At 40.1% G+C, this 144,179-nt stretch overlaps 2 protein-coding genes across 3 annotated transcripts in view; both read left to right on the top strand.

Annotated features, from left to right (window-relative positions):
• The first annotated feature begins 27,713 nt into the window (after positions 1 to 27,713).
• Positions 27,714 to 125,359, top strand: LOC136866735 (trypsin-1). The gene is made up of 7 exons (XM_067143844.2): positions 27,714 to 27,788; positions 93,120 to 93,219; positions 95,367 to 95,526; positions 102,007 to 102,212; positions 116,399 to 116,601; positions 121,185 to 121,242; positions 124,111 to 125,359. Exons 1-7 carry the CDS (start codon positions 27,714 to 27,716, stop codon positions 124,230 to 124,232), a joined length of 924 nt encoding a protein of 307 aa, XP_066999945.1. The 3' UTR covers positions 124,233 to 125,359.
• Positions 125,360 to 139,425: 14,066 nt separating this feature from the next.
• Positions 139,426 to 144,179, top strand: part of LOC136867157 (proclotting enzyme) — a 110,611-nt gene continuing 105,857 nt past the window's right edge. The window contains exon 1 of one of the 2 annotated variants that reach the window (XM_068227039.1): positions 139,426 to 139,525. The gene's annotated coding sequence lies outside the window, so the exon portion shown is untranslated. The remainder of the gene's footprint in view (positions 139,526 to 144,179) is intronic. The other variant, XM_067144271.2, reaches the window with a different exon arrangement.

Genomic DNA, 144,179 nt, shown 5'->3' with positions numbered 1-144,179 from the left:
ACGTCACAGTGGCCAGTCAGGAGAAGTTATTAATGAAAAGAAGAACATCTCTGAACTAACTGTTATAAGGCTATGTACAATTTAAAGAGACAGATGTGATTAGCTCGTTGCTGGAATCTTATAGCTCTATGGCCCGACATTCTTACGAAACATTGAAACAATTTCATCTCCCCACTAAACATGTCATAGGGTCACTAATCACAGCAATCAGATTTTCCCTGTGTAATATTCGCCATTATATTTGAATCGTGTTTTTTGAAACAGCACATGTCAAAAAATCTTAGTTTGGAGTTATCCACTTAAAACGTACAGTGTCGGTAACAAGTGCTGTTTCTCCAACAAACTATTATTACCAGGCAGAGCTACCGGATAAAGCAATGCAGTGACGTGTGTAGTTTCTGCAGAAAACGATAGATCTATACTTAAAGACTGTATTACTTGCCTTAACTCAATTGTGGCATAATCTTGACATGTGTCGTTTCAAAAAAAAAACCGATTCATTTACATATAGACAGTGTTTACATAACTGTATTTATTTTATTGTTCTATATTATATTGAAATTACTACTACTTCTCATCAAGTAATAAACTGAATGTTTCGACGTTTCGTTACTAGAAACATGCAAATGCATTTGTATTTGTATTTGTATTTGTAACAAACAAAAAGTATATTTTTCATGCATTGAAATTATCACCTGTTGTTATTTATTGATGTGTCCAGTATTTCTGCATCTGTATCTCGCACAGCAAATAGCAGAAAGTAGCAGAAAGTCTCATGTGAGGCTATTACGGTATAGAAGCTGCTGAGGTATTGGTAGTACTGTATAATGACATTGCGAGCACGACTGAGTCGTCTCGATGGTGTTAAAGATGCTAGATTTTACCCATAGGGTCATTCGTCCTACAATGGCAGTAGGAAAGCAATAGAACACTTCCCCATCTTGCCTTGTAAATTTCAGTATGGTGCTGCCGTAGGTCTTTCTGCGATTTGCTTATACCTGAATAGCCTCCGACCTTATGGTCTGAAAGACAAACATTGAAAATAGTCGGGCAGTTACTGTGAGAACTGCGTAAACTTGAACATTCACAAGGATGTAAATCGGCGAAAACGAATCAGTATCGAATTGGAAAAAGGTTCATTCTTTGTATCCTATTAATAGTACATTGCAAGGTAAGTTGGCAGTTTCGATATCAGTGAAACATGTTTGTTTTTGTATAACCAAGTAAACAAATTGCAAGCACCTTTCCTAAATCAGTCCCCCGTCACACATGGAGCATTATACATTCGTATTTTGTTTTTTGCTAGTAGTTGAACATCGTAATACCTCAGGGAAAGGGATGAGACTAAGAATCAAACGCCCGTGTTCTTAAATAAGGTACAGCTCCAGCATTTGCCTTGCATAAACATTGGAAACTACTGAAAAACATCTTCAGGGCTACCGATGGTATGGTTCGAACCCACCATCTTCCGAAAGCAAGCTTGCATCTATACATTCCACACTCACAGCAGAAAGAGTGTGATATGCAATCCGGACGACGGAAGAAGTATTAGACTATTAAAGACAGAAAGTTATTTCGGATAATTAAGAATATTGTTTGTGGGATATTATGCAACTGAATGAACGATGTACATTTCTCCGCATACTTACAACACTAAAAACGGTTATGATAATCAAAGAGTTCATTAGAATGTTGCAGTACTTGTTTTCAAGTAACTATATGGGACATTCACCCGAGACAATCTGAATGTGGGCCTTGTTCTAAGTCTTCATAGCTTCATCAATAGCTCCACATGATGTTCGACTGTACTGTGTAATTCCAAGAACCGCTATTGCTCCCAGCGCCGGTAATTCCCAAGAGACAGACTTGTTTGACAGATCATCTCCTTCGTCATTAGCACTACTTTTCGCCTTTTAAATTACCATTTCAAGTCGTTACCAGGACAAATATCCTGGAGGGCAAGCCACCCATGAACATACTGAAATCCGTATCGTACACGAGTAGGAAATAAAGATGACCCTTGTCATGAATTTCTGCGATCTAGCTGTTATTCTGAGTAAGAAACTTTGGAATAAGCCATAATTGTCCCTTCGTAACTGTTTTTCCCGAAGAAGAATTATAATGCCGATTTTGTGAATGCCCATTATACTCTATTATGTTTCCAAAGAATCTTAAATAACAATTGATTTAATCCTAAATGTTATCTGTTCTAGACTACTGTGATGCTGTACTTACAGACATATGTTAAAATGCTTGATTGGTGGCATATTGTTGGCATACACTTTTTCCAGTAATACCGCAGTTTGGAGTTGAAGAACAACTGTTCTCTCCCATTTGAGACCTATACGAGGGTCAGAAGGCAATGTTATCTCTAAAGTTGGAATTCTCAGACCCAGTATACATAAAGAAATTGGGTAAGGCAGGAATGTCCTCTTCTTCAGATTTTTTTTAATGCCTTCTCCGAAATGATGTTGGAAAAAGCAATATTGGGCGCTAATACGGGGGTAAAAATGAATTAAATATTGGTGAGGATAATAAAATTTGGTGACCATCAAACAAATATGGCTGGGAGTCCATCACCCGTATGATGTATATGATGATGATGATGCTTGTTGTTTAAAGGGGCCTAACATCTAAGGTCATCGGCCCTGTGTATAATGTATAGATCACCGAGAAGGTACGCATGAAAAGCAATGCCTCGAAAACTAAATGTATGTTTGCAGCACAATCGTCCAGTAATCTTCACCTGAAAGCCAATGCAGCAAATATTCAGTTGGTACAATCATTTACTTACCTAGACCAAAAATGTCACGAAAAATGGTAGATGCTCAACTGAAATCAGATGCCAGATAGCTAAAGCCAAAAGGGCCTTCGTGGTAAACTGGAGCATACCGCATACTTCCACCATGAGAGGTTCTTGTGAACGTTAATCAGGACTATATTAATATTTGTATAAGAAACTTCGACACCACCAGATTTGAATCATTTGAAATGTGATGCTTCAGAAGAATTCTTAAAATTTCAGGTGCAGCAAAAGTAACAAATTCCCAAGTCTTACACATGATGAAACAGAGGAAATCACAGTTCAAAGCCACTAAAAACCGACGCTTGTCATAGTCCTCTTTCTCCGATTCCTTTTATGTATATACACTCGGTGCTGATAGAAATTATATCAGAGGGCTACATTACGGGAATGAAAATAAGAGGAAAGCAAAGGAAAATGTTTATGAAAACAGGTAATGAAGGACACGGGCACAAATAATTAGGGTAATTCCGGGAGAGTTGCCGCACTTTTTATGTCTTTTGTTATATCTCGGTATATTTACTTTAAAAATTGTTGCAAATTCATCGAGCATTATTTGAAAACATGTACATTTGATCAGGGATGAACAAAATATTGGCAATTGAAAGTAAATGGGAGAAAGGAGTGAACAAAGGAATTGTTGCATCTGCGGCGTCTCTCCCTGGATCCCGGTATAGATGCCGACTTTGCTCGGGAGCGATGCCGCTAGTAAAATAATTAATGACAAAATCAAATTTAAGCCAATTTCTTCAACTTTAATATAACCGAACACTAGAACGTACTACAAGACAATTATATCCACATAATATAATCTTTCAATGGAAAAAATCTATCTGATAATTTACAACATTAAAATCATATTTTAATTTCGATTTACTATAAATGTGCATGTGCAATGGATTCTTCACTGTGTTATATAAAACCCCACGGCACTTAAGACCCTTGAAATGGCTCTGGCCTGCACAGCGACCGCTGCTCAGCCCGAAGGCCAACTATCAGGGAGAGACGCCGCACCCTCCTGTTTTCATACCTCAAGGCAAATCATGGCCCAAAATTAGCTTACTCTCAACTACAGTTATGTTTCTGACGTCTACTGTACTAAAAACGTCTGATTTAAGCATTTGAAGCCAACTTAATATACAATAAATTAACACACGCAAAAACTTTGTCAGGAGGAAACATGTACTCGCCTCATGATATCAGCTATAATTGGCGTAATATACGAGCAAATTTCGTCACACTCGCAGACAGTAGTTCTTCCTTAGAAACTGAAAAACCACACATATTGCCATCTTGCTGTAACGATGGGGACCTTTAGCTACAGTGTATGCGGCATCTCTACCGGGGCGACATCTGTCCCGGATTTACCTTACTCAACAATGTAGAGAGCTGCCAACGGTCGTGCTATTTTGCTTTACGTCGCACCGACGCAGATATGTCTTATGGCGACGATGGGATAGGAAAGGCCTAGGAAGTGGAAGGAAGCGGCCGTGGCCTTAATTAAGGTACAGCTCCGGCATTTGCCTGGTGTGAAAATGGGAAACCACGGGAAACCATCTTCAGGGCTGCCGACAGTGGGGATCGAACCCACTATCTCCCGATTACTGGATACTGGCCGCACTTAAGGGACTGCAGCTATCGAGCTCGGTCAACGGTCGTGCCATCGTGAGAAATTTCATTGTAACGTACCAGTCTTAGGACTAAATAAAAGAAAGAAGAAGTAGGCCAATATTTAAGCTGCGCGACGATTCTTACATTTCACCGTAATATAGGTAGCTGACATGGTGTTTATGAGCGCCGCAGTCTTCACATGCTGTCCCTTCTGCATGGAATTCTAAATTCAGGTGTACCGAATTCTTCAAAATGAAATTACCTCTTCTCCTGTCATATCGTCAACACACGATCTGGCTCCTCTCTAACTATATATCTCTAGCCGGGCTGAGTGGCTCAGACGGTTGAGGCGCTGGCCTTCTGACCCCAACTTGGCAGGTTCGATCCTGGCTCAGTTCAGTGGTATTTGAAGGTGCTCAAATATGTCAGCCTTGTGTCGGTAGATTTACTGGCACGTAACAGAACTCCTGCAAGACTAAATTCCGGCACCTCAGCGTCGACGAAAGCCATAAGAGTAGTTAGTGGGACGTAAAGCAAATAACATTATTATTATCAACTATATATCTAAGTCCTTTCACTGCTCACAAACACTTCTTCATAGTCACTGCCACTAGGCTGTCAAAAATCCTCTCTGTCAACATCAGAGATTTTCATCCTTCTGGAAATTAAAAAAAAATAATGCTGCGTGCATCCTACTGACTTGTACGATGATAGAGTGGATGAACATATTTCTTTAAAATTGTATTTGATATTTATATGTTTATACTAAAATTTCTTATGTTTCATTAAAATATTTTTATAATCATTGTTTTTTACTTCGTCCTGTTGTCCATTCTCTATATAATGGTTTAATAATAATTCTATCTTTTCTTTAATTTTCTGTTGGTTAGTTGTTATCTTTGTTATTACTATTACAGATATATTAATTGAGCGTTTAATAGTAGATGGGATACAGCCTTAAATTAACCACAAATAGTTTTATATATCTACATTTAACATCTGCTTCATTTTCTCAACAGACCTAATATTTTTTATGCAGTGGGAAGGAAAATTTCCTCTAGTCACACTTGATATTAGTTCAAATATAATTGGCAGTCTTAAAAATTCCTAACTAACGAATCCTGTTTCTTTTGGCATACATTTGTTCCCACATAAGAACACCAAGAAATAATCTAGACTCAAATGAAAATATAAGTTGGTTCAAGAGGAACTACATCTTCTCAATACACTTTATTCTGAAACAAGAAGACCATGGTGTGGTAATAAGTTGTCTGTTCCTATTGCTTTCTTTGTTGCCCTCATTTTATGAGCTAACAGGACGAATTTTATTGGCTAGTTGAGGAGTAATGTGTTTATAATGATGGGCAATTCAAAGAACTGCTTAGTTAATGGCAGGATTGCCAAGCTGGAGTGATAGACAGTGGGAATGGATTTCAGGGAAATGCTAGTTTTCCTCAATCAATCACCTTGAATTTGAGTAAAAAAGACAAAGAGCCTACCACTTATAACAGTGTTATTATTATTATTATTATTATTATTATTATTATTATTATTATTATTATTATTATTATTATTATTATTATTATTATTATTATTATTCAGAGGCATTTCATACCTTATTTCACTGGTAATACAGTGGAGATGAGCACTATGCTAGGCTGATGGTCACAGATACTAGTTATTCGACTTCTCGCCGAGGTTTAAGTTCAGTTCAATTTTACAGTACATGGCCTTCCAGTAATAATAAGTAGCAGTAAAATTTATGGTATCTCATCCATTATTGAAACAATTGAAAGTATTGCTCCACCATGTGGTTCACTCAAGTAACACGGGAAAGATCAACGTAAGTAAGGTATTCAGACTGTGGATAAAGTGAAACATTAGGATTGTAAATCTTTCTGTAGGATTTAGGCTTCACTTTTCGCATTTTCTGTCCTAATTATTATTCTAAAGCATTACACGATATTTCATCTCTATGATTTTCAGATAGAACGGTACAGATCCTATTCGTAGGCCACGGACGATACAAAATTTTATTCAGCATCGTTCACTTCATCTTCTTTAGCTTCTCAACTGAGTTTAGCGTCAAGAAGCGCGTCCGGCTGTAAAAAGATGAGAAAATTTCATTTCAACTCACGTACGACCCCGTAGCAGGACACGAAACTAAGGGGTAGAGATAGATAGATAGATAGATATAGATAGATAGATAGATAGATAGATAGATAGATAGATAGATAGATAGATATAGATAGGTAGGTAGATAGATAGATAGACAGATAGATAGATAGATAGATAGATAGATAGATAGATAGATAGATAGATAGATAGATAGATAGATAGATATTACGTAGTACGTGAATAATGATGCGACAAGTCACACTGCCAACGATAAAAAATTTATGAATATTATACAGCCACCTTCAACGGAACATTCAGTAACCGCAGCCAACGGTGACACGATTAAAGTAATCTGTAAAGGTGCAGTGGACTCTGAAACGACGGTTGGGAGAAAAGGGGACAAAATTACTCTGACAGATGTACTGTTTAATGTAGATACCTAAAATTCATAAGAATGTATTCTCTGTTCTTGCAGCACAAGACAAACACTGACAAGGTAGTGAATTTATATAGATTGCAGAAATCCTTAACTTCAAAATTGATCAAAACGTCATAGTGTTAGAGTTCGTATTTATTTTGAAGGACATTTTGAGTTTTGGCTATGAAACATATGAAACCTAGTTCTTTCAAGGAAAGTAATAATTAACAATTTGCTTTACGTCGCACCGACACAGATAGGTCTTATGGCGACGATGGGACAGGAAAGGGCTAAGCGTGGAAAGGAAGCAGACGTGGCCTTAATTAAGATACAGCCCCAGCATTTGTCTGGTATGAAGATGGGAAACCACGGAAAACCACCTTCAGGGCTCCCGACAGTGGCGTTCCAACCCAATATCTTCCGAATACTGGATACTGGCCGCACTTAAGCGACTGCAGCTATCAAGCTCGGTAAGGAAATTAGTGTTATCGATAAATATAACCTCTTGCAGCTATGTAATGAAAGATTCGAACAATAAAACAAGCGCCACGCGAAATCAGTACTCAACAATGAGTTAAGTATCTAATTAAAAGTGGACAGCGAACTGTGTGAAGACTGGATTTGTGACAAGGTTTTGTCTGCCTAAGGACAACTACACAAAATTGAGGACAATCTATGTTATCAAAGAGAAATATGTGGTTGCGGAGAAATTAAGTCAGTTGAAGCGAAGACTGCTGGATATGTTATCAAAGAACTTCCAGTGACAATGAAAAATAATTCGATTATGGGTAAATCAAGATTTTTTTCGAAAGGAGGTTATCATTACAGCTCTCACGATACCGCACACTCCTGAAAAGAATGTAGGCAGTGAAGGAGAAAATAACACACTCATGAAAACTTCTAGAGCAATAATACAGGCTCACATAATTATTCCACAAAGACTTTGGGCCGGTATTATATGTACCGCGACCTATAATCTAACCCGAACAGATATTCCAGCGTTCTGGGAACATCTCCATATGAATTGTGCTATGGCACAATAGGATTCACCTGCTATGTTCATATTCCGAAGCGAAAGAAATTCCTATTGGATATGATCATGAGGAAGGGTGCAGGGTTTATTGTGAGGAAGACTGAAAACTAATTAGATCATGAGATCTCATCTTTGCTGAGGCAAGAAGACGTCAGAGCAGAAGAAAGGTGTGACTATAAGAGTTGCCGTGAATATTGCACTCCCTAATCAAGATTATGATTCAATGTCTCAAACCAAGGACCTCTCTGATATTGATGTTCAGAGTGATGGACATGAATTATGGGATCTTAATGAAAATTCTGGAAAGAAAATTCAGGAGGCACAGGAAGACATCGAATTCATGACGCTGATTTCGAGGAGAATGTTGACTGGACTCTACGACTCTCAAAATTCTACAAAATTTTCAAGACTACGTGTTGCACATATCAACATTTTTCAAGGGACCAGAGACCGACAACGAAGCCATGAAGTCAAATCGAAAAGTTCACTAGAAGGAAGCCATGGTTCGAACAAAGAACGCTCTTGAAGGAAATAAACTTGGGACCTGATGGAATTACCTCCGGGAAAAAGGACCAATCCCAACAAATGGGTTTGTAAAGTTACAACGGACACCGATAGATCAACGGATAAATTCAAGGTTAGATTGGTGATTAAGGGTTGTTCGCAGTGATGAGAAGATGACTACGACCTAGCCAGACCTACCATTCGAAGGCAATTCACTTTTCTATTGCTATTTAATAACTATAATTTAGTTGGTACTTACTAAATCCAGTGTTATGTGCTCCACATGTGCGTTCTCTATGTTATTATGTGCAGCCGTGAATTTGCATGCGGGAAAAAGAGGGTTCAAATCCCACCGTCGGCAGCCCTAAAGATGGTTTTCTGTGGTTTGCCATTTTCATGTCAGGCAAATTTTGAAACTTTACCTTTTAAGGTCAAATACCTAGCTGACAAAATCTGAATATGACCATGAAGAGGGAAGTATTCACTATTGCGTGTTTCTTTGTGGTTGATCGTGTAGTGTGGTGTGTTATGTAAATATGAAGGAAGATGTACTGGGACAAACCCAAACACTCAGCTAGAACAATTAACCAGAGGTGCCTAAAATCTCTCGAGTCTATCGGAAATCGAACTCGGACACCATAACGCTAGTCCTTAAGCCAAGAAACCCGGATAATTTCCAAAATGAGTAAGTGCGCTACATATTAACACGTTAATACGTAAGTTTTGATTTTCAATGATAGACATAAATCGCCCGCTTCCTAATGCAAAATATTATTCTAAGGACCTCGTATGAGTACTGGTTTATTCTCCTACTTAACGTGAAATGATAAATCTAAGCTAGAGATGAGCAGTCTTGAAGCAAGCAACTCCTACGAGGAAGATAACAGTTTAATAAATATCATAATTACGGAGATAAAATCCTACTAGGTTTAACCTTACTAAATGGAATTACTGGCTTGTAACAATGTGAAGTATATTATCTCGGAATGTAATCTGAATAAGGAGTGCAGGAGAGGAAAGCATAGCTAGAGATTCCCGATAACTGAGGCTATTGAGTGGAGTAGGTCACGAATGTAATCAATCATCTTCATTATGCAGGCAGAGTGCAGCGCCCACGACTTATCAGTCTTATAGGACTACATTCCTTATGCTACATCGGATAAAATGTTATAAGAGTACTACTGCTACTACTACTGATGTCCGACTCGTTGCCTGAATGGTCAGAGTACCGGTCTTTGGTTCAGAGGGTCCCGGTTTCGATTCCCGGCCTGCTCGGGGATTTTAACCTTCATTGATTTATTCCAATGGCTCGGGGGCTGGGTATTTGTGCTGTCTCCAACATCCCTGCAACGCACACACCACACATAATACTATCTTCCACCACAATAATACGCAGTTACCTACACATGGCAGATGCCGCCCACCTTCATCGGAGGGTCTGTCTTACAAGGGCTGCACCCAGCTAGAAATAGCCACACGAAAATAACTACTACTGGCAATCAAGAGTACAGAGCGTGTTCGTCACACGGCTCGAGGCGTATGGCTGTTAATTTGCATTCGGGAGATGCTGGATCTATGCCCCATCATCAGCAGCCCTGAAGACGATTTTCCATGGTTTCTCATTCTCAAAAATGCAAATGCTAAGTCCGCATCTTAATTAATAGCGTGGTCACTTCCATTCACATGCATTTTCATTATGTCAGTAAGATGGCCATGTTCGGTGCATAATCTCTCTCCTGTAGGTGCCGAACACGGTGCAGATGGTCCGGATGTTGCCGATCTTCCCGAAACGTTCATAGGACAGTCCAATGGGACACTCCTACCACTGCTATCATTTGGCGAGTATTCTCGCCGGGGTCCTCTGCACTAAGTTCTAATATACGGTCCTCTGCGCGAAGTTCGCGTCTAGGCCCACCAGGGGCCTGTTCCACGAACGAACTTTGCAACTTTTCACTTTGCACTTTGCACTTTTCAGTTCAGATTTTGTTCCATCATCATTTTTCAGATTTAGCTTGCAAAGTGCAAAGTGCAAAGTGAAAAGTTAGGAATCTTTTCACTCTTCATGCCTGTTATGTTCCTCCATTGGTACAGAAATGCAAAGTGCAAAGAAATGAAGTGAAAAGTTTTTATAAATCTTGCAAAGAGATGATTCCCTTTTCATATGTTAATTAACAAGTATGTACACTAGTTTCTCGGCGTAGAATTTGGTTTAGTGATATAAACACGTTACGACGTGAGCTTTTGTTAGCATCAAGTGAGGACAGTGATGAAGAATCCAATAAGAGAACGTACAAAGACAGGATTAGTTTTCATAACCTCACTTCGACGTAATTTCGCGAGTGATTTCGCATTACCCCAACACAGGCTGACTATATTCTTGAAATGATCGGTCATTATTTAAACATGCAACAAAAAGAAGTCAATTCCTTTCCGAAAAAAAGAACAAATTCTTATATGCTTATATAAATTGTTAGTAAATGGTGCCTAGCTGCACGGTGTAGTAGCAATGCATGGGACATCAAAATCAATTATTTGCAGAACTGTTATCAAAGTCGTAAATGTTAAGGTAAATGTAATATTTCCTAACAGTACGTTGGCCTGATAATCCACTTAATATAGCGACGGGATTTCTAATGAAGGGTGAATTTCCTTCTGTGTGTGGATATGTTGACGGTAGCCTAGTATCGTTAACATTGACGTGTCATCATTTGAGAGGTTATCTTTGAAGTTGTCGAAAAAGGATGTCACGTTTCTCCTTGACAACTTCCAGCACAGCCAGCTTCTTGTAATAACCTTTCTTTCCCCATGATAAAAACTTTAACGGTACGATAATTATACCGCCGAGTTCGCCGCGAAAAGTAAAGCATTAAAATCATACCGTCTTACTAATAAAAAGTCCTAATACAGTTGTTTAACACTTGTTTAGATATACAGTGAATAAACCCTGTATAAGCGTTTTATATTTTTCTTGCTAATAAACGTGGTATACGCATTGTATTACTATACAACACGTATACACTCGTTCCAAGGCATAGGAATCTCTTCCTGCAGTTCACTGGCGTTTTTCGCACGTTCACCGCCTTTATGATCGCTTCTGCTGGTTATCTACGAGCAAAACTTTCCGAAAAGTCGCTCAGTAGCACGGCATATCGAAAAGGCAGTGGCAACACATTCTGAGACAGCTGGTAATTGACTATCAACATTTCTTCAGCTTGCTTGTGTAATGAACGCAAAAAAAAAAAAAAAAAAAAAAAAAAAAAAAAAAAAAAAAAAAAAAAAAGGCAAGGCTTAAGAAAAGATCAATAGCTCCTAACTGGGATAGTACGTAAAACGTAAGCAATTGTAATTGAATCGGCGAGTTGAAAAGTGTACACATTCCAAAATCCTTACTTTTCAGGAGAAAGGAAAACCTGTTTTGTAACTAAAATAAAGATTTGATCAAAAAAGTTTCTATTAGGCATTTATACATCATATTTCTGCGTATTCAACTACAAAGTATGGAAATCATAATTACGTACGGTTTTTAAGTTATACCATTTTTTATGTCGAGGAATATGTCCCTTTTTATTACTCAAATTTGAGAAAGATCTTCGTAGAGGCAGCTAATGTATAATACAGTAAACTCGCAATTTCAAAAGTCTATTAGGCAGTAACACATTATTACATTTAAAAAAAACGCCCAACCATCATTTCTTTTATAGTCATTCATTGGCATTCCGTCTCTTTAAAGTATTTTACTTTACGAAGATGTCTAGTCTCCATAACCTCTGGACGGTGTATGTCTTCTATGTTTAAAATACCGTGAAGATCATCAACGTTATCGTCCAATCTTTCATTATGTGTTCAATGTTATATGGATAAGTCGAATATTTCACCACGATTATATTACTGTAGACAATAAATACCACGAAAATAAACTGCTCACTCGTTTCTTTTTCGGCTACTCGCTGCTATACAGCGCTTATACAAGGGTCCTGTTCTGTATAAGCAATTCAATGAATAACTATAACAGATGTATACACAGGAGGCTTATACGCGGTTTATTAGTAACGAATTTCACATAAACGGTGTATAAACCTTGTATAAATGTTATACACCGTTTATTAGTAAGACGGATAGAATATTAGGCCTATACAGTTTGCTTATGGAATAAACTCGATCGGGCCGGGCTGAGTGGCTCAGACGGCTGAGGCGCTGGCCTTCTGACCCCAACTTGCCAGGTTCGATCCTGGCTCAGTCCGGTGGTATTTGAAGGTGTTCAAATACGTCAGCCTCGTGTCGGTAGATTTACTGGCACGTAAAAGAACTCCTACGGGGACAAAATTCCGGCACCTCGGCGTCTCCGAAAACCGTGAAAGTAGTTAGTGAGACGTAAAGCAAATAGCATTATTAAACTCGATAGGATCACTCGTTCGCAAAGACTTCTCACTTTGCGAAGAAATTGAAAAGTACAACCTAGTTCATGGCGGAACAGAAAGACTTTGCACTTTGCAAGAATTGAGATGTGAAAAGTGCAAAGTTGAAAAGTTGTGAAGTTCGGTCGTGGAACAGGCCCCAGATTCACGCCTGGGCGTGACATTTCCAGTGTCAGCTATTCTTTGTATAGCTGCTGCAAGACACACTCTCAGTAGAAGTGACGATAATGAAGTGAAGCTATTAATCTAGAAAGGTCGAACTATGCACTAGGATAGACAATCTCTCAATGGAAGGGTGATGATGATGATGCTTGTTGTTTAAAGGGCCTGGCACTCAATGGAAGGAACGAAATGAGGTGGTGATAAAATGTGGGCAGGTGGGGTTCCCCACACCAGTTTATTTCCTCTGTCGTATTCCTCAGAACTAAACTACAGTGCATGTGAGAGGTGAGAACATTCAGACGAGCGATCGTAGGGTAACATGGATGCCATTCAAAGCTAGTCGACTCTCTTTTCTGTCTTACCTTCACTTCCTATACGCTCTTGGAAGGATTTTAATAGTGGTTGGAGGGCCGGTATGTACATGTAGCTCACCTCCAATGGGGAAGTGACTAAAAAGTGCTGCTCCACCTCGAGACAAGGATAGGAATTTACTTTTACGAAAATGTTGCAAACTATGGGCTGGGAAGACTTGGGAGTGAGAAGACGAGCCGCTCGACTAAACGGTACGTTCCGATCTGTTCGTAGATAGATGGCGTGAAATGAAATTAGTAGACAAATATGCCTGAATGTAGTTTTTTGAAGTTAACAATATCATAATAAAAAGGCAAAATTGTAATTCAAGAGGGCAGATTGGGGAAAATATTATTTTGTACGAAGAGGAATTATCAAATTTCTAACTTCATTGAAATAATTTAATAAAAGACAAGGTGATATGGAACTGCTACCTGGACAGCAGCCCTAAATGCTGATCAATGATGATTGATTGACCGTTCGCCATATGGAGCCCTTCTTGGTGAAAATTATTCAACGTACATCTCCGCAGCTGTACGAGCATTCTCTATCCTACTTCGCCGTAAATTAATATCATATCATATCCAAATATTCCCTCGATACGAACTGTGCCATGGCTAAGCAATATGTGTTCTTTAGCTTTACATTAGTCATGTCCGGATTATGAACATTACGTCACAGGTCACTGCTTCCCTCCCAGCGTGGCTGCCAACCTTTTGCCAAGTGCTCTTTGCTATCAATCAAGTCATAACATTTTCTTACCGCTAATCTCCACCGAGGTACAGGACAAATAACCAATAAGCTTTTCTTACAGTTATCCCTAAGTGTCTGTACACTCCATCGTCTTGCGTTTCGGCCCAGTAACGCTTCACTCACTGATTTCATTATGATATTACAGTATAACGGTGCAAGTACAGATCTGAAACTTGGGATTTTGTATCTTCACCCCAAAATCTGTGCATCAGTTACCTTCCACCATGTATATTCGTATTAATAAATGAATAGGGTAACCGGTAATGTATTGAAAATAAAATTCAAACTGAGATATTAAACATCACATTTCTGCGGGAAATTTTGAACGATTTTAAGCAATTAAATCGTAAACATTACAACCTTCAATCAATCAATACTGATCTGCATTTAGGGCAGTCGCTTAGGTGGCAGATTCCCTATCTGTTGTTTTCCTAGCCTTTTCCTAAATGATTTCAAAGAAATTGGAAATTTATTGAACGTCTCCCTTGGTAAGTTATTTCAATCCCTAACTCCTCTTCCTATAAATTAATATTTGCCCCAGTTTGTCCTCTTGAATTCCAACTTTATCTTCATATTGTGATCTTTCCTACTTTTATAAACGCCATTCAAACTTATTCGTCTACTAATGTCATTCCACGCCATCTCTCCGCTGACAGCTCGGAACATACCACTTAGTCGAGCAGCTCTTCTTATTTCTCTCAATTCTTCCTAACCCAAACTTTGCAACAATTTTGTAACGCTACTCTTTTGTCGGAAATCACCCAGAACAAATCGAGCTGCTTTTCTTTGGATTTTTTCCAGCAGGTAATTATGGTGAGGGTCCCATACACTGGAACCATACTCTAGTTGGGGTCTTACCAGAGTCTTATAAAACCTTTGTTATTATTTCGAGAAGTTTTCAACATTCTGTATTGTCTTAAAAATGTGTAGATATATAAAATGTATACGCATGATACTATTCTTTCTTTTATTTGGCTCAAAACACTTGAAAAATAAATTCAGATTTTTCTTTATTTCTACGATCTTTAATTTTATTGTTGAAACAAGGTTTTAGTATTGTTCTACTGTACGATAACATAGGCTAATATACTGAAATATTATACTTATAATTTTCTGTTTTTCTAGTCTTTAACGAGAACATTGTACTGAATATGCGCCGCATTACTTTCTTTGCTGAACATAATTATAATATTATTTACAAAATCGATTTCTGGACCTATCCTTCTGAACGCAGTTTTCAGAAGCAGCAACTGGTTGCGAAGAAATGCCATAAATGGACAATGTAATTACGAGTTAACTCGTTTTTAATATTGGCTCTACAGCGGGACTATCGAAAACATTGGTTCTTGGCACTTGTTAGGTTAAGACAAGTATGGTACACAAACTGTTACAGAACACGTTTCCGCCTGAGTAATGTTCATTCATGTTCTTCATCTATACCACAGTGAGACTTTTTTCCATACTTTTAAGTAAAATTCTTCACGCTCTGACAACAAACTGTGATGTTACTCATGCATATAGACGAGCGCATTATCACTCCGTTCACGGCACAAGACGTGCGCCGCTCAAGGAAATTTTGTTAACGGGAAAATTAGAATAAGAGATACCTCTTAAATTGATAAAAATCCAATATATTAAGAAACCACTTCAAAGTTACAAATATTGCAGATATTATTGAGCAGACTAAAAATCAAAGGATTGTTGACGATTTATATCGAAGAAGTCAATATGATCAACTATAATGACTTTGCTGGATCTGTATGTCATTACTGTGGAAATCATGTCGTTGTTCTATATTTCCTCACTACAGACTTGTACAGCGCGCTGAACATGTAACAATAAAACTGGTAAAGCATGCCCGCTTTCCGCTGACACATTTTATAGGTGTTAATGGAGTTCAACGCTCATTGTGTCTGGCATAAGACGCTGTAAAACATAACGAGGCTGCAAACGTCGTAACGGTCTCGCAAAGCTGTTACATGTAGATCATTAACACACAGTGAGTTTCAAAAGTGAACGGATACACAAGAAACACTGGAAGTTTGTACATAGGAAAATATTATTATTAAGAGCCTAATTTTAATCGCTTCTGAAAATGTAATGAATGCCTATCATTCATTCATTCACTGTCCAGCTCCATAGCTACATGGTTAGCATGTTGGCCTTTGATTCAAAGGGTACTGTGTTCAATTCCCGGTAGTTCAGGGATTTTAACCTTCATTGCTTAATTCCGATGTCTCGGGGGCTGGGTGTGTCTGCCGTATTCAGCATTACAATTCATCGTTCACAATGACCCATCCTCGCCGACGCGTAGGTCGCCTATACGGCGTCAAATCGAAAGACTTAGCACCAGGCTTCTCCGGAAAACACGCGGCATTATTATTAGTAGTAGTAGTAGTAGCATTATTATTCATCCATCCATTCATTCATTCATTCATTCATTCATTCATTCATTCATTCATTCATTCATTCATTCATTCATTCATTCACTTACAACTGAACTGCATTTAGGGCTGCCACCCAAGTGACAGATTCCCTATCGATCGTTTACCTAGTCTTCTTTAAATAATAGCAAAGTATCGGTAAATTATTCCAATTCCTCGTTCCCCTTCCTATTAGTAGTAGACCACGCGTCTCAATGGATGTGTGGGCGGAGTCCAGATCCTTTGAGCGAGTTTAGCCCATCGACCTTTCAGTCTTGAGTGCTGTTTTCGATAATTAGGATATGGACAGAATGGTTGTAGAGGGTGGTGGTACCTTGTGAGAAAATCGAATCGGTCAGAATGTAACCTGCACCCCTCGGGGGGGGGGGGGGTTGTGTGGAAAAAGTGGCCTTGGGTCTCTGGTGGTTGAGCCCAAGAGGATCATGATTTCCCAGTGTTGGGGATGGGTTTGGTTTTTCATAACTGCACAAGGCTTGTGTGATGGAAATGAAGAAGTTGGTCACACATCCAATTGGTGACCACGACCAATGTTGCTTAACTAGCGGTGGAGATTTGGAGCTGTGAAGCTTTCAGAAGAGAAGGAAGGTGAAGAGAGTTGGCGAGGCAATGTATCAGAGCGGGATTTCTTGGCGGGTTTATGCTGAATGGTAGTGTATGTGGGGAGAAATTAAGTTCAGTAGTAAGCTTGTGATGATGCTTGTTGTTTAAAGGGGCCTAACATCGAAGGTCATCGGCCCTCAGTAGTAAGCGGACGAGAGTGGAAGTGTCTTGACTGTACAGGTAAGAGGGAGAGGAGGTGGGAGGGAGGGGCGTCGGGGGAGGGATATTTTGGTTTAGAAGTGGCGGAGTTTTGGGAGAAAGATTTAGATGCGTTGCCTGCTTGTAATGGGCTCTAATTTCCCGTTTAATGAAGGGGCAGCCAGGGAACGAAGCAGCATGGCTGCCAGGGCAGTTAGTGCACTTCGCCTGGTCCCGAGGCACCTTGTAGTCAGAGTGGCGGTGAGGACCACCACACCTGTTGCAGCGGGTATGTTCCATGCATGTAGCAGCGGTATGATGTAACTTCAGGCAATTAAAGCACTGAATGGTTAGAGAAGAGGACGGGCGTGAGAGAGGTCGTGTTTGGGTAGATCTGAAGGTAGGAGGAGTGTGGTTGGAGGCTGATTTTCTGCTTCTGATCCTGGTCAGTGAGGCACTATTAGCTGGGTTGGGAGTAGGGTCTACAAACCCAGGTTCTGCGTCTTTTTGTGTGGCTGGGGAATTGGATGAGTTTTGGGGGGTATGGGTAGGTGGCGAGGGCTGGGGTGGCGTTGGAGGTGTGGGATGAGGTTTAGTTTGAGCTAGTTGATAGCGGGTTTTGCCTGAGAGCGTTTGAACTTGCTTGGTTTTAACTTTGGTAGTAGAGGTTTGAGCGCTTGAGTCAGAAGCAGAGAGGGCAGGTTGAGTAGAAGAGCGATTGGTGAGGTTGACTAGGATTGGAGTGGGGATATCTGAATATTGAAGCTTCCGTAGGATGGTGAAAGTCGATTTATTATTGACAGGGGTGACTATGAGGTGATTGTTGTGAGTTTCTTCAATAACGGCTATGTGTTGACTTATGATAGGTTCTATCGCATGAATTGCTGCTTGGCGAGTGAGGGGGACGAATCCTGGATTTGAGAGTGGGATAATTAGGAAATTGTTGCAATTTGAGGAGGTAGGGAAAGAGGTGTTATTGAGGGTGTAATGGTAGGGGTGCTCGAAGGGATGTCCTCTTTAACGTGTTTCGGAGAGTATATGTTTGATTGGCAAGCATATTTGGAAATTTGTATCCAAACGCATTAAGATGGGTGATTATATTTTGTTGGATTTAATGTTATTCGTAATGCGATCTACTGAACTCTTGGTAGTACAGTACGTATGATTGACTTTGGGCGCTAAACATCACTGGGTTTTGCCTGGGCTGCACTGTGGCGCTATCTGGCCGCTTGCGCGCTACTCCTTGTGTCGTCATTTGTCGAGTTCGTTGTGTAACGACAATGTTTTGAGAGTCGTTTGTTCTGGTTTGATGGTCGGACAAGAAACACCAGACCTTGTCGCTGGAGGATAGTTAAGGAAATTTAAGTAAAAGGAAAGGAGAAGAGATGTGAGAATGTATGAACCTGGTTGACCTAATCGCCATCCGGCGATACGCCGAGTTTTCTACGTCTTTATTCCTACTTTAAGGATATAAATTGTAAGTAACTAATTTAATTTTGTTGGTCCCCGGAATTGTACTCTAGTGATGACTCAAGACTGTTGCTCTGGACTCTTTTGGTTCTTCTCGAACTGTCTACCTCAAAATCTCGTTTGTCATAGCACGGCAACATGGCTGATATTCACCTGTTGTTCAATTACCCTTCACTCTCGTGTGGGATATTGTGTCCAAACGAGCCTCCTCATTCTCACCAGACGTTACGGTCTTCTCTCCAACAGGTGATATCGTCTGAAGTAATCCTGTTGTTCTTAAAGGTCTTTCAACATTGCGGAAAGTCTTTGTATTCGGCTGTCGCCAGTCCGGATACTTTTCCTGATACAGACGTATCGCCTGCGACGAATTATGTCTTGCTTCCCCGTAGATAAGTCATGTCGTTGTCCGACTCCATGGCTAAATGGTTAGCGTGATGGCCTTTGGTCACAGGGGTCCCGGATTCTATTCCTGGCAGGGTCGTGAGTTTTAACCATAATTGGTTAATTTCGCTGGCACGGGGACTAGGTATATGTGTCGTCATCATCATTTTATCCTCATCACGACGCACAGGTCGCCTACGGGAGTCAAATCCAAAGACCTGCACCTGGCGAGCCGAACTCCTCCGACACAACCAGGCACTAAAAGCCATACGCTATTTCATTTCAGTCACATCGTTCACTTGGTCTGCTTCTCTTTTTTCTTACAGATCATGACTGAGTTCATTATTCTCCTGGGTAAACTATCCTCCTCCATTCGAATCACATGGCCGGGCTGAGTGGCTCAGACGGTTAAGGCGCTGGCCTTCTAACCCCAACTTGGCAGGTTCGATCCTGGCTCAGCCCGGTGGTATTTGAAGGTGCTCAAATACGACAGCCTCGTGTTGGTAGATTTACTGGCACGTTAATGAACTCCTGCGGGACTAAATTCCTGCCGTCTCCGAAGACCGTAAAAGTAGTTAGTGGGACGTAATGTAAATAACATTATTATTATTTTTTATCGATTCACATGACCCACTTGGTTCATAAGTACAGCTTCATTCATTGAGTTCATTCCTAACTTAGCTTCCTCTCTGCGAGAGACCACTTCCATTATGCCCACCTGTCTGTGCCAGCAATATCTCTCGCTGCTTTAATGACTTTTTCTTAAGGATATTTGTTCGTGGCGTCGACCTCTGTAGATCTTTTGCCACTACTTGCAACATATGATATGAACTTGCGTGTAATTTTAATTGCGGAAGTGTAGAGTGTTGAATGTGAGGAGATATTAATCATTTACAATTAAAAAACCCTGACCCGGCCGAGAATCTAACCCGGGGCAGTCGGGTGACAGACAGACGCGTTGCCCCTTACACCGCGGGGCCGGACTTCATGATCTTACTTCCAAGTTATGAATGAGATATGTTGAGTCCACAAAGTTTTCACTTGCATACACCAAAATTGGTCTGGAATCAGAGGGATGGAATGATATCGCCTGAAAGCTTACTTCAACATTACATAATGCTATTGATCTCAACTGTGAGTTCGGTGTATTCATTTGCCTACACCTTCATTCGGTTTCCCCTATATACTACTACTAGCTGATGTACCCGTGCTTCGCTACGGGATTCTCAGAAAGACTGACTTGGTGGTTTTCCTAACTGAATTCAACATAGGTCATCACAAAAACGTCAGTAGGAATGTAGCGATTGAAAGCAATGTTATCATATAAAATACTCGATCAAATGAAAAACCGCACACTTTCTCACTTTCAACGAACAGTACTACGGTGCCGATCTAAGAGTCCAAAGTTCCAGAGCTGGAATAACCAGGTCGCAGACTGCCGTTAAATATGCACACTACTCATTCCAATCAGTGGCTCAGAGTAGGGATTGTATAGCTCGAATACTATGATGAACTAGTGTGTTACCGTACCATATATATCAGAAAATGTATGAACCAGAGGAATGGCATGCTAAAGAAGAAAGTTATCTTACTCCCAAGCTACTTCCCACCAATATACAGGCAGGCTGTTACAGTCGGTACGACCAGGCGAGTTGGCCGTGTGGTTAGGGGCGCGCAGCTGTGAGCTTGCATTCGGGAGATAGTGGATTCGAACCCCACTGCCGGCAACCCTGAAGATGGTATTCGGGAGATAGTGGGTTCGAGCCCCACTGTCGGCAGCCCTGACGATGGTTTTCCGTGGTTTCCCATTTTCACACCAGGCAAATGCCGGGACTGTACCTTAATTAAAGCTACGGCCGCTTCCTTCCACTTCCTAGACCTTTCCTATCCCATCGTCGCCATAAGACATCTATGTCGGTGCGACGTTAAGCAAAAAAGAAGATGGTATTCCGTGGTTTCCTATTTTCACACCAGTCACACCAGGCTGTACCTTGAAGCCAAGGCCGCTTCATTCACACCACTATTCATTTCCTATCCCATCACCGCCATAAATTCTACCTATGTCGGTGCGACGTCAAGCAAATTTTTAAAAAACCTCGGTACGTTGCAGTAATCCTATCTATCGGGGATGAGAGGAAACAGAAGACAAAAAGCAGATCACAACAAACAATGGTCAATGTAATGTTATTGTTGATAAAGTTTATGAGCTTTCTATATTGCAGGCCTTCACATTAGTTTTCTTTCGACTCTGTGATATTAGGGTGTCTTACAAAATTATTTATATCGTACCCTGTAGTTCCTTATTCTCAGACTTTACATACCGATTTTCACTAAATTCTGTTTACCCATTTTCTCGTGACTCGGCCCTGATATGGACTTAGTAACAAAAATCCAAATTCATGAATATCTCCGATTATATGCGGTACGGTAACAATGTATAAGACATAAGTGATCGGAAATTTAATAACTTCTTACATAACTACTACTAACTTACGACATAACTAAAGTTATGTTAGTTATGTAGTATTTATCGATACGACCACTAATAACATAAATAACTTATTTGAGAATTACATTTCAGACCTTCCCCTAAACTACCATTTCACTCAGCGTGAATAAAATAATTTTAGCCTAGATTGCAGTGGTTCATCACCCGACATTACATACCTATTTTCCTTAAATTCTCTTCAGCCGTTTTATCGCGATGCGTGTACATACATACATACCGACAGACATACGGAGAGTACGGAAAAGTAAAAAATGCATTTCGTTGTTCCTGTGGACATGACCGATACAGAAATACCATTCTTTTCAAATTCTGAGTAATGTACAGACAAAACTCTTATTTTATATATATATAGATTTATCGATACGACCACTAATAAAATAAATAACTTATTTGAGAATTACATTTCAGGCCTTCCCCTAAACTACCATTTCACTCAGCGTGAAAAAAATAATTTATAGCCGAGCTTGTAGTGGTTCATCACCCGACATTACATACAGATTTTCATTGAATTCTCTTCAGCCGTTTTCTATTGATGCGTGTACAATCATACAGACAGACAGACAGACAGACAGACAGACAGACAGACAGACAGACAGACAGACAGACAGACAGACAGACAGACAGACAGACAGACAGACAGACAGACAGACATTACGGAAAAGTAAAATATGCATTTTCTTCTTACTGTGAACATGACCGATACAGAAATACCATTCTTTTCAAATTCTGAGCAATGTACAGACAAAACTCTTATTTTATATATATAGATCTTGAGAGAATACACATCCTAAGTAATCGAAATGATCCACCTGTTGCAGTTTTGTATTACCTAACTGATATTTTATCCTCTTCAATTGTTTCCGACCTGAAAAGACTTGCAAGAGCTGATTTTCCTGTCATGTCCGTTGTAATAATAATAATAATAATAATAATAATAATAATAATAATAATAATAATAATAATAATAATAATAACATACATACATTATCATTATAGACTGTTATGCCTTTCAGCGTTCAGTCTGCAAGCCTCTGTGAATTTACTAAACGTCGCCACAATCCTCGATTTGCAACTAGTGTTGTGGCCTCATTTAGTTCTATACCTCTTATCTTTAAATCGTTAGAAACCGAGTCTAACCATCGTCGTCTTGGTCTCCCTCTACTTCTCTTACCCTCCATAACAGAGTCTATTATTCTCCTAGGTAACCTATCCTCCTCCATTTGCCTCACATGACCCCACCACCGAAGCCGGTTTATGCGTACAGCTTCATCCATCGAGTTCATTCCTAAATTAGCCTTCATCTCCTCATTCCGAGTTCCCTCCTGCCATTGTTCCCACCTGTTTTTACCAGCAATCATTCTTGATACTTTCATGTCTGTTACTTCTAACTTATGAATAAGATATCCTATATAATAATAATAATAATAATAATAATAATAATAATAATAATAATAATAATAATAATAATAATAATAAGAGAAATAATACCGAGCGAGTTGGCCGTGCTGTTAGAGGCACGTAGCTGTGAGCTACCATTCTGGAAATCGTAGGTTCGAATACCACCGTCAGCAGCCGTAAAGATGGTTTTCCATGATTTCCCATTTGCACACCAGGCAAATGCTGGGGCTGTAATGGGGGCCACGGCCACACTTTCCAATTCCTAGCCCTTTACCATCCTTTCGTCGCCGAAAACGTTCGACTTGTCGGTGCGACGTTAAGGAAATAGCAATTAATAATAATAATAATAATAATAATAATAATAATAATAATAATAATGTCCGACTCGTTGGCTGAACAGTCAGCGTACTGGTCTTCGGTTCAGAGGGTACCGGGTTCGATTCCCGGCCGGGTCGGGGATTTTAACCTTAATTGGTTAATTACAATATCACGGGGGCTGGGTGTATGTGTTGTCTTCATCAACATTTCATCCTCATCACGACGCGCAGGTCGCCTACGGGTGTCAAATAGAAAGACCTGCACTTGGCGAGCCGAACCCGTCCTGGGATATCCCGGCACTAAAAGCCATACGACATTTCATTTTATAGTACAAACAGGTGGGAACAATGGCAGGAGGGAACTCGGAATGAGGAGATAAAGGCTAATTTAGGAATGAACTCGATGGATGAAGCTGTACGCATAAACCGGCTTCGGTGGTGGGGTCATGTGAAGCGAATGGAGGAGGATAGGTTACCTAGGAGAATAATGGACTCTGCTATGGAGGGTAAGAGAAGTAGAGGGAGACCAAGACGACGATGGTTAGACTCGGTTTCTAACGATTTAAAGATAAGAGGTATAGAACTAAATGAGGCCACAACACTAGTTGCAAATCGAGGATTGTGGCGACGTTTAGTAAATTCACAGAGGCTTGCAGACTGAACGCTGAAAGGCATAACAGTCTATAATGATAATGTATGTAATGTATGTATAATAATAATGACGAGCAAGTGGCTAGGCGGTTCGTGTCACGTAGTTTGCATGTGAGATTTGGTTAGAATCCCACTTTCGGCAGCCGATGATATAAACCTAACAGTACAGAGATCCACTTTCAAGGAGGCAGAGGACATACTGTCTGAAGTTCTACAGGTGATGAAAGAATACTTTAGGAAATGGAGACTTCAACCAAGTCCTTCGAAGACAGAGGTAGCCGCATAACATCTTAACAACTTAGAGGCTAATTATAAACCTAGGGTATGGTTTAGGAATCACCTTTTGAAATACAATAATACTCCAGAATACCTACGTGTAACATTAGACAGATCACTGACATGTCGTAGTCACATAGAAAAAGCAGGCGCCAAATTTAAGACCCGGAATAACCTGCTGAGCATGTTGGCTGGAACTTCATGCGGAGCTGACGCTAATTCTTCGCGAACTACCGGCTTGGCCGTGCTTGTACTCTGCAGCTGTATTGTGCTGGAATATGGTTAAATAGCTCTCACTGCAACCTAATTTACATCCAACTTCACCAGACAACGCGTATTGTATCTGACACACTATACTCAATTCCAGTGCAATGGTTGCCTGTCCTTTGTAATATCTCTCCCCCTCATATAAGGAGACAACCAGCGCTTACCAGCTTATGGTGCAGAATAGTGAAGAATGAAGCCCTTCCTATACATCAAGATATAAAGCAGCACACTACAACTAGGCTAAAATCAAGAACACCAGCTTGGAAGACAGCTTTGGACCTGTCTTGTCCTCGGTTCAATCCCGGGAATGTCTGGAGAGAAGAGTGAAGGATATCGTCTTCCGTGGCTTATGCGACATCTCCGATCCAAGCATAAAACTGGCTGGCTTCAGTTTGCCCCGTGCTGTCTGGTCAACACTGAACAGGATCCGATGTTGTGTTGGTAGGACTGGCGCAGCCTTGCATCTATGGGGATTGGTAGATTCTCCCTGATGTGACTGTGGTGCTCAAGTGCAGTCTATCAAGCAGACAGTTCTATAGTGTCTTCTACCGGGATTTCCTGATTCCGTGGAGGAATTCTTTGAAGTAACATCGGGAGTGATTACGTGGATAAAAATTTTGGACGTTAAAATATAAAAGTGAAGTCCTGATGCTGTCACCAACTTGTATATTTGTATATTTTGCACTATTTTTGTATATTTTGATTGTCACGTACATATCATACGCTATTAATAATAATTATTATCAGACGATACTTCACCCATTTTCCGATGTCAGTTGAGCACTGCCTACTTTTAAAATTAAAATTAATTAAGCTTTCTATAGGTGAAGAAATTTTTAAAATCGGTTCAGTAGTTTCATTACAAACAAACATACAAATATTTCCTCTTTATAATATTAGTATAGATGATCTCATAACATCAAATCCAAATAACATGTTTTCCTCATGTGACTGCTAGCTCCTGATAAGAAATACAGAATAGCTTGGAGACAGACTGGAGTACAAATAAAAAAAGTACGTAAAATGGATAAAACACTAAATTCCACTATAGTAAATCTGTAATTCCACCCAAAATTCCGCTGTCCGCTAAATGATATATTTCTCCGCCGGCAGTCTGCTAATTCCACCAAATTTAGCGGAAAATACGCTGAGTTGGCAACACTGCTCCTTCGTCCTCATCTGCTAAGTTAGATTGTAAACATACTGAGATAATTCTCGTCCTAATTCCTCCGGCTGAATATACCCACATCACTCGCTCATTTACGTATCTAACAGAAATGGTATTCTCGATGAACCGTCCTACCTCACACTCTCCCTTTTTTAACACCTACTAAGAACATTTTATAATCTCCTACCTCTTCCTCGTTAACTCCCCTTATCCGAATATCAATAACTCCTAATACATCCATACTCATACTCCTTGCTGACTCAGCCAGGTCTACTTTCTTCCTTCCATAAGCCCCATTAATATTGCTAGCTTTCAATCGAATTCCATTTCGCGCGCCAAGTTGTTTCCAAGAAGTCCCTCTCCTGTCAAATGGAAGTGGGTCTTCGTTGCTTAAAATATTCTGAGCTCGGCAAATTCAGTCAAGCAGTATACAACACTACATACACATAATCTCAGTTAGAATATCTCCTTTAAAAGATTAGGGACCACTGGCTGATTGTATAGTTCTAGCCGCCTCAGCGCAAGGAAAATTCTGTCTAGGATGAAATCTAAGGCGCATACTCTCCGAACCAGATGAATTAACCAATGAAGGTTAAAATTCAAACCAGGAATCGAACCGGGGACTAAAACCGAGCATGGTAACCTTTTAGGATTATATGCAGGATTATACATAATTTAACTGCCGTGTTTGAAGTAACATCATGTTTAAAGTCTCTTTTCTACCGGTATTCCAAATTATATTCATACACGTGATGTGACTAGTGGGATACTATGGTGTTTTCAAGACATCGCTTACTAAAAAAAAAAAAATCCAATATACCAAGTGCAGAAGAATCGTCCTCTTGATGTGAAAATCCCATATAATGAAACTATCAATGAAAATACACGTTTTATTTTCATTTGGTGTTATCATATTGAAATCAGTCATTTTTTATTAATGTATATTATATGTGATCAACTATATCGGGCACAGTCTGGTCAATATAAGAGCATATTTTCCCTTCAGATTCAGGATAAATATGTCACTGATAAGGATAATGAATAACATTCGGGTTAATATCGGTCGTTGAGGAACTTAAGATTGATATGCTTACTTGTATTATCTTGCCATTAATACCGACTTGCTGTGTGCATTTATTTAAATAACATTCAACCCAACTGAAATAAGTTGAGTAGTAAACCATTATTTATATCACTTTGGGAGTGGCGACCCCATCGTAATAATAGCCTATATATGATTCATTCATTACATCCCTGACCCGGTCAGTGACTGGAAACCAGGTTGTAGGTTTTCATTTTCATTTTCAGTAAACCATTATTCATTGAGTCAAATGCATTCATCACGTTCGTCAAACCCCTGAAGTTATATAATTATCATCAAGACATTTCTCAAGAAAATTCATAGTGGGTGATATGAAGGAAAAATCTGGTTTGTTATCTTTAAAGAAATAGGGATGTAAAGCAAGTTAAGTACTGTAACTTCGCTTTTTCACTGTGACGTTAAATGAACAGTGGTCAAAGGAACTAGAGCAACTTTCAACACCAGCCTGGCCTGTAACAGGGACACCCACGGCTGGAGTTCTTTCAAGGTCATCAATACTGGCAATATGTAATTGACATGGTTTCGTTCTCCATGGTGTATTCTGCGACTCTGCTCGCTGAACAACATAATCATCAGTTCAAATATTGCCGAATTGAAACATCTTTGATCGCAGCAGGAAATTGGTGTTGAAATGAGTGAATGTCACTTTCATGATGAAGAGGAGTATTTGCAATAACATCCAATGTCCCACTTTTTATGAAGTCCGCACCCTCAGTGGAAAGTAGTTATCGCCCCCCCCCCACCCCCTGCACCATACGTCACCCACGGAGTGAGTCGCGCTGCTAAGGTAAGCAAGCACCTGAAGAGCCACAGCCAGTCTTGAGATGGAGCGGTGGATAGCCAGCCTTCTGCTGTGTTGTCTCGTGCTGCAAGGAGCTGCCGGGGAGATCGCGAACCAGGTGAGGTAGTAATTAAAACTGTGACAGGAACCCCCACTCATGCCGGAGAGAGTATAGGAGGGGGTCCAGCAGAAACTTGAAAAAAGTGCACCTGACATTGCTCTCCTCAGATTGCATAGTATGTTCTACTCTTTTCATGACAAATATTCAAAAACAGTGTCAAAAATCCTTCTCATCAAAACTTGATTTACGTTTATTTGATGTACGATAACCATTATTTGTCAAATAAACAAAACTACTGAGCAAATACGTATGAGGAGTGTTTGTTCAAAGGATGCTATTTCCACTTCAAAATAATTTTTAATATTTCGTCCACATGCATTGTAGTAGTTGAATACTGTCGACTGCCACGAGCAATCAAGACCAAAAAGATGTAATTCCTTTAAAGTAGTACCATACTCGTTCATGGTTACGTTCCATGGAAATAACGCCTTTTGAACAGGCACTCCTCATATACGAACACACTATAGGATTTTCGAGCTCTAAATTGGTTAATTTCTTTACTGTCTTCATGAACCATTGGTACTTTTCTGAGTTTAAGCAAGATTATGTTCACAATGTCACCTTGAAGTCCAAGCCTATGTGTATTACTCTTATTAGTTAACATTTGTTTATGAAATAACTGGTGATTCAAGAAAGTTTCCTTTTTTTTTCCAAGAAAATGTCAACCGTGTGCGAGACACAATTCGTTCATTCAATAATACTTATATCAGTGAGAGGTATACAGCCGTATTGTTATTAGAGTCCGCAAATGGACTTCATGGCAAGACAAACAATTGTAACAGTACTTAGTAATTCTATGTGACCTCTCTATCTCTCTCGTAACTTATCACAATAATTGTGAATATTTTAAACAATCCGTGAGGTTTTTCTTGAGTCAGTACACATACACATACGTATTTTATTGGAATAACTGTTATAACATTTCTTACAAAAGTAGAAAATTATCCTCGATAACAAGATTGAAACATGCATTGTTAAGCTATTTATCCACGAAAGAAGCATCCATCCACAATTATAATAACTGATAGACCTAGGACTACTGCTGATGTTTTTCATAAACATCCGACACAGTATGTGATCGAGCCAGTTCATATGCATTACTATATATTTTATTTTACTCTCTACCATAACATTTACCACAGTTCTAGTGTGTGCAATTGGTAAGATTGTCTTCTTTCTTTATTTAGGGTCTGGACAAATTTGGATCATTAGCCACAATGTGTGTTAAATCTGCTCCCATAACCTGTATTATTATGAGGTTCATGGAGTTAACTAATGAATCAATTGGAAAGGGAATGTCTGAGACTTCGAAGACACACCCAATCTTGCATTTATGTGGGAAACATATATATAATATGATAAAGAGGATTGGTCGTGTTCCAACTGTTCCTCCATTCTATGGATATTCCTATTACTGACCACCGTTTCGAACACCATACTGCTTATGCGTTAATAGAAAGGTAAAATAGAATTGGTATGCTTAAGAATGTCTCTCTTTTCTATAATGATTTCGTATGGCTATCTCTAGCCGGGTGCAGCCCTTGTAAGGCAGACCCTCCGATGAGGGTGGGCGGCATCTGCCATGTGTAGGTAAGTGCGTGTTATTGTGGTGGAGGATAGAGTTATGTGTGGTGTGTGAGTTGCAGGGATGTTGGGGACAACACAAACACCCAGCCCACGAGCCAGTGAAATTAACCAATGAAGGTTAAAATCCTCGACCCGGCCGGGAATCGAATCCGGGACTCTCTGAACCGAAGGCCAGTACGCTGACCATTCAGCCAACGAGTCGGACCTCTCTTCTCTATGAAGTGGAGACGCTGCAACATTGCACTTCAGAAGAGAGACTCGTCTTCAGAACACTGCACACTATGCTGGTGTTCAAGTAACACCTTTATTCAAATTGAGGTAGTATCTGTATTGGCATGCTGAGAAGTGATACAGGGAAGTAGAAGACGTTGATTCTGAAAACACAAGTGGCTTGTTTCTTCACCTGCTCTGTTACTCTTTCCCACCAAATAATTTTTCAATTGATGTGCAAAATAGAACCAGCAAAATTAACAGCCAAATCTCATTCCATTTTGCATTATTTACTAAAAATATATTAAGAGAGCCGCGTATTCATCTCACGAAATAATATCTACTCTGTCGGTTGGACACTAAACTAATGTAATGCTAACGTCTTGTTTAAATTACAATCGGTTTATGGAAATAATTTTCCTACTTAGAGCGAAGGCGAAAGTGATGATCAAGATCTTATATAGTAACGTTCATTCCAGCATCCTCATCGTCAGATCACGTCAGGACCGAATGATTTGGCTACACGGTTTCTGTCACGTAGCTGTTAGCTTGCATTTCGGAGTTAATGGGTTAGAGCCTCACTATCTTCTGACCTGAACCAGCAAATTCGGGAACTGTACCTTAATAAAGGCTACGATCGCTCTCTTCCCAGTCCTAGCCATAAGGCCAGTCTGTGTCTGTGCGACGTAAAACAAATAAAAAAGTTAAGATCTTGTGCCTTTGCTGGCAGGACCTAGTGTTTACAGTGCACTATGTCTTCTGGTATGGGCTAGAGCAATTTTGTTACTTTCATTGATCTGTCTCAGCTTTATCCTTGACTTTGACAAAATGAAAGTGACTGAGGTATGAGTGATGCTAGTAATGCCATTCCTTTTGCAACCAGTCCCTGCTATGAATGGTGTGAAAATATTGCTCATAGGGTCAGTTAGTGCATGCATTTCAGTGGGTTTGGCAGACTGATATGTAATAGCAACTTCTGGCTCGGTGAGAAATGCAACGGGAAATTACCTCACTCCTCATTTCCCTAGTACGCCTCTTCAGTGATGCCTGTGACATCTATGACAGCTGATGGCGGAACTGTTGAGGATCCAACCAGCGTTCGGGCTGAGGACTAAACATACACATACAAGATCACGTTAGCAATATATCTCATTCATCACAAAGAAGTACCCTCCTCGCCCAGTACAATGCTAAACTGGACGAAGTGCAGTCAGCTGCTTCTTCTTATCAGCCGCATGCATACTAATATGGTGTAGGCTGTGTTACGTGCTCATCGATGGCTTGCGAGTGAGTCTCTCCAAAAGAGCAATATTTGTATCAAATTTCTAGCTGTTGTAAGTATATTACACACCCGTAAGAATAGTGGCACAACTCAAAAATGTCATTTTTTAGCTATGACATGCACCTAATGATAAAATAATCACTATTTCGACCTAGAAAACTATCATAAGTGCAAATCCTTTCTTTCTCGCGAAACATCATAAATACCGTTCTATCACTTCAGCATACTGAACACCGTCAGTCAAGAATATTTACACTTCGTAGCTGTGATTTATTTCATTGAAAATATGTGATAAATAAATATATCTGAAATTAGCATGTAGATATAATCTGATAAAACAGTATCCTTGATCTGATACGGTGTTCTAATCTTTTAAACTTATTTTATCGGGAACATTAATTTTTGAGTCGTTTCACTATTCCTGCAGAAGTACGATATGCCTACTTGCCAGTAAACTGAATATCCTCTCCTCAGTTTCTGGCGGCCCGGAATTGGAGGGGGAGAGTATTCCATCTACGAGTATATACTGTATAAAAATAAGAGTTTTGTCTGTACATTGCTCAGAATGTTAAAAGAATGGTATTTCTTTATTGGTCGTGTCCACGGTAACAAGAAAATGCACTTTTTAATTTTCCGTAATGTCTGTCTGTCTGTCTGTCTGTACGCGCATCATGAAGAAAGGCTGAAGAGAATTGAATGAAAATCGGTATGTAAAATCGGAGAATAAGTCACTACAGTCTAGGCCATACAGAAATATATTCACGCTGAGTGAAATGGTGATTATGGGGAAGGCCTAAAATTTAATTCTCAAATATTTATATTATTAGTGGTCCTGTCGAAAAATACCATTTAACTGAAGTTATATAAAAAATTCCGATCATTTAATGTCTTATACATTTTTACCGTACCGGCTATGATAACAGAGATATTCACTAATTTCGATATTCGTTGCTAAATTCATATCAATGGCCAGCCACAAGAAAATGGGCAAACAGAATTTAAGACAAATCGGTACATAAAGGAACTACTGTCTACGCTATTCATAATTTTTCACCCTGACTGAAATGGTAGTTTAGGGAAAGGCGCTAAAGTGTAATTTTTAATTACCTATGTTATTGGTCCTATCGAAAAGTACTACATAAATTAAGTTAGAGAGAATACAATTTCCGATCATTTATGTCCTATTCAGTTTTACCGTACCGACTATGATAAGATTAGTGGTGGAGGTGATTACCGTTTTAAGAGGAAGTAAGACCAGGCAAACAACTTTTATATAACACTAATCAGAGAGAAAAATGGAAGGGATCCGACTCTTCGAAGAATGAAGGTATCGGCCTAAGGAAAACAAGGGCCACGAAGGGCGTGAAAATGGAAGACTCCCTAGGCCTCCATACGTAATAATGTAGGGGTCAGAATAGGACAAGTGTTGACCAAGGGATGTCGGATAGGATAGGAACAGGTAACTGGAAGCAATGCCAGGACTCAGCTAAGGGCCCCGTGGTCGCCAAACCACCCATCCACTCAAGTTCAGAGCCCTGGGGCCAAATTCATTTGCCTCCTACGACAGGCAGGGGAAACCGTGGGTGTTATTCTACCACCATCCACAAGGGGACGACTATAATAAGAGAATTCTTGAATTTAGATGAAATTAGACCTTTGTTGCTCAGTCCATATCAACGCCGAGCATTGCTGACATGAAAATATTGTTCAATCGTGTTAAGCGGCGATGGATTTTGTCATGCTTGTCTTAAGGTCATCGGTCCATATCGACAAGGAAAATTGTGAAGATGATTATAGAAATTAGAATAAAACAGTAAAGAACGATCGCCCGAATAATACTCATAAAACAATAGAGAGTCACAAAAGGAACACTCAGTTTACATTAAATGGCCTAATATCACAGAGTCGGAAGAAAACTAAATGTACTGTACTGTAGCGGCCTACAATATAGAAAACTCGTACAATTGATCAACAGTAACATTACACTGACCATTGTTTGTGGTGACGTGCTTTGTGTCTTCTGCTGCCACTTATCTCCGATAGATGGGATTACAGCTGATTACCGAGTATAATACCCTGTCTGAATATTGGCGGGAAGTAATTGGGAAGTTAGATAACTTTCTTCTTTAGCATGCTATTCCTCTGGTTCATACATTTTCTAATACTACTGGTACGTAACACACTGGCTCATCATAGTATTCCAGTTATTCGATCCCTACCCTGAGACACTGATTGGAATGTGCCGTGTGGACACTTAGTGTAATAATGGCAGTTCACGGCAGTCTGTGGGTTGGTTATTCCAGTTCTGGAGCTTTGGACTGTTAGATCGACAGCGTACTATTAGTTAAAAGCGAGAAAGTGTGCGGTTTTTCATTCCATCGAGTATTTCATATGATAGCATTGCTTTTAATCGCGACACTCCTACTGACATCATTGTAATGACCTATGTTGACTTCATTTGGGAATACCACAAAAACAGTCCTTCTGAGGATGTAAAAAGGCAGGTGGAGAGTGAGGGTCTGCCATTAGGGATAGTGAAAACTGCTCAGCTCGATTCTGACTGACAGTAGGTAAGTGGGCCTACCATTATAATGAAAACTCCCAATATTGATTGTGACTAATAGTAGGCAAGGGGGGCTGCCATTACACTGATACAATCTTACTCACAACGTGTACACTTGTTAACTTAGAATTCCGTAGCGAAGCACGGGTATATTATCTTGTTCCATAAAAAAATAATCCTTGAATACTAAGCACAGCTCAGTATTTCGCGTGATAATATGACGCATTTATCCTTTCTCTTTTAATTTACGCCACTTTTCAAGTCAAATGTACAGTAAGTGTTATTTTTAAGAAAGTGTTATCGGTGTGTTTGGATTATTGTGCAGTGTTAAACATCTGATCAATCCCATTTCTGCTGTAGATCGCAGTCGGTAAATGCATCTATTACATATTCCAGGGTCACTTGTTTCCTACAACATTATGTGAGGAACAGACGCATCACCCTCTCCTGCGGCGTGACAACCAAGTGGCGTTGTTGCTGGCTTCTCAACAAGGGGGCCATGAATTGAATACCGGCGAATGCACTTGGGATATTTGACATCAAATATCACGTCCTTGTGGTTCGCATTCTACGAGATCTTGTTGGTTGTATGACTATAACTTCGATATCGAGACCCTCGGCGCTCTAGGATCTGAGCTACTCATCCCAGCGGTATTATTATTATTATTATTATTATTATTATTATTATTATTATTATTATTATTATTGGCTAGTTGGCTAGTTGTTTTACGTCGCACCGACACAGATAGGTCTTATGGCGACGATGGGACAGGAAAGGGCTAGGAGTGGGAAGGAAGCGGCCGTGGCCTTAATTAAGGTACAGACCCAGCATTTGCCTGGTGTGAAAATGGGAAATCACGGAAAACCATTTTCAGGGCTGCCGACAGTGGGGTTCGAACCTACTATCTCCCGAATACTGGATACTGGCCGCACTTAAGCGACTGCAGCTATCGAGCTCGGTATATTATTATTATTATTATTATTATTATTATTATTATTTCAATACGACATAGTAAGTAGATTATGGTAAGATTATTTCTCCTATCTCTTTAGCGTCGCGCAAACACATTTACAGGTTTTCAGTAATACTAGCATAGGGAAGGGCTAACTAAAATCGAGAAGTTATCGGCCGTAGTCTAAATAAGAATCCTCCCAGGATTTTTTTTTTTGGTGTGAAAATAGGTAACCATAGAAAGCTATCTTCATGGTTGCCAACGATGGGGTTTGAATCTTCCGTCTCTCAGAAACAAGCACACAGCTACACGATTCGTAACTCAGACAAGACTTTTGTACCTGGTCTGAATGCAATACTTATTGCCTGTATTCTGTCAGTTTGAATATATTGCCCGAACGATATCGAAGAGTTTGTTGTAAAAACTAATAAAAATTTATTGCTGTTCATTCACGTTAAAAGATTACGACATATTCTGTTTCTATCTCTGTGTACTTGTATGCATGCGTCATGTCCAGTAAGAATGTATTATTGTGGTCATGGTAGTTTTTTTCTTTACAATTTGTTTTACGTTCCACCGGCACAAATAGGTCGTACTGCGACGATGGGAAAGGTAAGGGCTAGGAGTCGGAAGGAAGCGACTGTGGCCTTATTTAAGGTACAGCCCCAGCATCTGACTGGTATGAAAATGGGAAACCACAGGAAACCATCTTCAGGGCTACGGACAGTGGGGTTCAAACCTACTATCTTCCGAATGCAAGCTGACGGGTACGAGACCGAAACCACGCCGCCATTTGATCGGTAGTCATGGTAGTAGTGCCACCATTGCAGGTACATGGGAGTAGGTATCCAGGACATAATGCAAGACGTTGTGCCAGCAATTATTATTATTATTATTATTATTATTATTATTATTATTATTATTATTATTATTATTATTATTACTATTATTATTACAATACAATATAGTAGGTAGTTCATGATAAGATTCTTTCTCCTATCTCTTTAACGCCGCTCTAACACACACAACTTTTATATAATACTAGGATAGGAAAGGACTAATACTGGGAAGGTATCGTCCGTGGAGAATCCTGGGAAAATATCACCTGCAGGACACCCACTAAACGCCCGGGTTCAGACGAAGTAAAGCTGACTGTTGACTCCGTTATCACAGCCACGGGAACTGGAATTACACTTCGATTCATAACGATGCGGCTTTTCGGTTTTTAAATCTCACTGTTTAGGTTGGGTTTCGAACTGCAGTCTCCTTAGTGAGAAGGAAGCGGCGATGTAATTCGGCTATTACTGCCCACGCAAAGCAACACAAATGAAGGTTCGACTGTGGTACCTGTATTAGAGTGTCCTACTATAATTGCCCTGATAATATTACACTGACTGACAGAGCAAATGCAACACCAAGAAGGAGTGGTTCGAAAGGGATGAAAGTTGGGGAAAAAACAGAGACGGCACGGACGAATAATTGATGTTTATTTCAAACCGATATGCAGGTTACACAATGCGCACGGCATCGACTCAGTAGGATGTAGGACCACCGCGAGCGGCGATGCACGCAGAAACACGTCGAGGTACAGAGTCAATAAGAGTGCGGATGGTGTCCTGAGGGATGGTTCTCCATTCTCTGTCAACCATTTGCCACAGTTGGTCGTCCGTACGAGGCTGGGGCAGAGTTTGCAAACGGCGTCCAATAAGATCCCACATGTGTTCGATTGGTGAGAGATCCGGAGAGTACGCTGGCCACGGAAGCATCTGTACACCTCGTAGAGCCTGTTGGGAGATGCGAGCAGTGTGTGGGCGGGCATTATCCTGCTGAAACAGAGCATTGGGCGGCCCCTGAAGGTACGGGAGTGCCACCGGCCGCAGCACATGATGCACGTAGCGGTGGGCATTTAACGTGCCTTGAATACGCACTAGAGGTGACGTGGAATCATACGCAATAGCGCCCCAAACCATGATGCCGCGTTGTCTAGCGGTAGGGCGCTCCACAGTTACTGCCGGATTTGACCTTTCTCCACGCCGACGCCACACTCGTCTGCGGTGACTATCACTGACAGAACAGAAGCGTGACTCATCGGAGAACACGACGTTCCGCCATTCCCTCATCCAAGTCGCTCTAGCCCGGCACCATGCCAGGCGTGCACGTCTATGCTGTGGAGTCAATGGTAGTCTTCTGAGCGGACGCCGGGAGTGCAGGCCTCCTTCAACCAATCGACGGGAAATTGTTCTGGTCGATATTGGAACAGCCAGGTTGTCTTGCACATGCTGAAGAATGGCGGTTGACGTGGCGTGCGGGGCTGCCACCGCTTGGCGGCGGATGCGCCGATCCTCGCGTGCTGACGTCACTCGGGCTGCGCCTGGACCCCTCGCACGTGCCACATGTCCCTGCGCCAACCATCTTCGCCACAGGTGCTGCACCGTGGACACATCCCTATGGGTATCGGCTGCGATTTGACGAAGCGACCAACCTGCCCTTCACAGCCCGATCACCATACCCCTCGTAAAGTCGTCTGTCTGCTGGAAATGCCTCCGTTGACGGCGGCCTGGCATTCTTAGCTATACACGTGTCCTGTGGCACACGACAACACGTTCTACAATGACTGTCGGCTGAGAAATCACGGTACGAAGTGGGCTATTCGCCAACGCCGTGTCCCATTTATCGTTCGCATTTCACATCATGAGCATACTTCAGTGACGTCAGTCTACCCTGCAATTGGCATAAAGTTATGACCACTCCTTCTTGGTGTTGCATTTGCTCTGTCAGTCAGTGTATTTATTTTGGTTCAAATCTCAGCAAAATTCTCTCTCCATATATGTCTGTCTGTTAAGTCACCGGATGGTTGAATCCTCACATAGCACCATCGAAGTACTTATGACGTGATTGCCATTGCTTTTTCTTGATCTAGGTAGAGTTGCTTTAAGCCTATGAAACGCGTAATAGTCCCTAACTCTGAAAGTATATGCCAGTTTAATTTCGATGTAGTATTGCTCTATTTCGCGTATAATAACAGAGTTGTGAAGTTAAGGTAATTCGTCCCAACATAAAGAACGTTGCTATGTGGAATATGTGATGTACGGTAACTGTCAGAGTCACCATTACCTTTATATGTAAAGTGGGATAACAAGGTCGAATCACGCACCTCAAATCGATGATGCGTGTTGACAATTTCAAACATCTCTAAAGAGCAGAGTAAAATGTGAGGGAATGTCATTGTAGACTTCCTGGCACAGAAACTGAGCGCACACGGCTCGGCGTCAAACTGGTACGTCTCGTCCGTCTTTCGTAATACACTCTTATATATACAACAATCAGGAATTGAATTATAGATACCTGGCTAGTAGTATGTAGCGCCCCGTTTCACACTAACGATGTCAGTGACATGGCGTAACATAGACACCTCGAAATACCGAAGACGTCATGGAGCCATACTGATCCAACCTTCCATAATGCAAGGAAACTGGTTGAAGTAGGGTCTAGGGTGCGCAAATTCCTCTCGATAGTATCTCAGAGGTGCTCGCTCAATCAGATTGACGTCGGGTGACCTTCGGGACTAGGCAAGCATCCTCATGTCTGCGGAATGCTCCGTGAACCAATCGGCTACAATTCGGGAGCCATGGGCCTGCTTCCTCCAGCTCGCTGGAGGCGAACACATGAGTGGACATGATCAGATAGCAGGTTTCTATAATGTTCGCCGGTAAGGGACATCGGCAGATATACCATGGGTCACATTTCATCCCACGTGAACAGTCCTTACACGAGGATACCGCCACCACCGGCTGAACTGTAACCTACTGGTAAGAGGGACCGATTGTCTCATGTGCTGGGTGACGTACTCGTACCCTATCATCGTCGTGTACCAACTGGTGATCTTTTCCCATACTTCGAAAGTCCAAAGGCGATGATCCTTTGCCCATGTTAGTCATTGTGCCTTCTGGCGTGCGGTGAGCAGAGGTATCTCTGTGGGATGGTGACTCTTGCATCCTATTGTGAGGAGATGGTTCTGGATGGCAAAGCTGCTCACACTTCGTTGTTGTCCAACATTGAATTCGCCAGTGATCTGCTGTACTCTAGGGCCGTTTATCACATCTTACCACTCGAGCTAGCCGACGGTGACCTTCCTATTTAACACTTGTACTCTACGGCAGTTGACTCTGAATTCTCGTACGACTTCGAAGGTGGAATAACCGATACGTCTGGCACCGATAATCTGGCCGGAATGACATGCCTAGATATCACGTCTCTTACCCATCCTGTGATCAACTGTTACTCTCACGGCCTGTACGAGGTCTGGCGACATGGCAATCACGTGCTGCTTCGTACTGTTAAATATACTGGGCAGACCACAGCGTCAGTTTTGCCAAAACGGCAGCTATTTCGAATTTTATTGTTCATCAGTGTACATTTGTCCAGTATACCGGTAAACTCGCATAATGTTATTACTGTATATTAGAAAAGCTACAAACAGCAGTAAAAAATGAAATGAAGTGGCGTATGGGTTTTTGTTGCGTGGATGTGTCCGAGGACATGTTCGGCTCACCAGGTGCAGGTCTTTTGATTTGAGGCCCGTAGGCGACCTGCACGTCGTGATGAGGGTGACATGATGATCAAGACGACACATACGCCCAGTCCCCGTACCAGGGAAGTTAACCAATTATGCTTAAAATTCCCGACCCTGCCGGGAATCGAACCCGGGACCCCCGTGACCAAAGGCCAGCACGCTAACCATTTGGCCAAGGAGCCGGACGTAACTGAAGTTATCATTAGCCAATCTATAAAAATAGAAGTGCACCCTTTAATTGTCAAGCGTAGGTAGGCCTATACCTCTGTGAATTAACCAGAGAAGATCTCCATGACATTGTGTACCTTTCTTCTGTCCGTACTTGCATTCGGCGACTCAGATTTCTTCGACTTACTCGTACCAGTTTTCTCACTTTATCCTTCTTCATCTGCCACCCTCCCATCAGCTCGTGTTCTCTTTCGAACCATACGCTATTCGGTTCGCCCTTCACTCTCATTTGCCCATACCTTCATTCTTAGAAGGATCACAGCTCTTCCTTTCACCACTTTTTTTTTATTAAAGTTAAAAGGAGATGGTTGGCTTGTTCTACTTCCCCTTCAAAACAATAATCACCACACCCCCTTGCTTAACACATTCCACACAAACTGTTCTCTACGATCACAATCACACAACAAACAGCCACATAGAATGTGGCGAATCTCCACAAACAAGCAAGAATCATTTTCTGGAAATCAACTATTCAGCAATCAAAAGCAACAGTAACGGTTACAGTAACTGAAATTCAACAGCCTTCCTTCTCATAGTGAAGAACATAAACTTCGTGGACAATAGTCTCCGAGGAGTTCGCATTTGTCTAGTCCATGTGCAGAAATTTCGTCTTGAGACATTTTGTTGCTTCGACTAGCATGGTTCTTGTGCAACAAAGTTGTAATTAAACACCTCGGAGATCATTAGCATATAAAACCTAGAAGTGTTAAAAACGTATCAATTTCAAATTAGAGGCGAAAATAAGGTAAACAACCTTCAAATGTCCTCTCAGCAAAGTCGTTAGAAATAATTCAGTAATGTGATTATGATTAAACATTTCGATGCTTGTCATTCAATACTCAGAAGCACGTGAATACACTGCATTATACCTGTGTGTTACAGGACCGAGCAAGTGGCTGCGTGGTTCGAGTCACGTCGCTATTAACTTGAATTCGGGAAATGCTGCGTTCGAAATCCTCTGTCGGCAGCCCAGTAGATGGTGTGTCCGTGGTTTACCATTTTCACACCATCCCCTCTTAACACAAATCAGAGGAAAAACGGAAGATCCTTCAAACATTGAAACTTTCGATACAAATGAGACGGAGAGGGCTAGTGAAAAGCTCCTTAAGCCTCGCAAACCTAATACTGTCGTGGTCGGAAGAGAACAAGAGTTGACCAAGGAAGGTTTGATAGGATATTTGAAAGTGACGGGTATGGTGTAAATAAGAGGAAGCGATAACAGACTCAGCTAGGGTTGTTGGCCAGTTAAGATAACACTTGCTGCCATCATCATCATCGTCATCATCATCATCATCATCACCACCATCATAATCATCATCATCATAATGATAATAATCATCATCAGCATCATTATCATCATCATCACCATCACCGTCACCATCATCATTATCGTCCTTTAACCACGTAGGGGATCGCTAATGGTGACAAGTAAAAAAATAAATAATAATAATAATAATAATAATAATAATAATAATAATAATAATAATAATAATAATATATTATATTATAATAAATAATTACATATTATTATTATTATTATTATTATTATTATTATTATTATTATTATTATTATTATTATTATTATTATTATTATTATTATTATTATTATTGCACCTCTTACGCCACACCATGTTGGGACCGTGGGTCCGAACTATGTCACAAATGTGGATTTGGCCCTGATTTACGGCCAGATGTCAACCCTACGCGAAGTGATGTATCCACTATTACGTGTTTATGTGGTGGTTGGTAGTGTAATATGTCGGTATAAACAAAAATACCCAGTCCCCGAGTCATAGGATTAACCAGGCATGATTAAACTCCTGGATCCGGAAGGAAATCAAGGCGGAACACACTGATCCGATGGGCCAGATGCTGATCATTCAGGCAAAAAAAGTCTGACAATGGTGAAAAGAAAACAAGAAACGTTAATCCGAAGTTCGAAAGAGGACTGATAATAATCTGAAATCGAACTCCCAAGATAGTTTCAGTGGAACTTTAAGTCGTCCCGTGTGGTGAGGAGCGCACAGCTGTGAGCTCGCATCCGGGAGATAGTGGGTTAGAACCCCACTGTCGGTAGCCCTGAAGATGGTTTTCCGTGGTTTCCCATTTCCACACCAGGCAAATGCTGGGGCTATACCTTAATTACGGCCACGGCAACTTTCTTCCCATTCCTAGGCCTTTCCTGTCCCATCGTCGCCATAAGACCTATCTGTGTTGGTGCAACGTAAAGCAACTAGCAAAATAAGTCGTTGTCCTATTTGCAAAATAGCGAGTTCAATAATTTTATTTTTGCTATTGTTTTACGTCTTATGGCGACGATGGAATAGGAAACAGCTAAACGTGGGAAAGAAGCGACCATAGCCTTAATGAAGGTAGAGCCACACCATTTGCTTGGTGGGAAAATGGGAAACCTACGAAAACAATCTTCATGACTGCTGATCCACCATCTCCCGAATGCAAGCTCACAGTTACATTACATGACTCAAATAGCTTGGCTAACTTGCACGGTGAGAGACTGGGATGGGGTTTTCAATCCTGACTAATATCAGTAGCATTTTCAGGGTGTTTAAACAAGAACACCCGCAAATCTCAATATAAGGAAATATCGAGAGGAAGAAAGCTGGGAAACCTGTGGCAGAGATACGGGCAAACTACCATCCTGCTATTCCGCGAAGGCACGAATAACCTAATAAGCCTACGACAGCCAGAATGATCGCCAACAACCGGTGACTGATATAACACTAGGAGAGGAGGAAGAAGAAGGAGATGAAGACAATAGTAAACAATGTCATTGACTTCCGCCGAAATAACCGGGGGACAAATTTCCGACTTCTGGGATCTTTAAAATCTCTTACAATTGAAGAAACGTTACAAATAACGTTGTTGTTATTGTTGTTGTTGTTTCAGTGATAATTTCATATATTGTATCTCCAAATTGTGAAGCCTTCAACTCGTGTCACTGTCACTTATCACTTCTATCATCAGCTGTAAGCCAAGAGAGATAACTGAGACGTGAAATATATTTTAAATAATTTGCTTCTTCAGTCTACGCCATCGCGACTCCAACTTATGGAGTGGAGAGACACCAAATAAGTCTGACGCTGCTTCGACTTACAGATAATAGAATCTTCTCTTTCATTTTTCTTACTTAAGCTTACTTGATCAATTCTTATTCTGTTACGATGTCAGTAGTATTAGGTTTGTAAATTTTCAAGCACCCTTTCCAGTTCTTCCTTTATTTATGCAATAGCCTCATATATCCAAGTAATGTTCCCTTTCTTCCTATCATAATTCTTAAGAGAAATCGAGATTCCCGTGGTCTTCTATACTAATATTATAAAGAGGAAAAATTTGTTTGTTTGTAACGAATAGACTCAAAAACTACTGAACCGATTTTGAAAATTACTTCACCTATAGAAAGCTACATTGCCAGTGAGTAACATGGGCTGTATTTTATTTTGAAAACAATTCGAGGTGGGGGGGAACGGGGGGGGGGTGATATAAAAATAATAGGCTAATATAGGCAAAATATCGAATTTGTCACATACGAACGAGACAAAGCTCAATTTAATCCTCCTGACACAAAGAACAAAACTCGGTGAGCCCTACGAGCCCGAAAACCATGTTTTAAGGCCGTAAAACCAACCGTTACGGAGATATTGGCACCACACTACCCCTGCTCTAGGAATCGGATAAAGTAATGAACTGCCGTAACTATGGCAACGTCAGCTCCAGGATTCTACAGCAGCTAGATTTTGCATGAACGTTTGGGCATAGCTGCCAACCAAAATTGATACACATATGACTTACTATCTGGAAAAAATAAACTGTTGTATAAGACGCTCATAGCACTCCTTTAGGCGGGGATGGAAGGGGAGTGAACTATAAAAATAATTGCCACGGATATCTCCGTAGTACAGCGACCAGCGGTTGCCGACGGGCCTCCGTTTTTACGTACTGCCTTAAGTTTCAGCATTTTACGGAGTCTGTTACCTATAGTTTAAACTATTTTCTATCAAATTATGGAGTAGTAGGATCACTGATGTTATTAGTGCCGATATTTTGGTCCACTTTTACGATCATTGTAACCATGAAAACAACCTATATACTGTACACAATTGTCAAGATGGTGCGCCCATGACTTGAAAAATTTTCTCAACATTTATACTCAGATTCATTATATCATGTGCGACATGAGTGACAAGTCCTGAGAATTATAATTATCGATAATTATAGTCGATTTTTTTTTATTCATCGCGTATTTCCTTGATCATTTGTAATAGTTACGAAATGTCGGATCAAACAAATACATTCAATAATATTTATATTTGTGGTAGTATCTAGCGGAAGTATACTTACCCTAAACCTGCAGCTTTGTGAAGGGAGCAGGTATATCTAGGTGGGAATGAAGGAAAAACATGGTAGCAAAAGATCTTAAAGGTCGACGCTAATTAGGAACTAATATATAGAGGCCCCCATGAATAAAAGAAGAAGAAAATACACTGTAATTCCAAATATGACAAATAATTTCTACGTACTTAAATAAATACACCAGTGATATAAATATCTAATGACGTCAGTTACACCGATAGTATGAGTAACTAAAGCCAGTTTCTGATAACCCGTACGAAGAACGGGTACTTCTGCTAGTCCCTCTTAAAATAATAATCTCATCACTTCTTCAGATTCTAGATTCTCACCAAGGCTGCGTAGCTCGAATCCCAGTTGTCAATTTTTGCGGGATTTTTGCGATGAAAAGACATGGCCCTGTGGTTCAAATTCCAAGAAAAATGACTGAAGGTCCTTTGTCTATGACCACAATAATAAGTCCATTTCTGTCCGAAAATTCGACATTCGAAAACGTAAAGAATATTACTTTGATTATCTAGGTCCAGGCTGAGTGGCTCAGATGATAAAATGCTAGCAGCTGAAAATGACGACTTCGGTTGCACTCAGGACAGTGATGGCTGAAAGTACTCAAATACGCCAGCCTCGTATCGGTAAACTGCGGGACAAAAACTCTAATACCTCATCATCTCCGAAAAGTGTAAAAATTGTTAATGGGATGTAAAACTATTACTATTATTATTGTCGTTTTCGTTAGTTTCAGTATTCCTTTCAACCAGCTAGGGGCCAGGATTACACAAGTCCCATCACCTTTTAAGAGATTTTTTCTCTTTCCCCAAAACTTTTTTTTACAAGCTGCTTTACGTCGCATCGACGCAGATAGGTCTAATGACGACGATAGGATAGGAAAGTGCTAGGAGTGGAAAGGAATCGACAGTGGCTTCAATTAAGCCCCAGCATTTTCCTGGTGTGAAAATGGGAAACCACGGACCACCATCTTCAGGGCTATTGACAGTGGGGTTCGAACCCACTATCTCCCGGATGCAAGTTCGCAGTTGCCCCCCCCCCTTAACCTCACGGCCGACTCGCCCGGTCAGAACTTCTTCATTTTCTTGCTCGCCCAAGCTCGTAGTTCTTCCGAGAATATTTTTTCTCTCTGTTGATTTTTCCTCGAACTGATCCTTCGTTTCCTCTGTTTTCTTTCTTTCTAAATATTTTCCGGTTTTCAACAACTTCTCTCATGACCCTATATATTTGGAAATCTTGATGGACATCTTTGGCTCATGGTACTTAGAATTTTCTAATAACTTGAAATGGGAATGTTCTTGTTGCAATTCTTTCTGGGTATTCTTTCAATGTGCCCTTAAAAAGTCAGTCTCCTTTCTTCATTGCAATTGAGATTTTCTCAAACTCTTCGTTCTGATATTCTTCTTTCTTCTATTTTGTCCATCTAAGGAACACGTAAAGTAACTCTGTGCATTCATATTAATCCTTCTTTTCTTGACTTCCAATAGTTCTTCATGCTTTCATTTTGCTGTTTCCTCCTCTCTTGTCTCCAGTTGTTATTATTACCTTTCCTCTTTTCCTTCTCCTGGAAACCCTTGAAATTATGTATCAATCTTCTGAAGGTTGTTCTGTCTTTATTACATCGTCTGTTATTCAAAACTCTGTCATACTTTTTTTACTCCTTGGATCCACTTGTAGCCATTCTTGCTCCTGTAAACATGGTTTAACATATGTGACCAAAAAAATTTAATTCTTATCTTTCTGATTGTGTCTAAGAGCCTCTCATTTTCTTCATCCTTGTATAGAGCTTTATTCCTACTATGTCTAAACTCTCCTTCCTTCGTTTTCAATGGTCCCCAAATTTTCCTTAATGTGTTCCTTTCTTTTGTCTCTCTCTCTTCTTTTTCACCAGTTTTCATAGAGAACATGCGTTCTGTGACATACAGACTCTGGTTTGATTACTGTGTTGTAGTGTTTAATTTTAGTTTTCCTTGAGAGATTTTTCTTATTATACGTATCTGTAGTGAGGTGGTATGCTAGTTCCAGTTTCTTGATCTGTTTACTTCCTTATCGAGTCCATTAACCTGAATTATTTCACCTAGGTATTTCAATTTATTAACCTTGTTGATTTTACCGCACTCTATTTTTAGCGCTGTGGGTGAATCCCTAATATATGACATGAATTTAGTCTTCTCAAAAGATATCTGAAGTCCAACTTTTCCTGGTATTTCTTTCAGAAGATTGATTTGCTCTAAGACAGTCTCTATACATCCAGAAAGGATTGAACCTAATCTTATCTCATGATAGCCATTCTTGCTCTTGTAAACATGGTTTAGCACTTGTTTTGTCAATCTACTGTTATGCATCCCCAGTATGTGACCAAAAAATATAATTCTTCTCTTTCTGATTGTCTCTAACAGCCTCTCATTTTCTTCATCTTTGTCCTCCTATGTCTAAACTCTCCTTCCTCCTTTCTTTAAGTCTTTCTTCCCATACACTTACTACCTTTTCCAGGACGATATTGAAAAGAATTCGGGAAAGCCCATCTCCTTGCCTGGCACCGGTTTTAATTTCAAATTCATCTGAGAGATCTCCCATACATTTCACTCTGGACTTTGTTTCATTCAGAGTTTGGCTAATTATATTGATTGATTTTGTGTCAACTCCAAATTCCTCTAAAATATTCAGTAGCGAATTTCTGTCTACTGAATCGTACGCTGTTTTGAAATCCACAAAACTATGACATAGTTTTGGTTCTTTGTAACTTTGTTTCGTATTATAGTTTTCAGGTTTAGAATCTGTTCTGCACATATTCTGCCTTTTCTGAACCCACCTTTGTATTCTCCAAATTCTTTGTCTATTATTGGTTCAATTCTTTTATGAAGAGATTTTTACAGTATTTTATATGTAACTGCTACTAGGGAAATTCCTCTGTAATTGTTCACATCTGTTTTGTCACCGTTCTTATATAAATAGTGTAGGCCCTATCAATGCGTTCTTCTAATCATCAGGGATTTCCTCCGTTCGCCAGATTTCTTGTATTATGTTTGTCAGTTCCTGTCTTGCTTGACTGCCTGCTTCTTTACACAGTTCTACAACAAACAAATCCCCTGAAGTCTTATTGTTTTCCAGATTTCGGATTATGTCAAATATTTCTCTCTCATTTGGTGGGTCCGAAGGTTTAGCTTTTGTTTGTGGTTGACTGAATTCTAATCTATCTTCAGGTTCTTCGCAGTTCAGTAGTTTTCAAAATAACGTGCTAAAATTTCACAATTGTCCTTGTTGCTTAGTCCGATTTTTCCATTTTCGTCTTTAAAACCGAGACTGGGTTGTTTCCTCTTTGAATGTTTTGTAAAAATTTCTTGTATTATGTTTAGTGAAATCTTCGTCATTTTGCATGAGTCGACTTCTTTCAGACTTTCTCTTCAAGTTTCTTATAATTTTAGAAGTTCTGATATAATAATAATAAATTATTATTATTATTATTATTATTATTATTATTATTATTATTATTATTATTATTATTATTATTATTATTATTATTATTATTATTATTATTATTATTATTATTATTATTATTATTATTATTATTATTATTATTATTATTATTATTATTATTATTATTTACAATTTGCTTTATGTCGCACCGACAAAATAGGTCATATAGCGATGATTGGATAGGAAAGGGCTAGGAGTGGGAAGGAAGCGGCCGTGTTCTTAATTGAGGTACAGCGCCTGACGTGAAAATGGGAAAGTACGGAAAACCGACATTGGGGGTCGAATCCACTATCTTCCTAAAGCAAACTGAAATCTATATGACTCAAACCACGCAGCCACTGGCTAGATTATTATTATTATTATTATTATTATTATTATTATTATTATTATTATTATTATTATTATTATTATTATTACCATAATAGAGAACCTATGAAAAATGCTGCCTTACTACATGTCTTCACAACGAATATGGTAGTAATTGATATTATATACAAATTCAGATGGAAATTCTTGTTTCAGTATGTATCTTAGGCCTATATGCAAGTTAGTATTCATGTTTTCGTTTGACAATGGAGTCGTAGTATTTGATTCGTTTCGGAATGGGTTTCAAAGTACGAATAATATGACTTTAGTGGTAACCTTTGTATCATAGGAGACAATCCCAGGAGCCAGCTTTGAGATTGATACTCTGAAGAGACCTGTGTATATAACAGAAGTGCTTAAAATAATGTTCCGAAGAAATAAAGAAAAAAATAATAATGCAGAACAAACATTATTTTTCTTGTTACTGGACCCCTTATAACCTACCGTAAATACATGGAACATGAAATTTGGAAAGTTTCAAGGCGTCTACTTATGTTGTGCAGTGTCCATAAATCCAAATTTACAGGAGCGAAAATTTAAAAAAAGAAATTCTCTTAACTCATAAGTTCGTTCTGTTCAGAATTCCTTTGTTATTTGCTTTACGTCACACCGACATAGGCAAGTCTTATAGTGGCGATCGGAGAAGAGAGAGCTAGGAATCCAGAGGAAGCAACCGTATCCTTAGTTAAGGTGTGAAAATGGGAAACCCTCTTCATGTCCTTCAACAGTGCTGTTCGAACACCCCGTCTCCCGGATGCAAGCTCACAGCTACGTGACCCAAACCGCTGTTCTTTTCAGAGGTTGGAGAGATACTTCCAAGGAGACCATCAGATCTGTTGCTACTGATTTACTATTTAAATCGTGACCAGTCGAACAGCCTGTTCCGAAGAAGGTTTAAATGAGCTGGCACTAGAAGCTGAACTATCGAACTGGCTATTCTGAAAAATGATCAATCAAACCGGTACTAGAAAGCAAACTTGCTGGTCTTTTACTGTAATACTACTCTATGTTGCATTCAAACTGCTTCTTAAACAATTTCTCCAAATAATTGTCAGGTACCGGAAAGTAAAATCGTGACTCTGCATTCCTTTCACTATTTTAATTTCGATAACCATCTGTATTTCTACAAGGAACTGATACATCAATAATACAACCATTCGCCATCGATCTGCATTTAGGACTGTCGCCCAGGTGGCAGATTCTCTAACAGTTCTTTACCTAGTATGATCTTAAGTGATTTAAAAGAAATTGGAAATTAATCAAACATCTCCCTTAATAAATTTATTGAACTCCTAATCCATCTTTCCTTAAACGAATATTTTTCTAATTTGTCCTTTAAAACTCCACCCACAGGGACATAGAGAGTTTCGATAAATCCAAAGAAATATGATCTACGTCCAGCACACAATATCCCCACGCCATGTCACAAGATACCCACCTGCTAAGATTTACGTGCAACAAAATGGTCGTTGATATAACACACAGTTCTTTGGCCAGAAATATTTGCACGATGCCTATTGTGAGAAAGTGGTGTCCTCGATGGCGTTACTGTATATAAGGGCTTTGCTTTGACCTAGACAGTGAAAGACAGTGGAAACTCGTTTAAACTGTGGCGCCATTCGTACCTACAGTATATAGAAAGAAGGCATAGCTGGTCGGCGGATGCAGAGTGGCTCTTGGCACACAAGCGGCCACGACTAGTCCGTGGTCCGACAGCTCTGCACTCCGACCGACCAACCGAGCAGAGCAGAGGAGGGGTGGCCGCGTTTCTACCGTTGCTCTACGCCTCTGTATTCGGAGGAGGGAGGGTTGCTGGTACCCACCATCGGCTGCCCAGATAAAGGTTCTCCATTAGAGGTGTGACAAACGGTTATATTTGTGTAACTGTTACATCTGTCACTCCTAAAATAAAGTAACAGTTAAAAATAACGTCCAATGTTACTCACCTTTTACTGGTCACGGCTTCAAGCTTGTCCTCTTACAGCTTACAGCACATGCGCGCACGCATCACTACACTGTTGATGGTCGATGCAGCAAAACACGCGTTCCTATCTATATATATAAAATAAGAGTTTTGTCTGTACATTGCTCAGAATTAGAAAAGAATGGTATTTCTGTATCGGTCATGTCCACAGTAACAAGAAAATGCATTTTTTACTTTTCCGTAATTTCTGTCTGTCTGTCTGTCTATCTGTCTGTATGTATGTACACGCATCACGAGAAAACGGCTGAAGAGAATTTAATGAAAATCGGAATGTAAAGTCGGGTGATGAACCGCTACAATCTAGGCTATAAATTATTTTAATCACGCTGAGTGAAATGGTAGTTTAGGGGAAGGCCTGAAATTTAATTCTCAAATATTTATGTTATTAGTGGTCGTGTCTTAATGAAAATCGCTAGACAAAGATGGGAAATAAGTCGCTACAATATAGGCTATACTCGCTGAGAAAAATTGTAGTTTAGGGGAAGACCTAAAATTTAATTGTCAAATATTTATTTTATTAGTGGTCGTATCTTCACGAAAATTGGTATACAAAGTCGGGGAATAGGTCGCTATAATCTAAGCTATCAATAATGTTATTCATACTGAGTGAAATGGTAGTTTAGGGGAAGGCCTGAAATTTAATATATATATATCTATATATATAAAATAAGAGTTTTGTCTGTACATTGCTCAGAATTAGAAAAGAATGGTATTTCTGTATCGGTCATGTCCACAGTAACAAGAAAATGCATTTTTTACTTTTCCGTAATTTCTGTCTGTCTGTCTGTCTATCTGTCTGTATGTATGTACACGCATCACGAGAAAACGGCTGAAGAGAATTTAATGAAAATCGGAATGTAAAGTCGGGTGATGAACCGCTACAATCTAGGCTATAAATTATTTTAATCACGCTGAGTGAAATGGTAGTTTAGGGGAAGGCCTGAAATTTAATTCTCAAATATTTATGTTATTAGTGGTCGTGTCTTAATGAAAATCGCTAGACAAAGATGGGAAATAAGTCGCTACAATATAGGCTATACTCGCTGAGAAAAATTGTAGTTTAGGGGAAGACCTAAAATTTAATTGTCAAATATTTATTTTATTAGTGGTCGTATCTTCACGAAAATTGGTATACAAAGTCGGGGAATAGGTCGCTATAATCTAAGCTATCAATAATGTTATTCATACTGAGTGAAATGGTAGTTTAGGGGAAGGCCTGAAATTTAATATATATATATATATATATATATATAATAAGAGTTTTGTCTGTACATTGCTCAGAATTTGAAAATAATGGTATTTCTGTATCGGTCATGTCCATAGTAACAAGAAAATGCACTTTTTGCTTTTCCGTAATTTCTGTCTGTCTGTTTATCTGTCTGTCTGTCTGTATGTATGTACACGCATCACGAGAAAACGGCTGGAGAGAATTTAATGAAAATCGGTATGTGAAGTCGGGGGATGAGCCTCTACAATCTAGGCTATAAATAATTTTACTCACGCTGAGTGAAATGGTAGTTTAGGGGAAGGACTAAAATTGAATTTTCAACTATTTATCTTATTAGTGGTCTAATGAAAATCGGTATGTGAAGTCGGGGGATGAGCCTCTCCAATCTAGGCTATAAATCATTTTACTCACGCTGAGTGAAATGGTAGTTTAGGGGAAGGCCTAAAATTGAATTCTCAACTATTTATGTTATTAGTGGTCGTATTTTGAAGAAAATGGGTATGCAAAGTTGGGGAATAAGTTTCTACAATCTAGGCTATCAATAATTGTATTCACGCTGAGAAAAATGGTAGTGTAGGGTAAGGCCTCAAATTTAATTCTCAAATATTGTTATTAGTAGTCCTATCTTGATGAAAATCGGTATGCAAAGTCAGGAAATAAGTCGCTATAGTCTGGGCTGTAAATTATTTTATTCACGCTGAGTGAAATGGTAGTTTAGGGGAAGGCCTAAAATGTAATTCTCAAATATTTCTTATTAGAGGTTTAATCGATGAATGCTACATAACTAAGGTTATATAGTATTCAATTTCCTATTATTCATGTCTTATACATTGTTACCATACTGGCTATGATTACAAATATATTCATGAATTTGGATTTTTGTAACTAAGTCCATATCAGCGCCGAGTAACGAGAAAATGGGTAAAGAGTATTTAATGAAAATCGGTATGTAAAGTCGGAGAATAAGAAACTACAGTTTACGGTATAAAATATTTTACAAATCACAGAGTCGAAAGAAAACTAAATGTGAAGGCCTACAGTATAGAAAGCTCATAACATTGATCAACAATACCATTACATTGACCATTGTTTGCCGTGATGTGCTTTGTGTCTTCTGTTGCCCCCCATCTCCAGTAGATATGATTACTGCTGCGTACAGAGTACTTTTTATTTGATTTACGTCGCACCGACATAGATAAGTTTTATGGCGATGATGGGATAGGAAAGGGCTAGGAGTGACTTAGGCCTTAATTAAGGTACAGGCCCATTATTTGACTGGTGTGAAAGTGGGAAACCATAGAATACCATCTTCAGCACTGCCGACAATGGGTTTCGAATCCACTATCTCTCGGATGCAAGCTCACAGCTGCGCACCGCTAACCACACGGTCAACTCGCCCAGTCGTACAGAGTGTAACAGCCTGCCTGAATATTGATGGGAAGTAGCTGGGGAGTTAGATAACTTTCTTCTTTAGCATGCCATTCCCCTGGTTTATAAATTTTCTGATACTACTGGTACGTAACACAGTGGATCATCATAGCATTCGGGCTATTCAATCCCTACTCTGAGGCACTGATTGGAATGAACAGTGTGCATATTTAGCAGAATAATGGCAGATGAGTGTTCATGGCAATCTGCAGCCTGGTCATCCCAGCTCTGGAACTTTGGACTATTAGATTGGCACCGCAATCTAACCGCAGCACGGTTCGTTAAAAGTGATAAAACGTGCGGCTTTCCATTTGATCGAGTATTTTATATGATAGCATTGCTTTTAATCGCTACATTCATACTTACGTTTTTGTAATGACCTATGTTAATTTCAGTTAGGAAAACCACAAAGTCAGTCTTTCTGAGAATCCCGTAGCGAAGCACGGGTACACAAGCTAGTTTGCTATAAAGTTAACGAGAGGCAGACAAAGGATGAAAAGAGAAGGCAACATAGCATCTTTTCTGAAATCTAGATGAGTGAGTTTGACAATGCCCCGATCAAGGATAGAAGACAAGGAAACATGATGCGCAAGGTCTGAGTCAACGATTATCCCTGAGCAGTTGAATATGTCATAACATTTTACACGTTAGTTACCAGATGACAGCAGCAACTTACATAAATACACTGTAGAGTATATTATACACTATAATGCATTTGACTTGAAGCAATCTCCTACGAAAGCGCTCTCACTTGGAAGACATGCGTACTATTTGAAATCTGAAGGTCACGTTCTGTGTCTGTAAGCTGCTACTAGTGACAGTTCCCACTTTCCAGTTACTGTTTTCACTAGCACATTATTCTGTTGTCGTTACTCGATAACCTGTTATTTTTTGTCCTTGTTACATTTGTAAACGTGACGGGCATGTAACTGTGACAAAGTAACTGCTACGTTATTTTTCAGCATCTCTATTTTGTATTCCCCTGCACTAAGGCGAATGCCGGGAAAGTTCATAGTATAGGCCACGGCCGACAACCCTCTTACATCCTCCGCACATCTCCTTCTCCCATTCAATCTCCTGACTTGAGAGACGGCGTCACCATCTATACTGAAATTCAACTCAAGAACTTAGGAAAAGTATCCTTCCGCACGTGAGCACGGCCCCTGTTCCCCTTCCCGTCTCCGTTCTCCATCTCCGCCAGGACCAGCTTATTATTAACGCCGTGCGTCTATCTGACAAGTACTTCATTCTCAAATAGTGAAGCATCAAACGAAATCACATCCTTTCACATAGCTGTACTTTGATTACGTACCATACCTATTTATTCCTTCATTGACCATGTAAAACCTACAGATTACTGACTAATACCGAGGCAAGAGAAGCAAGGTTTATTTTTATTTCATAATGCAATTCGTGTGAGGCACATGGGGACTTACAACGTAAGTATACGATTCCCCTCTCGTGCAACGACTCTCAGTGGCAGTTTGTCACAGTTCAAAAAGCTGAATAAACCACCTGTGAGTGGGATTGCAAAATGCAATGTTTCCAGGAATGTTGTAAATTTTGTAGTCTCGTAATTCGGAAGGTAAAATCGAACTCATGATCCCCTCATGACAACATTTTTGCAGGTAGAGGGCGGTTACGAACATAAAGCAAAGTACAAATTATTATTATCGAATACGCCAAGGATCCTATTCCCATACCGTGTTAAGGCCCTTCCTGTTTTATTTACGGCGAGTGCTGAGCTGACACATTGACCTTTCGCTGGAGACTTGGGTTTTCAGTGGAGTTTAAATTCGAAGCGAACGGCGTATACACTGTACACAGAAGCGCCTGTCAGCTGAGCTGTTTTTTTACGTCTTCCACAGTCCATAGAGGATTCTAATCTCGTAGGCTACTGTAAACGTTTAAAACAATTTGGTTTAGATTTCCTACTGAATTTTTCTCCACTTTTGTTAGGTTTAAAGTATTTCACAGGGGACTCAAGCGTCACAGCATTGCACACGTGTTGCTCACAGCTGGCAACCATTATGAATACTGATCATGCCGTTGCAACCAGTATTGCCAACAGTTTTCTTGGACCCATCTTCAACGTCGCACATATTATGCGAACTTATCAGGAATGGAATGAACTCGAACAAAGCTTACTAAGTACACAGTGCAATAAGATATCAATATCATTTTAAATAATTATTATTTTGCTACATACGCCACTGAGAACAATAACTATTCATAGCCATCTACCTATGAAATATAAGAGTTGGTAACGAACCCGAATAACATACAACCTGTGATATATTTTCCATATTTATACAGAGCAAAAATTTTCAATTCGTCAAGTCAGTTCACCAGAATATCTAACCAAACTGAAGGAATCTCCTGACTTCAGGAACAAGTAACAAACCTAGGGAACCTTTTGGCGCTGCGGAAGCCTTTTCACCGACCAGAAGTCTGACTAACATCAAAGGGTCCGCTAAGATCTTGAGTTGACTCTCAGTATAGGAGGCCCGCCTCCCCATTCGGGGGAGGACTGAAGATATTTAATAGTAGTAGGAAGAGCTATATCCAATATTCACCAACATAACAACAGGGGAGCGCGTACCGGCATCGGAATCTACTAACTCCCTCTGCTGGGTGAAACACCCTGATACAGGGAGGCACGCTATAATAACCTGAGGAAGAAGATGACGAAAGCTTTGTACAGATAGATGACGAACACTTGTTTCCTCGTTACCACGGTATAGGTTTCCTTTCCATGCAAAATTGATGACGCTATTTCCAGATAGACCCTTTGCCGAAAATCATAAACTTAATCCAGTTGAAGGTACAGCATCAATATCATTGATTATATCAACTGAAATCGAATCTATGCAGAGGTATCCTTTGTACATCTCCCAAAGAATATACATACAAAAGTATAAAATTCCAAAATACAAGCAAACCTTGTGGCGTGATCGTTAAGGCGTCGAGTTTTTTTATGGTTCAACTCCGTGGTTAGCTGGTTCGAGTTCCGTTCGTCGAAAAATTATTCACAATCAGAATATTGCCCGGCAGGCTAGGAGAGATGGCGGTATACAATTTCTAATCACTAGATTGCGTGCCGAAAGCCTGGATTCAATTCGAAACCTCTCCGCAGTGCTCGTATGGAGTGAGGGCTTATAACTCTATTAGACAAGAGTCGGCTATGTGCCAGCAGCCGGTTTCATGTATCACGTCATTCATTTCATCTCACTTAGTTCTCTTATGAGGTAGGTTGACGCCAAGAAGGGCATCTTCCGTAAGAACTCGCTACGAAAATTAATCTCACATCATACCCTACCCCGTAGAGATATGGGACAAGGGCTGGGCATACTATGTACCAATATTTCATAATAAATTCTGTCCAGCTCCTTGGCTGAATGTTCAGCGCTGGCTGTCGGTACAATGAGCCTTGGGTTCGATCTCAGCTCGGTCAAGCGGCATTTGAAGGTGCACAAGTACTTCAATCGCGTATTGATAGATTTACGGGCACTTGAAAGAACTCCTGCAGAAAAAATGTCGGTACCTCTTGTATCCAAAACTGTGAAAATGGAGGTAGTAGATATAAAACCAATAAAATGACTATTCTTGTATTATTATTATTATTATTATTATTATTATTATTATTATTATTATTATTATTATTACTATTATTATTATTATTATTATTATTATTATTATTATTATTATTATTATTATTATTATTATTATCATTATTAATATCATACACATTGAGTCTCTGTGTGCACCCCTAAATTCAAGCTGCGGTTGCGAGTAGATCTCTCAAACGCTGTTTCCTCCATAAGCTTCGCATGGAATCCCAAAATGTACGGTAGGTTAAATAAGAGTTTGCTTGCCAGTAAGGTACCTGAGTACGTTCAATGCATCACGAAAAATCTCTCCACGTTTGCCATTCCAGGCGCGTACAAAGACGACCGTGGACATGTTGGAATGTATGTTTGTCGTTCATTCACTGCAACATTCAGGTTATGTGAGGCTTAGAGGCCAACAGATCACACGGAAAATGGATTTCTTTCTTTCTCGGGTTCATGTTGAACGCATTATCCTAAATGACTAAAGACGGCCCATCTGGAATTTTGTCAATTGCGCGCGCCAGAGGTTTCAAACGCCATGTTTTTATTTTAGAGCGAGCAGGTGATGGATAATTTCAGATCCATTTACGTTTGATTTATCAGCTGTGAATCACGAGATTTCGCAACCTGTTAATTAAAGTAATTTATTGATCAACATTTGGTTCCTTCCGAATATGTTTCAGTGTTAGTGCCTATTTGAGCATTTATTACATTATTAACTTATTGATGACCTGTGGTAACATAAGATGGCGCTATTTTATTTTATTCCTTCAACAACTGTTATAATTTATCTTTGCATTTAATGATTGATAACCGGTCTGAAGTAACTAGAGGTTAGTTCGATGCGATTAAGGGTCAGTTCGGTACTTTTACAATACCCTCCATTCGTACCTAAATTTTTAGGATAAGGCTAATTAAATGGAAGTTCAGTTGCGAAAGCTAGATTTTCACGAATCAAGTGAATTAACCCACAGTCGTATTTGAAAGCCGAATATGTGACTTTCAAGTTTTTCGTACATTTCATAATGGTCTTGCCTTTCAAATATTAAAATTTCAGTTTCAAGAAAAGTGATATACTACAGTAGAAGTGATGTGTTTCTTTCAGCTAACTTTAAGTAACCTTCAAACCATGTGACTTATATTTTTTGTTTTCGTTGTCAGATTTCTTTTATTATATTAACTTTCTGCCTGCTGTCATTTCTTAATGGATGCTGTACTTTTGCATCCATCTCTTGGCACAGGCCAGTGCAAAGTGTAGCTTCCACTGAAGTCCCAGTCTCATCCATGGCTGTGACAATATGGAAGCTGCTGGGATGTGGGTCGTGCTGAGTAATGGCATTCAGAGCACAACCAGTGCGTCTGAGTGTTATGAAAGGTGTTGCTCATAGGGTCAGTCGTGCTACAATAGCATTGCCTGGCCCAGTGAGGAAAGCAATGGCAAACTACCCCATTCCTCGTCTTGCCTAGTATGCCTCATTTAGTTACTGCCAATGGTTTTTATGGTTTTCCTATAACTGCATAGCTTTTGGTGGTGCTATTTGAGGATCCAACCAGCTTCTGGGCTGATGACCTAACAGACATATGAACTTTATTTAAAGCCTTTTTTGTTAAATAAATTTGGGTTAGCATATTTTCGCCTTTCCTTTAAAGTAATTGTACCTTCCTCTGAACCCTGTCGATCGGTCGACGAAGTGACAAGAAAAGACCTGTAACGCTCAGGGATACCAGATTCAAATGTTACTACCGAAGTAACCGAGGTAGATGACCGACGGTCGACGAAGGTGACCCGATGATTCAATACCTTAATTTGTTATGTGCCCACTAAACGTCCGTTATGACAGTGAAAACTTGAAATTAGATATCAGTAATCTAGCAAAAATACTTGTAACTACCGCTAGAAAGATGTGAAAATGGGGAAACCACTGAAAAATATCCTTAATTCACTCGGCACTGGAATTTTAACCCCCATTTTCCTATTGCAAGCTCGCAGCTTTTCGATTCAAACCGCGTATTAAACTCGCTCATATATATTATTAATTTTTATTAGGATACTAGCAAATGTACCCGTGCTTCGCCACGGTATTCTACATTGTATACGGATTTCTCCGTAAATTACTGTAAATGCTGTGAGTAAGACTATATTACATTGCACCTACAAACGGACTTCACCACCAGACGACTCGTTCAGTGTTCTACATGGTTGGTCCTGTGGCATATTCCCGTATCTCCTATATTTATGGGTTAGATTCAGTTATTCATTGAATGGGGTGAAATTTGGTATAGTTTTCATATACTACTTTATATTTTTGATACTCATGTGACCCTGGAATCATAAAATTTTGCGAACATATGGCCACTGGTCATGTCAATGTGCCTGCCCAGTGTCATGACTGCATCTTTCCTATAAGTGTGCCAAACAATAACATACACTTGTAAAAAGTACAACATTAACTTGAACTCAAGAAATGTAGTACTATTTAACGTATAAGGGAAAGTGATACGACAAAATGTCATAGGCCCAAAGTTGTAGATCTCTCCAAATTGAAACGCGATATTTTGTGATACGACTTACCGATTAGCCACCAATTATCCCGAAACGAAGGTCTGCACCGTCGTTAAAATTGCATCCATATTTCGATATTTTCCGGGGCCAAAAGTTATACATTTACATACCTTAGAATATTTCCTCAAAGAAAAGAGTGCCCAGGTTTCGGGATTAGCACTCGCATACATACGGAGTAATTAAGGAAGCAAAATAATACATCTAAGAAAGCTGACATTAATAGAAAACGGATTATAACTGAGGATAGCCGGATGACGACAAATATGTAAATACCAAGTGAATGTATTGGAAAATCAAATGCCCCTCAATAAATTATGCTGGTGTGAGTTATGGATATAAGAAAGCGGTAAGAGAGGAGAAATTTAGGCGCAGGGATTCTTAGGTAAACAGATAAGAGGATGAGTAATGGTGTTATTACTTGAGCTATTCGAGGACGGTTATAACCTCCAACGATATTCCGCCAATATCCCGCAGAATAGCCGATTGACGCCTCTCTTGCCTTCTACCCAAGGAACAACCACGAATTTAAAGGAATGATGAGGAAAGTGGCAATACGTTACTTGCCTGCTGGCATGCAGTCAGAGACGTTGCCAGTGTAACCTGTAGGTTCGTTGTCGGTCTGTCGGTCAATCAATGCGGAGCATGATACCTGCTGAAAATAATATCTCCGTCATTTGAAGAGTAAGGTAAATTATGAACATAACAAAAGTTGTTTATAATGAAGATGCGTTTCACATACGGTCCACAGAGTCTACAGAAAATCAATAGTATAAGAGAAAATGGAGGAAAATCGTTCTGGTTTCCCTATAAACCCCCGTCTATAAAATACTTTAATATGATATTCATATCGAAACCTTCCTCGGGATGGGTATGATATAAATATGAAGTTACGTTGAGATCTACTCAGCCGTTTCGCCGTGGTGGTGGAACAAAAAGACAGACAAACAGACAGACAGACAGACAGACACGAAAAATTAAAACCACCGATTCGGTCTTGAGTTGACCTAAAACGGATAAATACCTGAAAAATTGGCAAAACAAACGAAATTACAGACAGCGGACCCGCTACAACTTTATTTATATAGATTAATTTATAAACTTCTAGAGCAGGCCTAATTGTAGTGATGAAGTATCCATCTCTTCAAACTGATAAGTTACTTCATTGCGTATTTATTTTTATTTTACTACTTCCTTTTAACTGTAACAACCCTGGGAATTCAACCTACACACAGAAGCAGAGAAATTTGGCCACGCGGTATGCACCAAGTAGGTATAATATTGCATTCAAGGGGTAGAGTATTCCATTCCCAACGTCGGTAGCCCTGAAAATATTTGACCGTATTCTTCACTGTTCAAACTAGGAAAATTCTGGACAGTAAGGATCGAGTAGCTATAATCTTACATTCAGGTGGCACATGATTCGATTTCCACCATAGGTAGCCCTGAAGATTGCCATGGTATTCGATTTTCACAACAGAAAATCTTCGTCTTGATCTTCATGTGTCATGTCCATAAGTGAACTTTGGTAATAGTTTTGGCTACATCCTACTGATGACTGATCTAAAGAGAGCTGTTGAGGATAGCCCGAACCATGACTTAGGTTTCCCAGCCACAAGGTCCTTCGTATATCTGAACCGCGTCTTACACACATCTTTTCCTGAAGGACAAAGTGAAGTAGACCATACCTCTTAGAGTGTCGCATCACATGATCGTAGTAAGCGACATTCCGAATCTTGAATGCTTGAAATTTTGTCAAAGAAGCTTCTGTCAGTGTCCATGATTCTGCTCCGTAAAGAAGGACTGAAAAGACGTAGCAATGAAGAAGACGTACTCTGAGGTCCGCGTTGAGCTTGTAGAATGTGGTAATCGCCTTCTCAGTAGGGTACTTAACTTCCAGGGATTGGTCTCAATCCTCACCAATCGACGATCCAAGATAAGCTGTTTTTATAGTTCTCTGGAAAGGTTTTCATGTCACCGACATACCTCGGTCTGCCGCCGGCTGCTTGGCCGCGATCATGTACTTGGCCATTTTTCACTTTCAGTCTGAACCCGAATTCCTCACACGCCATCACAACGCTATCCAGTAGCCACTGTAGTCCTTCCTGGGTATCAGCAATCAGCATGGTGTCATCTGCATATCGAATGCTGTTGATCAGCACTCTGTTGATGATGCCGTCTCGATGTCATCGAGGGTTGTTATGCTCTTGTCTCATTTCCCTCTTTATTTCGACCTCTTTTGTCGTGCGAGTGCCGACTCTGACGTTGGCTCTCTGTTGCCAGAAGAGATTTGCTATAAATCGCAGACCCTTCTCTTCTGTGCCCATGGTTTTTCAGAACTTGAAGCATCTTCTTATGCCGCACCTAGTCAAAGGCCTTTTAAAATTCTATGAAGCAGTGAAAAATATTGCAGTTAACATCGCTACAGCGCTGTACTAAGACCTGAATGCTGAAGGGAGCATCTCGTGTTCCAAGCCCGTTCCTGAAACGAAACTGGGAGTCACTGACGCCTGCTTCTACCCACCTATGGATTCTAACGTGAGGGATGTGAAGGAGAAGTTTCAGCGCGTGACTCATCAGGCTGATGGTACTTCATTCACCATATTCGTTCACACTATTTCTTCGGGAGGGTGACAAAAAGTGACTTCACCCAGTTGTCTGGAATACTGCCGCTGTCATACACTCCATTGAATAACCGGAATAGTAGTTAAATCACCTTGGTGCCTAGCTACTTTAGCTTTTCTGTGTAAACATTATCGGAACCCGCAGCCTTAGCGCTCTTTTCTTTCGTGATCGCCTTCTACAGTTCGCACTTAGTGACCCTAGGGGCCCTTTTCGCCTTATGGATACCATGGTCGTCCAGCCTCGTGTCCTTGAAGAACCCTTCCATGTAATGATTCCACATTTGTAGCTGCTGATCAGCGTCCGTTGCGAGGTGCCCATCCTGATCCACAAGCTTAACGGGCCCTCCTGTACTCCTGTAAACTGTGGAGACTGAAAGCATCATGCCACTCCTGGTAGTTCTAAATTTCAGCACATTATGCAGCGTACTATTCTGCCTTCACCTACCATATGTTCTGCATTATTTCTCGATTGATCTGGTCATACCGGCGTTTATCTTTGTTTTTATATTGTCGCCTTTGATCCATAAGGCTGAGGATGTCACGAGTCATTCATCGTTGTTTTGGTTGAAAGCCTTCTCCACAGAGCCATGAATTCACCGTCTCAGTCAGCAGTGTATTCTGTTGATTGCATGCCTCCTCTATAGGGACCTATTCAGCTAACATGTGCTCGAACTCCTCCTCCATGTAGCGCGTCACAGCGTCCGTTATGGGCCAGATCTTCATTTCTGGTGGCCCCGCCTAAGTGCCCTCTTCCTGTTTTTGATGAATTTGAAGATTATCCAATTATGAGTTATGAAAACGCAGTAACCTGAGAGGACGTCAGCGTATTGATAGTTCTTAGTAGACTTCTCGGAATTCCTGAACCTCTGAGGGATGGTGATTTCGTCAACGTGATTCCTTATCACATGCTCCAGACTATCTGCAGGAGATTTCCAGGTATATAAGCGCCGCTGTGGCAACTTAAAATGTGTGTTCATAATGATGAGTTCATGTTCCTTCCTTGCAGAACTTCACAAATCGATCACCTCGCTCATTCCTAATTCCAAGTCCTAACTCGCCAACCATCTCCCAATCTCTTCCCGCTCTAACTTTGGCGTTCATGTCTACCATAGAATGGTTTCCTGATACCTTGTTTGTCCGAGAATAGTTTCTGACGTCATTGTAAAATAGTCCTATTCTCCAACTTCTGCATTGGGTTTTGGCGCATATACTTGCATGAATGTGACGTTGAGAAGAGTCACCTGGACTTGCAGAAGAGCGACCTTATCCGAGATGGGCACAAAGCCAATGCACTTTCTTCGGGACAAAGAAGGCCACACCATTGCGGTGGTTATTATTGTTCACTCCGGAGAAGTAGACAGCAACAGTGACAACACTCGTATGCCGTTCTGGGATCATCGCATCTCGCTGATATTAAGGACTGAAATGTTAAGTCTTGTCATCTCTCTCATTGTGTTTTCCAGATCCCTCTCATACGCCCTTCGGATGTTCCATGTTCATATGTTTGAAGATTGATTTCCCTGAGCATCCATTGCCCCGTTGAAGAGGCACCCGTACTCGGGGCCGTAATTAGAGTTCGCAGCCATATGATCGTCCTGGGAAAAGCATAGTGTGATGGTTTTCCGTTGCCTTCCACACCGCTGTTTGTATGCCGTGACCATGGGTGCACTGTGCCACTGCATATTCAGTCCAGAAGCGGTGATCTTCTGAAGAGTTGCTTCTGGCCCCCTACCAAGACTGTATCCAGTGGCATTTCCTCCACTGAAGGGACCGTCCCTCAGAAAGTCTGTTATTTACTGTGCCTCGACACTCGCGTAAAAAATTTCTAAGGCTCCACGACAGACGTAATCCCAGTATTAGTAATGTTTCCCTTCCAGCGTCATTGAAAAACTGTGTTAGAAATACGTCACATAACTAGATATTTAACATATTTTTAACATCTACTGCTTTACAAAGACGATGGAGAAAGAGGATTTTGTCCTGAATTTTTTAATGTAATGCCTCTCAAGCTCAATTTCTGGCATTTATGCAAATATAGATCAGAGGATGCAGCCTAACTCCTTTGAGAAATGATTGCAGGAATAAAAATGAAAGCAAAATATAGTCTTCATAAGCTGGCAATATTTTTTCAACAAGAATATACAAGTTTTCAAGTTACAATTTTGCGGACAATTGTTAATTTCCTAACAAAGGATGGGTAATTGTGTTAGGGGATTGTTATTGTCCTACTATACCCTTTTTTAAAAACTATTTCCGGCTTCAGGGCTAAATGGTTAGCTAGCTGGCCTTTGATCTAAGGGGTCCGGCGTTCAATTCCTGGCCGAGACGGGAATTTAACTTTCATTGGTTAATTCACATGTATCAGGGAGTTGTGTGTACCAACTTCATCATTAGAATTGATCATAGGTAGGGCTTCATCATCACAGATGCGCTGGTTGCCTTACTTATTTTATAGTACAAAAATCGTCTTTTGACTTGGCTGCTAGAATCTGTACTGAGGTATGTGCAGTTTAAGTAGGAATGTGTATTTTATGTTGTTTGCTTTTGCTAGTGGTTTTTTACGTCGCACCGACACAGATAGTTCTTATTGCGACGATGGGATAGGAAAGGCCTAGGAGTTGGAAAGAAGTGGCCGTGGCCTTAATTAAGGTACATCCCCAGCATTTGCCTGGTGTGAAAATGGGAAACCACGGATAACCATCTTCAGGGCTGCCGACAGTGGCATTCGACCCCACTATCTCTCGGATGCAAGCTCACAGCTGTGCGCCTCTAACCGCACGGCCAACTCGCCCGGTGTATTTGATGATATACCCATTGACGATTACTCTATATACTGGACGTGTAATGGTGCAAATCATCTCCTTCGAACGATTTGAATGGGATGGGATGGGATGGGATGGGATGGGATGGGATGGGATGGGATGGGATGGGATGGGATGGGATGGGATGGGATGGGATGGGATGGGATGGGATGGGATGGGATGGGATGGGATGGGATGGGATGGGATGGCGAATGAAAGCATACTACTTATAAAGGGTCTTCAGTTCAGAGTACCACGGTTTCGATTCCAAGTCGAGTTGGGATTTTAACTTTGTCTTATTAATTCCTCTCTCTCGGGAACTGTGTGTTCGTGTTCGTCTTAATATATATCTTCTCGTGCGCACAACACATTACACTATAATTTGTATGAAGTACACTACGAAATGTTGGACAGAACGTTCGAGAACTCACTCGATAGTGATGGAAGTATCCGAGGACATGTTTAGCTCGCCATCTCTGTAATTGCTTTTCCCGGTACACCCTACTGGGGTGAGCTACATGTACCGCCGTGTGAGGGTGTTTTCTGTGATTGCGGGTGTAACTTTATGGGCTAGAAATGGGAAGGAAGCGACCGTGATCTTAACAAAGGTACCATCCTGGCAGTTGACTGGAGTTGAAATGGGAAACGACGCAAAACCATTTCGAGGATGGTCGACAGGAGAATCGAACTCACTTGTCTCCTGAGTACAGAGCTAACAAGAGAATTATTTTGAGATGAAGTGATCTGGAATATCAGTACTGATATTTCGTAGACATCCATTTTTCATTTCTGGAAAAAATGTTTTTCTTACGACATGGATGCATGTATAATCAGACGAAGAAGTAAGTGACTTTCGAACAACTGAAACATTTCAATTGAAAACTCAACTATATATTAGGAACGTGCGAAACGGCAATGAAACTTGTGGCCAGTGCATTATGTAGGTCAGTGTGACCACAGAGGCTGCCCAAGGCACTGAACTGACCCTGGCTGGTATGCCGACAGTGTTATATAGCTGCCCCTATACAACGCAAGGCCAAGAACTTGAACTCCGAATTGAAGAGCAAAACAACTAGCTGACAAAACGTATGTCTAAGCAGCTGAGATCTGATGAAGCCAGCATTTCAACAACTGGAAGACTGAATTGCATGCTTTATCCACTTCCTGACACAAAAACTGTGAGATCGCTTGAACGGGAGGATCAATGCCAAACTTACAAAGAGCGGTCACAATCAGGGGGTCATGACTGTGTTCAGATTTCGAGAGGCTGATCTACGTCAAAATCTAACAGATGCATATCCGAGGGTTTGTACCACTCATACTTTTCTCTTTCTTTTAATAACCTGAAAATAACACTGGTTTTCGATTGAAAGAACAATTAATATTTGTTACAAAATATGATTTTCCACTAATTAGGCTGCTAAACAAAAACGCGTCCACTTTTACGTGTGGCTTTTAGTGCGGAAGCTTTATTATTTTAGTTTTTTTAATAATTTGCCGCATATCACATCAATCCAGATAGGTGCTATGGCAACGATGCGGTAGGAAAGGGCTAGGAGTGGGAAGGAAGGAGCCGTGGATTCAACATTTACCTGGTGTGAAAATTGGAAACCACGGAAAACCATTTTCAGGGCTATCAACAGTGGTGTTCGAACCCACTATCTTCCGAGTACAAGCTGACAGCTGCGCTACCCTAACCGTACGGCCAACTCACTCAGTAGTGCTGAAAGTATGCGAGGATATGTTTAGCTCCCTAACTGCTTTTCCTGGTACACCCTACTGAGGTGAGCTATATGTACCGCCATGTGAGGGTGTTGTCTGTGATTGCAGGTGTAATTGTATGGGCTAGGAATGGGAAAGAAGCGACCGTGGTCTTAAGAAAGGTACCATCCTGGCAGTTGACTGGAGTTGAAATGGGAAACGGCGCAAAACCATTTCGAGGATGGCCGACAGGGGAATCGAACTCACTTGTCTACTGGGTACAGAGCTAGCAACCATAACCGGCTTTGCCACAACGCAGTGAGTTAACCTGTTCGGTCACGTTTTCATGAATGCCTAATTTATGAAGTATTTATTCGAAGACCATGCAGAAATACGCTATAGGCCCTATCTTACGACATTACCCCACATTTATTTATTCTGCGATACATGAAAATCGTTTATGAAATTGCCAAGGAAAGATAAGCCAAACTTGTATAATTAACTTTGTAAACAACCCTTTCTCGAAACAACTAATGTCATGAGTCATGAGTATTGCGTTGTTACTTTTACTTTTACTGATTTTTCGCTGTAAAACGTGAACTATCAAGCTCCAGTCCTTCCCCATTTTTCATCATAACTGCAGAAGTGGTTATAAAAGCAACGGAAAAGCGAATAATAATAATAATAATAATAATAATAATAATAATAATAATAATAATAATAATAATAATAATAATAATAAATTAATTAATTATTTGCGTATGGACCCTGTTGGATCACGCATTACATTTATGATTCGCCTTTCTAACAGACCATATTGCTTTCATTCTTTCGCTGTATGCCTGTTTTCTTTCTTCTGACCACTTAGTCCCCTGTGGACTTCATTCTCTGGCTTTACTACCCATCTATGTATCTTGTGACGGTAAATGTTTCTGTCCACTATTTTTGATGGTTCTATCTGGACCTTTTCCAGATCATTTTTGACATCTTGTATCCACGGTACGTTCTTCAGTTTTTCAGTATATGTCAAAATCTTGTGGGTTAGCCTTGAAGACGATAGTCTGTGAACGTGTCCATAGAATTTCAGTCTTCGTTTCCTGACGTCTGCGGCAAGGTTAGACAGTCTTTCCGGAGCTTTGCGTGATTTGAGCCTATACCCTTCTTCCTTTTTATCTGGACCCAGAATTTTCCTCAAGATCTTCCTTTCCTCCTTCAAGATGTTTTCCAGATCACCTTTATTATTAAGAACCAAGATTTCACTTGCATACAGCACTTCAGGTTTAATCACCGTATTATAATGTTTGATTTTTGTATGTATGGACATGCACTTCTTGTTGTAGATGTCACGGGTTATCCAATATGCTCTTTTGAGTTTTATAATAATAATAATAATAATAATAATGGGATTATGGGGACACGAGCCGACAAATCAATTCCGTGATGACCGAAGAAGAAGATGATCCCGAAAGACTAATACGATGTCGTGAACGCAAATACAGCATGTCCTAGCCAGCTGGACATGTAACAGTGACGAGGGAATCAGGAGGAAAAGATAAGTCATTTAAGTCCATCCTATGTGAGCAATTCAAATAATATTTTGTTTGAGAAGTGCCATTTTATATTTTCGTGAAATATACGTGAGAAGTGCTGTCTTAAGTTATCCAAAGAGTGATGTTACGCGGGAAGTCAACCAAAATAATAATATTAGGGGTTATTAGGTAGTCATCTGACCAGAATAAGCAGTTCATTGGATTAGTAAGTATTTAACCAGTGATAATCAAACCTTACGTTCGTAATGTTGACAATGTTGAATGAAAAGTGGTTAACTTAGCATACAGATATGATACGACATTGTGGTTAATATTAGGTCTACATTAGGGCATAGTACTGAGAAGTGGAGTTGATATATAATCGTTTACAGGTTATAGCAACATCTTAGGAAGACACATGTAGATAATTAATGGAATGTGAAGAAATATGAGAACAGAATGGGATAATTAAGTGGAGGAATATTGAATGTATAGTAACACGCCTCAAATTAAAATGGATTATTATGCTTAGTGTAATGTAAAGCGAGGCATGAGAGGTGTAATATGAAATAGAGGTATTATATGCGAAGAATGGTCTAGTATTATGAAGAGTAATGTTGATGATGATTATTGTTTCGTCGAGAGTGAAGAAATGGATAAATTTATCAACGGTGTTAGGTCAATGACACAATTTCAAGGTAGAGGATAGTTATTCTTGGTTCTCAAATGCATGTTCGTTCTTCAGTAATCCACATATCTATATAACGTGCCTATGTTAACAAATACTTGTAGATCATCAAAAATAAATCCATATAGGGAGGATAGCGCAAATGTAGCATATATTAGTACGAATTTCTAACCACGAATATTTTTATTCAAACAAGAAAAGTTAGAAAGCTTATTTGGTTGCATTGAATGATATCACTGGTAATATTATCTGTAATTGAAGGTTGACAGTAACTTCTTACAAGTTAGACTACTCAATATCTAGAATAACTGCATTGAATAATCGTCAGATATGAGTGATAGCATCATGACTGATCGCGTGTAATTAATGTGTTGGCACTTAAATTAATTTTTGAAGTTTATATTTATTTTCAGTGAGCAACTTGAGTAAATAACATTAATGATATTTCACTTATTTTATTTTTGAATGAAGTGATGACTTAATGAATTATCTTTTCTTCCATATAAGTAAATAAAGACGATGAGAACTTTGAAATAATTAGAAAATATTTTATATTTATCTCAATTAACGAACAATTATGCTGATAGTGGAATATGGACAGCTATTGACAAGTGAAGCTAACTTACTGTGAATTGATTAGGTGATATATGAGTAAATCAAGTGAAAATTTGTAAGAAATCAGATCATGTAATGGCAGTTGAAAGAAAAACGTGATTTTTATAGTTGATTACACCCTAAAGAATCTGCAGCAGAGACATGTTCCATCTCCCAGTCAAACTTGTACATATTTTGAACTTGTTCTTTTCAATTTAACTATAGGCCTCTTTTCTATTTTAAAACATTTTGAGAATGATGAAAAAACTTCGAAGTCAGCTGATAATAATTATATACTTTTTTACTTGAGATCAGATTATTTCATTTACTTTTCAAGACTTTTCTCTTTATTTAATAAAATAGTATTAAAAATTATTCACTTTTTCAATGACTTAGTCCTAAGTAATCGTAGGTTATGAATTAATAAAAATTTATACGGAAACGAACCGGATCGCGAACTGGAGACGTCCAATGCGTAGGTTATGTTATGTTTTTTCAACCGTACACCCCGAGGGTCCGCTCTCGATATTGAACTCATGACCAGAATTCAACAACGATTGGAAATTGATTATACATCAAGCTCGTCTGGATCTAATTGCGACTTGACCTGGACGCGTAAACGGCGCAATATATTTCTCTTCAAGGTACTTTTGTCCCATATACTCTTTGCCAATAAACTTGTAGAAGACTATCATGATAGGAAAGCGACAAGCATTTGTAGCGAATGTTATAACTTAAACTCATCTTAAGAGAATAGAAGTCTACCATTTTATTGAAGAAAATGAAATGAAATGAAATGGCGTATTGCTTTTAGAGCCGGGATGTGACCGAGGACTTCGGCTCGCCAGGTGCAGGTCTTTTGATCTGATGTCCGTAGGCAACCTGCGCGTCGTGATGAGGATGAAGTGATGATGAAGATGACACATACACCTAGTCCCCGTGCCAGGGGAATTAACCAATTATGGTTAGAATTCCAGACCCTGCCGGGAATCGAACCCGGGACCCCTAACCATTTAGCCATGGAGCCGGACTTACATTTTATTGACTAATTGTAGATGAAGTGGCATATCTTAACTAGCCATGAAATTTCTACGAAAATATGCACCTTCTTTCCGGCCGTGCAATTACTAGAGAAGTATATAATAATAATAATAATAATAATAATAATAATAATAATAATAATAATAATAATAATAATAATAATAATAATAGTAAATCGTATGGCCTCAGTTACCATGGTGCAGACGTTCTGACAGACGCCAAGATTTTTTGACCGTCTTTCAAGATCGACCACCTCAACACGGATTAAACCCATGAATTAGGGATCATGAGTCTGTTAATCTACCACTGATCCATAGAGGTGAATTCTGCGCATTAAGTACCTTTTCAAAATATTCCTCCCACCTCTCCTTAATATGTTCAACTCGAATGACCATTCCCTGTTCATTCTTCATCTCCCTGACCTGTTTGAGATATGTTGACGCTCTACCGCCTGCCTTAGCAGTTCTCAAAAGCTTTGCGTCCTTTTGTGTCTAATTCTTCGTAGACTTTATTCCATGCAGCTACCTACCTTTGTTTTCCCTATCGCTCTTTCCGCTGCTTTATTTGCCTTTTTGTACTGTTCTCTGATTCTATTTCTGATTTTTCCCGAAAGGTAAGTATATTAGTGCAGTATACGAATAATGCATTCAGTAACATTAAAACATTTTTTTGTTGGGCAGATGATCTCAGATCCCTTTAAACAACAAGCAACAACAAGCAAAACTTGTTTTGCTTGTGGTTTACTGCCACCCTAACTCCGGATGTTTTTAACGATAGGATAGGAAAGGGCTAGGTCTGGGAAGAAAGTGGCCGTGGCCTTAATTAAGGCAAATAGCTACCTTTCTACCTTGCACTTTCCAGGTGTGAAAATGGGGAACCATGGAAAATCTTTTTCACATTTCCGATGGTGGGGCTTGATCCCATCATCCCCCGTGGGCTAGCTCACAGCTACGCGGCTCATATCGCACAGGTAACTCGCTCACTATATTACACCTTAAGTTTTCTGAGTTATGTTCTCAGGTAAGTGAATCCCCATTATTGGAACTTGCAATGCAATACTATTTGGTTTTGGTAATGTTTGGTTATTTTCATAAGTAAGTATTGCAATTGGAAGCAATAATGATCTTAAGTAGATCTGTTCTATTTGCTTTCTAGAGACCAATTTTGAATTATTAGCTATACGTCTAACACTCTTTGAGCTACAAACATGTGCATATTCATGCTATAAGTGAACTGTAAATGCAAAGCACAAAGTATCTTCACAGGTGACCAACAGCTTGACCAGGAACAAGTGGTGGTGCCTTGTACTGACGGGGCTATGGTGGGATCATTGAGCCGTTGTGGCTTTTACTAGCGGTACTGGACACTAAATGGCAGCTCGCCAGACATTTATGAGTCATTGGCATTACCAAGATCCCGTGGAAAACTCTAACCGCTATTTCCGTGTTTACACAGTCTCGTATAGGTCAGTGGCTACCGGCTGTTAACCAATACCTTCATTGCCTCAAAGAGAAGTACCGAATTAAATGCTATTTCATTGCAAGTACAATAGGAAGAGGGACGTATTTTAAGATGGAGTCTCCGGGGCTTAATGGCTCAGACGGCAGAACTTTAGATTTCACAGCGAGTTCAATCTCGTCCCAGTCCCGTGGTATCCGACGGTGCTTAATTAATTACGGTGCTCGTAAAAGATCTGCTGAGGAACACATTTTTCCAGTACTGAATAACTAAGGTTATGTTGAATGGAGATTCCCACCTTCCAATACGTATCAGTTTATTATAGCTAGCTTATATAGGGTGGCCCACTTAAACCTTTCACCGCAGATATATCTGGAACAACAAGAGATATTGAAAAATGACTTTCACGGGCATGAAGGCAGGGAAGGGGCTAATTAAAGTAAGTACTATGAGCCAGTCAAAAACGTAGGAAAATAGTATTTTCAACGTAAACTATTTACTTATGTCAACTTAATGCATATATAAATAACCCCCAAAACGTCACAAACAAATACACGTGCTCTTATGACAAAATCAGTAACTCTCAGGTCACTCCACTAGATAGAGCTGTAATCGCTGTCCCTCGATATCTCGCAGAGTGTTGCGTATTATCTCTAAGGCATGTTTTGATCATTAGTGGCTTGGCGCCCACATGGCGATTGACGCTGTCCCGCTCTACCCTTCAACTTTTTGACAGCAGCCCTCTGGATATCGTCCATGTTGGGAGATGCGTCCCTATGTCTTCACACCTCAGGTGTTCCCAGGCATTTTCAATCGGATTCATGTCAGCAGACACCGCAAACCATTCTATCCGGTTGCTCTGGGCCTCTCTGAGGAAGACGTCAACATGGAAGGAGCTGTGCGCGCGTATTGCCGTTTTGCACAACGAATCTATCTCCTGCATGTTGTCGGTATGGCTGAACAATGGGCTGTAGGATTAGTTCCTGATAATGTACACTTTCCACAGTGTCCTCAAAGACGATGAGCGAGGCCCGACGACCATACATAATGTCGGCCCTAAACGTGATGGATCAGCCTATCCACCCCCCCCCCCCGCATCCCACCCCCCTGGACCAGTGGTGTGGTGTATTAGAGTGACCAACCGTCCCGCATTTTTAAGGTATTTTGTAAATGAACCGCGCGGGACGTCATTTGTCCCGCGATTGTTTCGTTTTCTATCTGAACGAATTTTCGTGTTATTGTCATGGGTATGAATTTTCACAATACGCAACTGTCCTGCCACCTAGCTTAAACTAAACACACAGTAACCGTTGCCAACACTATGATCTTAGAAAGTGCAAAGAAGCAGGTTATAGCAACTTTGGAGGAGCGTTTCGGATGTACGTTCCGACGTCCGAGTAGTCGTTAGTTCGTAGCTATTCTGTAGTACGAAGCGCATCAACACAGTCGCGTTGTATTAATTGGAGTTCTTCTGTAAGCTTTTGTGGTTTTTGAAATGGATTCGGCGTCAGGTAGTGATGGCTGTACTACTTCGTCACAAAAAAAGAAAAGAAAAGAAAGCCATAATTTTAACCCGAGAAGGCAAAAGGGAAAATAAACGCGTTTATGCATATAATGCAAAGTGGGAAACCAACACGCCATACTTATCGAAGTATAGTCCACAAGGCGTTTTATTGCACCCGCCCCCTACCTAACTGGCACCGGCATGAGATCTACAGGGTCGCTGACAGGTCAAGAAGAAAAATAAATAGGCGCTGAACTAAAGTAAGCTTAGAGGCGTACAAGGGAGGAGAAGCGGGGCATATAACTAAAAATGAGAACACATTCGAATTAAAATATTTAACTCACAAACCGGTTTATTGAACCTTAATGATAATGGGAAATGATGCATTAAATAACAATAATGAATTTACATTAAAATTTACAAATGCTCGTTGTAGGTTGTTTGTGGACCTCTGTCCGTTATACGTGATAGAAACGAGTACGTTATCGCGAAGCGCTGTATCGTGACATATAGCGAATGGAAATTTTATCATAACACTGAGGCTATATTATCGCTAACACATAAAACTAACATGCGTCCGACAACACGTCTGAGCAATCCCTATTCTAATAAAGACCTAGATTTCCCAATGAAATGACGAAAAAAATGAAAATACACACATATGATACAACACCTGGGATCGAACCGACCCTCGCTATTCTAGGCATCGTCGAGCTGATGGACAGAACCACCACTGACCTTATGTACAACCACACATGACATAAAAACACATACATGGTACATGATATGCAAGAAAAATACGTAAAAGGCACTTGATCTTCCTTCTGACACTGTAGGCCTCCAATGCCTACGTTGAGCATCGAACTGACAACCTCTTGCGATGAAGGCAGGGTCCTGTAATCCCTATCTAATTATACTCGTACAATTAACAACGATTCATTGGCAAACATTACCATTATCAGCCGGGTCGCTTGCTAATTATTACGCTGCTCTGGTGTGTTAGGTAAATCACATTATTTCGCCGTTGAAAGAATCCAAGTTCATTTCCACAGCCAAGTCCCTCCTTCCTCGCTTACGGGACATTCAAACAAAAAAGAAACACACTGGGCCAAGGCCAGACGGCGGTTGACCACCCTTAAGGTCAACACCCACAGAACCTTCCCTTTCCAAAGGGAACCGTAACATTTCACTCGGAAGTACATCTCCAATATCCTGCGGCCTTACCAGACTCGCGCAAATCACTTTGAATTAAACACATATCTACCCAGCAGTATCATATCATTTTTTACAACACGACTCCCGTATCATAATGGTAATCTTTGCCTGATTGTTATTATTATTATTATTATTATTATTATTATTATTATTATTATTATTATTATTATTCCTGCCGTCCTACATAGCTTACCCGCTACATTCCATATACATGATCATCGTGCGGAATCTATTCAGCAATTACAACACACTTAAGCACTCGCGCAGCAATTAACATCTGATTACTGGCTGCTAATTAATCGATGGTCGGCACATGGCTACATTACCATCACACGGCAATACATGCATTAATTAATTAATTAATTTTCACACGAATCGATGTTTAACACACTTATTATGATCACTTCCTGGTATATTTAATCACAGAATCAATTTAAACTTATCACTCCCTATCTAAGTATTTCAAAGGGTGGAGTTGTTGTTGTGGCTGTCAGTCCGGCCATTGAATCTCGCAGCTGCGTGCCTTACGTACTATAGCACTTACCGTTTCACATACCATACACTTATCAAATTAATGAATACTCTAATAACTACTCTCACTGCACTCCCATAAACTAATTATTACTGGTCTTCTGACGCTCGTAAACAAACAGAATCTCCCAAGAAAGAAATAAATGAATGAATCTATCCCATGCAAAGCTAAAGTATTATATTCCCTTAATTATTTACACTCGATTACTCAGACCTGTAGTCGGTTTCCTAAGCTAAAACTTAATTACTACGCGCCCATTCCGGCGCTCTATTTCAACAGGACTACATCTTTAAATCTCTTATAGCGTCAGTTTACAATAAATATTCCCATCCCTTCTATGCATGCCAGATATTAGAACTTGGTACTCATCTCTATCATATGATGATGCCTTCGTCAACTCGGGAAGTCCATTCTGAGTTTACTCCTCCTCCATGGGCACCACGGTGATGACTTCCATTACCATTCCATCTTGAAGTTGATGAGCCATTGTTTGATGATGTTGGAGCCGCTAACACTTAATCCTGTACAGACACAACGTCACTGTTTAAGTCACACTCCGGTTAACAGCGTTCAACGTGAACGTCCGGTCACGATCTCCTATGCGACTACGTAAGATTATTATATTATAGTAATCATAATAATATGACTTTTCACGTCACGGTTTTCCAAAAAGTTAACACTGGCGTCACAGAGATCAAAACTAAACACTGTTTATGCAAATTGGATTATTTCACTTAAAATAGGAATTAATTTCACTTGCACAAAGACCTAACGAGGGCTTAACGGAGCATAGCTTCGCCGTCGATAAGCCGCAAACCCGGACTGAACGCTTGTCCCTTCCGGCAGTAGTTTTTACTAGGGAGCGATACCCCTTCCACTAATTTGCGTAGCGCCTATTCCCGGCGTACTCGAGGTAAAATAGTACGGGTGACCGGTGACCAATATCTAGTTAGTGCGATTGAGACATAACCACTCACTTATCCTTCGGTGAATCTCTTTAAATTAATTAAAATATGTTCTGCTTCCCCTACCACACGGGGTGAAGTCCCGATCTCGAGGAGCTGTTGTGAGACTAAACAGATGGCCCAGTACTTTTCCACGCAGAAACCACACAGTATTCTTTCTTCGGCTGAAAGTTATTACGGAAGAGGACATTAAACACTCTAAATAAATGTCCCAATGACATTTATCCCTTTTGAATCGGGAGATGAGCCCCTAATTCGAGTTTTATTAATTTTCTACCTCGTAGGTAATTAAGTTGGCCAGTCCGATTCCAAGGTGGCTCCTATATTCCGTTTCGAAAAAGTTAGTTTCCCCTCATTCTGTGAGTCTTGAGGAGGGATGTCTTCTCTCGAGTGATGTCACAGGGAATCCCCATTCATAACCCCTCCCGGGTCTAAGTTGGCTTGGCTTCATCTGCGGGGCCCCCGCTACACAAAGGATAATACTGCGCAATAAGTCGCAGACAAAGAAATTTTGTAGAATAATTTTAAAATACACAATTTATCTATCTCAATGGTATGAATATTAATCAGTTTCGGTATGACCTCTATTACTAATATGAATATTAATCATTTTCAGCATTTTTTTTCTTTAATAGCATTGCGTGCGTAATTACGGAGATCGATATCAACCAAAGGTCCTTGGATCATGCCCCTGTCGGGTTCATTATATACTTTGAAAGAAGACGTTCAGTGTTTCTCATGGATTAAGGGTCTTCAACTCATGGACTGGAAAATAAATTGAACAATAAAAATGGGTTGTGTTATTTTTTCAGTAAAAGTACTTTTGGTCAAAAACCTGGCAACACAATGCTTTTGAAAATGTCACTATTTTTGTCGGCGGAAATTTCGAACTAAAAATGTAGCTGACCTCCCAAATTGTGGAATATCCCCCCCCCCCACCTTTTCTTTTACTGTCTCGTCCCTCATTCCTTCCTACAACAGTTGGTCACCCTAGGTGTATATTAGCACAGTCTAATATATACAGTCGCGAAGCTCTAATAAGAGGAAGGTTCATCCATTTGACAGCTCGAGCGACACTAACACCTCCAGCGGCAACTTGCTAGCAGGCAACAGGGAACGTTTTATCACTACAGTCTAAAACGGTCATAACTTCTGAACCATTCATGCAAATAATGTCCTGACAAGGTTATTGTAATCCTTATGAAATTGTGGAGTAGGTCAAACAATTTATTTCGATGAGGACTTCGAGGATCAAATCGAAATATTTATTTAATTTTAAGGAGTTCTTTTTTACCGCGGACTATAACATAATATCGCTTCTAGAGGGCAACCGGTTGGAAATAGGTATATACAAACTAATAATAATAATGTTATTTGTTTTACGTCCCACTAACTACTCTTTGACGGTTTTCAGAGACGTCGAGGTGCCGGAATTTAGTCCCGCAGGAGTTCTTTAACGTGCCAGTAAATCTACTGACACGAGGCTGACGTATTTGAGCACCTTTAAATACCTGCGGACTGAGCCAGGATCGAAGCTGCCAAGATGGGGTCAGAAGGCCAGCGCCTTAACCGTCTGAGCCACTCAGCCCGGCGTATATACAAACACGGACTTTTTTTTATAGAGGTTTCTATGCTCTACAATTCGTACGCTTACACTTGGGGTCTATCGTTGACGGTTCAGGCAGCGTAAGCCAAGAAACCAAGCGACCGACCGACCGACCTTTTTTGCCTCTTTCTTCGTATTTTCTGTATGTCGGATCAGAGATACTGTCGTCAGCAATGCTTGGCTGTTGATACACTTTGTAATAAACTCTTGAATATCTCCATTATTACAGCTCGTACGGTAAAAAGGTGTCGGATATAAATGACTGAATGAAAATTATATCTTATATAATTACTGTTTTGTGCTAATAGCCGGACTGAGTAGCAACTTAGATGGTAGAGCGCTGGCCTTCTTAGCCCAATTTGGCAGGTTCGATCCTGTCTCAGTCCGGTGGTGAAGGTGCTTAAATACATAGTTAGTAGAACGTAAAACTAATAATATTAACATTATTATGTGCTAATAACTTACATTTCTGAATATTTTTTGAAGCTCGTGAAATAATATAGTATCCGTGATCGGATATACTGTACAGTAAATACGAAGAAAGAGACAAAAATGTCGGTCGATCGGTAAAAAATGAAATGGAATGGCGTATGGCTTTTAGTGCCGGGAGTGTCCGAGGACATGTTCGGCTCGCCAGATGCAGGTCTTTTGATTTGACTCCCGTAGGCGACCTGGGCGTCGTGATGAAGATGAAATGATGATGAAGACGACACATACACCCAGCCCTTGTGCCAGTGAAATTAACCAATGATGGTTAAAATTCCCGACCCAACCGGGAATCGAACCCGGGACCCCTGTGGCCAAAGGCCAGCACGCTAACCATTTAGCCATGGAGCCGGACGTCGGTCGATCGGTGACTTGTTTTCTTGGCTTACGCTGTGCGAACCATCAACGATAGACCCCAAGTGTAAGCGTACGAATTGTAGAGCATAGAAACCTTTACAAAAAAGTACCGGATGGTATGTACTTATTTCCAACCGGTTGCCCTCTAGAAGCGATTATATGCTATAGTCCGCGGTAAAAAAAAAAACTCCTTAAAATTTAATAAATATTACGATATTATCCTCGAACTCCTCATCGAAACAAATTGTTTGACCTCCTCCAATATTTTAATAGGATTACAATAACCTTGTCAGGACATTATGTGCATGAATGGTTCAGAAGTTATGATCATTTTAGACTGTAGTGGTAGTACGTGAACGTACAGCGTTTCCTCTACCTCGCCGCTTGGAGCGCTGTACTCGGATGAAAAATATCATCAGAGCTTCGCGACTGTATATATTAGACTGTGATAATATTCGCCTGCCATTACCTCGCTCTCCACATCCTCTTCCGACGTTTATTAGGCATCAGATAAATTCTGCACTCGTCAGTGGACAAGGCCGGATGCCATGATGACAGATTCTAGTTCAAATGTTTCCTTACCCACCTGCATCAGGCGCTACGGTGTTGCTTTGTACGTGTAGGTGCTCACCCCGGACCTCTGGAGTATAGGAGGGCACTGTGGATATTATTTCGGATTGTCTGAGTGGATATGGCCCTCCCAGTTGCATTTAGAAAGACACTATGCAGCCCCGTTGCGGGAGCCTTCTCGGTTACCGCGAGTCACCAAGGTTCACAAGTAGAGGGGTATTACTGTTGCTGACAGCAGGCGACCGCTGCGAGAACGATCTTTAACATTTCGTGTCACGGGATAGCGGTCTTAGGTTCGCTATGTGGTGTACCAAACAGTTGGACAACTTTCCTCGCGGAGAGGCCTTATTGACACAATATAACAACATGCGTACGATCAAGTTGCGTAATGACTGGTTGAGGCAGTTTTGCGCACTGAACAGGCCATAAACTATCTTCCGTGCATGTCGTGTTCCAGTTACAGTGTACAATTCTGGACTGTCCTGAGATTGCATGTGCACGTAACAGGTGACGATACTTTGCATTCCGGTGTCCCTTTAATGAGGCTATTGTCTCAGCGGATACCTTTCAGGAGCAGAGCACCCAAATTACATCTGGTGAAAAAACATTCCGTGGTGTCTATAATGTATACATTAATATTGCATCGTTTCGGATGTTTATTTCATTATTCGACTTTTATAATATTATTATTAATTTATAATTGTATCAATTTTGAAACAACAGTTCTTTAATTATGGACATATTGTCAATGCAAAGGGGAAACTGTTACGTATTTTAAAATGTGCGAGGCTAATTAAAAGTCAAAAGTTTGAAAACCTTTCTAATGTTATTCGCTTTACGTCCCGCTAACTACTTTTAGGTGAAAACCTTTCATATACAGGATGAGAATAATAAAGATGAAGGAAGATGGTCACTCCTGTTAATAAATGATCTACCCCGACCCCGAGTCGGAGTGTGGTTCTGAACGTCCAGAGGCACAACAGATATGATCTTAATGTGCGAGACAAATCCAGAAAAATGCAGAGAGCAACAGAATCCTTTATACCTAGTGTTTTATGATATGGAAAGGGCTATCGACTTAGTCCCGAGAGCAGCTATGTGGACAGTACCCGTACCGGTACTGAAACACTTCGGCTGTCCACAGCATTTCGTAGATCTAGTCCAGGCTCTTCATGATAACACGTCTGGGCAAGTCGTTCATCAAAATATTATCTCTGATCCATTTACAATCACTCATGGGTTGAAACAAGGATGTGTGCTTGCTCCAACACTCTTCGCTCTTTACCTAGCTGGCATGCTATATGGAACATCTATAGACAGCCAATGTGTAAAGGTCAGATATCGCTTCGATACGATAGGGGAATGTTCAATCTGGCTAGACTTCGATCCCAAAAGCTTATTAAGATTTCCTCCGTTACGGAATTACAGTGTGCAGATGACACTACCGCACCTGCTCTCACACGTAAGGGGTTGCAACAATTAGTCAGTTGTTTCAAGAGGGCTTGCGATCGTTTTGGTTTCTCCATTAATGTTCAGAAAACCAAAGTACTCTCACAGCCTGCATTTGGTTGCAACCTCCCATCTTTAAATATCTCCATTGCGGATACTCCACTGGAGCAGGTCCAGCACTTTTTATACCTAGGAAGTATCCTCTCAACACATGATAATTGCTCACAAGATGTTGATAGGAGAATTGGCGCTGCCCACTCAATATTTGGACGTTTATCCCGCCGTGCCTTCATGAATAAGGACCTTACAATGCATACCAAGATTATGGTTTACCATGCTCTTGTCATATCAACACTGCCTTATGGTAGAGAATCATGGACGCTCTACGGTCAGGATATCAAAAAGCTAGAGCACTTCCATCTACAAAATATCAGATGCATCTTGAACATCAAATGGGAGGACCGGGTCACCAAACTTGTAGTTCTTGAGAAAGTACATGCTATTACTATTGAGCTTACCATTATTGGCCAACGTCTCAGATGGATAGGGCATCTTCATCGCATGAGTGAAACCAGACTTCCCCGTCAACTTCTGTACGTGAAATGATACAAATGTTAGATAAACTCAACATGAAACTAGAAGAATATGGAATGAGAATTAATAAGAAGAAGACCAAAATTATGATAATTGGAGGAAAAGGTAGAAGTTGTCATATTAGTATAAGAGGAGAAGAAATAGAGCAAGTCAGTAACTTCAAGTATTTGGGAAGTATGATCAGAGATGATATGTATTGCACAACAGAAATTAAGAAAAGAATTGCCATAGCAAAAGAAGGCTTTAGGAAAAAATCAAAATTATTTTGTGGACCACTAAACAAAGATTTGAGGAAAAGACTTGCTAAGTGTTACATTTGGAGCATAGCGCTCTGGCGCAGAGACTTGGACATTGAGAAAGAAAGATGAGAGAAGATTGGAGGCACTAGAGATGTGGGTATGGAGGAGAATAGAACGAGTGAAATGGGAAGACCGGGTAAGGAAAGAGGAGGTATTAAGAAGAGTTGGAGAAGAACGAAGTATGTTACAAACCATTAGAAGGAGAAAAATGAACTGGATCGGACATTGTTTGAGGAGGGACTGTTTACTGAAAGAAGGAGTAGAAGTAATGGTGAAAGGCAAACGAGGAAGAGGAAGGAAAAAATATCAAATGTTGGACAATATCCAAGGAAATAAATATTCGGACAGGAAAAATTTGGCGCAGGACAGGCAACAGTGGAAGAGGTTCATCCCATGACAAGACCTGCCATAAGGCAGAATACCTAGATAGATACTAGACCTCATGGAGGCGTTTCAAGGATCAGCTAAATCATACTATGAAAAGAGCTGGAATGAACACTCATACCTGGGATACGCTTGGTGAGATTCGTACGCTTTGGCGCCACACTGTTTCTACAGCAGTTCCGGTGTTTGAAGAGGAACGACGGCGACGTGAAGAGGATAAGCGACAAGGATGGAAGTTCCGTCAACTTCGGTTCCGGATCTGTGTGGACGTATGCTTCATGCCAAGATTGGGATACTAAGTCATATGAAACATATTCAAAAAGCTTTGTGACTGTGAAAATGTATACCTCTGAAGAATATTGTTTACTCGGGTACAAGTTGCAGCCGAGGACGACGACCATGACCCCAAAATCATTTGCACAAACTCCACGCGATCGTTGTTGAATTACAAACAGTAAAGGTAAAATATTTTGAAGAGAGTCTAGGAATTGAAAAAGTGTAACTAAACCCTTAACTCACAACATTATGAATAGGATTTCACAGCGATAGATGGTCTAGAAGCCGGCCCTGTGGTGTAGGGGTAGCGTGCGTGCCTCTTACCCGGAGGTCCCGGGTTCGATTTCTGGCCAGGTCAGGGATTTTTACCTGGACCTGAGGGCTAGTTCGAGGTCCACTCAGCCTACGTTATTAGAATTGAGGAGCTATCTGACGGTGAGATAGCGGCCCCTGTCTAGAAAGCCAAGAATAACGGCCGAGAGGATTCCTCGTGCTGACCACACGACACCTCGTAATCTGCAGGCCTTCGGGCTGAGCAGTGGTCGCTTGGTAGGCCAAGGCCCTTCAAGGGCTGTGGTGCCATGGGGGGGTTTGGTGAATAGTCTAGAAGGGTATGTAGTAGTGTAGTATCATTGAGATTTGAAACAACACTGTGCCTCTTTACGAAACGAATAGTGCTAGCTGATGACCCAGACTTTCGTCCAAAAGGAAAGAAAAGTCAAATCACAATTGTTACAATACTTGTCACAAAATATCCTTCAATGATCCAAAAGTCTTCGATTGTTTTCTCTTGTAATCTGCTTTATATTCCGTGTTATAGCAAAAGATTGTTCATCTCCCATGGTTGAATTTCAGATCTAAACCGTCTGTAGTAAAATCCGAGTGCAAGCCCATTTCAAGCTGAGATACAACGATCTTTTCATTTTAACGTCGTACCAATTCAGACAGGGTTTTGGAGACGATGGAATAGGGATGAGCTGAGACTGCGAAAGAAGTGGCTGTGTCCTTAATTAAGGGTCAGGCCCATAATTTTTCTGGTGTGAAAACAAGGATAAAACAATCTTCAGGACTGCCGATAGTGGGGTTCAAACCCACCATCTTTCGAGTGCAAGATGACTGCTACGCGGTCCGAACCGCGGAGTCAACTCACTCGAGAAAATACAATTGATACATAAAGAAGAAAAATATTGGGAAAAAGGGAAGACATGAAAGCCACGATCAAGTTAGCGGTAGTGTTTCTACAGGAGCTAAAAGTTGAATGTTGGTTTCGTAAGAGCTATTGGAAGAGATCTAAAAGTTCCGTTGGTGTAACCAACTCATTATGCAGGCTCACAAACGTTTTCAACCACTTGGCACCTCGAGCGAGTAGCCTATCTAAACAAGTAAGCACTCCACAGTTAACACGCTACTCGACTTGACGACACTTGTCACAGCATATATACATTGTTATTGTCGAGAGACTGGCTCTCGTGAAATGCACAGTCATAGTTAACGTACGGAACTTCTGAAATGATCAGCAGAGATCCGCAGATGTTGTTGCTAGGTCGAGTGGGTTTAGACTTCATTGTCATCAAAAATCCGTGGGCACGATCAGACTGGATGAATAACCTACTTAGCCTACCGAGTGGAGGTACAAGTCGCAGAAGTTCCCTCATATAATTCTTAATTATCTGAAGTGTGAAGTTTGAGTGACTAGCTCATATACAACCAAATTATGTATGATGGATATTTCGCTGCTACGTTTTACGCACGGCTACTCAAGCTGAATATTACCATTGACTATGCGCTTTGCACTATCTACGACTGTGCCTGTACTTTAGTACGCCAAGTCAAACCATTATGATAGATTTTACTGCATCAACATAACGTAAAAGTATTTTATCCAGTTTTGTACTTCGAAATTGTACATAACCGTACATTCCACAGTTCTCTAAAGCTGTATATGTATATATGAGTATATTCCTTTAACGACCTCTACCTCACGAACGCGAGACAGAAAATATACAATAGAAATAATTTATTCCTAAATTACTTCCCCAGAATAAAATCCTGTTACCTCGGCGTCTCTGAATACCGTAAAGGCAGTTAGTTAGACAAAATTATCATCGTCATCAAACCCCTCGCTACATTGATGAGTAGACACTGAGGGTGTTAAATATTATGGCCCCTTAAATTTGCGTGACTCTGGCAATCAAACGTTGAACAGTCGGGCGAGAAGCTACCTTGCTACATCCTAGGACCTAGACTATAATGGCAACTCCCCCCTCCCCTCCACCCCTACAATGTTACTTGTTCGGCTAGGAAGCAGCGTTGTTTAGGCACTCGCCCCTTGTATAATGGGATGGAATTTCAGTGTAGCCTCTGAGAACCCTGTGCTAATCTATTTGTTGGTAAGTTGAAGAGCCACATTTCATGGTGAAATTCCGACATGCCAGTTTCTCTTAAGTTCAATAGTAGCCTACCTTAGCACTTAGCAACATAACAAATATCTGTCAAACATCACAGTAACGTTTTAGTAATTCTGTAATGTTAGAGGCCTTTTCTCAACGTAAACATTATTTTCATTTCCTACCTTCAAGTAAATTAGTCTGTGGAAAAGACGTTTGTCATTAAAATTATTTTCATGAAATATTGAAAAACAGAATTTTGACAAATATGAGTACTAACGAACAAATGCTTTCAGCAAATGCTTCCATGATTGATTCATTATTGACCGTAGAATTGGACGTCGAGTCTTCAACACTACCTGCTACATTAACGCACATAACACTCTAGAACACCTTATCCGGATGTTAAATGAAGTCAGAGTAAAAGGATGGAGCACTTCCCATGTCCTATTGTTGTTCCATATTTAGTATCCGGGTCATTTTAGTGACGCAATCCGTCACCCGCATTACGAACTAAGGTGTGCTTGAGCAAGTGTGATGTCATAAATTAACATACTTCTCTAAAAGTCCTTTGTAACATGTTCACCTTTTAAATGGGCAAGTCTTCGAAAATAGAATATGCAATCATGTACGAGCGTATTCAGACAGCTTCAGGCTGCTTTGGTGGCCATTCTTTCACTTTATTTGCTATGTTTATTTTCCAAATAAATTGCCTAAGGATACAACAATCCTCAGCCAAAACGCTCACAAGTTCGTTATTTAATCAAATGTCTGAAATTATTTTTATTTACATGAGAGAAACAATAGTCGTCTTTTATCAAAAGATACAAGCATTAGATGAAGAAGCAATCAAATTTGTGGTTTTGACATGGAATCTCCAGATTGACGTGGAATCCAAATCAGAAAAGAATGATTTTTCTTTTCATAAAATCCACGTGCATTTTCTGGCATTCGGGATTCAAATAAGGGCCCCCTGAGCGAGAAGCCACCGACGATACACTCAGCTATCCCTCGTCGTCAGATGAAAAATGGCTCTGGACATCGTGATCAGAGCTCTGTTCGACATCCCATGTTACTACGATTCCTGCTCGTGTTTTTGAAGACGTATACCATTTCTATTATACATAGATCATGGATTTTACAGAATCTAATATGTCCTATTCACAATATTGTTGTGGGTCATTGTATTCTATAGAGTAGTGTGTATCTTTGGCTTCATTTAGAATTCAGGATCCTCGGGGTCACTCACAATTTGTGAACTGATGTCATCTTGGAAAATATATTTTGGGGTTTGTTTGAAACGGACTTAAATTTAAATCAGTTTGAAAGACATGGACCTCTTCGAAACCTCTACTTGTCGAAATGTGCATGAAAAAAAATGAAATGGCGTATGTCTTTTTCTTAGTGCCGGGAGTGTCCAAGGACATGTTCAGCCTGCCAGGAGCAGGTCTTTTGATTTGACTCCCGTAGGCGACCTGTGCATCATGATGAGGATGAAATGATGATGAAGATGACACATTCACCCAGCCCCCATGCTAGAGAAATTAACCAATGGTGGTTAAAATTCCCGACCCTACCGGGAATCGAACCTGGGACCTCTAAGACCAAAGGACAGCACGCAATGGAGCCGGACGAAATGTGCATAATACAATGCAAGACTATGGAAAATCGCTCAATTTCAGAATAACTGAGTGAAATCGAAGCCTGTATATTTGGGATAACCGCCTGATTGATCATAATATTATCAGACTGAGCTCTCTTTTCAGCGAAGTGCCGGAATTGTTCCCCGCAGTAGTTCTTTTGCCTACCGGTAAATCTAGTGCCACAATGACTCATTTGAGCACCTTCAAATTCCACTGGACTAGGATTGAACTTGTCAGCTTGGGCTCAGCAGACCAGGAGTAGTCTGTATGAGCCGCTTAGCCCGAACGAAAAGAAAAAGGAAAGGGTCATGATAACGAAGAGAAAATGAAAACGCCTGTAAATGTTGATACCTAGATAAGTGATATGGGCATTGGAAGAGTGAAGATTTTACTACGAAAGACTAGATATGGAGGATCAGATGAAGGCAGAAAAAGTTCTGATAAATTACCATGTAGATAGAGATGATGGATTTTGGAACTAATTTTGTATTAATCGACGCTGGCTACTTTGGAAATCGGGGGCCAGGAGCGAGTAGAGTAGTTTCTATAATGCACCCTGCCAAATAAGCGGCTGCTGTAGGGAGAACAGTTGCAGCCCGCCAGCCTGCTCCAAGGATACTTCCAGAGCTCCGCCCTGCTCTTCGTGGGGAATGGAACCAACTGCTAGTAGAGCTCCTGAACCATCTCGTGGAGAGTACGCCACGTCGTTGTGAGAAGCACTCTCCACACTCCATATTAACTCTTTTCTATTTGTTGAAGAATGATACTTATTTTTATTATTTTGGTTATCTCTCTTTGCAATAGAAAACAGTTATGCACATGTACTTTAACTCTGTTGTCTACCAGAGAACCATGTCGTTAACTTTCATCATGTTTTGTACAATTATTTGTTCATGAAATCTTTTTGCATATCTCAGTTTTGATTAACTTTGGACACTAGTATATTTTCGTTCTGTGGAAAGCATTGTCGTCTGAACAGTTTGCAGCCAGACTATGACGTAGTCAAAATAAATCAAACTCGAGCTCCAAATTCTCTCAAGACAAATTCTGGAGCTCTCGTTATATTGTTAAATGTTATAATGCTCCCAGTGATACTCATTATCCTTTTTTTCAGACTTTGGTCTGGCTACATTATAGAAATAATATGAATCCTTCTGTTGTTAGGTGAGCTGGCATTTCTGTAGTCATACTCTCGCCAGTTCTTCAGAGTAAATCTTAAGAGATCGATGCGTCTTCCTCATGAACACCCTTCAATACTTTCTACTCAGAATTCCACTACGTTTACCCCTAAGCCCTCCTCGACATCCATTTGGCTTTTCGTTTGAAGAGCACTGCATCACCGTTCCATAATCATTCACCCTTTTTACATGGCACTCATAACCGCTGAAATGCTCTTGAAGCACAGGAAGGAAAAACAAAATTCTGAGTAGTAGGTGAAATGAAATGGCGTATGGCTTTTAGTACCAGGAGTGTCCGAGGATATGTTCGGCTCCTCAGGTGCAGGTCTTTCGATTTGACGCCCGTAGGCGACCTGGGCGTCGTGATGAGGATGAAATGACGATGAAGACGACACATACACCCAGCCCCCGTGTCAGCGAAATTAACCAATGATGGTTAAAATTCCCGACTCCGTCGGGAATCGAACCCGGGACCCCTGTGACCAAAGGCCAGCATGCTAACCATTTAGCCATTTAGCATTACCGATCAACTCATAGCCAATATTTTAGCAGCTCTAATAATAATAATAATAATAATAATAATAATAATAATAATAATAATAATAATAATAATAATGGCGAGATTACTGGTGCAGATCTCTCCAGCTGATACCCATGGACAACCTGCGCTTTCCTTTGCATCTCTGCCATCATTTTGCTAGTTGCTTTATGTCGCACCGACACAGATAGGTCATATGGCGACGATGGGACAGGAAAGGGCTAGGAGTGGGAAGGAAGCGGCCGTGGCCTTAATTAAGGTACAGCCGCAGCATGTGCCTGGTGTGAAAATGGGAAACCACGGAAAACTATTTTCAGGGCTACCGACAGTGGGGTTCGAACCTACTATCTCCCTAACACTGGATACTGGCCGCACTTAAGCAACTGCAGCTATCGAGCTCGGTTCTCTGCCATCAGCTGTCATAGATGTCCTAAGAGGCTTACAAGCAAAATGACGAGCGAAGTAGTTTCCATTTGCTTTCGTCACCGAACTAGAATTAGCTTTTACATAATATCAGTCTGCCAATTCCACCGAATTGCATACACCAACCACCCTCGGCGACAATTTCACACCGTTCATGACAGGGATAGAATCTGGCTGCGTAAGGAATGGCATTACTAGCACCGCTCAAACCTCAATCACTTTCGCAGTGTAAAAGCCAAGAATTAGACAGAAACAATGAAAGTAGGAAGTTTGTTCTATCCAATACCAAAAGACCTAGTACACTCTAAACACTAAGTCTCGCGAGCAAATCTGAGTATTAGATGTTTATAATTTAAAAACATGACAAACCAACTTACTGTCATAATAATAATAATAATAATAATAATAATGGCGAGATCACTGGCGCAGACGACCTGCGCGTCTGTGGGAATAGGACCCTATGCAGCATGAAATCTATTATTGAAGACGGAACAAGCATCCAGTCCACGAGTCACAGAAAATAACCAATGAAGGTTAGAAAGCCCCAACCCAGTCGAGAATCGAACCCAAGACCGTTTGGAGCAAAGACTACAATGTTAACCAGTTAGTCATTGAGCTAGAAAAAACCAGGGCATGCTAGTGTATATCCTACATCTTTATTTTGGCCGACTAACTTTCAGTTCCTTAATGACGTTTCTTACAAAAGCTACTAATCTGCGAGAAAACTCGTGGTTCTAAGAAACACGCCCATACTCAAATGCAGCGCAGCTTTTCGATATCTCTTCCTAGATCGAGAAGAGGCGTGACATCACCAGTCTGTTGTCTTAGAGGCGTTGGTTGAATATTTTTGCGAACATTTATGGGTCACCGAACTTGAACTGACACAAGTTTTGTGTTTTGTTAGTGACTTAATTGAAGTTAAGACTCAGTTCTTAGATTGCAACACACCGGGCGAGTTGGCCATGCGGTTAGGAGCACGCAGCTGTGAGCTTGCATTCGGAAGATAGCGGGTTCGAACCCCACTGTCGGCATCCCTGAAGATGGTTTTCCATGGTTTCCCATTTTCACACCAGGCAAATTCTAGCTGGGGCTGTACCTTAATTAAAGCCACCATTCCTTCCCATTCCTAGCGGTTTCCTGTCCCATCGTCGCCATAAGACCTATCTGTGTCGGCGCGACGTAAAATAAATAGCAAAAATATTCGTTATCAGTTTCTTGACTGAGAGCCGTGTTCGATTGCAGAGGGAATGAGGATTCACATTCCTGAGGAGAATAATCGTTGCAACCGCTCCAAGATGTTCGAGGGTAGTCCAGGTGAGTCCAAGTTGTTCAGAAGCTCTGTCGTGTAGTTGACAGCCTCATCTCTATTACGTGTCGTGCAGATAGACTTGTAAATTTGTGGAACACCAGGTAATTCTTGTAACAGTTGCTAGTTGATGACGTTGACAGCTTCACTTCTTGGAGCAAGAATTACTCTTTGACACAGCAATGGGTGATCGCTGAAATGCTGTGCCCACGTATGCTAAAAATTTCAGATCTCCGCGTGCCGTACATTTGGCTCGACATCGCACACATACACACAGACAGACACTTCCGGATATCACGGACTTAAAATGACACCTTGTCTGATATACTGTATGTATTACTATTCCTATTATGGTCTATGTACTGTCTGTTTTCTCTAAATACAGTAATAAAATTAAGATTGAATTAGATGAAAGAAAATACGGTTTACGTTTTATTGCTGGTCTATGCGAATCCTCGTATTGCCTAAACTTTTAAGTAAATGAAATAAATAACGAGTTTTACCGTTACATGCAATTCGAAGTGTTTATTTTTCAGTCTCATTGCAGTTAAAAGAAGAGAATAAGTGCATGTAATGTGAATATCGGATGGATAAATAAAGCGATTAAATGAACATCATCGTCCTCATCATCTTCTTCTTCCGCTTCGGCTTCTTGTTCTTCTACCGCTTTCCCCACACCTGCGGGGTCGCAGGTGCGAACTGTGTTCCACATGTTGAAACGCTCTCTGAACCGGAGGCCTCAACACTGACCATTCTGCCAAGGAGAGAGACACAACGATTAAAACTAATGTAAATAATTAATGAAAGCAGCTCTTTACCCGTAGAAATATTATTCTAAGAACATGCCTATATTAACATTTTCAGATCTCTGCCTGCCGTAGATTTGGTTGGGCTTCGCACAAATACACACAAACACTTCTGGATATCACGAACTGAATGAGGCTCCTCGTGTCGAATACCGAACATGTTTTCCTACGCCATGGATTTAAAATGTCTCCTTGACTCGTATTACTTATCGTACGATATATACTTATTTTTTACAATTGGCTTTACGTTGCACTGACATTGGCGACGATGGGATAGGAAAGAGCTAGTAGTGGAAAGGAAGCAACCGTGGCCTTAACGACGAAAAAAACAAACAAATTCAGGGCTTATGTGCGTTTCCTAGTAACAGTGACTCTAAATTTTATCCTGGTGACAGCACGTTGAATTATAATATTCTTACACACGTGTTCCACCGGTTTATCGTTCATAACTCCCAACGAACGTAAAAATGATAAATCCGGCTTCGAGGTACATTTGGATCCCGTTCGATCCACCTATGTTAAAATATTCAGATTTCTTCGTGCATAGATTTAGCTGGGAATATCCCTCTCTACACACACATACGCGCGCGCGTTTTTCCTTTCATTATTATAGATTTTGATTTATTTCTTGTATTTTATTTTGTTTTAAAATCTTAGATCTATTGTTCAGTATAATTCAAAGTCAAGCAGGACTACAAACAAGGCATAATTACTGAGACAGGCCACCGTACATCCTTTATTTAAGATTCATAAAGCATAGTGAACAATTCATTGTGATTTTAAAGCTTCTCCAATACCAAACCAATTGAGTTTCTATGAGGACTCAAATATCCTTCTGGCTGATGCACTACAGCAATTTCTGTCCTTGGTAAAAGAAGGGGTGAGATCGCTTTTAAAAATGATGGGTTGTATATATGATATCTTCCTTTTGAATGCACTTTTAGACTATGTGGGTGTTTCTTATAGGCCTACATCAAAATTGAGACCTAAAGTGAACAAAAAAAAAAGATCACATTTTAAGTCACTTCCACGGTTAAGAAATACGTATGACTTATGTCAAATATCCCAAAGTCAAGTGGTATTGTGGATGCATTCTTCTCATATTTAAGAAGGCTGAAAACTACTTGATGTTTCCAATGGTGCAAGGTTGAATTAACTGCATGGCTCCTTGAAAAAAGACGAATTACTCCGTAGCTGCCCAGTTCATTTTAAAAGCCAGAACAACGGAGGTGGAAATTACAGACCGAATGAGCAATACTGATTCATTGCTTTCACTAGTTTGGACCGTATGAAGGGGAGAGGATGGTGATGCTGGTGATTCTTGTTTGAAGAAGAAGTACAGCGAGTCAACCATACTCTCTCAAATCTAATCAGGAGGAAAAATGGAAGAGCTTCCATCCTTCCAGAAATGAGCGATCGTAAAAAGAAAGGAAATGGTCACAAAAGGGGTGAGACTGAATGACACTATAGACCTCGCAATACCATACGAATAGGAAAGAACACGAGCTGAGCAAGGGATTGGGGACCCGAAAATAAAGAGACTGGCACAAATAAGTGGAGAAAGAAGAAAGTTCTCATTTCGGCATTGGATACAACCGATCAGGTTTGCATATTCAACAATTGATCATCGGTACGTACAAAACAGCTCTGCGTATAATCAGCCCATTGCGAGGACTCAGGGTCGTTGTTTCTCCAACATAACCATGGCTTCAAGTGTGTGGTACTTTGGCGGTCGACGTCGTCATTTTAGAAAAATGATATACGGTAGCTAAATTACAGCTTGATATCTAGAGTTATACAATTACAGGATTGTTGTATCCTGCTCGCATGTATTTGTATTGACTTGATTTTTTTAAGTGAACGTCAAGTGAAGGTTTAGGATTGGCAAGGTATGTTGCTGTAGTCTTAACTAAAGAACATACCCAGTATTTATGTGATGTGAAGGTGGTGATCCACGTGAAAACATCCACAGAACTGCTACCAGTGAGGCCCGAACGCAACTTCACGACCCATAGAACGTATGACTATATCCTATAATCACAATATTTTCTTAACAGTACATGTTATACACTGACTGACAGAGCAAATGCAACACCAAGAAGGAGTGGTTCGAAAGGGATGAAAGTTGGGGAAAAAACAGAGACGGCACGGACGAATAATTGATGTTTATTTCAAACCGATATGCAGGTTACACAATGCGCACGGCATCGACTCAGTAGGATGTAGGACCACAGCGAGCGGCGATGCACGCAGAAACACGTCGAGGTACAGAGTCAATAAGAGTGCGGATGGTGTCCTGAGGGATGGTTCTCCATTCTCTGTCAACCATTTGCCCCAGTTGGTCATCCGTACGAGGCTGGGGCAGAGTTTGCAAACGGCGTCCAATGAGATCCCACACGTGTTCGATAGGTGAGAGATCCGGAGAGTACGCTGGCCACGGAAGCATCTATACACCTCCTAGAGCCTGTTGGGAGATGCGAGCAGTGTGTGGGCGGGCATTATCCTGCTGAAACAGAGCATTGGGCAGCCCCTGAAGGTACGGGAGTGCCACCGGCCGCAGCACATGCTGCACGTAGCGGTGGGCATTTAACGTGCCTTGAATACGCACTAGAGGTGACGTGGAATCATACGCAATAGCGCCCCAAACCATGATGCCGCGTTGTCTAGCGGATTACTGCCGGATTTGACCTTTCTCCACGCCGACGCCACACTCGTCTGCGGTGACTATCACTGACAGAACAGAAGCGTGACTCATCGGAGAACACGACGTTCCGCCATTCCCTCATCCAAGTCGCTCTAGCCCGGCACCATGCCAGGCGTGCACGTCTATGCTGTGGAGTCAATTGTAGTCTTCTGAGCGGACGCCGGGAGTGCAGGCCTCCTTCAACCAATCGACGGGAAATTGTTCTGGTCGATATTGAAACAGCCAGGGTGTCTTGCACATGCTGAAGAATGGCGGTTGACGTGGCGTGCGGGGCTGCCACCGCTTGGCGGCGGATGCGCCGATCCTCGCGTGCTGACGTCACTCGGGCTGCGCCTGGACCCCTCGCACGTGCCACATGTCCCTGCGCCAACCATCTTCGCCACAGGTGCTGCACCGTGGACACATCCCTATGGGTATCGGCTGCGATTTGACGAAGCGACCAACCTGCCCTTCTCAGCCCGATCACCATACCCCTCGTAACGTCGTCTGTCTGCTGGAAATGCCTCCGTTGACGGCGGCCTGGCATTCTTAGCTATACACGTGTCCTGTGGCACACGACAACACGTTCTACAATGACTGTCGGCTGAGAAATCACGGTACGAAGTGGGCCATTCGCCAACGCCGTGTCCCATTTATCGTTCGCTACGTGCGCAGCACAGCGGCGCATTTCACATCATGAGCATACCTCAGTGACGTCAGTCTACCCTGCAATTGGCATAAAGTTCTGACCACTCCTTCTTGGTGTTGCATTTGCTCTGTCAGTCAGTGTATATAGGCCAGTCATCATGAAATTTACGTAAGTATTAGTAAGTAATTATTTCACACCTTCAACGAAAAATTATGTATCAGTTCCTGTAACGTTCGGAAGATTAGTTCACAATTAGTTAACAGTTCAGTGTTATGAACTAATTTCGAAGTCTTATTTCGGCTACCTGCAATTCTGTGAAGAAATCCTTCAGAAAATGGGCCCTTTCCTGTCACATATCAGCAATAGGTTCGGTTGTCTGTAATGGTTTGGCCGGTAGAAGGTGAGGAACTGTTCCTTCCAATACAGCTGCTTAATAATATAATACCGTAATCGTCAGACTACCGTGACCCGGCACATCTTATGTAACATTATTCTTTACAACTTTGACCTAAACAGTGATATTATCATTAACACGCCTCCGATTTCACAGTTAATTCATAATTGTATATAATTATTCTCCTACCTGTTAGATTATTCAAGATGTGTTATTTATTGCAGGTAGACGGTAAGGACGGCGCCTCAGCGTCCAGAAACCTGTTCGGCTTGTTCGGGAACAGACCTCCAGTGAGTCATGATCCGATCCGAACATGTACTTGCAGTAAGTATGGCGTATAAACCTAACCATTTTAGTATAAATAGATATTAAAGTTTACTAAATCCCTCTATGGAAATATTAAATAATGTCTGTCTTCCGAAACGACATAAATCACTGGGAAGAATTTCATGAAATTTTGCACGTATATTCACAGAGGGATCTGTCATTTGACTAACTAGTTTTCATATCTAAGTATAGACCTAAATATATATTTGCGAAATTATTTGTGAAAAGTCACCTAATAGATTATTCCCACACCAGGTAATATGGCTGCGTGAGCATAGCATTGATATGAAGACGATAGCCAGCTTTTTTGCCGACCTGTATAGAGGTTTCCTATACCAAATATATACATTAGAATTTTTTTTCCTAATTGACCTCAGATTTCTAACAAAGCACGTACATGAGTATGACCCGAACTTGGTAGGTTCGATCCTGGCTCAGTCCGGTGGTATTTGAAGGTGCTCAAATACGTCAGCCCCGTGTCGGTAGATTTACTGGCACGTAAAAGAACTCCTGTGGGACTAAATTCCGGCACCTCGGCGTCTCCAGAAACCGTAAAAGGGTAGTTAGTGGGACGTAAAACAAATAACATTAAAACAGTTACTTATATACTTATCAGATGACTACACTGTATCATGTAGATATCTCTCTATTCTGTAAAAAAAACTAACAAGTTAATAATTTCCACTTTTCCACCACTAACAATGATTATTCTTACATTAAAAGATCATTAATCTATTTAAATCGGTACATGTTTCGTTTTCATTTGAAAACATCTTCAGTCGTGTTCATAGTTCAAGATTAAAATACACAGAAAGTACAAGTTTCATACATACATAAAATTATCAACACGTTGCTAAGAACATCTTGCCCTCATCGTGGGAAAGCCTTATAAGGCTAGGAGTCTTTGAGTCTTGGAGCATGTGACATATCTTGTTCATAAACGCACGTTACACGTGAAATCCTCTTGATCTTTTGTCTTAAAATGTATCTTAATAATCTTCTGCAGAATGAAGAATTACAACTATATACAATTATTCAGGAAAAGAGCGTTCAGCAGGTCACTTGCTGTAAGTGGAAAGGGAACATTTCTTAATTCGGACGAAATGGACCAATTGTGTTTGATTTAAAAGAGCAACTCCATGTGCAGTTGTTGTATTCAAATCCCGTGTCACCTGCCACAGCTGACTCACACCTGATTGCCTGCTATACTCGCAGCTGCCTTCCTTTTAGTAATACATGTACCGTTTGTAAATACATTAATGTTCTTTATGTAAGAATAATCAGATTATGAAAATGGTGGAAAGGTGGAATATTTTAACTTGTTAGTTGAGTTTTTTACGTACTAAATTTCCACCACGGACCAATATGAATGTGATATCTATTCATTCATGAATAACGTCAACTGTCTGAATGGTGGGCCCTGAACTAAGCACAGTGTGTTTCTTAATATTATTTAACTAAAAATAGTCCGGCTCCATGGCTAAATGGTTAGCGTGCTGGCCTTTGGTCACAGGGGGTCCCGGGTTCGATTCCCGGTAGGGTCGGGAATTTTAACCATCATTGGTTAATTTCGCTGGCACGGGGGCTGGGTGTATGAGTCGTCTTCATTATAATTCCATCCTCATCACGACGCGCAGGTCGCCTACGGGAGTCAAATCGAAAGACCTGCACCTGGCAAGCCGAATATGTCCCCGGACACTCCCGGCACTAAAAGCCATACGCCATTTCATTTCATTTCAACTAAAAATAAAGGAATTCAACGTGGTATGCAATAAAATCTCGTTTTTAAAAACCAGGAATTACGGTCGAGAGTCGTCGTGCTGATCACGCGTCAGCCCGTGATCTGCAGACCTTCGGATTGTGCAGCTGTCACTTGGCAGCCTCATGCCTGTCAGGCCTGTAGCACCATGGAGTTTGTTTTGGTTTTTATGCAATAAAATATTGTGCGTTACAGGGTGAAAGTGTCTCACGTATTCGGCCTGGCCGTCTCAAGTCGCAAGTAAAACCTCACTTTCAATGCTTTATAACTAAGAACTATTATCATGCACGTTCTTGTTCTTGGGTGTAAAGACACTGATGCCATATGTTACGGGTTATAGGAATACTTGGAATGTCTTAAGTAATAAGTAATAAATTGTTGCCAGGCTGCGGAGTGCGGAACGAGGGCCGCATTGTGGGAGGCCAAGAAACTGACAGCAATGAATATCCATGGATGGCACGTCTCTCGTACTTCAACCGCTTCTACTGTGGCGGTATGCTCATCAATGATCGCTACGTGCTCACCGCTGCGCACTGTGTCAAAGGGTGAGTATTCAGACATGACAGTTGTGAAGATCAGTCAGAAATCACAGATACTTTTAGGATGGCTGTAAATTTATGCCTCCTGGGTTACGGAAATATCTCGCTTTCTTCCAGCTTCCACATTATTTTCAATGCCTAAAATTCTTCATACGAAAAATGTTACTTTTTGTATTAAACTTTCGTTATCTCTCTCTCTCTCTCTCTCTCTCTCTCTATATATATATATATATATATATATATATATATATATATATATATATTCGTTTACGGCCATTAGAGACCACGTTAGATAACAATTACATGTTAAAAGAGTTTACTAAAAACAGCTTTGGCCAATGCGTACTTTCGTTCTACTGGACCGATCTGCTTCATTTTTATTTTATTCCTTCCAGAATTACCTCCTGGTGAATCATGAGACATTGATAGGTCTCTTAAGTACAGCCAACTTCGAGTAATCATAAAAGCAAATCATTAAATGATCACTCCAATAATTGCAGGCGAAGGCTTACCCTAACCCGCAATACATTCTGTACTTAGCAGGTTGCTAAGCGACTATATTCTAATATATTATTTTCATCCTTACTAATGTCATTACCGGGCGAGTTGGGCGTGCGGTTAGGAGCGCACAGCTGTGAGCTTGCATCCGGGAGATAGTGGGTTCGAACCCCACTGTCGGCAGCCCTGAAGATGGGTTTCCGTAGTTTCCCATTTTCACACCAGGCAAATGCTGGGGCTGTACCTTAATTAAGGCCATGGCCGCTTCCTTCCCATTCGTAGGCCTCTCCTCTCCCATCATCGACAAAAGACCTATGTATGCCGGCGCGACGTAAAGCAGCTAGCAAAAAAAAAAAAAAAAAAAAAAAAAAGAAAAGAAAAGAAAGAAAGAAAGTAATGTCATTGCATGCTGCAATGTTTGATTACTACCTGTCAAGCCAGAGAGTATACACTTCCTCTGATCACGGGAGAATACTATTCCCTGCTAGATACTCTTTGATTCTCTAACCTTTCCCAGCTTCCAAATATATTCAACAGTTGGCAGAGCATTCCTAATAACTTACATGCTGCTATAAGAAAATTGTCTACGTACAAACAGACCCCATTATTATCTGGGAACACCTATCGAAATATAACTTAGCTACACTAAAAAGAGTGAAGGCGATGCATCTTAAAAACGTTCTCTATCTGGCAAAAAACGCCCCTTCGAGACTAACCTATGAGCTCACAAGACATCTATTCCATATAGATGAACTGCGATTAAAAATACCATTGCCTTCTACGACACAATAGCATGCTTTAGATCAAGAACTGCAGGGAAAAAAGCAAATATATGGCAAATATTTTTGCCGAACGGACGGCATGATGACGTCAGAGTGGATGAATTCTGACTACGAACTGCGGCATACCATAACACGCTTCTTATTAAATGTTCATAAAAGCGTAGCAAAAGAATATGACTACGACAAGAATATGAAGACGAGTTATCTGACCTATTTATAACGACTGCTACGGAATAGCACGGGTCCTCTAGTTATTATTAGCGTTTGTAAGTCAGATGAATTTACTTCCTACTAACAAATGCCTGGATTAAATTTCTAACCTCTCCGCAGTGCTCATATGGAGTGAGTGCATATGACGCTGTTGATGGTGATTATTCCTTCGGATGGGGACGTTAAGCCTTGGTGCTTTCCGACAGAGTAGGCTATGTGCCGGCACTGCGTTTCACCATCTCCCATACTACCATCACATATCACGTCATTAATTTAAGTTCATCTCAACTCCTCCGATGAGGCTGACATCAGGAAGGACACCCGGTCATAAAAACTCGCCACGGCAGATTCATCTCACCTCATACCCGACTCCGTAGAGAAAGGGGACAAGGGTTGGACAAACATAAATCTCTTTAACAAATATCTTTTCTCCATAATAGCCCCCTTCTTCAGTAGTTTATATTTTGAGAGAAGTGTTTGTGTGTGTAAATCCTAACACCCTATTTGAATCTGGCATTACCGAGCAAGTTGGCCGTGCGGTTAGGGGCACGCAGCTGTGAGCTTGCATCCGGGAGGTAGTGAGTTCCAGCCCCACTGTCCGCAGCCCTGAACATGGTTGCCCGTGGGTTCCTGTTTTCAAACCAGGCAAATGCTGGGGATGTACCTTAATTAATGTCACGGCCATTTCCTTCCCACTCTTAGGCCATTCCTATCCCATCGTCGCTATAAGACCTATCTGTCTCGGTGCGACGTAAAAAAAAAAAAAAAACTAGCATTTCATTTTGATACATTTTAAAGTAATCTAAGTTTATTTCCTCAGCTTATCGTAGCTTTCTGGGATATATGGAGCCACTCAGGCTCATTTTGGTTTTGGCCGGGGCTTTAAGGTCGAACACCATGTGATTTTGAAATAAATATATCTTAGAGCGTGAGGTCATCAGAAAATTTGAGTAACGAAATGGTGTCATGTACTGTAACAATGTGTGACGGAAGCGTAACCTAGCAACCTTGCAGGCTGTGATTCTTCTTCTTCTTCTTCCTCTTCTTCTTCTTGGGTTAGGGCCTACTAGGGATCACGTTCCAATTTCAATTGTTCATCCTTTGCTGTTTTTTCTTCCTTTTCTCCCAATATTCCTTCATTGTTACAGTATGTTTCTTTTTTCTTTCTTCAGACCACTTTGTACAGCGTTTCCTTGCCCTCCTCCCTTGGAATCTTTCCATCTTTAAAACTTTCTTCCTGAAAATTTCTCTTTCGTTCTTCTTCTCTGATGTTTTTTCTTTCCAAGTCTTGTTTGATCTCTTGAATCGAGGTAACTGTTGACTGTTTTATCCAAAGATACGCGAAGATGTTTTTGGTTAGTCTACTGTTATATGTATATATTTTCTATGCTCTGATAAATTTCGTTATTACTTCTTAATTTCCAAATTTCTGTCGTTTTTAGAGGGCCAGATATTTTTCTTATAATTCTTCTTTCTAGTACTTCCAATATTTCAAGTTTATATTCGAGTACTAAGCATTCGCTGGCATATAAGCATTCTGGTTTCACAACTGTGTTGTAGTGCTTTTATTTTAAGATTTTTAGATAAACATTTTTTTGTTGTATGTATTTTTTGTTATACCATATGCTCCTTTCATTTTGTGTATTCTTGTTTCTATAGCATATTTTTCCAAACCATTTTCTTGGATTATTATTATTACTGTTATTATTGTTATTATTATTACTCTCGAGTCGAAAACATATAAATCTACAGTTAATGTACAAGTCAGTTTGTAGTACAGAGTGTGTCAGAACTACACCGACAAAAAGTTCAGGGAAGCTCTTCGTTTTATGTTAAGAACGATGGTGCAATTGGATTGGCAGATAAATTTTACCTCTTCCAGAAAATGAGGTTACTTTGTCACTCCCAGACGCGCGATTCAAATTCACGAACTCGCCATATTTACTATGCCAGAGCACAAGCCACTGCCATACTTCAGGGAGGTGAAGGGGAGCTAGGGGCAGTGGGGTGTATGATGGAGACAGAGATAATGCTCCGCGCGTATGTAAAAGTTTCCTCGTTTTATTCGCACAGGATTGTGCTTGTCTCTTACAGGCGATATCCACAGTTCGTTTATTAAACAGCCGTAACTGCACACGCAGAACGAGACACATTTGTCAGTCAAGGAATGCACCATATAGTTTCTCCCCTCGTCTGTTGGTCGCAGTAACGTTCTTCATTATTTAACATGCTCGAAGATGCATCGTTGCCGCCCCACAATTGTCACGATTGTGTATTCCATCGTTCGCAACATTGTAAATGGAGTTAAATACTGAACGAAGGAAACAATACGCCCTATGGATTGATTACAGTAGATGTTCAATATGACCCCACTCCTCCTACTTCGATGCACAGTTCACAACAGTGTAGTGGTGACCTTTGGACTCTGTTCAGAATGTGTAGTGTGTCATGAACGACCTGGAAAGCTGCTAAATTCTTATCTTTCTACGGCGTTCGCATAGTAGTCAATTTATGCAGAACAAACTGTACACGCCCCTACTAGGGATGGGAAGCGACTATGCGAAATGAACGAGAAACTTGTCCATTCGCACCGAGCGTTTCCTCACTTCCCACTTCCCCTCCCTTCCCTTCCTTCCTCTGACTCGCAGCAGCAGGCAGCAGCTGGCTCTCTGGCATACAAAATATGGCAAGTTCGTCAATTTGAATCGCGCGTCTGGGAGTGACGAAGTAATCTCATTTTCTCGAAAACACAACTTTTCTCCTCCAATCCGATTGCACCATTGTTCTTAAAATAACACGAAGAATATCACTGATTTATTTTTTGTCGGTATAATTGTGATACGCCCTGTACACAAAACATAGCATGTGAGATCTTCATATTACACATGCCCAGTATTTTGCAATGTCCAGCGCACTCGGGTGGCTTGTAGCAGATCATTCTCCATGCAAGATGCTAGGCACAGACGGCACTGAAGCATGTTGCTAGTAGTTTTTCCTTCTCCACATTCACACCTTGTATCACTTGCACTGAACCCCATTTCTTCAAGTTATCCCTTGATCTTCCCACTCCTGATCGTAGCTTGTCCAGGGACTTCAACACCAGCCAGCTTTCATTACGTCCAGGTGGTAACTGCTCAGCTGTAATAATAATAATAATAATAATAATAATAATAATAATAATAATAATAATAATAATAATAATACTCGTATGACCTCAGCTACCGTGTGCAGACATTTCAATTTGACGCCATCTGGCTGTCTGCTCGTCAATTTCGACGTTCCATTTTACTCTAGGCCCACTAGATGGCAGACCGAGTAAACCGAAAGTCTCTTGGGCGTCTATGGCTGAGATTTAATGAATTTTGTCGGGTAAATACCAAATGTGTGACCGAAGATCTTTTACATGCCGACATCGTACAACATGGAGTGTCGGATGGACTTTTTTTCTGCCCTTCAAAAGTCCAAATACCTTTGCCAGGTTTGAACCCGTTATCTTGGGATCCGGAGGCCGACACTCTACCACTGATCCACAGAGACAACTGTGATGTGAAGTATGGATGGATGTATGGCCAGACAATGTTACCTAGCAACCGTGTAGGCTATCAGGCAGTCATCTGAAATTATCAACTGTTAAAGGTTGACCATGACCGAGAGACATTTATGACATTTATGACCATATGATTTTACCAAGAGCCTCCGTGGCTTAGGTGGCAGCGCACCGGCCTCTCGCTGCTGGGTTCCGTGCTTCAAATCCCGGTCACTCTATGCTGGACAAAGCGGAATAGGAACAGGTTATTCTGGGGATACTCCGACTTTCCCTGTCCTCCTTCATTCCAGCAACACACTTCAATATCATTTCATTTGTCTTTCATTATCATTGCTCCAGAGAGGTGCGACAGGCTTCGGCAGCCGTCACAATTCTTATCCTCGCCGCTAGATGGAGGCTTCATTCATTCCATTACTGATCCGGTCGAATGACTGGAAACAGATGGTGGATTTTCATGACCATATGATTTGCCCACAGAGAAATTTGACACTATTTTTGAGATGAAATCTCAACCCAGGCATATCGAACGGGATTTGCACCTCAGCCTTCTACAGCTGCCTCTGTGGATCTGTGGTAGAGTGTCGACCTCCGGATCCCAAGATAGCCGGTTCAAACCCGGCAGAGGTAGTCGGATTTTTGAAGCGCAGAAAAAAAAAAGTCCATTCGACTCTCCATGTTGTACGATGTCGGCATGTAAAAGATCTCCGGTGACACATTTGGTGTTTACCCGACAAAATTCATTAAATCTCACCCATAGACGCCCAAGAGAGTTTCGGTTTACTCGGTCTGCCATCTAGCGGGCCTAGAGTAAAACGGAATGTCGAAATTGACGAGCAGACAGCCAGATGGCGTCAAATTGAAATGTCTGCACACGGTAGCTGAGGCCATACGGTTATTATTATTATTATTATTATTATTATTATTATTATTATTATTATTATTATTATTATTATTATAATTATTATTACCTCAGCCTCCTGGATGGCAAGCAAGCATCTACACCACTGAACTAATCATGCGCCTTTCCCTATTAAGATAACTGAGGAATTTTCGTCAATGAATTACATTTTTCCTTTCAGATAATCTGATCATTATGAGAATGGTTAAATAGCGTATACGCTGGAGTGCATTATTTTAGTTCCTAACAAGCTGCACTCGTCTGGAAACAAATTGGAACACGTTTTAATTCATTTTCATATAAAGTAAAAGTTAATTCTTAGTAGCACAATATGAATGGAATATATTTTCTCAGCCTTGAACTTGGCCTATTTTCTCTCCCTTGTGCGCGTAACAGTGAAGTTTGAATATAAAAATATAGGTTACACAAATTTTCTATCGTTGTCATCCAATTGTAATTTCCCAGTGAAACACTATTCTCAGATCCAAGCAGTTCAATGACTTGATCCTCAAGGTAACACATATTCTAATAAGGTGTTCGCCTTGTTGCAGCTTCATGTGGTTCATGATCAAGGTCACGTTCGGAGAACATGACCGCTGTAACCAGACCACAAAGCCAGAGTCTCGATTCGTAATCCGAGCCATCGCAGGTGACTTCAGCTTCATGAATTTTGATCATGACATCGCTCTGCTGCGACTCAACGATCGTGTGCCAATCACTGAGAATATCCGTCCTGTGTGTCTACCTGCCAACACCCGTGAGTATGTTCATTCCCTTTCACACTCATTACACGAGATCTTTTCCTTATATTGCTCTTGCTAGCTCATGGTCGCTTAAAAATCAAGTTATACGGTATAAAATTTGGATTTACTATAAATTCATGTTTAACGTTGAAAGATCACAAACGTGAAGTAGACACATCGGAAGGAAACTATCTAGATAAATGATATTGCTCGCTGGGAGCGACTACACTGTATTTCTAGAAGATGGGATGCATTATTATTATTATTATTATTATTATTATTATTATTATTATTATTATTATTACCTGAACTGCCACTGATTCACACGGGTGGCCTCACATATTAAATATCTTCGTATATAACCCATTTTTAATTCATATTTCAAGATTCCAATGTTGTTTCAAGGACTGAACCCTTTTTATAGCTTTTTTAACAACCTGGGTAGTGAAGTGTGATTTTTTGTAGTATATGTCACAGTCACGGAGAGGTTTTTGTACTTGTTTTTTAATAGTTGTTTACACATAACCTCTGTTGCTATATTCGTAGTTACGTCCAAAGATCATCCCTAACCTCTTGTTGTAGCCGGGCTGAGTGGCGCAGACGGTTGAGGCGCTGGTCTTCTGACTCCAACTTGGCAGGTTTGATCCTGGCTCAGTCCGGTGGTATTTGAAGGTGCTCAAATACGTCAGTCTCGTGTCGGTAGATTTACTGGCACGTAAAAGAACTCCTGCGGGACTAGATTCCGGCCCCTCGGCGTCTCCGAAGACCGTAAAAGTAGTTAGTGGGACGTAAAGCATGTAACATTAACTAACCTCTTGTTCGAAACTTTTCTTACCTGACTAGCAACTCAACTAGATGATTTTTATAAGAATTTACATATTCGTTGAAGTGTATTGGTTTTTCAAGTTAATGGCTACTGTGAACATTTTTTTTATATACTACTGTAGCTGATGAAACATATTTTAACCACGAAAATAAATGTCGGCATTCCAGTTTCCATAATACTCATTTAAACGAATGCATAACCTCTTTCCCACAACGTTAAAATACATCCAGTAAACTCAATACTTCATGCCCGATATGTGGACGCCATTTTTGGTCCGTTAACACACAAAATTCTTGTACTTCCCTTATATAATTGTGATTTAGCTGCATTAGGTAACTGTAGCACAGACCGAATGATCGCCGATATATGTGGTCCCCTGTACCAAATGTCAATGGTCTCCTCAGAGGGCAGATGAGCGGGGCACCCTCTTGTCCTTCGGGTGGGAAACTACCCCTAAAGACGGAAGAGCGACGAGATGGCCTACGACATAGGATGCAGAACACAAGGGGTAACCACTGCATTAAAAATCCATAGGATATCTCAAGAATAAACATGATATCTTCCCAAGTTAAATTAGTATCCGGAGGTAAAATAATTCCGGATCTCCGGATGTGATGAAGTATGAAGATTCAAAGAAATAATCAAGCTTTTAGAATACGAACATGCAATGTTCGATCGCTTAAAAGGACTGGAAAATTGGAAAATGTGAAGAAAGAAACGGATAGGCTGGAGACTGACGTACTAGAACTAAGTGAAGTGAGATGGCCAACTACTGGAGATTTCTGGAATGGGGCAACAGAATTATTTATTCGGAGGATGTAAAAGGAACGGGAAGTGTTGCTATCGTATTAAAACGAAAACTAGCATATCATGTCCAAAGCATATGGGGATTTAACGAAAAATTATCATGATCACACTATAGACAGAGCGTAAGGATACAGTATTAACCAAGACGTACATGCCCACACATGGACACTCTGGTTATGAAGTAGAAGATATATATATAAACAGATGGAGAAAGTATTAATGGAAATTAAATATGATGATAACCTAATCATCATCGGGGCTGGATTGCTGTAGCAGGTGAGGGTAGAGTTGGCAACTGTGCGGGAAAGTGTGGTCTAGGAAACAGGAATAAAAGAGGTGACAGGCTAAATGAATTCTGTAAAATTCATGTGTTGGTGATAGCAAATATATGCACTGAACAACCAAAAGGAGAAGGTACACTTGGACGATGTCAGGTAGTGGTGACAGATACCAGACAAATTATATCATGATTAAGACCGCTATCGTAACTAAGCTAAATCATGTGAGAGCTATCCAGGTGGAGATGTGGACAAGGATCACAATTTGACATTAATGAAAAGCCAACTTCGTTCTAGAAGAAAGGTTATAAAACAACCATGAAAAAATGGAACATCAGTAGTGTAAAAAGCGACAATCAAGCTTTAAATGAGTTCAGAAAACTGATGAAAGAAACTGACTTCAAGAAGATGTCCGGAAGTAATGTACGGGAGAAATAGAACCATACAAAAAACGATGTAACTTAAATGGCTGATGCATGTTTTGGAAGACTGGAAAAGGCAGTGTAAAAAATTTGTATTACTGGAGATATAGTGGATTTAATGGAAGAACGTAGGAAATGCAAAGCGAGAGGAAACCAGGATGAATATGCAAGACTGCGGAACAATATAAACAGAGAAGTAAGGAGAGTAAGAGAAGAACGGTCCGAAAAGAAGTTCAAAGACATAGACGAATATATAATGAAAGGTAACAGTGAGAGAGAGTACGCCGAGAAACGAAAACAATTTGGAGCAAGAAAGAAAGTGTTGGAACATCATACGGAGTAAGAATGGCGAAGCTCTAACTGAAGAAAATGAAGGGAGGAGTACACAGAAGAACTCTAGCAAGACATTATTGATGCAGATGTCCTGGAAAGCGATGGCTAAGTAGAAGTTGATGAGCTTGGACCACAAATACTCAGAAAAGAATTTGATGTGGCACTCAAGAGATTAAAACACAGAAAGGCTTCAGGACCAGATGAAATCCCTGCAGAGATCTTACAGGCCCAAGGAGACGAAGTCAAATATAATCTATACCAGCTAATAAATGAAATGAAATTAGCTAAACTAGCCATACTCACGTCCCAAAAGCACATAGAGCACAGATGTGTGAAGATCATAGAACGATGAGCCTCCTCTCCCATGACTCTAAAATCATAACTCGAAATAGCTATAACCGGATAGAGAGGAAGATATATATGATAATATTTCAGAAGAACAGTTTGGAATTAGGAAGCGAAGAGGCACACGCTAAACCATTCTTAAGAGTCGTTATCTCTAGAAATAGGCATAGAAATAAGAGTTCATTGATATAGAGAAAGCCTTTGATAACATAAAAAGGGAATGTGCTGTTTGATACCCTAAGAAAGCTGAAAATAGATTACAGGGACAGAAAAGTACTCTACCACCTTTATAAATACTAGACAGCATTGATAGGCAAACAAAGAGTACAAGATAAAATTGGAAAGGGCGTAAGACAAGGATGTGTATATCACCATTATTATTTAACTACACTGACTGACAGAGCAAATGCAACACCAAGAAGGAGTGGTTCGAAAGGGATGAAAGTTGGGGGAGAAACAGAGACGGCACGGACGAATAATTGATGTTTATTTCAAACCGATATGCAGGTTACACAATGCGCACGGCATCGACTCAGTAGGATGTAGGACCACCGCGAGCGGCGATGCACGCAGAAACACGTCGAGGTACAGAGTCAATAAGAGTGCGGATGGTGTCCTGAGGGATGGTTCTCCATTCTCTGTCAACCATTTGCCACAGTTGGTCGTCCGTACGAGGCTGGGGCAGAGTTTGCAAACGGCGTCCAATGAGATCCCACACGTGTTCGATTGATGAGAGATCCGGAGAGTACGCTGGCCACGGAAGCATCTGTACACCTCCTAGAGCCTGTTGGGAGATGCGAGCAGTGTGTGGGCGGGCATTATCCTGCTGAAACAGAGCATTGGGCAGCCCCTGAAAGTACGGGAGTGCCACCGGCCGCAGCACATGCTGCACGTAGCGGTGGGCATTTAACGTGCCTTGAATACGCACTAGAGGTGACGTGGAATCATACGCAATAGCGCCCCAAACCATGATGCCGCGTTGTCTAGCGGTAGGGCGCTCCACAGTTACGGCCGGATTTGACCTTTCTCCACGCCGACGCCACACGCGTCTGCGGTGACTATCACTGACAGAACAGAAGCGTGACTCATCGGAGAACACGACGTTCCGCCATTCCCTCATCCAAGTCGCTCTAGCCCGGCACCATGCCAGGCGTGCACGTCTATGCTGTGGAGTCAATGGTAGTCTTCTGAGCGGACGCCGGGAGTGCAGGCCTCCTTCAACCAATCGACGGGAAATTGTTCTGGTCGATATTGGAACAGCCAGGGTGTCTTGCACATGCTGAAGAATGGCAGTTGACGTGGCGTGCGGGGCTGCCACCGCTTGGCGGCGGATGCGCCGATCCTCGCGTGCTGACGTCACTCGGGCTGCGCCTGGACCCCTCGCACGTGCCACATGTCCCTGCGCCAACCATCTTCGCCACAGGCGCTGCACCGTGGACACATCCCTATGGGTATCGGCTGCGATTTGACGAAGTGACCAACCTGCCCTTCTCAGCCCGATCACCATACCCCTCGTAAAGTCGTCTGTCTGCTGGAAATGCCTCCGTTGACGGCGGCCTGTCATTCTTAGCTATACACGTGTCCTGTGGCACACGACAACACGTTCTACAATGACTGTCGGCTGAGAAATCACGGTACGAAGTGGGCCATTCGCCAACGCCGTGTCCCATTTATCGTTCGCTACGTGCGCAGCACAGCGGCGCATTTCACATCATGAGCATACCTCAGTGACGTCAGTCTACCCTGCAATTTTCATAAAGTTCTGACCACTCCTTCTTGGTGTTGCATTTGCTCTGTCAGTCAGTGTATATAGAAGAAGCCAAAGAGACTTTTTTCTACCAAGAATCATGGTATGCATTACATGTTAATGGCAAACTGTAGAGTACCATACGATTTGCAGATGATATAGCATACCTGAAAATGGAAATGATATTGAAAAGGCACTAAATCGTATGATCCAATTGCTAAAAGAGAGGTGCGGCGTGAGAATAAACAAAATGAAGACCAAGATGATGGCCTGTATAAGGGATAATTACCAAATTGGCAATGTGCTAATGGGTGGAGAAAAATTAGATGAAGTAAAGAAATTCAGATATCTAGAAAGTCTGATAACATCTGACAGAAAATGTACAAGAGAAGTAAACGCCCGGATTGCACAGGTGAAGGGAACTTTCTCAAAAAAAGAGTCTCTACTTACATCTAAGACCATCTACGTGGAGGTACGAAAACACTTCGTGAAAAGATTTGTATGGAGTGTTGTAAGCTATGGCTCAAAACACGGACCCTGTGAAAAGCGGAAGTGATGAAACTCAGGGCCTTTGAGATGAGGTGCTGTCGTCGACTATTAAGAATACCTTGTATTGATAGAGTCAAAACAAAAATGTTCTCAAAAGAACAAATGGGACATGTACATTGGTTGAAACCTTGAACAAAAGAAGAAACAGCTTCGTTTGCCACTTGCTACGTCATTCTAACTGGTGCACCAACCTGCTTGAAGGGAAAATGTAAGGTAGAAGGACCAAAGGGAGACCTAGAGTGCAATTTATTGACAATATTAAAGGCAAGTACACCTATTGCCACCTGAAGCTGCTGGCCAAAGGACGGAAACTCTTGGAAGACAAGCATGTTACCCACCAACCTTAGGGTTGAGGATATTAAGATACTAGGTTACGTGGCTCTCCATCTGGGGCCAACACAAACAAATTTTCTTTGGGAGCAACATATGACAGGGCCACGTACAGTTGACCATGAGAGAACCATTCAACGCAGAGGTCTATACTTGTAACGTTTAGAGATTGACTATTTGCTTTATTAATGAACATAATAAAACATGCTTTTACTGTAAATTTGAGCCTTTTAAACTGAAATGCCTCAGTGGGTATCATTGGTATTCTAGGGATAAAAACAGTTTTACTGGCTCCACACTGGCTTCACGTGCACTAAGTCGAAATTGTTTTAACGAGTTTCTTAGCAATCTGCGCCGTTACATACTTCTGGTGTGATAGGTCCCGAAGTAATATTATAGGGGAAACTTTCAAATCAGTTTGTGGAGAAGAGTTTCAGGAGTGGTAAAAAAAAATTAAAAATTCAGTTGGATAATGTATTGCCTGTTCTATATCCAGGAGAGTATTAACTGAATGGTAAATTTTAGACGGTGCATTAAACATAGATATTATCAAGTCATTTACTTCATTGACTTGCTCGTTAGTTGGAGACAGTGTGGCTCTCTCCTCAAACAAACTCGCGTCTTAAAAGAAATACATGAATGATCAGGGTAAAACTCTTCTATTAAGTTCTGTAGATTTGAGGACAAAACACATAGGTCACTGAAATCAATTTTCCATTTCTGACTGGTAATTCACCATTACCCATTTGAAGTAAAACATCAGCAAAGGCCCTACCATATTGGCTTTTAGTTCTAGTTTGGTTACATCTGGCCAAGGTAAGACCTCTTTAGTGATGCGTTGACTTTTTCGTCCCTTTTGCTACATGTGAAAATCTCCGGAAGATAACACAGTGCAACCACCCGTTAATGTGTTGTTGTTTAGCAAGTCTTGCGTTGTTCTATCTAACGCCTCTACAATGCTTTTATGTGACATGGAAGCTTCAACCTAAACAATCAACTTGCAATCTCGTATTCATTTAGCTGTGTTGCTTTGTTTTGGTCTGTTAAAAACGTCGGACGCGTCGTGAGGACAAATCATCTTTTGATGTAGCGTGTATAGTGCTACTACCTTCCAAGAGCGTAGCTGCAATGGCGGACGAAGCCACAACGAGAGCGATTTCCTTTTCTCTGGCCTTATTCTGGTGAGCAATAAATTAATTAAAATCGTTTTGCTCGTACCTCCTAGGGCATAAAGAAATTAAATTTTGCCTTTGTGGTCATTTCTGCATCATATACCGTTTTCTGGTCCAATTTTGAACGAATCTCATTTTCAACTGCTTGTAACAGACGGGAGTTATCACAGGACTTTTCTCATAAATTAGTCTCTGTTGGCATCCATACTTATGTTGTGGGATTGAGGTAATACAAAGCCTTTGATGTTTTCTTCCACAATTGTTTGTTCAAAAGGTGCTATTTCCACTTCAAATATTTTTTTTATTTTTAGAATTTCGTCCACACGCATTGCAAGAGTTGAATACTATCGAATGCCACGAGCAATCCAGATCAGTAAGATGAAATTCCTTAAATGTAGTACCATACCCGATCATGGGTAAGTTCCATGTGCCTTTTGTTAAACGTTTTCGTGCGTTTTTCCACAACCATCTCAGGGTGGAAATAGCACCTTTTGAACAGTTACTCCTCAAATATATTATATAACTTTATTTAACTCCAGCAAAGCTTCGTTAAAAATATCGTCATCGTAATTAATCTCATCTGAGGAACATTCCTGTCTCATGCGGTGCAATATGTCTTTAGCCGTACTTTCAGGATGATTTTGCTAAAGACTAAGGAAAAATGTCATCAAAATTGCAAATTAATTTCTAGATTGGTTGGGGTGTATTAAAAACACCAGCTTCAAATAACGTGTTTTCTTATTGAGAATCATCTTCTAGCGTCCGGCTCCATGGCTAAATGGTTAGCATGCTGGCCTTTGGTCACGGAGCTCCCGGGTCCGATTCCCGGCAGGATCGGGAATTTTAACCACAATTGGTTACTTCCCCTGGCACAGGGACTGGGTGTATGTGTAGTCTCCATCATCATTTCATCTTCATCACGCCTACGGGCGTCCAATCAAAAGACCTGCACCTGGCGAGCCGAAGTCCTTGGACACATGCCGGCACTAAAAGCCAAACGCCATTCCATTTCTTTTCATCTTCTAGCAGGCCCAGTGCTTTGCACGCTCCTTGAAAGATATCTTGAGTTATCCCTTGCACAGTTATTAGGCTTGCGAAAGACCTCGGACCTTTAACTATGTGGAGCAACATCCGTAGGTAAAATAATTCGCTGTTATTCGGGTAAACTACGTATACCCTCCCAAGAGCGTATGTTTTACTCCTTGGTTTCTTTCGATTGCAGTTCCTTGTTTTGTACGTTGGTATATTTAATAGTAGGATGGTTCCAAGTATACTGTAAAACCGAGGGATCTTGTCGTATGTCAAAGTTTCTGGAAATTCATCATTTTCATGTAATTTCAAAAAGGCAGTCAATGTGGTGTCACGTGCAATGTTCACACTGTCGTTGGCGTTATTTTCTGTTAAGAAATCTCTTTCACCATTTTCTAAATGAATTGCTAAATAAGTAACAGTTAATGACCGTTCCTGTATGTCAAACGAATAAATACGCCAAACTGCTCTGAATTTCAAATGTAACGACCTGACTGAAGCTGCTCCACTTCATTTTCCAGATTATAGGCTAAATGTAGCTTGATCACTGCTTTTCTTGATATATGTTTGACATAGTGTACTGAGCTACATAGTTCCACATTGATATGAACGTCAACCATTTTAGTAACATTTTTACCATTCAGAAGGCATATTCATTTTTCCATTTCAACGCTCAACAATATTGACAGACAATATTCATAGCACCTATCGAAACCATCGGATATTATTTTGTAATCTTTGGTAGAATTGTAATTCATAGCTGAAGATTCTAACCATAAATTATTAGAATTACGCGTTCTAACCATATTATGATATTGTTGTGCATGCCTGGTGCGATTTCTGAGCGTGCGCTGTTCTCTGTCAACAGATGTTTCTCCATATATTTTGGATCTTCATCACATCACGATCTTGAGATAATTTACCGTTTCGTTCCAAGGATGTTTCCCTATCCCTCCGCAAAGACTGGTTTGCCCTTTCAGTCTCTGAATGGTCTTCTCTTTCATAATAACTTTCATTATTTCGTAGTATGCAGAGTCTCTTATCATTTGTCGTGTTGTATCCTATATTAGCACGTCGTCGAGGCATGATGAAATCGCAAAGGAAACAAAACCAACGACTTATCACAATCTACCTATATTATTGCTCAGCTTAACCATGCGCTCTAAAGAGCCATAACTACAGTATACGCCTTACTTGAACTAAAGCGCGACTTTCATTCTCTAAACGGTGTTCTCTTTCATCATAACTTTAATTCCTATATTAGCATTAGCACAATTAAAAGGAAACAAAACTAACTACTTTATCACAATCCACATTATTGCTCAGTGCGACCATACGATTTGCTTGATTGTCATAAACCGTGACTTTCAGTCTTATAGGCAGCCCTTGCGGTCAATATAGGCAGCACCAGCGGAAGTATCCTAGGCAACGCCATGCAGAAAAAGCACATTTCCCATCTTGAAGATGGCTGACAGTAAAGGCAGGCTCTGTGACCTAGGCAACGCCGTGAATAAAAAGTAGAGTACACATGGTAGTGATGGCAAAACGCACAAAATGGGTGACAGGCAAAGATTGTAAGCAAATAAATACAACATATATCTGTTATACACATGAATGTTCCTCGATTGACACGCTGTCTGTTGGTGAAAACTTGAATAAAATCCGTTCGGTACTTTATGAAATTAGCGATTTCAAACAGACAGAGAAAACGGACCGACTTTACTTTATAATACGCATAGTTTATTATTATTAGTATTCAGTAATGTTATTGGTTTTACGCCCCACTAACTACTTTTGCGGTTTCCGGAGATACCGAGGTGCCAGAGTTTTGTCCTACACGAATTCTTTTCTGTGCCACTAAATCTTCCGACATGAGCCTGGCGTATTTGAGCAACTTCAAATACCACCGGATTGAGCCGGGATTGAACCTGCCAAATCGAACTCAGGAGGCGAGCGAACTACCACCTAAGCTACTCCCGGTATTCTTCTTCTGCTTCGTTTCGGCCGGCTGTAGACCACGTTATGTCAACCATTTGCACATTTGAGCTTTAATTCTTTCTCAGTATTCCCTCATTCACTTTCTGTGAGCCTCCTTTCCTTCAACAATCAACTTCTTGCCTGTTTTCAACTTCGACTTGTCTTGAAATCGCTGGTATGCTGGAACTTTCTTCTGGAGAGGAACACGTTCCTGAATGTCTTCATGTGTGATCCCTATTTCTTGAAGGTCTTTTTCAACTTCGATGAAGAGGGTCCCTTCGTTTTCTTGTTTACAAAGTAGGAAAAGATCCTCCTGGTCAATCTCTGCGAGCTGATACGTGTTACGTAGCCATAAAAATTAATCCTCCGTTTCCGAACGCTGTCCGTTATCCTTTCCACATTCAGGTACAGTTCACTGTTATGCCGTCACCTGTACTCACAATTCTTCTCTATTTCGTCCTAGGATCTTTCTTAGGATTTTTCTTTCTTTGATTTCTAACTTTTCAATTAGACCCTTTTTGTCCAACGTAAGGCATTCTGCTGCATACGAACGACTGAACAATAACGCCTAAGCTTCGCGTTGATGGATACTGATATTTTGTTGTAGATATTTCTAGTTGGTTGGTATGCGACTTCCATCTTGCTGATCCTAGATGTTAATTCTACTTTCTCAGAGTTGTTACGTACTATCCACTCACCTAAGTACATAAACTCTTCTGCTTGTTTGATTTTCCCCTGTTCTACGACTCTATAAGATGTGGTGGTGGTGATTACTGTTTTTTTGCTATTTGCTTTACGTCGCACCGACACAGATATATCTTATGGCGACGATAGGATAGGGCAGGCATAGGAAGTGGAAGGAAGCGGCCGTGGCCTTAATTAAGGTACAGCCCCGGTATTTGCCTGGTGTGAAAATGGGAAACCACGGAAAACCATCTTCAGGGCTGCCGACAGTGGGGCTCGAACCCACTATCTCCCGATTACTGGATACTGATTACTGTTTTAAGTGAAGTACTACTAGGCAACCATCTTCTATATAACACTAACCACAGAGAAAAAATGAAAGGGATACAACACTTCGAAAAATGAAGCTATCGGTCAAAGAAAGACAAGGTCCATGAAGGACGTGAAAATGAAAGACTTCCTAGGCCTCGAAAACCTAACACCGTCAGGGTCGGTAAAGAGCAAAAGTTGACCGATGGAGATCGGATAGCATAGATGAAATTGAGGAGCATGGCACAAGTAAGTGGAAGTAATGCAAGGACTCAGCTAAGGGCCCTGTGGTCGCCAACCCATGCTCTGAAGTTCAGGGCACCTAGGGCCCCTATTACGACAAGCAGGGGATACCGTTTGTATTAATCCAACCCCCCACCAATAGGGGGACAACTCTCTAAGAGCCGGCCGGCTTGATATTAGTTATGAACTTCATTTCTTCAAAGGAGATTTGGAGGCCAGCCTTTGCTGCTTCGGTTTTTAGTTGGTTGATTTGTTTGTTAGCAGTAGCTAGGGAATAAGATAATGTCATAGGATCAGAATTATTATTATTATTATTATTATTATTATTATTATTATTATTATTATTATTATTATTATTATTATTTCAGGCAGTTTCTAGATATAGAAGTAGCATGTCTGTCCTTTACTCCCGGAGACCCTGCGTTCGACTGCTCTGAGGAATAAAACGGGGTTCACTCCTGGTAAAATGTGGTCTCTGTCCCGGAAGCCAAATAATACAGCTGAAGACGATGTCAGACTGACCACGTCACACTCCAGTGTCTTCATGTCATTTGGAAGGGCTGCAGTTAGGTGTCTTAGCAGACCAAGATCCTCAATAGACTATATGTTCCACGACTTTGTTTTGTGTTATTATCTTATTACTAGTATGTAAGCCTGTCGTTGACAGCCGAAACTACTACGTGAAAATTTTCAATGTTCTCCCATGTTAACTACATGTAATTTGTATAGAATTGGAAAAAGTATTATAAAATGTCCTTGTAAACCGTATTGATTGCACATAGCTGTAGATGAGAGTTGTAGGTACTCTGACAATCACGCACGTACTCTTGTGAAAGCTACATACAGTTGTGCATGGCTAAACACCGAAGGAGAGATTTTCCCTACCTATAAATAAAGTTTCACCCCGTGACTTATTGATTGTGACAGAGAAGACTAAATTTAAAGAAAAAACATTGCCTCCATTTAGGAATGAATGGTACGTCGGAATTAACAGATGTTAAATATTATGTATTCCTGGAATAAAACATTTTCTTCCTGAAGGATTTCTACATGAACGTTATTTTTGTCTAGCTTCACCACAGTCCGTTTCGTTTCATTGCATAAACCAACTCGAGTATTAAGATTGCGAAGAAGAATTACGACATAACTTATTTTTAAGTTCAACTTAATGGGTGCATTGCCTGCAGGATAAATACAGTTTAGAAATTCAACAGAATTAACATCATTGCACTTTACGAAGTCAGTATTAATGTACGTTATTTTCTTACCTTTCCAAATGTTCAGAAAATGTTGGTTGATGACGTTAATTTTTTCGTTTGTTGGGCATGAAACTGTTACTTTCGAAAACATGTACTGTTTGTTTTTATGCAAAGTAGAACCAAATTAATCTTGTACAATATTTTTGAAGCCTGTTTCTGTGAAATATCAATAATGTCATTTTGGACTAGTTCCCCATTGCCGAGTTTTAGCAGCCGTTCACCAGAGTTAAGATGTCCAGCTCATATATTCTTTTTAAATTTAAACATCTTGATTTTTTCAACGAATTTGGATATTTTGACTTGACTGAAAAGATGTCGGGAATAGTCTAGATATAAAATTATACTACCACTGACGTTTGAAGTCGCATAAGGAGGTTTAAAACTTATGTAGCTAAATTGACGTTCATTTTCAATTTTCTATCTTGTAAATTTGTCGTTTAATATGTAAATAATATGTAAATTTCTAATTTTGTTTCTTAAGTGCATCCCTTAATTTTTGATGCAGCTGGTAACATAGAATCATAGTACAGAATTCTCATATTTACTTCGAACGTCATACATTGATCGGTTATAGATAGCATCATCATCATCATCTTCATCATTTCCCCTTATCCAGCTCCTGCTGGGTTGGGGTATTTATGGCACTTCTCCATCTTCCTCTTTCCTTCCACCATTCCTCTTCCACGATCTTGTCCCAGTCTAGATTTCGTCTTCTTTTGCGGCTCTTCACTGATTCAACCCACTTTATTCTAGGTCTTCCTCTCTTGCCCCCACACTTTTCCTCCAGCATCTATCTTGGAATTCTATTCTCCTCCATCCTCTTTACATGTCCAAACTAACTCTCTCACTTAGCTTTCCTATCCCAACTTCCTTCCTAACATCTTCATTTCTCACTCTGTCTTTCTTGTATTTCATATCATACTTCTTAGGAATTTAATCTCACTGGTTTGAATTCTACTCTCTTGCCTGCTCGCCAAAGTCCAAGTCTCAGCTGCATAAGTCTGTATGGGTACATAGTACATTTTTTGCATTATCTCTTTATTTTCCCTGGGTACTTCTTTGCTCCAAACAAGTTTTCTTTCACTTTGGGAGCCAGTTAACCCCAAGAGGGCGCGTCCCCGGGTGGCGTATAGGGACCCTACAATTCAGTAGAGCTGGTTGACCCAATACAACCCGCAGACCAACAGGCAGGTCAGTTCCTGAGGCTTGAAAATACTGGGGTACCCTCTCTCCAGGAGTAAAAAATATGGACGGCCCAAGCCCAGAGTATGAGTGAAGGTCCCCAACGGCATCAGTGGCGTAGAAGATGGACTTCGGTACGGCATCGGTGGCGGAAGAGGGAAACTTCTAGCGTCTGTACTCCAGAGGAGCGGCTACAGAAGGCGTCTGTACTCCAGTGGAGCGACCTAGAATAACACCTGGCAGCCATTTTGAGTGGCGACCCATCATAATAATAGCCTATATGGAATGGTGCTAGGAAATCAACCTCGGTAAAGGTTACAGATAGCAACCGGCCTCAAATGTTTTGGCAAAATATTAAGGCGAATATAGTATATTCACTTCATCTAGAGGAACATGTTTTCCTTTAAAAAGTAAAAAGATCTTATTTATGGGAGGTCCGTGATATTTTTCTTGCAAAGGAGAGGTAAAACAATCTATAGGGCCTATGTGATGCCAAATTCAGGTGTTGAAACTTTATAGTTTTCTCAATATCACTGTGAAAGACTGAATTGGGGTTTTATATATATATATATATATATATATACAGATTATTATTATTATTATTATTATTATTATTATTATTATTATTATTATACCTATTTCATCTGTATGTGTAAATCTAGTGCCTGCACAATATTTCACTTTTAAATTATTGTACTTATGCTCCAGAGGAATTGTACGTGGGAGTGAAGGCTGTAGCTACAGGTTGGGGTACTTTACATGAAGATGGAAAGCCTTCGTGTGTGCTGAGAGAAGTAGAGGTACCCGTCATGTCTAATGAAGACTGTAAAAACACCAAATACAACGAGAAGATGATATCCGACAACATGCTGTGCGCAGGGTATCCGGAGGGTACGAAAGATTCATGTCAGGTAAGTTGTACGTGTCAGTTTACTTTTATTAGCAACTATATTATACGAACTTAAAAAAAAAAAAAAACCTTATGGCGCAACGGCCCAAAATCTACCGTTGCTGAGCCCAAAGCCTGCAGATTTCAGGTGTCATGTGGTCGGCACGAATACTCTCTCGGCCGTTATTCTTGGCTTTCTAGACCGTGGCCACTATCTCATCGCCAGATCGCTTCTCAGTTGTAATCTTCTTCTTCTTCTACTTTATCTCTTTACCCTCCAGGGTCGGTTTTTCCCTCGGAATCAGCGAGGGATCCCGCCTGTACCGCCTCAAGGGCAATGTCCTGGAGCTTCAGACTCTGTTTCGGGGGATACAACTGGGGAGGATGACCAGTACCTCGCCCAGGCGCCCTACCTGCTATGCTGAACAGGGGCCTTGCGTGGGGAACGGAAGATTGGAAGGGATAGACAAGGAAGAGCGAAGGAAGCGGTCGTGGCCTTAAGTTAGATACCATCCCGGTATTTGCATGGAGGAGAAGTGGGAAACCACGGAAAAACACTTCCAGGATGGCTGACCTGGGAATCAAACCCAGCTCTACTCAGTTGACCTCACGAGGTTGAGCGAACCCCATTCTAGCCCTCGTATCACTTTTCAAATTTCGTGGAAAAGCCGGGAATCGAACCCGGGCCTCCGGGGGTAGCAGCTAATCACATTAACTACTATACTGCACCACAGAAGCGGACCCTCAGTTGTAAGGCTAAATGACCTCAAACCATCCCTCAGACCTTGGTAGAAATCTCTGACCTGGTCGGGAATCGAACCCCGACTCTCAGGCAGGCACGGGGCCGGCTATATGAATTTGAATACTTTAAAACCACATTTTAATTTTTTACATACTTGCAATCTACTTTCGATTTTCTAATAATTACTGTACTTAAGTAATTACCATAATCTTTTCCTTCATTTTTATCCTCTTTTCTCTCGTAGATTAGGCTTACATATCAATAACTTGTTGGCTGGTAATTGCAGCATAACAGCGCTATTCAGGTTCTCATATTCTGTTTAGATATTCTGTTCAGTCTGTTGTATACTGCTCACTTTAGATTTTAAGGAGAAGATATTTCATTCTTTCCTGATGTCTTCGTTTCCCATTTGGTTCAGTATTGTAGTCTCCTGTCTCATGAGGAAACTTTATCTCTGGTGTTTGAAGACGACTGAGTTATTTTTCACATTAGGGTCACCGATTCACTTGCATGTAAAAGAACGGGAATTGCCATGGTTTTGTAAAATTTTAATATATTCTCTATGATATTACTTTTTCTATCCGTTACAGGCACCAACCATCGAGGACTTGTGTCTACATTTTTGTTAAACTTACACACACGTCTCTTGAAATTCGCTCCATTTATGATCTACATTTGATCCTTGTCACTTGACATCCTAGATACTGGAATTGATAGTCGCGTTCCAGAATATTCAATTGTGATTTTAAATTTTTAGATTCATTAGTACAAACGCTAACTAAAAGTTCAAGTCATTTCTAAAATTATATGTTCATGATTCACTTGACTCACACCTCATCAAAATCAAGTCAAATTTCTTGCGGTTATTTTCTTCAGGATCGTGAATAAACAATATTAGTTTTTAACTTATTATGTCCTGATGCCCCTTGGCGTCATCCTGAATGCCAAACAAATGTTCCTTTTTTTTAATTTATATGCCAGCGTTCTTTAAGTTTGATTGGGACACATTATTCTTTTGAAAACTCTGGTATGGATCACTCACATTCAAGCACTCTCAACCTACCTGAACTAGTTTTCGAATCAGTAAACTTAAGCACAAGTGGTCAAACTGTTACAAAATATAGCCTGTTGAAAAACCATAAAACATTAGACAACTTGATTCCTATAAAACAAGGAGTTCGAGGTCGGAGTATGACATTGCTTGTGATATCGTGAAAGCACAACACACCATATAGTTTGAATCTAGAACTTTAGTAGCCAACTGAAAACTTTACCACAGGTAAATGATGATGGAACCCTTACGTTCGTACGTCGATCACATGCCTCTCAATAGCGTAACGATATCAGAGTTACAGTTCACATTATTGTCGACGCCACCCCTACGAGAGGATCTATTGTATTCACTATTGCTTGCTTCTGTGGTGGATGGTAGTCTCTTGTGATGTGTATAAATGAAGATCAGTTTTAACATCGACCTTCCGAGCCAGAAGAATGAAATAGATGCGGCTAAAATTCCTGACACCTGGATCCCGGGGCCCTCTGAACCGAAGACCACTATGCTGACCATTCAACTGAGGAGACGGACACTGCCCTATACAAGTACAGGGAAAGGTAGTAAAATGTTACCGGAGCTTTAGTTGGTGCTAACACTCAGACTGAGGAAATGCTTGCTTTGCTCCCGAGCGGCGGGGATGGAGTGCACTGCCAGACAGCGAGCGCACAGCAAGGACTCCACTCGTAAACAAAACATTCATTGGGAAAGCTTACCGCTAACCATGATTGCTGCGCTGCCTGACCACACACTCTACCCCCGCCTCCTCCTACGTGACAAGGGCTGAAGTGCCGGTAACGTTTCGTTGTCTGTCCATGTATGATTGTCCTGAATCTTTTAGCACTCAGAAGGAGTTCAATTTTGATTCAGATGGAGTAAACGCTTGTGATTAGAGCATTTACTCGTCCCTCATTCACTTCTCGTAGTGCAAATTGAAAGTACACTTCGAACATTTTGTGAACTCTGACTAAGACTATTTTGAGAAATGTAAGTCCCTCTTCCCACAGAACACTCCCATTCAGAAAAATATGCATTTTCGATTACTCAAACGTCATCCTTACGGTTTTTATTTTTGCTACTTGTTTAACATCGCACTAACATATCGAAGGTTTTTGGCAACTGAATTTTTGATCTGATTTTTGATATGCTCTATTGGTGGAAAAATATGTAATTCCCTCCGTGGGAATTTAGAATTTCCAACTGAAGGATGGTAAAGGGCTAGGTTTGGGAAGGTAGTGGCCATGGCCTTAATAAAGGTACAGCTCCAGCATTTGCATGGTGTGAAAATGTAAACCATGGAAAACCATCTTCAGGACTGCCGACAGTGAGATTCGAACCTACCATCTCCCGAATGTAAGCTCACACCTGCGTGGCCACTGACGCACGGCCAACTTGCTGGGTGAAAACGTAATATTTACATAATTCTACCGTCCGCATCATAATGTCCATGCGAAACAGATATTGTGGGGTGCTTTCAAGACGTCGACAGCATTGAACTTTCCCAACATCGAAGTGGGATGGGTTATTTGCAAGCTCCAGCTAACGCTAATATACGAAAACGGCCAACTGGAGGACCTGTTACACTCTTCAGTATGGATCACCGGATAAGACAGGAGATACCGGATATTCTAAATAAAGCCTATCCAGTTTCCGCTTAATCTAATAAAGAAGAGATATCACATGCAGGTTCAATACTAGAAGTAAATAATGACACACATGGATAGATAGATAGATAGATAGATAGATAGATAGATAGATAGATAGATACGAAGGTAATCCAAAAAATAAGGTCAACAAAGCCGCCATTATTAAAAACAACTGCCAACACTTCAATATGGAGGTTACAACTTTGAAACACAGTTGAAGACAAATGACTACGTATTTCAATATGGAGATTGCAAACTGCAAATATAGCATATCAGCCCGGGATATATACTTGCTACACCATTTCTCTACTAAACGACAACTAACTGTTACGGTCAAGATCGTCCCCTTATATATGTGCCTGGGCAGGCTTCTAGAAAGTTACATTACAAAATATATCTTCGCGAAAATTCTACAGTGCGTAATACACAGCTTAAAATGGATGGAATATTCTCAATCATTCTCGTCACCTGTTACCATTCTGGAAGTTACAGTGTGTTTCACAACTATGGATTACAATTTATATATACAGGTAAGAATAAATTTTAATATTTATTAACAGGTATTTACATTAACTCAACTGATATAAATGTTTATATACAGTGCCTGTTTCATGACATAACCTCAAAAACAACATGATCATTTCGCATATTATAATAATAATAATAATAATAATAATAATAATAATAATAATAATAATACCAAATGGAGGTAACAATTCAACAGCTGTATATACAATAATAATAATAATTATATAATAATAATAATAATAATAATAATAATAATAATAATAATAATAATAATTCGAGCTCGATATCTGCATTAGTTACCCATGTATGATATAATATTGTTTTCAATTTATAAGTTACCTGTTATCGCACTTGCCTCATATTTTATCTTTCCAATCTAAATTTCTTTTATCTATTCCTGTTCTATTTCGACTCCGACGTTACTGGAATTGCGAGATAGGAATGATTTCATTATCACGCCTTTCGTTAGCCTTTCTCTTCCTTTAACCAGTATTTTCAATCATCGGGGGTCGAACTACTAATTGTTTCTTCGTTTTTCACCAATGACAGTGCCAAGAGGGAATAAAAATCCCTTCCCTTGAATCTGAAAACATCACCATCATGGAATATTCTGAAAATATTTCTTTTCTCATTTTCAGGGTGACAGTGGCGGTCCTTTGACCAGAGAGCGTGATGACAAGAGATATGAACTTATAGGTGAGCAAATATCAGAATTATTCATGTTTCGTGTCCCTTTTATTAATGCTGTAGTTTTGATGATGATGATGATGATGATGATGATGATGTTTGTTGTTTAAAGGGGCCTAACACCTAGGTCATCCGCCCAACTGTAGTTTTCGTAATTAAATAACTTAAGATCAGTATCCTTCGATCAGGAGAGTACCCAGAAAATAATAATTGGGAAGGAGGTGATATGGTGGATGTAAGTATAGGCAGTCTCATACAGTGATACATTTAACAGACATAACATAGAATCGGTGTCTAATTAGTGAGAATAAACATTGACTGATTAAAATATCAATCTTATAGCACCAAAGAAGGGTGATGGTTGCCTTTCCAAAAATATTTCAGTGTCTAGGTTGACTTAATGAACTGACAGAAGTGCCAAACCGATCAAGTGATATTTGTTATTGTGCTCCATAAATATACTTTTAATCTCCTTAGAAAACAGTCGTTCACTAGACAAAACTGGTAATGAAGCTGCAACCCATAACATGTTATGGACTAATGAATAAATATAACTTACCACATGCACCCAGACTTCTCACCGCTGAGTTCCGTGGTTCAAATTCCGGTCACTCCATGTGAGATTTGTGTTGGACAAAGCGTAGGCGTTACTCGTACAGGATTTTCTCCGGGTACTCCGGTTTTCCCTGTCATAATTCATTCCAGAAACACTCTCCAATATTATTTCATTTAATCTGTCATTCATGAATCATTGCCCCAGAGGAGTGCGAAAGGCTTCGGCAGCCGTCACAATTCCTATCCTCGCCGCTAGATGGGGCTTCATTCATTCCATTCCTGACCCGGTCGAATGACTGGAAACAGGCTGTGGATTTTCATTCACGCCCAGAGCTTCCTAAAATCCACTTCGTACCATCTGGTCGGCCGTGATTACACTCGCATATAACCAACTTTTGTTACAAAATTAAATTTAAGTTGTATCACTTCAGAATGGATTACATTCATATTATTATGCTATTGTATATTGTATATGTCATGTGTATATTGTATAAGAATGAATTTATGTGTTGTGCATTGTACTACCGTACTACCAATGACTTCGAGGTGGTATTCTACACTTTTCATAACATGTAACGACGACTTGATTATTTCTTTTTTAAATTGATTTATTTGTGGAGACCTTTAGGTGAAATATATCCCCTGAATCTAATCCCCGCCCCTACCGCACACAGGATACTCCTCCGCCTTGAAATGTTCTACATTAAGAGTAATGTTTTTCTTCGAAATGTGTTCTCGGTCAGGGTAAATGCAATAACTTGTCAATCAGCCCCAAAATCACACTGATATACATTCAGTTGTAAGTGTCGGTTTATCATTAAAATTTATAATGTTCCAGTACAGTCATATTTCTTATTTAAAAAACAGGTTTGATGGACCTTATCTTAAACGTCTGTCAGAAACCACTTATCACTGCATACTTAAAAAATTATCTACCACAAAAGTTAATCCGTCTATAAAATATTTAAGTAAAAGTGTAATTTAAAATTCTTGTGAAATGTGAAGATCTAGCCTAAATACTTCACATTAATTTTACGTAACATAAATGCAAAAACTTTTAAAATTGAATAAGTAAAGGAATAATATTTAATAATGTACTAATACTGACCTTCTTTTAACACCAGGCAGCCCATTATATCCAAGGATTATTTGAATTAATAATTTAGCAACTTTTCGAATTTCTTCAAGGGTCGATTAATAAACTTACGTGGATCGTATAATGTCCTGAAAACCGTCAAATTAACCACATTGACGTACTATGGTGATATCTCTCTTATCACATGAATGTATTTCCTTACAGAACAGATTACATTTGAATAGCAATGTGTCTTACTCTCTTGTAAGTACTGAAAGTTTAAATTCGTACTCACTCAACATGATAGTAGTGATCCTGAATTTGCAGTGTATGAAGTTGTTTTCAAGACTCAGAGCACATAAAACTGGCGCGCAGAACGTGTCCTCAGACAATTCCGAGGCTAAAGCCACAACCTTAATAAAATAAATACATAAATAAATGTATAAATAAATATAATAATACATAAATAAATAAACTATAACACTGGAATTTCTATCGACGTTTATCAAATAATCAAAACTGTCTCCCTATCGGCTTGGAGATAAAGGATGTAGAAGGAGCACATCTAAGGGAGGTATGCTTCTCTTCAAATGTAGAAATCTCATTTCGAAATTTTCGACTTCCAGACGGAGAATAAAACCCACATCCTGCCGGGAGAAACAAGCTTGCCTTTACCGCTTCAGCTTGACAGCCTCATTACCATTACCAAATACTTCTTCGTTTTTACTTCACCACGATATTCGTGACTGCTAATCTGCCCATATAACTTATTTTTTATGTTATTAGTTTTACGTCCCTCTAAATACTATTATGGCTTTTGGAAGCAGCGAGGTGCCAGAATTTTGTCCTGCAGGATATCGTTCGTGTGCTGGCGTATTCGAGCACCTTCAAATACCACCTGACTGAGTCGGGGTCCAGCCCTTCTATAAGAGCTCAGAGGGCAAGCCACCTGAGCCACTCAGTCAGGCGAATATGACTTAAACAATGTGTAATTTGGCCAGATACTTAGAGTAATGAGACAGGTTCCCCATTTTCTATATTCCAAGATTGAAGGAGTCGAATCCAGATTGACAATGAAGTATGGAGAAATGTGAGAGACTTCTGTCAGTGTAACTTATATACTGGCACGTTAAATGACCTCTTTTCCAAGACAAAATTTTGGCCACGTAGAGTCTTTTAAGTCCAAAAGCAGTTGAAGGGACTTCAAAACACACAATAGTAATGTGTATGTATATATTTTATTCCAGGAGTAGTGTCATGGGGTAACGGCTGTGCCAGGCCCGGCTATCCAGGAGTGTACACGCGAGTCACCCGCTACTTGGACTGGATCATGGAGAATTCAAGAGAAGGCTGCTTCTGCGAGGATTAATTACTGATTACACCAGCATGACGCTTGGAATTTCTGCTTATCTTCTCAGGGAAATTATCCTATACTATATTTTAAGGCAACGTTCAGCTGTTCTGTGATAAGAGGAAAACTTACCATTGGTTAATATTTTCTGGCCAGATATATGGCTCTGACACGCTGGGAAACACAGAGTAGCATAAACTCAGACTAGGTTGTTGATTGTACCTGTGTGGTATTTAAGAAACAAGCACACTCCTTTTCTCTCTCGAACTATTAATTTATTTATGCTGATTGATTTCAGACAGTAACAATGTGACTAACTGTATCTACACGAATACTTTTTGTATTAAACAATATTTATAAAAAGTAACTGGGGTAATTCTTCTTTGGAACTAAAACGTCGAACTCTAAGTATGTATATTTTTCAGGTATAATCTGTTATTAAATGCTTTCTTTTTCAGGTATTATATACATTTATTTTATCCCGAATTAGTTTCGATAGACTGAAGAACCTCACAGTTACACATTAGCTGTCGAAACTGAGAGAAAATGGCCTTGAATATGAAAAAGAAGATAGTAAATTATGAACATTAGTTATGATTAATCTGTCTCTAACTAAAGCTTCCTAAAGATAGTCCAGAATTAGTACGATCAACTGATAGTATTGATGTGACCCAAAACTATTCAGTGAGTAAATTGTTATAATCAAGAGAGTAATTCTAAAAATATGACATAGATCATAAGATCCTAATAATGGAACTTTAATTATATAATTAATGTAGCAATGTTAATAGGGAAACGACAATTTATATTTTGATTGTTTTATAATCTCCTCAATTTAGATCAAAAGATTAGAATTCATTGAATATCTGTTCTTATCTCTTTAAGACTAACACATCTGCTTATTTGGGAGAATCATGGCCTGAGATATTTTATAATATTTACAAGAAATCTCTGCAGGAGAAGACTGAAATTTATATCACCAACTTCATGATAAATATAGAGATAACATTGGCACTGAAAAATGTTTCAACAAAAAATACTTGCCATGTATTTGTATAATGTGCAATCTGTGTTTATGTTCATGATTATGTGTATATGAAAAACTTCAGAAAATAAATTTATTTATACTTCTTATAAAGAAAGAAGATGGATACACTTTTGGAGGCCATAATTTATTATGATATCCATGTCACATTACATTTAATCAATCTTCTTATAGAACAATACATACTTCCTCACGAGCTGAACAACTGGGGGGGGGGGCTATAAAGCAATATTTACCTAATTCGGATAAAATAGTCTTGCATAACACAGAATTTGGTGTCCACAATCATTTTATAAAAGCTTAGGATATCATGATTCAAGATAATCAACCCCATACACTCAGTATGTATGTATTTTGTTGATAAACCCATTTAGCTGCGATTTCTTTGCGGGTGTATTGTAACTGTTCCCTCTCATCCAAACACTTGGGGAGATGAAAGTTATTATCTTGGGACACATGAACATCAAATAAACTATTTGTGGCTTGCCCGCAAATTGCCACGCAAATAGAAACAATCAACATTCCATGGTTCCCCATTTCTCTATGTAATGTTTGGGCGCCATGGTTACAGTTTTAAATAAAACTGTAAACCAAAATTTATATTTACTAGCATAGAGACTTATACTTAAATCACAGGGGTAGGATTTTAAATAATTAACCATTAAGTATCGCTTAAGAAAGAAAATTAACGCAATATAAAATACAAATGAATTTATTATACAAAAAAATGAGATGAATCGGAAAAGTTTCCTTAAAGCGTGGAGGAATTCAGAATTTAATTTACTGAATTTACTTATTGCTTGCTTTATATAATTGAAGCTCACCAATTGCAGCTTCCGTTGAAGTCATCTGGTTTCCGTGGTTACTCGTACTCTTCTTCTCGATGTTGAATTTGCTCCATGGACATCCTTCCTTCCTTATTTGATATGGTACGGGCTATCTGGACTAGCACTCCCTGCTTGCCTAGTCTTTAAATTAGACATTGGCCCTATACTTGTAAAAACTGATCAGCGTTGATCGTATGAGGAGAAAATTCAGAGATATGATTTTTTCCATATTAGTAGAAATCTCCATCCAACTGAGCTATACTATTTATACGGTACAGACTTGTACCAAATTTCGTAGACTTGAACTTAAACATAGTTCTTCGTCCACAATATTTACTGAATATAACACAAGAGCCGTAAGCTTGTTTCGTGTCACGCAGATCCGATAACATTACCGAAGCGACAACACATTGTACAAAAGTAACTATGTCGCGGAGCGACCACACACTGTTTCAAATATCAAATCACGTCGTACAAAGTAGATGTTCACAGTAGAAGTAGTAGTGATGGAGTTCACGTAGTTAGGTTGTAAGGTTGTAAGGTCGTAAGGCTGCAAGGTTCCGTTCTCGTGTTGAGAATCAGTATATATCCGGGCTCACCCCCACTCTTGGTAACAGTTCAATCTCAAAACTCATATACAACGAAGTATCTGATTCGATAGATCGAAGCATCAACTCCCCTTTTCTTCTTCCTCGACAAGTCCAGAAGGCGTGGCGATGATATAGCTGACCAGCTTGCAAGCCTCGCGCACGGGTCGCTGTTTACTAGCCTTGGTCATAAAGTAAACCCATGACTCACGCAAAATCCCAAGCTTCAAGAATAACCCTCCGTATACACAAACATGAGATGAAATGAAAACAACTATGTCTCAACATATTGACCGTATTTACAACATAATGAATTCTTATCCTACATAATATAATAATTTAAATAATAAAACGATGTTATCATATATACAATATGATTCCAAAAAGCCTTGATTACAAATGATTGACTTTGAATAAATATGTTATTACAAATAATTGCCGATGGCGGATAAACTTGATATCAACTGATATCGCGTAAAATGATATTATATTAAATTAGTAGGGCTGGAGAAGCCTGGACGGTTACATACGCCCTCCTGTTATTTACAGATATAACATATATGAAAATAACACACTACAACAAAATGGTTGATATATACATCATTACATCTTACAAACACTTAATAAAAAACATACATAACCAAATCTTGTATCTCACTGTAGAGTGTCTGTTTCAACGATACCAGATAACATTAGTAATAATTCCTGCCGATTTTCTTGCGAAAGTTCGTCAGCAACACTCATAATATTTACAACAACAGGTAAATAACACTATCTTTGCACTTCACCATCAAAGTGTTCGGCAGTTCCAGGTTATAATAATATATACACCACACACACACACACACGTAATCACACGTGGCTTACCTCTCATAGATGGCCGCAAGCAATTTCTTGTTTTCGTAGCAAAAAAATAATATACTTAGAAAATTATTGCATTAATTTCCTTCTGCAGTTTCAAAAGAAAATCCCAAGTTACTCATGGCTTCTACAATGGTGTCAGGTCTAGGTTCACAACCTATACATGAATTCACGTTTTCTAACTCACTTACATTGAATGTTGTCAAAACAACATCGGGGAGACATTACACTTAATTCGCAGAAATATATCGTCTCAGAGAGCGAATATTATAAGTGCCCAACATGACACGATTACCATCTTTCAATCTGTATGCACAAGGACCAACCCGACAATGAATCTGGAATGGACCCTGATACAACAAAAAGAATTTCTTCGTCACCTTCTCTTCACTGGACGAGAGCATGGGAACACGTAACAGAACAGAATCTCCTACATGAAATTCGTCTAACACCTGACGTTTCTGCTGTCTGCTACGCTTTCAGCCGCTTTAATAAAATTCTCTCTCGCTAACCTGACATATATCTGAGAGTCCCGCTGAGATTCCTGTGTAATACCTAGTACTTTTGCCAGCTCATTCCTTGGATTGCTGCCAAAATGAACCTCTAATGGGGTGAATTTCGTACTATCATGCTGAACCATGTTAATCCATTTCTCAATCAACGCTAAAGAACCAACCCACGCAGTGTGCTTGTCATGAACTAAAGATCGAAACATCCTACCTAATTCCTTCATCGTGCGTTCACACATATTCCCTTGCGGATTCCTAATTGAGGAAAAAACATGTGTAATACCTAACTCTGTCATCACAGCCTTCCACTTCTTCGATGTAAATTGAGATCCGCTATCAGATAATAACCTCCTAGGCGTACCTAATTCCTGAACATACTTGTCACTAATAATCTTACTGCAACTATGACCTGTCGCTTTTCTCATCGGATACAATCTGACTAACTTGGAAAAAGCGTCAATCACCACAAAAACGTATTGATAGCCATATTTACCACGAACTACGGGTCCAAATAAGTCAATACAAACAAGATCACCGGTTTTCTCAGTAATGACCGCTTGCCTAGGTCCTTCGAGATACCTATTGGGAGCTTTACTCCGTTGACATAAATCACAAGAGGAAATAGTTTTCCTAATTTCCCTTCCCATCTTATTCCATACAAAACTTCTCTGAATCTCATACAACACTTTACTTGCACCAAAATGTCCTAACTCCTTATGAATGAACCAAATTAATTCCGTTCTCAAAGACTTAGGTACACATATACGCCAACGATCGTCACCACAATTCCTCGTTAAAAATTGATCAACCATTCTATAGGTGTGTCTTTCTTCACACTTTCCTGATCTCCGTTCTCAAGTTCTCTTACCACATATTTACACTCATTATCCTGAGATTGTTCAAAACACATCTTCTTTAATTTATTCAAGGCTTCCTTATTGTCTTTATGAAGACATGCACAGATTAAAATGCCTTCCTGGGTCTTAATAACACTACCTTCATTACACAAATCTCAGTCTCTGGATAGCAAATCGGCTAACACATTGTTCTTGCCTTTAATGTGTACCACTTTAAAATCATACCCTTGTATAGCTAAAATCCATCTACTGACCCTGTTAGATGACAATTTGCAAGTAGAAATAAAAGATAGCGCATGATGGTCGGTCCAGATCTCAAATTTAGTACCCAACACGTACATCCTGAACATACTTAGAGAATAAATAATCGCTAGGAACTCTAATTCAGTAATCGTATAGCGTTTCTCAGCTGCACTAAGCCCTCTCGAAGCCAACGAAACAATCCCTAAGTTGTTATCATCATCCTCCTGACATAGAACTCCAGCAATACCACAATGTGATGCATCAGTCATTATAACATACTTCTTATCTCCTCTAGGATATTTCAAAATCACAGCTTTCCTAAAACCATCTTTTAGCTCTTCAAATGCCTTCTCATTGTATTCTGCCCACTTCCACTTATTGCCAGCTTTCAGCAAATCTCTAAACGGCTCTAATAAGTAGGAAAATCTTAATACAAATCTTCTAAAAAAGTTACATACTCCAATGTAGGATCTCAATTATTTTATATTCCTGGGCCTTTTTGCATCCAATATTTTCTCTATTCTCGTGCTTTCTGGAGTCACACCTACTGCAGATATACGGTGTCCTAAAAAGATGACTTCGGGCTGACAAAAAATGCATTTCTCCACTTTAAGAGTGAAACCTGCCTGTCCTAACTATGTAAATACCCTGTCGAGATGTTCTAAATGCTCTTCAAGACTGCAAGACGATATTACTAAATCATCAATATAAATAGTGGCATAGTGGTCGGCTTCGTTCCCCAAAGCAATATTCAAAGCACGAATTAAAGCAGAAGAACTAGTACGAGTACCATATGGGACACGACAGAATTGATACAGATTACTCTTGTGACTGAAAGCTGTTAAAGGTCTATCTTCCTCCCTTAACGGAATCTGCCAGAAACTACTACGTAAATCAACAGTAGAAAACCAAACTTTCCCTTGAAAATCCTGTATCAGCTCCTCTACAGTTAACGATTTTAATTGATCAGCAGCAATACGTCTGTTCATCTCCCTCCCATCAATACACAAACGGACAGAACCGTCGTTCTTAGGGACAACCAATAAAGGATTGACACACTGACTATTCGAAACTTCAATAATACCATCCTCTAACATAGCTTCAATTTGATTGTCTACCGCTTTAGCATATTTATGTGGTATCGGATATCTTGGTCCAGCGAATATACTTTTATCCAGCACTGAAAATGAGTGTTCATACACATGTGTTTTGCCAGGTTTCGATGAAAATACTTCCTTGTGTTCTCTCAACACATACAAAAATCGGTCCCTCTGACCTTCTTCCAAATTGCTACTATCTACCGCTTCTCTCAAAGCATAATCGTGGTTCTCCTCTAACCACACTTCACACAACTTAAAATCCGCTCTCTCTTCTTCATCTTTTGAAACCTCATTAACACACCACATGTTACAAACCTCCACTTTCGTCTGAACTTCGGCATCCCACGTGACTTTAACATCCTCATTATTCCACCTTAAATATACTATCGCGTCATTGTAATCTAGCCGAGCTGTGTATAAACTTAGCCAGTCAGATCCCAAGATAACATCAAATATAAGATTCGGAATAACAAGACAGATCTGAATTTTCGACTTCCCGTTAATACAAATAGGTATGGCAACTTGTTTACAAATTTGCTTGGATCGTTTACCTACAGCAGTGACGATATATGTGGATTTCACAGGCATTTCTTCTATCTCAATATTCTCTTTCTTTCTGCCCTCACACCACTTCAAACTTACACATGATCTTTGACTGCCTGAATCCAATAAAGCCTGATACTGCGCCCTCCATATAACGATCGTAACAACGGGGTTCTCACTTTTACTACCAACTTCGACTTGATTCATTTCCACCTCCCTTAATAACTCATCTCTAACATCGAGATCATAATCCATGTGCGTCATTACACAATTTCTCGCAACATGTACTGAAGACTGATAATCTGATCTCTCATTACCGTCTACTATCAGTTTAAATTACTGTGTCTCCTTGTACCCTGATTTCTGCTTGTACCTTCCTCTACATTTCGTTCCCTCTGAACATTTCTATTTTGCTGGTGTGACTGCTTACCCACAGGTTGTCTCGGTTGAAACTGACCACGGTGATTGTGTTCTTGTCTTCTGGGTGGTGGTTGATAGTTTGTGTGCTCTCGTGTACTATTACTATTTCCTAACGCATCGAAACTTGCTAGCAATCCTTCCATTCCCTGAATAGACTCTATCTGTTGCATACAGCTAGCTTCGCGGATTTTGTTGGGAAAATGTCTGAGTAATAACTTCACAATATCTCTCTCCGCTGACATCCCATCTACGTTTTTACAGATCATAACGTGGGCCAGAAAATATTCGGTCATAGAAACTCCCTCGTGTGGCCTAAATTTCCCAAAGACAATGCGTTCTCTTTCCCTGCTTTGTATAGCTTCACTCCAAACATTTTCCGTGAAATATTTCTGGAATTCCACCATACTGGTCATGCTGCTCTTATACACCGCAAACCATGATTTCGTTTCCCCAATAAAAGCTTTACCAATTATTTCTAACGCTTCTTCCCATTCAATGATTCCTTCTTCGATTCGCTTTTCAAACCGTTTCTTAACAGTGTTTAAAAAATCTAAAGGGTTCGTCTGCCTCCCATTAAATTTAGGTAGTTCCTCTACCAACTCTATGACTTCGGTTTTATGTTCAGTTAACTTTCTTTCTACCACTTTCTCATGTTGGCTGCGTCTCATATCCTGTTCCGCTAACTGATTCTCAAAAGGTTTCTGCTGCTCTAGTGCTTCATCTAATCTATGATCTAAAGCATCCATCCTAGCATTCACTTCTCTGCTAATTTCTGTTTTTGTCTGTTCTATCTCTCTGCTAATTTCGGTTTTCGTCTGTTCTATCTCCTTTCTATTTTCTTTAATCTCTGTCTGTGTTTTCTCTACTTCTTTCTTTATTTCATTCGTTTGTTCAAATATCCCTTGCATCATCACAAACAGTTGTTCCATATTCTTATCACTATTCGTATTACCTTTCTCGCCCTCCATCCTAGCTACATCAGATTCTGTACTATTTTCCATGTTCCCACCACTCTCTACCGATTTATCTACTTCAATACTTTCATCTACAACATTCCTAGAATTCAGTGTCTCGCCTCCCTTTACTAAGTTTCCGCTACGTAATTTCATATCCTTTTCACCTTGTGCAGCCATGATTCCCCCAAAATCACACATACAAATTATATGGACACTCACTTAACCCCCACAAACACAGACTCTACTTTTACTGCTTTCTTTCCACGAATACTTAATGGTTTTCGAGCTCCACGTTGGTGCGACAAATGTAACTGTTACCTCTCGTCTAAACACTTGGGGAGATGAAAGTTATTATCTTGGGACACATGAACATCAAATAAACTATTTGTGGCTTGCCCGCAAATTGCCACGCAAATAGAAACAATCAACATTCCATGGTTCCCCATTTTTCTATGTAATGTTTGGGCGCCATGGTTACAGTTTTAAATAAAACTGTAAACCAAAATTTATATTTACTGGCATAGAGACTTATACTTAAATCACAGGGGTAGGATTTTAAATAATTAACCATTAAGTATCGCTTAAGAAAGAAAATTAACGCAATATACAATACAAATGAATTTATTATACAAAAAATGAGATGAATCGGAAAAGTTTCCTTAAAGCGTGGAGGAATTTAGAATTTAATTTACTGAATTTACTTATTGCTTGCTTTATCTAATTGAAGCTCACCAATTGCAGCTTCCGTTGAAGTCATCTGGTTTCCGTGGTTACTCGTACTCTTCTTCTCGATGTTGAATTTGCTCCATGGACATCCTTCCTTCCTTATTTGATAGGGTACGGGCTATCTGGACTAGCACTCCCTGCTTGCCTAGTCTTTAAATTAGACATTGGCCCTATACTTGTAAAAACTGATCAGCGTTGATCGTATGAGGAGAAAATTCAGAGATATGAATTTTTCCATATTAGTAGAAATCTCCATCCAACTGAGCTATACTATTTATACGGTACAGACTTGTACCAAATTCCGTAGACTTGAACTTAAACATAGTTCTTCGTCCACAATATTTACTGAATATAACACAAGCCGTAAGCTTGTTTCGTGTCACGCAGTTCCGATAACATTACCGAAGTGACAACACATTGTACAAAAGTAACTATGTCGCGGAGCGACCACACACTGTTTCAAATATCAAATCACGTCGTACAAAGTAGATGTTCACAGTAGAAGTAGTAGTGATGGAGTTCACGTAGTTAGGCTGTAAGGTTGTAAGGTCGTAAGGCTGCAAGGTTCCGTTCTCGTGTTGAGAATCAGTATATATCCGGGCTCACCCCCACTCTTGGTAACAGTTCAATCTCAAAACTCATATACAACGAAGTATCTGATTCGATAGATCGAAGCATCAACTCCCCTTTTCTTCTTCCTCGACAAGTCCAGAAGGCGTGGCGATGATATAGCTGACCAGCTTGCAAGCCTCGCGCACGGGTCGCTGTTTACAAGCCTTGGTCATAAAATAAACCCATGACTCACGCAAAATCCTAAGCTTCAAGAGTAAGCCTCCGTATACACAAACATGAGATGAAATGAAAACAACTATGTCTCAACATATTGACCGTATTTACAACATAATGAATTCTTATCCTACATAATATAATAATTTAAATAATAAAACGATGTTATCATATATACAATATGATTCCAAAAAGCCTTGATTACAAATGATTGACGTTGAATAAATATGTTATTACAAATAATTGCCGATGGCGGATAAACTTGATATCAACTGATATCGCGTAAAATGATATTATATTAAATTAGTAGGGCTGATACCCAGAGTTGAAGTAGGAAACGAATTATTGGATGATGAAGACTGACGATCCTGTCAACATCCTGTGTAGGATGAGAGCCACCCCCACCCTTCTTATCCTTTTTCTAGACCTAAGGATAAAACCTGGCGATAAGAACAGGAAAATAAAATTTTGCTACCCTTAACTTCCTGCAACGGTCCCCTAGACTCTACTTTCAGCGAATACATATTATTATTATTATTATTATTATTATTATTATTATTATTATTATTATTATTATTATTATTATTATTATTATTTGTTGTTGTACCTGTTTTTGACATGTCATATTTTATAGAAAATCTGAAAACGTATCCCTACAGTTTCTTCAGCCAAGTGCTTCCGAATCAATTTCAAGATATTTCTTCACTTTCCAAGCGTGGTCAATGATAATTTCGCTTGGACTTAACGGGCCCCTTGTAAGTCTAGAGAGTGAGTATACCATGAAGGAAAACCAAGATCAGAATTTTAGAAGCCTTACTGGTGTTTCCCAATTATTTGGGGTCGATTAAATCCGGCTCTCGAGCCGGATGCCTTTCCGATTGTGGATGTATGTTTTGAAAATTGCATGCTTCTATTTAGGATGACAGTGTGGTATGTTATATGTAAATGAACAAGTGTGTACTACCACGAACACAAACACCCAAACGCGAATGAGGGATGCAGCTAAATTCTGTCCGGCTCGTTGGCTGAATGGTCAGTGTAGTCCTGTTCGGTTCTCGTCCGAGTCGGAGATTTTAACCTTAAATGGTTAATACCGTTGGCTCGGGAACTGGGTGTTTGTGCTGTCACCAGCATCCCTGAAGCTCACACACAACATACAATACACAGTTTTCTATACACGACAGGTGCCGCCAATCCGTGTAGGAGGGGTCTGCGTTACAAGGGCTGCACACTGCTAAAACTTGTAATTATTATTATTATTATTATTATTATTATTATTATTATTATTATTATTATTATTATTATGGCTAAATTCTCAATGGGGCCGAAGGCCGGTACCGTGACAATTCAGGCAAGAATAGAACATCAATAGAACAATACCTAGAATTACAACGTTCGTAGATCAAGTTCACTGGAGAGAATAATCATCTTCATCTTCTTCTTCTTCTCCTTCTGATCCTTTTTCTCGGAATTTTCCTAATTATCTGGGGTAGACTCTAGGAATGGGTTTAGCCAAGTTTTACGATCAGATGCTTTTCCTGACGCCTACCCTTTGTGGTGGGATGTATTCACTACAATGCGTTTTTGTAGTGGTTTGTCGTGTGATGTGTTTGAAAATGTGTATTCGGATAAGCACAAATACCCAGACCCCAAACTAGAAGAACCAATCAGATGTAATTGAAATCCTCGTCCTGGCCGGGTATCGATCCTTGGGCCTTCTGAACCAAAGGCCAGTACACTGACCATTCAGCACAAGCGCCGGATTTCAAGCTCACCGGGGAGAATTATGGCGGCTATATGGGTCGACAGAAAACATTGACAGTTAATGCCATCTAGCTGAGTTGAGTGGCAACAGAACTTAACTAGTCAGGGGGTCTAAAGTGAATAGAATACTGTGAGTAGTCATCGCTTTGTACTTGAGTGTTTTGAAACATGTGTGATAAAAATGTTATTGTAGTGGCTATAGTAGTGAGTATACTATTACTATAATGTTGTTCGAGCTGGGATTTGAGCAGGAGTGCCATGCGAGCAAATTCCTAGGCTGGCTCGGATTTAGGGTGCTTGGTGCCTTAGCGCAGCCCAGTTTAGCATCTCCGTCTACTATTACAAGTGAAGTCTACATGATAGTAATAACACTCTAGGATTAAGCGTACTTGATTACTGATTAATACAATCAGCAATTGTAAGATTAGATTAAGAAGTACCGGGCGAGTTGGCCGTGCGGTTAGGGACGCACAGCTGTGAGCTTGAATCCAGGAAATAGTGGGTTCGAACCCCACTGTCGGCAGCCCTGAAGATGGTTTTGCGTGGTTTCCCAATTTAACACCCGGCAAATGCTGGGGCTGTACCTTAAGTAAGGTCACAGCTGCTTCCTTCCCATTCCTAAGCCTTTCCTCTCCCATCGTCGCCATAAGACATATATGTGTCAGTGCGACGGAAAGCAAATAGAAAAAAAAGTGAAGGTTTAATTTTATTCTTTGTTTGAAATTTTGGTATAATAACAAGTTATTAAATTATTAAAATTTGAGTATTTAACGAATTCATACTTACAGACTAAAAACATCATACATTTGTAAAACTGAAGTAACTGGTAATTAATTACTTAACGGTTTTCAAAATGATAGTTTTAAAATACGTAAATATTTTTGTTTATATGTCAGTGATTGTTTTATTATTTATTTATAAAAAGCAGTAATTATTTAAATTCAATGACACGTAAATAAATTAATATTAAAATAGTATTAATTTATAGAGCAGCAATAATAAATTATTACCTAGCTCGATAGCTGCAGTCGCTTAAGTGCGGCCAGTATCCAGTATTCGGGAGTTAGTGGGTTCGAACTCCCCAGTTGGGGCTGTATCTTAATTAAGGCCACAGTCACTCCCTTCCCACTCCTAGCCCTTTCCTGTCCCATCGTCCCCGTAAGACCTATCTGTGTCGAAGCGACGTAAAGTAACTTGTAAAAAAAACCACCTTTATTACCTCTTGGTAGCATTTGCACCCACCACAAATTGTGTGTCCTGGCCCCGGACCCCACGGGCCATTTTTATAAATCCAGCTATGTTTCTAGGAAGTGAGAATACTACGAAGGAAATCCAAGATTAGAGTAGCCATCTCGTTGTACTTCAGTGTGAACAAATCAGAGGCAAGGAGATGGGGTGAACATGAGGAGGTAGGTAAAATGCCTAGGCCTAAGGTAAATATAAAGTTGAACAATTGATCAGTTGTAATTATTTTAAAAAATCTCTTTCATGAAAGGTATTTGAATCAGCTAAATACAAACATCGTCATCATGAAAAGTTTCCATTCCCCTCCCTGAGGGGGAGGGGCGGACTACCTAGAAGGTAACGCCTTCTCTCCGGCCCCAATCGATTAACCAAATCAGTTCATAAGAAGCTGGCACGAATTAGAGAGGGAGAGAGATAAGAGTTGTAAAGTTTCATATTACTCACGCTTGAAGGTTGGAAGGGGGGAGGCTCTGGCGTCTCGCTGGCATTGGTTTAATTCAGGTAGGTTACATTACTTGATACCGGGTTGAAGATGAGGTGAGATGAAATTATCCGGAATGATCTTACGGCCGGATGCCCCTCATGGTGTCAACCTCAGTTGAGGAAGTAATGAAGACGAAATGGCTCATCTTAAACGAAATTGCGTCAGAAGGTGGAAGGAACTGGCTGTGGTCTACGAATTGGAACTGTCCCGGAATATGCCTGGAAATGAAAACGGAAAACCACAGAAAACCATTTTCAGGTCAGCTAACGGTGGGGTTCGAACCCACTTGTTTCCCGAATGCGTACCATGTTAACCCTCGCGGCCACTTCGCTCGGATGAAAATAGAGACTTTGGTAAAGACTACTGCATATGGAAGAGGTAAAGCACAGGCTTAATATGAAGACTGTGGACAACCGAATAGTTGGCGAATGTGTGGTTTCTTCAGAATCAAAGGCGGAATATTCATATTAACAGAGACGTTCTTGTTGAAAATATCAAGGACGTCTACAAACAAATTACTGCAAGGATGACTCGTGCAAGTGACTGATGGCTGGATTCGTCGAAAAACGATTTGATAGCTTTTTCTATCTATGTCATGTGAAAATAATCTGCAAATCACGCTACAGAGGACCCATTTATGGAAGAGTTCTGTCCAAAGTCTAAGTGAAAATCCATAGCCTGTTTCCAGTCATTCGACCGGGTCAGGAATGAATGAATGAAGCCCCATCTAGCGGCAAGGATAGGAATTGTGCCAGCTGCCGAAGCCTGTCGCACTCGTCTGGGGCAATGATTAATGACTGACAGATGAAATGAAATGATAGTGGAGAGTGTTGCTGGAATGAAAGAAGACAGGGGAAACCGGAGTACCCGGAGAAAAACCTGTCCCACCCTCCGCTTTGTCCAGCACAAATCTCACATGGAGTGACCGTGATTTGAACCACGGAACCCAGCAGTGAGAAGCCTGTGCTCTGCCACTTGAGCCACGGAAGCTCCGTTCCAAAGTCTAATAACTTCAATAAATTATTCATGCTTCCACTCACTGGTTGAGGTTTGCCCTCTACTTTAACTTTTTTTAAAGCGGTCCATTTTTTAGAAATACATTTCAGTCTCTATAATAATAGAGTTCAAAGACAAGGTATGTTTCTATAAAACCGGAATTTATAGCCTGTAAGCCCCATTAATCCGGCTTTTCCAATAATCAAGCCCTCTCCGGTCCCGTAAGAGCCTAATTAGTGAGATTGTTCTGTACTAGCTGTACCAGGACTTAGAACTGTACTTGACTTAGCAACGCGCTTGATCATAATACCGTTCAGTTGATGCAAAGTCCTAATATTAACTAACTCCACACCGTGCTAAATCAATGTCTATTTATGAACGTACACAACGTATCGAGAAAGTTCGGCAAACGACGAGAACATTGAGAAATAGATACTTATTCCAATACTAATAATAATAATAATAATTTTACGTTTCGCTAACGACTTTTACGGTTTTTGGTGACGCTGGCATGCTGAAGTTTGTCCCGCAGGAGTTCTTTTACGTGCCAGTTAACTACCGACATGAGACTTACGTATTTAAATATCTTCATATACCACAGGGCTGACCCAGGATCAAACCCATTAATTTGAGCTCAGAAGGCCAGCGCTCTACTGCATGAACCACACAGCCCAGTATAATAATTATTGTAGTGCGTCGTCAGTGATCAAAAAACAATAGCGGAGCTACTGAACTGCACCAGGTTCGCTAGGTTTTGTATCCTGCCACATTGCATGGAAAGCAAAATAAGATCATGATAGTTACGAAATATTCCACGACATCCCCGTGAAGAAGGCAGCCTCCTCAGAATGCTTCAGAACTCACTTTAAGAACCACTGATCTAGCTTGTGACAATGAAGAAATACAAACACAAGGCACGCGTCAAGAGATGGCAGAAAGTAAATTATAGAATGTGAAGTCCTGCATCTCATTCAGATGTGGTGCTGCAGTTTACAGGTACACCCCCAATGAGTGTGAGCTACATGTACAATTTGAACCACACAGCAGCCCTCATGCCGATCTTAAATCTCTGGTAGTACTGGGAATCGACACCAGGCCTTCGAGGACGGCAGTTAATATCGCTAGCCGTTAAGCAACGGAGGTGGACATAGAATGTCACCGGTGGTGACGGAAGTTTAAGGGGACAAAAAAAAAAAAAAAAAAAATTATCTGCCCATAACTGCGGTACCTTGAGGAGTGATAAGCACTTATCACGTTGCAGCCTTGTGCAGTGAAGGTGAAAGGTGTATGTTCGTCGAACAGTCATTGTCTGTTATACTTCTGGATGTGTTCCATAGTTCGTACGTGCTGGTAACTACAAAGGTTAGTAAAACTATACATTAGAGAAGTAGCTTGTAGAAAAGAAATGCTCCGTCTTACCTAAGTATAATGTATCTCGGTAAATGAAGTTCAAATAACAACATACGACCAAGAAGTAAAGGACATCTGACACCTAGGACTGTATCTCGTGGTTCCTTAAAGATATTTATGTAAAAAATGATCATAAAATGTCAAATTATCTTTCAAATTTGGAAGTCAATTTAATGAGTAATATTCTTGATAGTATCAAAACACAGTATTGACTGTTTTTTTGTTCCTAGAAATTATTATAGTTTTAGATCTTTCATGGCATCACGTTAAAGGTTCTCAGTTTAATTATTAGATTTAATAATGTAAATAAGTTACACTACATTTAATGATTCAGTAGCAAGGCACGTATAAAATTAAGTTGAAAAAATTCTGACGTATCAAGTTATAATTATAATATATTATGAGAAAATCACAGATAATGAATTATCTGAAACCTCATATTATTAAGCTAGTCCGCTTCTGCGGTGTAGTGGTTAGTGTGATTAGCTGCCACCCCCACAGGCCCGGGTGCGATTCCCGGCTCTTCTACGAAATTTAAAGAGCGGTGCGAGGGCTGGAACGGGATTCACTCAGCTTCGGGAGGTCAACTGAATAGAGGGGGCGTTCGATACCCACCTCAGCCATCCTCCAAGTGGTTTTCCGTGGTTTCCCACTTCTCCTCCAGGTAAATGCCGGGATGGTACCTAAATTAAAGCCACGGTCGCTTCCTTCTCTCTTCCCTTCCCTATTCCTTGCCTATCCCTTTCAAACATACCCCCCCCCCCACACGGCTCCTGTTGAGTGTAGCAGGTGAGGCGGCCTGGGCGAGGTACTGGTCATCCCCCAGTTGTATCTCCGACCTAAAGCCTCACGCTCCAGGACATTACTCTTGCGGTTGTAGAGGTGGGATGCCTCGCTGAGTAGGAGGAAAAATTCAAGCCAGGACGGTAAACAGATAAAGAAAAATAAAGAAAGAAAGAAAGAAAGAAAGAAAGAAAGAAAGAAAGAAAGAAAGAAAGAAAGAATAACATTAAGTTGCAAAATACAAATAGCACTACGCTTGGACAGGAAAGAGGGACACACACATATGCACACACACACATCTGTACAAACAGACAGTAGAGAAGAATACAAGACAGGTTTTCCACTTACATGTGCACTTTGTACATTTCTATACGCTAACACTGAGTTGTCCCTTGTACGGAAGAATCAGCGTCCAACTTTGTACACTTTGTTCCGTGCTATCATGAAATGACCTCTCGGAATAAAACATTTCTTGTTTTGCTCTTTAGGATACATTTGCCTAACACACACTTCACCAATAAACTTGTGTGTTTCTATTATGTAAGGAAGCGACGAGCAGCGTTTAGGACAATTTGTAGGGAATATTCTAATATAAACTCTTTCTAAAATCATAGCAGTATACATTCCGTGTAGATAAACTACGCGTATTGACTAGTGGAGACATCTGCCGTAAATGTGATGCGCTCCGATCCTATTCGTGTCAGGAAGTCTACATCTGATTGAAGATCATTGTGCCTCGAAATTCTTCAATATGAATAATATGTTACTTCAAACACTGAGCTGGAAAGATTAACTCACCGAGATTTAAACGAAAATCATCCTGAGTTTATGAACATGGCACATAAGAATAAACAAACTCGATTAATTTGAACGTTCAGTCCCGGGTAACTGAGGAGACTAAAATCTAATAGTCTGTCATCGAAACAAAAAAATGGTTTTCCACTCCGACCCAAATCAACTTAAGACAAATGATAAAACGGTTGGTAGCGCATAGACATTCGGTTGAATACTATAAAGTTAATACAGTTCACAATTTAAATAAAAACGATTTATTAGCTTTGCTCAATTACTTTTAAGGTCACCAGTGTACTTTGAGATATAGTCGGAGGTTAGAGCGGACTCCGTTCTTGACAATACGTGTTTCTTCAGCCAAAACTCCCACCTTACAGTCACCAAGATTTGAGTCTCGATATTTAGGTTGTAGAAAACCAACAATAAAGTTGCTGCATTAATTGCAACTCCTGTTGACAAACAGCGTTGTTCCAAAGTACAGAGATAAACTTCAGGTGGCAGGGACACGGAATCAAAATGTTCTTTCGAACATCTCCAGATATAGATATCTATATATATAAAGTAGCTTGTCCTGACTGACTGACTGACTGACTGACTGATTCATCATCGCCGAGCCAAAACTACTGGACATAAAGAAATGAAATTTTAGGCATAGATTCATATTAAGATGTAAGTGCTCGCTAAGAGAGGATTTTTGGATATTCCGTCGCTAAGGGGGTGAAAAGGGGGGGTGAAATTTTAAAATGAGTGTGTCTATATCTCAAAACTTTAAAAGTTTACAGATGTGAAAATTGGTATTTAGAATCTAATTTAAAAATAAGGAAACACGTATTTTTTTGTTTTCAGACAATCCCAATAGGAGGGGTGAAAAAGGGTGAAAAAGGGGTTGAATGCCTTTAATCCGGATACGCTACTTATATCTCAGAAAATGAAGATATTACAGACCTCAAAATTGGTACTTTTGATCGCTGTGAAAAATAAAGAAACACATATTTTTTTGTTTTTGGAAAATCCAATTAATGCGAGGGTGAAAGGGGGGTTAATTTTTAAAATGAGTGCATCTATATCTCAAAAGTTTTAAAGTTTAGAGATGTAAAAATTAGTATTTAGAATCTTCTTTAAAAATAAAGGAACACGTATTTTTTTATTTTCGGAAAATCCTAACAGGAGGGGTGAAAAGGGGTGAAAAATATGTTGAATGCCTTTAAAGAGAATACATATATCTCAGAAACTGAAGATATTACAGACCTCAAAATTGGTACTTTTGATCGCTTTCAAAAAGAAAGAAAAACATATTTTTTGTTTTTGGAAAATCCAATTAATGCGAGGGTGAAAAGGGGGGTGAATTTTTAAAATGAGTGCATCTATATCTCAAAAGTTTTAAAGTTTAGAGATGTAAAAATTGGTATTTAGAATCTTCATTAAAAATAAAGGAACACGTATTTTTTGTTTTCGGAAAATCCCAATAGGAGGGGTGAAAAGGGGTGAAAAATGGGTTCGGATGCCTTTAAAGAGAATACCTCTATCTTAGAAACTGAATATATTACAGACCTGAAAATTGGTATTTTGGGATCTACTTTAAAAATAAAGAAACAGGTATTTTTTCGTTTTGGGAAAATCCAAATAATGGGGGGGGTGAAAAGGGGGGTGAAATTTTTAAAATGAGTGTATCTATATCTCAAAACTTTTAAAGTTTATAGATGTAAAATTTGGTATTTAGAAATCTCCTTTAAAAATAAAGAAACACGTACTTTTTTGTTTTCGGAAAATCCTAATAGGAAGGGTGAAAAAGGGTGAAAAATAGGTTGAATGCCTTTAATGAGGCTACTTATATTTCAGAACCTGAAGATATTACAGACCTGAAAATTGGTATTTGGGATCTACTTTAAAAATAAAGAAACGGGTATTTTTTGGTTTTTGGAAAATCCAAATAATGGGGGGTGAAAAGGGGGGGGGTGAATTTTTAAAATGAGTGTGTCTACATCTTAAAACTTTAAACGTTTACAGATGTAAAAATTGGTGTTTAGAATCTCCCTTAAAAATAAAGAAACACGTATTTCTTTGTTTTCTCTAAATCCCAATAGGAGGGGTGTAAAAGGGTGAATAATGGGTTGAATGCCTTTAATGAGGATACATATATCCCAGAAACTGAAGATATTACAGAACTGAAAATTTGTAAATGGGATCTCCTTTAAAAATATAGAAACACGTATATTTTTGCTTTTGGAAAATTCAATTAATGGCGGTTAAACAGGAGTGGCAAATTGGGGTGAATTTTTTGAAAGACTATATCTACAGAATATCTGAGAAGCGTAAAATGTTACAGACGTAAATAGTGGGTATTTGGAATCTCCTGTAAGTGTAAAGAAACATAGGTGATTTGTCTTTGGAAACTCCACTTAAGGGGAACTAAAATGGGGTGAAATTTTAAAATGAGAATTTCTACAGTATATCTCAAAAAACTTAACATGTACAGAAGTGAAAAATGGTAATTTTTTTATCCTATTAAAAATAAAGAAAAGTGTATTTTTAGTTTTCGGAAATACAACTTGGGTAGTGGGGGGTGGGGGTGGGGTAAAAGTGACTGAAAATGGTGTTGAATTCTTTTAATTAGGCTACTGATATCTCAAAAATGAAGATGTTACACACGTGGAATTTTATTTTTGGAATCTGCTTTAAAAGTAAACAAACACGTATTCTCGGAAAATCCAATGAAGGGGATTTGGAGTGTTAAAATAGAAAAAATTAATTGACTTAATTGTATGAGAATACATACATCTAATAAAAACTAAAGTTGTTACAGACGTGAAAATTGGTATTTTGATCTCCTTTAAAAACAAAGAAAAGCGCGTTTTGGGGGGAAACAATCTTGGGGGGGGGGGGCGGGAGTGAAAAGGAGTTGAATTCCTTTCATGAGGACACATAAATCAAAAACTGAAGAGGTTAGAGTGGTGATAATTGGTATTTAGAAGATCCTTTACTATTAAAGGAACAAGTATTTTTTGCTTTAATATCACTTTGTGAGGGAGGG

Source organism: Anabrus simplex, chromosome 3, assembly GCF_040414725.1.
Source record: "Anabrus simplex isolate iqAnaSimp1 chromosome 3, ASM4041472v1, whole genome shotgun sequence".
Taxonomy (NCBI): Eukaryota; Metazoa; Arthropoda; class Insecta; order Orthoptera; family Tettigoniidae; genus Anabrus; species Anabrus simplex.
The sequence above is the reverse complement of the archived record's forward strand: the minus strand, read 5'-3'. Positions and strand labels throughout refer to the sequence as shown.

Bases quoted from the DNA above. Each gene is read 5' to 3' on its own strand.
- LOC136866735 (XM_067143844.2), top strand. From the start codon at position 27,714: ATGGAGCGGTGGATAGCCAGCCTTCTGCTGTGTTGTCTCGTGCTGCAA. The intron at 95,527-102,006 runs GTGAGTATTCAG...GCCTTGTTGCAG, and splicing joins GCTGCGCACTGTGTCAAAGG to CTTCATGTGGTTCATGATCA. The intron at 116,602-121,184 runs GTAAGTTGTACG...TCTCATTTTCAG, and splicing joins GTACGAAAGATTCATGTCAG to GGTGACAGTGGCGGTCCTTT.